The following is a 139,453-nucleotide window of genomic DNA, read 5'->3' as shown; positions in this document are numbered from 1 at the left end:
ACTATTGAAATTTCGAAACACTTATGAAGTAACAAAGCCTCATTTACTGAAATCACGTGACTTGGCGCTCTGAACGACTGATTCGAAACAAAAGCTTCGAAGCAATGTTTTGAAATCGGCCATCACTAGATATTGTTGAACAGTCATTATTTAGTTTTTTTGGCACACAAAAAGTATTCTCGTTGCTTTATAATTTTAAAGTTGAACCACTGTAGTCACATGAACTGTTTTAAATATGTTTTTAGTACCTTTATGGGCATCTGAAAGTGTTAATTAACTTGCTGGAAATGCAGGCCTCACTGAGCCATTGGATTTCATCAAAAATATCTTAATTTGTGTTCCGAAGATGAACGAAGATCACATGAGGGTGAGTACTAAATTACAATTTTAATTTTGGGTGAACCAACCCTTTAATGAAGCAGATGTTAACATTTCAAGTTCAATCTTTTTTTATTAATTTCATGACATACAAATCAGCTCACTGTAAATGCACATTACTGGCCTTGGTTGGAAAATATATATGCTCCCATAAACTAATAGAGGCTCAATTACGCTTACTGATTTGTGAACAAAATACTCTGTAGATACAAAGAAATGCACTAAAAAATGCCTTAATTTAAAATACCTTATTTTCATATCCACACTGTGAGAGTTGTTGACTGGTTAAGCTTCTTACAACACAACACTCTTCTCTTATCTACCATGCAAAATCAAAATGTATTACTTTAAATACTGTATTAAAAAATGTAGCATTTCACAGAAACAGCAATTTTCTGAAATAATACTTCAACATCACATAAAATGAAACTTTTTCACTAATAAGTGAAAATCTAAGAAGTGACAGTGGAATTGAAACAAACCAAAGAGGAATAAACGTTTGTTACAGTGACAACTTAGAGCAATGCTTTTTTATATACAAGTCAGCAGAGTATGTAACTGTGCAAAACTCTTCCCACATGAAGATGAGGAGTATCTCCAGTATGCACTTTCTCATGTTGTTTCAGCTTTCCAGTCTCAGTAAAACCCTATCCACAATGTGAACATGTGTATGGTTTTTCTCCCGTATGGATTCTTTGGTGTATTTTCAAGCTGCCAGCTCTAGTAAAAGCTTTACCGCACAAAGTGCACAAATGAGCTTTCACACCAGTATGAATTTTCTGATGATGTGTAAAATTACTAAGCCATAAAAAAGTCTTGCCACAAAAAGAACACAAGTAGGGCCTCTCGTTTGTATGAATTTTAAGGTGGGTCTTCAATTGTCTTGGCAAAATACATTTTTGGCTGCACTGATCACAGTTAAACGGCCTTTCTCCAGAGTGAGAACGCAGATGATTTTGAAGATATGTTGCCCGGGTAAAACTCTTCCCACACTGATGGCATGTGAAGGGCTTCTCTCCAGTGTGAATCCGTATGTGAGCATTAAGGTGTCCTTTCTGTGTGAAACTCTTTCCACACTGAGAGCATGTGAAAGGGCTCCCTCCAGTGTGAATTCTCATGTGATCTTTAAAGTATCCTTTATGTGCGAAACTCTTTCCACACTGAACACATGCAAAGGGCTTCTTTCCAGAGTTAACTTTCATGTGATCCCTAAAGTATCCTTCATGTGTAAAAGTCTTTCCATCCTTAGGGCAATTGAAAGGCATTCCTCCAGTATGAATTCTTGTGTGATACTTAAGGGTTCCTTTACGTGAGAATCTTTTTCCACACTGAGGGCATGTGTAAGGCTTCTCTCCTGTGTGAATTCTCATGTGGTCTTTTAGATTGTCCTTACACGTGAAACCCTTTCCACAGAGAGGGCATGCAAAACGACTCTCTCCAGTGTGAACTCTCATGTGATCCTTACAGTATCCTTCACGTGTGAAACTCTTTCCACATTGTGGGCATGTGAAAGGCTTCTCTCCAGAGTGAACACGTATGTGATCTTTCAGATTTCCTTTACGTGCGAAACTTTTACCACATTGAGGGCATATGAAAGGTTTCTCTCCAGCATGAATTTTCATGTGATCCTTAAGATTTCCTATACGCGAAAACCTCTTTCCACACTGATGGCACGCATAAGGCTTCTCTCCTGTGTGAATCCGTATGTGGTCTTTAAGATGGTCCTTACATGTGAAACTCTTTCCACACTGGGGGCATGCAAAACGGCTCTCTCCTGTGTGAACTCTCATGTGATCCTTACAGTATCTTTCACGTGTGAAACTCTTTCCACATTGAGGGCATGTGAATGGCTTCTCTCCAGAGTGAACTCGTATGTGATCCTTAAGATTTCCTTTACGCGCGAAACTTTTGCCACACTGAAGGCATGTGAAAGGCTTCTCACCGGTGTGTATTCTTAAATGATTCTCAAGGTTTCCTTTGTTTGTGAACATTCTTCCACACTGATGGCAGGTGAAAGGCTTTGTGGCTCCTATTCTTTTTTGTGAAGAACTGCTGACAAATTCTGAGCAACTAAAATTTTCTCCAGTTATAAAATTATGGGGTTTTTGATACTGATGATTCTCCTCCACTTCATTCTGATCTTGACTTTCCCCTTTCACTCCCATCAAGTCTAAAATGAACATATTAAACTGTCAAAAATTCAGTCAAAAAGGGACAACCGTGAAATAAAGGTGAAACACTTTAATTGCAGAAAGCAACAATGGTCAAGTTTCTAATTTTATGTAATTTTTTTTTTAAGTCAGCCTTCAGAAATCTACTCAAGGTCAGGTGTGTGAGAGCAGGGTAAGAACAAAACTTAAAGGGATAGTTCACCCAAAAATGAAAATTATTCCATGATTTACTCACCCTCAAGCCATCCTAGGTGTATATAACCATCTTCATTCAGACGAACACAATTGGAGTTATATTAAAACACATCCTCTTCCAAGTTTTATAATGGTAGTGAACGGGGTGTGAGATTTTGAAGCCCAAAAAATGCATCCATCCCTCATAAAAGTAATCTATACGGCTCCAGTGGGTTAATAAAGGCCTTATGAAGTGAAGCGATGGGTGTAATTAAAATACATCCATATTTCAAACTTTATTTACTCTATAATAACTAGCTTCGACAGACAGCTCTGACACAATGTAGGAGTAGCATAAGCTTAGATGCCTCCCACTGTTCAAACAAACAGGGCTGGGCAACAAATTCAAGCTCCTCTTCTCTTATATCGAAATCCTCCGACATTTCTCTTTAAAAATTCTCGTTTTAGACTTCTAATTTGTGACTGGGTGTTTTGTTTTGCTCTATCCTTTGTGCTTCTGCGTTCACCAATACATCATGCGTCACTGAAAATCGATGCCATACGGCCGTCTGCCGGAAGCTAGTTAATACAGTTTACAAAAGTTTTAAAAATGGATATTTTTCTCACAAAAACCTTTATTAATCCCCTGGTGCGGTATGGATACACTTTTTTTATTGGGCTTCAAAAGCTCATGCCCCCTTCACTACCATTATAAAGCTGGGAAGAGTGAGAAAATTATTTAATATAACTCAGATTGTGTTAGTCTGAAAGATAGTTATATACACCTAGGATGTCTTGAGGGTGAGTAAATCATAGGAACATTTTTAAGTGAACTATCCCTTCAAATCCTTGGTCCTCCAGAGTTTGGTTAATGTATAATGTATATACCTTTGCATAGATTTTATCATATCAAAGTACATTTTGCGTATGCACAAAAGTTTTCAGATTTGTAAAACCGTAAAATAAAAATACTTGTTTTGCTCATGTTTGAGGCTCCTTTTAGGGGAAGGGCTCTGATAGCGATGCCATGCAAAGTGATAGAACGTAATTAATGAACTATAATCCTCCAAATTGACTGGTGAGTGAAAAAGATAATTTCAAACCCTGCATGCATCACCATCCTGTCTCCTCCCCAACATAACCATATCTGGAGTTTACAACACCTATAGTTTTACTGAGCATAACCTTATCTCTAAATCATTTCTATATGCATATTTTCATCTATGTGATCCTACCTAATGGTACAAGACACTTGGAAAATATGGAATGACTGTATGTTGAGTTATTTTTAGAGGACAGTAAATCTGTACTACTATACAAGCAGCATATTGGCTACTCTAAAGTATATACAATTTTCATTTCTATAGTATTGTCGCTTGAGAAGATATACTAAAATGGTTGCTGAAATGTGAGGGGTGTACTCACTTTTGTGAGATACTGTATATAGTATTTTGAAGGGGAGGACTGAAGAAGATGTGGACTATTCAATTAATGAATTTAATAATAATCATTTTTAATCAATGATTGATAATAAAAGATCTACCATAAGATTGCATAGTGTACAATTAATTTTCATCTCAAAAGATAAAGGACAAACGGATTCTCCATGATATGACAACTTTAAAGTAGAATCAAGAATGGATACCGACCTCTTTGTTTCTCAATAACTTCATATTCCACTCTGGATGGTTCTTGATCACTCGTCTCTCCAATTTCCACTTTAATAAACTCCATGTTTACAACAGCATGTTATGTAGATTCCTATGGTTACATATGAGGTCATTTCTTCTGCACATGCTTTTCACTTGTAGAATGATGGAATATTTCCAAGCCATTATCAGTGAACTGCTGTGAAAAAAAGCAAAATCAATTTATACATTCTTATTTAAACATTGTGCACACTGATAGGGAAAAGGTCTCAAAAATTCCAGTGACCAAATGCATCTTTCAAAGCCCCTTGCATCACAACAGTTATTAAGGTCTGGGTAGATTAGATGATAAAGAAAACAATCAGTTCTCATAATCAGCATGTTGAATTCAAGAGAAATGGGCAGGAATAAAGATCTGAGCAACTAGGACAATAGAGTAGAGTAAATAAGTAGAAAATACTCACATCTTTACTTGATTTCTTGCAATACTCCACATCTTCAGCTATCACAGTGGATCTCATCAATACCATGGTGGAAACTGATGCAAATACACACAAAGATATTTTGTTATACTTATTTGATAAAGTAAGAGAGTAGTATACTCTTTAAACAAAGCAATAGAGTTTGCAACTCTGTATGCAGTGTCCAAAATGCCAAATTCGAGTAGAATTGACTTAGTCGTGGTCAGAATTATTGGCACCCTTGTTAAATATGATCAAAGAAGGCTGTGAAACTAAATCTGCATTGTTTATCCTTTTATATCTTTAATAAAAAATTAAAAAAATTAAATAATAAACTATTGTTACCCCTAGAAACTGTTATGAGTAAAATATCGTCCCCTTCATATTTACATTTTAGCAAACCAGGGTGACTAGGAACATGAAACTATCCAGCCATGACTTCCTGTTTCACAGGAGTATAAATATTAGGAAACACAAAGGCCAAATTCCCTTAATTATCCATCACAATGAGTAAAATCTAAGAATATAGTTCTGATGTGCAGCAAAAGATTGTTGAGCTTCACAAACTAAACTGCTGAAAGAAAATAGCTAAAGGGCAATAATGAAAAAGTTCCAATCAACAAAAGATGTTGCAATTCTGCCTGGACGAAGACGTCTGCCTATATTGTCATAATGCAAGGTAAGGAGAAAAGTGGATGAAGACTCTCCAAGGATCACAGCAGGAGAATTGCAGAAATTAGTTGAGTCTTGGGGTCAGAAAGATATGACAACTGCTTGTATGAAAAGGTTAAACGTGTAAAAGGTCAAGTAACGGCAGAATATTCTGGCCAAATAGACCACAAACTTAAGTTACTTAAGGACTTGCTGACAAGATGCTTAACACTCAGTGATATTACAGAAATCATGTCTTTTCCAATCCAAATATTTTGACGTAATGTGATAACAGATGCACCAATTCATCATATCAACCTTCATGTAAAAAACACAATGCATCAATTTGATAAGCAAAAAAAAAAAAAAATGCTGTATTACATTAAATTATAATGTACATGTCATATTACAACGCTAAATGGTATCAATGATAGTATTAAGTAAGTAGTAATAATGTTGTTGGAGTACATTTATACGACTTCTAACAGGTTATGAATATGAATGCATTATGTTTGTCACATTAAATAAAGAACTTAAATACAAACCTTCTCGCAGCCGATCAGCCGAGGCGCAGCCCTGTGACGTCACGTCACATCATGACCTAACCGTTTAGAGAGGCAAAATAAATGTCCGTGTACTCAACCATATGAATTAACCTCTCAGTGACTCAAGTCAAATATAATCTGTTTCAGCGGAATGCAAAATGATTGTTATCTTAATTTCACCCGTACTCTGTGAAATTTACTAAACAGCGCAATGCAATAATAATGCAATGAGCTCAGAAGGGGGGGAAAAAAAAACATATATTTTTTTTTTCCAATTAATTTTGTATTATCATTTTTATTTTTTTTATTTTTTTTTTGAAGAGGCAAATGTGTACATTTTCATTTAACTGAGTAACTTTTGATTAGCTAGAGACAAAAATGCAAGTAAACAAATGAAAATTAAACATTTTTACAAATTGCAAATAACAATAACAATCCGGTAGTCCTGTCAGATGTGAGTTTTTTTTATTTCACTTTAATTTTGTAAAAATAAATATTTAAAAGAAAAACTTTAGTCAAAACATTCTGAATGTCTGGTGAACATGCAATGATATTCTTATAGTAATGAATGCAACTTTCACGCTCAATTGACAGATGATCTGCACACTCCTATTTCAGTTAAGTTGTGGATACTTTCAGCAAACAGTTTCCTTCATACATTCAGTTTAACAGCTTTAGAGGGCAAATGTTATCATTCAACTGATATGCATTATAAACACATATGTTCTTTGTGCATGAAATAAAAGCACGTCCCTGAATCTGATCAGGTAATGTTAATGGTATGATCCATTTCAGGGGTGGCCAAATAACAATTTAAAATCAGTCAGACCTAGAAATGTATCTTCATATTCATAGGTAAAAGCTTCATATTATGGGTATAGATTACTTTCTTTGACCACCCCTAGCCATCCTTAGAGGGGGTCAAGACTGTAGACAGCACGGCAAGAGTAAGGTGTGAAACAGTACAAACAGGGGTAGACAACATGATGACAGGCACGGAGGATGACCACTGAGACCAGTCCTGGGTCAACGGGCTTGAAGACTGCGGCAGAAGAGGCAGCACCAGACAGGATGATGGTGAGGAAAACCAGGCAGGAACACATAGAGCCAGAGGCTTGATGATCTCTCAGACAGAGAATCAGACAACTACACCAGCCTCAATAAATGACTGGAACTTGCCAAAAAAAAAAAAAAAAAAAAAAACATGCAGGGAACTAGATGAACTAGACACTGGAGAAGAAATAAAATAAGAAGAAAAAAAAAAAATACTGGGATGCTAGTGATGTTACATATGACACTGAATCTTCAAAGATTGTATTGAGTATTCAGTGCAATTTCTCGCGAAGCTCACTGCCTCTGACTCTTTTGGTCTTATTATTATTATTATTACATTGAATTTATTGCCACAATTTAATATGTGAATTATATGATCAGAAAACTAAACACATGTAGCATTAAATACAGGCTTTTATTTATGCTGTGCACTTAGGTTTATGGCTGCTATAAATTTGACCTTCCACAAGATGGCACTGATTTTGACACTTCTGGTGCTTCAAACCTTTTCCAAACCAAATGGAGAAAAACTTCAAAGTTTTAAGAGGCTTCATCTTTCCATCTCTATGGGATGCACAAGAGCAACAACTAACTAGAACAAGACTAGGAAAAAAGCAAATTAGCATGGACACACTAGAATTAGAAACAAGATCAATTCTTGGCACGACTAGAACAAGAGCAATGATTAACTGCAGACACAGGCAAGTGAACAGAAACACAACACAAGGCATACAAAGGACCAGCAAAGGCATGAGGGAAAGGAGCACAATATAAAGGGAGGCAGGATGAGAGCCAATGCAAAGCAAAGACAGAGCCATGTGCTCAAGCACAAGACAAAGAAACATAAAACAGAGAGAAAACAGACAGGACTGCAGGACAGGATCCTGACACTATATGCATGGACAAATCATTCAAAGTAAAATCAATAACATGCAATTAGAAAACAGATAAGGTGGATTTATATTTCATGTCAACTTTAACAGTGCAGTAAGCAATTTCTGAGAAACGCTGTTAAAAGTGGTAGCCAATCGGCAGTGGCATGTCCACTCATGATGGGGGAGGAGAGAGAGTGAGCAAGGCGAAAAAAAAAAAAAGACTGTTGAAAGAGAGATGGTTGAGAGATAATACAAAAGAAAAAAGGTCAGAGGAATTTCACTGGAAAAAAGAAGTGTTGAGACAAGAGCTTTAGGATCTGCATTAATATTAGAAAAGCTAATATCAGTGCTGGAAAGACCTAATCGGGAAGGCCTTAAAACAGATGCCAAGGTTGTGTTGTTTCTGCTCCATACATGAGTGTGATGAGGCTCTGGCGTGGCAGCCATGACATGACAAGGATCTGGAATGGCAGCAATGACTGATAAGGCTAAGGCTTGGCGGCCATGATGTGATGAGGCTTAGGCTTGGCGGCTATTGTTATGGGAGAGATGAAGGAGGGAGGAGCTGAGGGAGTGAGGAATGGTCTCCATGGCTGAAACGAAGCAGCTAGGAACAATATCCAGGGCTGGAACCTCTTGGGTTCAGAGATAGGAAGGTGTCGACATGGGCACACTTGGAAGGCTCTGCTGCTCTCGTACTGGTGGTCATGTTTTCCTCTACCACCTCTCCCACAGTGAGGGAGGAACCAGGTACCCGGTCATTCAAATAAGTCTCAAAAGTGTTCCACATCTGTTATCTGATCAGCCAGCTTTTGCAGTGCTGTGCTTACAGAGGCTTGAGAAGGGACATAAACATTGACCAAAACTAATGAGAGCTTCCAATATAGTATATCTGTACAGAACTGCCACTGCTCTGACTAAAATGTCCAGTAAAATGTCAGAGTTCAAAATTTGGCAAAAGATTGGTGGGTGTGCAATGTCTAATATCTAACAGTTTGTCCCTAGTAAACATTATAGGAAAAAGTGACTAAAGACAGGACAAACAAACAATAAAAACAGTAACACTTACGAGCTCCAAACCAAGGCAGCCATCCACAGTGCCATCTTGAAAAAAGAATGTTATGAAATTAATGGAGCAAAGCAAAGATCTAATTTTCCTAGCCCTTGTGTTCAATCATTTAATTTAGATTTATATATATATATATATATATATAATATATATATTTTATATATATATATATATATATATATATATATATATATATAGATTTAGATATATATATTTTTTAATTTATATATATATATATATATATATATATATATATATATATATATATATATATATATATATATATAATTAAATTTAAAATAAAATTTATTTATTTATTTTCATTTTTTTTAAAAATAGAGTAATAAAGAGAAGTTAATTTCTTCAAGTTAAGAACTGTGACTGCATAACCAGCTTGTGCATCAAACTCTTTTGGGATCTTTAATTATCTGACCTTAAAACAGAGATTACTAAACAACAACTACCACTATTCAAGGGTGAGTATTCTATTTCTCAAGTGCCAAGAAGTGAGACAGTTGACATCATCAATATTGATATTAATGCAAAAGAGAAATGTATAACAGACATTTTTTTGCATATGCAAATGTAAATAATGTGGGGTTTTTTGTGTATTTTTCTTAACTTTGGCTGCATGTGTGTAGTCTTTGTATTCACTGGAGAAAAAACACAGAAGTGTAAAATGAACAAAAGTCTGTCATTAAGAATGACAAGTGCTATTTAAATAATTCATTACCCTTTCAAAAACACATCCACCATACTGTATTCTACTATTACTTTTCTTTGTGCAAACTTCAGAGATAATTCAAAATTTTAACTTATGTGGTCTACCGCAGAGTAGACCACATAATGCTTGCATTTGTCAAGATTACTGGCTGGGTTGGGGAAGGAATCAAAATATTCAGGTAGATGTGCACATCCCCCCCAAAAAAACCCAAATTGGGCTCAGGTGCAGGACAAAGAAATGTGAAGTCTGCACACTGAAAATAACTGCTCCAATAAATAATTTATTAAATAATGCAACGTTTCGACCAACAGGTCTTCATCAGGCACAAACATGCGGCATACACTCAACTCTTTATAGGTTTTGGGGAAGGAACAGACAAAACTCCATTCACTAACCTCATTGGATACCTACAGTATATCTGAATTGCATGTACCATAACAACACCATTTTACCATAATGTCAGGAATTTGGAAAAAAAAAAAGGATAACGATTACAAAAAAGATTGGGAGAGGTATTCATTGAAGTAGGAATGCATTAAACAAGTTCTCAAGGTCCACATTCCTACAGAGTTTAGCTCCAACTTTGATCAAACTAACATGTCTGTAACTTTCTATGGGTGCTTCTCAAATGGAAGGCTGCATCCTAAAGTGACGCTGTATTCTTCTTAGTCCAGTCCTTCGGAGGCTTGTAGGCTAGATTCCTCAGTATTAAAGGGTTAGTTCATCCAAAAATGAAAATAATGTCATTTATTACTCACCCTCATGCCATTCCACATCTGTAAGACAATGGCCGATTTCAAAACACTGCTTCATGAAGCTTCGGAGCATTCGGATCGCGTGTCAAACCGCCAAACTGCTGAAATCACGTGACTTTGGTGCTCCGAACTGCTGATTTGAAATCGGCCATCACTATATAAGTCGGGGTTTTTTTGGCGCAGCAAAAATATTCTCGTCGCTTTATAATATTAATATTGAACCACTGTACTCACATGAACTGATTTAGATATGTTTTAGTACATTAATGGATCTTGAGAGAGGAAATGTCATTGCTGGCTATGCAGGCCACACTGAGCCATCGGATTTCAACAAAAATATCTTAATTTGTGTTCCGAAGATGAACGAAGGTCTTATGGGTGTGAGACAGCATGAGTAATAAATGACATTATTTTCATTTTTGGGTGAACTAACCCTTTAATGCAGAACAATGAATGACAACTGTCTGTGGTCACCCAGTGGCTTACATTATTGGCAGTTTATTAAGTGATTAATTTACATCAAAACAAAAGATAACATGTATGCCTTCATCTCCAAAAACATTATTTTTGAATTTCATAAGGAAGTCAGACAAGCTTAGTGCCGACTTGTTTTAATACCTTGACGCATCCTTCGAAATGAGCTGAACAAATGACAAGAAATTAAGGCTGCCTTCCAAGAATCGCTTGATGATGTGGCACCCGAGATATGCAGCCTTACTAGGATGAAGCCTTCCATTTGAGAAGCACCCTACTAATCCTGAAGGCCTTGTTTAGCTTGTTTATGTGTCTTTGATTAGGGTTGGAGCTAAACTCTGGAGGAAAGTGGACCTTGAGGACCAGAGTTGAGAAACTCTGTCCTACATCTGTTAAAGAAGTGGTTCTCAACATTTTGTGTTTCCATAATCAAACACACTTGATTCAGGTCTACAGAAGATACTCAAAGACCTGAAATGGCTGTGTCAGACAAAGGAGATATTCAAAATGTGCAGTGTTGGTGGTCTCCAGGAACAGGTTTAAGAACCACCGAGTTAAAGGTATTCTGCATGGATGAATGGGCAAGAATTTCTCCTGGTCGAAGGGACTGGGACAATTTTAAGAAAATGCTAATAGAATGTATTTCTACTAGAGATGCACTGACACTAAATTTCCCCGCGGATACTGATTAATTGATATTCAGAATGATATCTGGCGATACCTATACCAATAACGATGCTCTGCACTGCCGCTTGAACTGAGGCACTACAGAGATGTCACGTTAAATTTATGAACGTCAAAATAGTGAAAAAAATAGCATTTCTGTCATGACAACTCTCTGAGTGTTTGCATGGTAATGGATATGACAATGTAGATATATTTGGTCTTGGCGGAATAGATCTGCTACGCTGCTGCTGCTTTATTGCTGCTGCTGCTGCAGAGCAAGTACGGGACTTGCTACTGCCAATACATACACGACACGCTGCTGTGAGCAAGTAAGACATGCTGCTGCTGTACAATATAACGTACATGAATAACCATAGCAGATCTATACAGGTGGAGCTGGGGAAGGTGGAGGGTTTCTGAAGCACGCTGTGCTGCTAAGCAACGCCAACTCATGTATTTAAAGATTAAGCACGCAAGCTCATTGGCTACTAATACAGCAGGAACCAATCATCTGTGACCTATAGATAATGATGCGATAATTAGCAGGTTGTGTTAAAGGACCTATTAGCCTGCCCATTAGAGTTCCATGCCAGAACTTTGTATTTATCTGCCAATACATTTTTGCATCTTTAATTTATTTTTTGATATTTTTTTCATAAAATGGACAGAATTTGAAAGCTGAGATTTTGTCTTATCAGAACTAACAAAGTTCTTTGCGAATATTGCATGGTAGGCACGCTAGTACAAACAATGTTCGGTGTAAAGAAAAACAACGGACCTGGCATCCTTTTGATTAACAGGATATAATTTTATCATTTAAACAGGTACACTGAAACATTAAGTCAGAAAGTCAGAAAAGATGCAAATGTGTTATATACACTATTTCAGTGGTTCTCAAACCTGTCCTGGAGTACCACCACCCCTGCACATTTAGTATGTCTCCCTCATCCATCACATGTGATTCAACTCATGAGCTCATTAGAAGAGACTGCAAGACCTGAAATGGGTGTGTCAGATATTGGGAGGCATACAAAATGTGCAGGGTGGGTCGTGCTTCAGAACAGGTTTGCACTATTTCATTCATGCAGGGACAAACTAAACTATTTTGAGCTGGAACAGAGCTGGGAGTTCTTCCAGTCAAAAATTATTAGAACGTAATGACACATGACTGCAACTAATAGCTTGTTCCATAATTTATGGAGATTCAGACTTCAAAGTCCTTGATTCTGCTTTGTATTTGCCCCATTGAAAGCACTCCATAGTTAAATTTACAATAGCTGTTTATTTGTGAAGAAGGCTTCTGAATCCACATGTAAAACCATGCATGGCTCTTTATTATCAGGATGAATGAAAGATTGTATTTTAGTTTCTAAACATATATAAATACTATAAATATGTCTACCACTTTTACAATATAAACAGAGTAGATCTATAGTGTCTGACTTTCAAAGGGACTTTGTAATAGAATTTTGGGCAGACTTTGGGCGTTTTGCGCATGGGTGTTTAAATAAATCATGCTGCATGGTCAAAACAAGTTTGAACACTATCCAGTGAGTCACCGAAGGGAAAAAAAAGAAAGAAAAAAAAAAAAACCGACCAAAATTGGTCACACAGCCTGGAAAAACACAATCATATATCTGCATTCTGGAGCCCCAATATTTGCTTTTTGCTCACAGTGACAACAGCTTTTGGCAACATTTTTTTCTATGTCTCAGTAAAGTACTTGATGCAGTGAAACTCCTCATACATAAAAGGCATTGGTATGGCTTTTCTCCAGTATGCACTCTCTCATGTCTTTTCAAAGTACTCGAATGAGTGAAACACCTTCCGCAATGAGAACATGTGTAAGGTTTTTCTCCAGTATGGGTTCTTTGGTGCTCTTTCAAGAAAGTGATTGTAGAAAATATATTTCCACACTCAGAACACACATGAGCTTTCACACCAGTATGTATTTTCTCATGCTTTTTCAAATATTCAATCATTGAAAAAGTTTTCCCACAAAAAGAACATGGGTATGACTTCTCATCTGCATGAATTTTCAAATGTCTTTTTAGCTGTAATGCTGAAAGAATTTTTTTTCCACAGTGATCACAGTCAAATGGCCTTTCTTTGGAATGAGAGTGCTGATGAATTCTGAGATATGCTGCTTTTGTGAAACTCTTTCCACAATTAAGGCAGATGAACGGCTTCTCTCCAGAGTGAATTCGCAGGTGATTCTTAAGGATTTCTTTACGTGTGAAACTCTTTCCACACTGAGGGCACATGAATAACCGCTCACCAGTGTGAATTCTTATGTGATCCTTAAGGGTTCCTTTATGTAAAAAACTCTTTCCACACTGTAGGCAAATGAAAGGCCTCTCACCAGAGTGAATTTTCAAGTGGTTCTCAAGCTGCCCTTTTTGTGTGAAACTCCTTTCACACTGATGGCACATGTAAGGCTTCTCTCCTGTGTGAATCCGTATGTGATTCTTAAGTTGCCCTTTTTGGGTAAAACCCTTTCCACACTGATGGCATGTGAAAGGCTTCTCTCCAGTGTGAATTCTCATGTGTTCCTTAAGGTTTGTTTTTTGTGTGAAATCCTTTCCACAGTGATGGCACATGAAAGGCCTAGCTCCAATGTGAATTTGCATGTGATCCTTCAGGTGTGCTTTCTGTGTGAAACTCTTTCTGCAATGAGGGCAGGAGAAAAAAATATTGGTTCTGGTTTTGTTAAGTATTTTTGGTTCCTGGTTTTGATGCATCTCTTCCACTTCAGTCAGTTCTTCACATTCTTCTTTGACTTCCATCAGGTCTGAAATTAAATTAAATTAAAGACCTACGTGAATCGTGTAGATTCGATGAGAATTTTTTTTTTGGGGGGTGGGGGGGGGGGGTATTCATATTCAGTGAACTGCGAACAGGTGCGCCTGTGCCAGAAGGGAGCGCGAGTGCATGGAAATATTAACGCGAAGGGCCTTGCATCACCAGTGCAGACCACCATCAGAAGTTGAAAGCACGCCTGGCCTCCGCGATTTACCTGACTGAATTTGGTGAGTGATGGTTTCAATAATTTTAATATTTTCTGGTATATCTACGTTAAGTTACCCAGGAGCTCTGTTGACATACTTAGCTAACGTTAGCTACAGCTTGATGAATTGAGACATTGAACACAGCAGGAGAGAACGCAACGTTAGCCAGCTAGCTAAAGCTCCGGTGGAAAATTATTAGCTAACGCTACCGTTTTTGAGGAGGTCGATTTTGAGGTGAGGGGACTGACAAGGTAGAAGGTAAAGTGGTCCACCGTTCCATCAATAAGCAGACCTGCCAACCTATACGCATTTTGACTTCAAAGTACGCTGGTACGATTTGTCACTCTAAACTACGCAAAAACCTGGTGACGCCTCTGTGCACGCGCAGTCCTCAAATCAAGCAACAGCAAAAGAAGAAGAGTTCGACCAATCATAGCGTTAGGTTCTTCCCCCAAATAGCAAGTGGGGATGATTGACAGATGCGTAAAGCCTATCATTAAAAAGAGACTGAAAATTGACACCAATAAAGATTCCCACTCGATCCCCCTTCATAATACTTAGTAAGGAGGCCATAATAATTTTTGATTCATGGCTGAAGTTAAGTTTCTCCAGCTCTCCCCAGGTTGGCAAAAAAAGCATCTCAAAATGCATCAGATTGATGCTTTAAAATATGGAATATTTACATTTTTCTTCCAGGGGAGCATGCCACCAGACCCCCCTAGAGGGGTAGTATCCTTCTCACCTTTTTAACCCCTGACCCGTTTTCATGCCTGATATATATATATATATCAAGAAACCTTTAAGAAACACTGTGCAATTATGAAACACTGCAAGTTTAAAAAAAATATATATATATATTACTGATGTACATACATGTACAATGCATGCATAATTATATACAATTACCTAAAACAGTAACAATAATATAATGTAACAGTAATATAAATCATAAAATGAATCAAGATTATATTTTTGCATGCCTAGTTTATTTTATAAAAAGGTTTGGTGAAAAGGGGAAAGAAAACAAGTTTAAAACTGTGAAGATAAATGTTGATGCAAAAATAAATATATGCAAAGAATGTATGTCTAACAAGGCGAAAGTGTGAATGCATGCCGCATATTTTATGCAAACAGCTCGCTAATAACAGGTTTTACACCTGTACGTTCCATAGTAACAACTCTCCATCGGAATCCACTATCCTCGAGCTGAATATTGCGCGTTTAGTGTGAAAGGACCTTATACTTGTAACTTATATGGACCATATATTTTGCCGTCTAAATCAGAGCTCTGGTGGCGCCTAGTTTTGCATGATGATTTGGCACTAAAGTATTTCAAGTGCTCCAGCATACACCGCTAACAACAAATGCATTCTTGCATTTTAAAGTGCTTTTAACGACAGTGTTCAGGTAAATGTATTATTAATAGTTTCATTTAAGTTACTTAAATCAGTTGGATATGAATATCGGATATTTTAAATGATCAGGATAATACTATACTTTCGTTACTCAATTTAAAACGCTATACTGCAACATTTACAGCTGTTACCTATTGGCTTGCTTTCTTCTTCGCTGTCCATGGTTATTATTTAGTGTCATAGAAAGACGACAAAAGACCTCGAGTTACTTGTGTGGAGGATAAGCGCCATAATCACATATCCCCACTAACTGTTGTTTTTACTGTGCAAGCCAAGCCAGCGAACTAATGGATCTTCTTCTAGTATTTTCTGTCAGATTGAACGCCATATAGCGCATTACCGCCATCTAGAGATTTTGACGTCTCAAAAACCTTTATCAAATTTTGACACTAAAGCCAGAGAAAAATACGAATTCGAGGAGAAATCTCGAAATTCCTGCCTATCGAAACTCCGCATGCTGAGGACATCTGCTGGTTAAAGTCGTGTAATTGCAACGAGGACAGAGCAAACCATTTTCAGTGGTAGTAATTCATCCAGAATATAAATAAATAAATAAATAAATAAGTAAGTAAGTTAATTCCTCAAACAAAACTTTATTATTCAATTGTAGATATTAAGTAATTGTATTTGTTTTAAGTGTCATGTTTGGAATTTTTATTCCTTGTTTTTAGAAGACATTCATAAACAGGTCTTGTACTTCATTGTATGTGTTGTATATTTTTCTGTTTTATTAACTTTAAAAAAATATATAAATCGAAATATATTTGAAAGACATCAAATCAATAAACAAGAAAAAATATTTGATAAAATTACAAAAATAAGGATGAATGATGTTTGACAGCTAGGTAACCTCTTACCACAGCATAGCCATCTAGGGTTAGTTCACCCCGAAATTAAAATTCTGTCATTAATTACTCACCCTCATGTCGTCCCAAACCCATAAGACTTTCGTTCACCTTCAGAACAAAAATAAAGATCTTTTTGATGACAGAATGCTTTCAGATTTTCTTCCATAGACTGCCTTTGTAACCACTTTGATGCTTCAAAACTTCATAAAGAGATTAGAAAACTAATCCATATGAATTGAGCGGCTTAGTCCAAATTCTCTGAAGAGAATCGAACATAAGCAGAAGCTCAACCTAACCTGAATAACACACAAGAACAAACCTCTTCCGGAAGCTCAAACATGCTGCGTAACCAATGAGGTTCATTCTCGTGTGTTACACAGCACATTTAGAGCTTCAGTAAAATGCACTGTGTATTCTGAAACTAGAACCAGCCTTAACTTCTTGAGCAATTTGAGCTACAGCAGCTAATCTGTTGGATCGGACCACACAGGCCAGCCTTCGGTACCCATGTGTATCAATGAGCCTTGGCCACCCATGACCCTGTCGCGGGTTCACCACTGTTCCTTCCTTGGACCACTTTCTTGTAGACCTTCCTTGTGGACCACCCCACAAGAGCTGCAGTTTTTCCAGTCACCTATCCATCACAGTTTGGCCCTTGTCAAACTCACTCAAATCCTTATGCTTGCCCATTTTTCCTGCTTCTAACACATGAACTTTGAGGACAAAATGTTCACTTGCTGCCTAATATATCCCACCCACTAACAGGTGACGTGATGAAGAGATAATCAGTGTTATTCACTTTACCTGTCAGTGCTCATAATGTTATGCTTGATTGGTGTATGTTTCATGAGTTTACATGTACATGAAATCAAATATAATCATTTATGCGTATCATGTCTTTAAAGGTGCCATCGAATTGAAAATTGAATTTACCTCAGCATAGTTGAATAACAAGAGTTCAGTACATGGAAATGACATACAGTGAGTCTCAAACTCCATTGTTTCCTCCTCCTTATATAAATCTCATTTGTTTAAAAGACCTCCGAAGAACAGGCGAATCTCAACATAACACCGACTATTACGTAACAGTCGGGATCATTAATATGTCTGCCCCCAATATTTGCATATGCCAGACCATGATCGAGGCATTACACAAGGGCAGCCAGTATTAACATCTGGATGTGCACAGCTGAATCATCAGACTAGGTAAGCAAGCAAGGACAATAGTGAAAAATGGCAGAAAGAGTGATAATAACTGACATGATCCATGATAATATGATATTTTTAGTGATATTTGTAAATTGTCTTTCTAAATGTTTTGTTAGCATGTTGCTAATGTACTGTTAAATGTGGTTAAAATTACCATAATTTCTTACTGTATTCACAGAGACAAGACTGTCGTTATTTTCATTTTTAAACAGTTTGTATAATGCATAAACACAACTTCATTCTTTATAAATCTCTCCAACAGTGTAGCATTAACCGTTAGCCACGGAGCATACTATCAAACTCATTCAGAATCAAATGTAAACATCCAAATAAATACCATACTTACGCAATTAGACATGCTGCATGACGAACACTTTGTAAAGATCCATTTTGAGGGTTATATTAGCTATGTGAACTTTGTTTATGCAGTGATAAAGTCGAGAACTCGGGAGGGGGCGGAGAGCGTGCGATTTAAAGGGGCCGCAGCATGAATCGGCGCATTTCTAATTATGCCTCAAAATAGGCAGTAAAAAATAAAAAATAAAATAAAAAATCAATGGGGTATTTTGAGCTGCAACTTCACAGACACATTCAGGGGATACCATAGACTTATATTACATCTTGTAAAAAAAAAAATGTTTGATGGCACCTTTAAATGAACATGTTCGTTGCACTCATGTCTGTTAAAATTGATTGCTGCAGGATCTCATGCTGTAACACAGGGTTTGTAGTGTAAACAGATCAATGGCACAACACAATTGTTAGATTCAAATGACATTAGGCTTTTTCATTATGATAATCAACAGACCACCATGATTACCTGATGTCATTTTGTTTTAGCTTCCTTTGCTACTGTAAATGTGTTCTACAAACACTTTCACAGCAGCCAAAAAAGACAAACATTTAATAAGAGATAAGAGGCCAACGAATGGAAACACTAATCACCGTTATGGTGAGTTAAAATGAAACATGTTAAACCCCTATTAATTCTCAGAAAGAACTGTAAACGTCAAAAATAAATCAAACTGGTTAGTAATAAGTGAAGCTGGTAATGCTGTTTGTGGAGTTGTTTAATGCTCCTCTACTGAGATCTTGAGAGATTTAATGTCTTCTTTTATCTTCAGTTGATTTCATTTAAGGCTGTGGCTGAAGTCAGTTAGTTCTTGTGTTTCTGCTCATCTCTTTTTCTGTTCTCTTCTTTCCTTTAGTGATTCTGTTTGATAACAGGCTTAATAAGGCTGAGATAACTCTATACTTAATATACACAGATTTTGTGGCTCAGATGAGGTCCAGTTTAGGTTTATTTATTTGTTCTTAGCTGACATGTGGCATTGCTATGGCCTGCTTGTGGCCCAGATCTGGCAAACAGAGGAGGCCCACACAAGGGCCGTCATTAAAGGATTAGTTCACTTTCAAATTAAAATTTCTGGATAATTTACTCACCCCCATGTCATCCAAGATGTTCATGTCTTTCTTTCTTCAGTTGAAAAGAAATTAAAGTTTTTGATGAAAACATTCCAGGATTTTTCTCCATATAGTGGACTTCAATGGAGCCCAAATGGTTGAAGGTCAAAATTACAGTTTACAGTGATCCCAGACAAGAAATAAGAGTCTTATCTAGAGAAACCTTCGCTCATTTTCTAAAAAAAATAATAAAATAAAATGTTTTATAAGTTTTAACCATAAATGCTCATCTTGAACTAGCTCTCTTCTTCTGATCTATTTAAATTCCTGCAGTGTACTGACACTGCTAAGTGTATTACTGCCCTCCACAGGTCAAAGTTTGAACTAAATTGTCATATACAATATGCTAGTGCAAGTATATAACAATTAGTTCAAACGTTAACCTGTGGAGGGCAGTAATACACTTAGCAGTGTCTACACTGCTGGAATTCTAATAGAGAAGAAGAAGAGAGCTAAAAAGTATAAAATTATATAAGTTTTTTTTTATTTTATTTTTTTTTTAGAAAATGAGCACTGGTTTCTCAAGATGAGACCCTTATTCCTTGTCTGGGATCGTGTAGAACGTTTTGAAGCTACAATGAAACTGTCATTTTGACCTTCAACCATTTGGGCTCCATTGAAGTCCACTATATGGAGAAAAATCCTGAAATGTTTTCATCAAAAACCTTAATTTCTTTTTGACCGAAGAAAGAAAGACATGAACATTTTGGATTACATGGGGGTGAGTAAATTATCAGGAAATTTTAATTTGAAAGTGAACTAATCCTTTAAGTAAATTAATTACTTTCTGCATGGTTACATATTAATGACGGACCATTGTTCTAAAGTGTTACCGATCTTCCTACAGAATGTGTAGAGCCTTCCCCACCATTTGTGTATTGCGGTATGGATTGCTTTGGTCCTTTCATGACTAAAGAAGGGAGAAAACAACACAAAAGGTATGGTCTGCTTCTAACTTGTTCAAGAGCCATTCATACAGAAATATTAGAAGATATGTCCACAGATGCATTTATCAACAGTATATGGGGCTTTATTGCAATTAGAGGCACAGTACGGCATATCAGATGTGGCAAAAACCTGATATGACCATCAGAAGGGTGGTAGGTGGAGGTTTGTATTGGCCAAGCAAGCAGCCTATCAATGTGCTTCTTGCAATTGCATGATTCATCAGTGATGGCTAGATAGGATGATAGATTAATACTACCATAACAGAAAATAAAAATGGATATCCGAAAATATATGACAAATTGGTCCCGTAGTTTTCCAAATGCGACCATGCAACAACTGCAACCATCCAACAGCAACTCAGCAGACTTGCCAGGTGCCAACACACTAACACCGACTGATCCTCTGCCCTCGCCCTATGGCTCGAGCACACCTGAACCCCAAAGAATGCCTCTCGACCTTGGTGAGGATAAACCGAATCAGGTTAAGAAGTTTTCCTCTTAACCTTTGCAGCAACCAGCAAGGCTCATTTGTTGTGTCATGGTATAAGTCGTGGGAGTGGTTGGAATACTCAGTGGAAGCAGATTCTGCATTTTGTTTTTTTTTTGCAGAAAATGCTTAATTTCATAATCAGAATTAGCTTTCAATGTGAGGGGCTTCAGTGATTGGAAGCATGCAGTAGAGGCGGGAAAAGGTCTTAACAAACAGGCAGCCTCAAAAGAACATATGACAAATATGGCGCTCTGGAAAGAAAGAGAAAAACAGACTGAAAGTGGACAGGAAATTTCCACTCTGGTTAACAGTAACCAGTTAGCTAGGAATTGCTACTCTATAGGGTAGTGCACTCTATAATCTCTCCTCTATAGTAGACATGGTTGAATTTCTTGTAGTGAATTATTTGCTGCTCAGGGGAAGCCCAGATGCATTTGATAGTCTAACAGAGGATGGGAGTGGACTTTTCCTTTCATTATTTGAATATAGCCTCTGCAAAGACCCAGAGCTTAGGAGTGTTGTATAGACAATGCCAGGCAATGAAACATACACTCCTTACAGCATTCAAAATGATGACAGTCTGTTGACTGAAGAAATTGTTTGAGAAGATGCAGACTCATGGTAGATGGGACACGTGACCCAACCGGAATGAAAAATCATTTGTTTTGTTAAGAACAATTGTCAAGTTACAGAATGACTTCTTTCCATGACAGCAACTGAAAAAGGGGATGCCCAAACCCTGACCAACAAAGTAATTGTGCAGAGCTTGAAAAGACTGGCCTCAGTACTCCTAAAATATTGAGCCAGGTGTATGATGGGGCCTCCCTTATGTCTGGGAAAAACAAAAAATTTTGCAGGACAAATTAGGAAGAGTAGTTCTTTCCGTGATTGAAGAAGTATCAGAGACAAGTGTTGTGAATCTGACTTCTTAGAGCTGTGGAGAAGGCCGGCAACACTGAAATGCCAAGACCTTCCAAGCTAAAACACACCATAAACAAAGACCTACTGGAGGAGAGCATTGGCCAGGCTCAAGGTGATTTGGGAACTGAAGAAGAGCTTTGACGATTGTACTACAGTACTTTGGACGTGGTGCTTGCGGAAATCTCTGAGCGTTTCAGAGAAAGAAACAGCAAGTTAATTGAAGCACTTTCAGCTTTTGATCCATCGAATGACAGCACTTTCTTGGATGTGCAACTCATTCAACACATGCTTAACTTAACTAATTCGAAAGTGGTTCATTCAGAATTTGTTGTAGCCCGACAATTCCTGCTTAAAGAACTGTCTGGATCGGTTTTAAGTGGCGAGAAGTTGGCGACGTAATTAATGACGAAGTAATGATTGGAATTGTTTTGTTGTATAGGCAAAATTTAATGATACCGATGTAATTTCTAAAAGGGCTCCTGAAATTCATGTGCCCCCCCTGTTAAAATGTTCTGGTGCCAGGACTGCCTATTTGTTTGCCTATTACCCCTCTAGTATTTATATCTCAATGATTCTTGTGTTCCTTGTCAAGTCTTGTCCTACACAAATGTACGTTTGGTGCTGCTCATTCTGTTTCCTGGTTCTCTGGTCTCTGTTGTGGTTTTGTTATGTTTATTTGGTTAAACTCTTTGCATTTGGATCCAGCTCTCCCTCGTTTTTGAGTTAACCAAGCGTTCTGAGAACATTTCTTGTTAGGTTGGAAGACAGGCATTACTGTTCACAGAAGCTGAACATGAACTTGTTTTAATGGTTAAAGAGTGCAAGGTAAAATGCAAGTTGCCAAATATTTGGTGGGAAATATTCATTCATTAAAATTTTAAGACAAAAGAAGAAATATTGTTTTAATAATACTTAAGTACACAATTTAATTTTATGAATTTAATTTTATTCACAGCAAAAATGGGTCTCCCCATTGTTCAAGACATGGTAAGAGCCTTACAATGGTATAGTGTTTGCAAACATTTCAATGCCAACCAAGCTGCTGGGATCAGTGTTGAGATGAGTTGCAGCCTCTCAATAACAGAACTAAAGTTTCCAATATTGCAAAATTGTAATTGGATTCTTTTACAATACAATTTTTATATCAATAATGGGACTTATGCAATATGATATGTAATTATGAAAATAAAACATATATCGCAGTAGCCGGTTTGGGTAGCTTGGTTTTGCTGACAAAATAACAGCGTTGATTTTCAAATATCTCCATGTAAAATGTTTCTGTCAGGCGCTCTTCATCTCTGGAAACAAAGGACACAAAACAGAACACTGAGTTTGCTGTCAAAACACAATGTTGTAATGTTGTTTTAATGATGATAAAAATAAACCAACCTACTAAAAGCTACGCTGTGGTTTGGAGTTTCTACATATTTTGTGAGGCACTGCATGTGCTCAACATCACGTCTCCTGTGGAAGAGTAAGTACTCAGGTCCTCTGCTCTATAAAGAGAATCAGGTCTGCAAACACACACACACACAAACTTGTAAGAGCTGACACATAATACATTTTTACTGGTATAAACCCAGAGATAATGTAAATATATTTTATGTGAAAATTCAGGCAAGTGGCAAAACTTTCCAGTGCAGAAATAATAGATTCAATAAATGTTACAAATAGTGACCTCCTGAGATAAAGGTTGGTGATGCAGCCCTCAAAGGTGTCCTTGCCCAGGAGTAAGCTAGAGGAAAATTGTCCAGATGAAGAGTCTCTCTCTCTCTGTCCAACGTCTTCTTCATCAATACGAAGTTCAATGCTGAAAAAGGTAAACATTATAAAAAGAGAAGGCTTATTTACAATTTAAGAGACTTACGTTTACTAGTATTTGCAAGTACACAGGAACCATTCATTTGGATATTGTCACACTTCTCATAGGTAGAGGTGTCAGAAAATAACTTTTAGCAAGTAAACTCTCCCTTAATAGGACAATATTTCAGCGAGTCAAGTTACAATAGCTAGGTTTCCATAAAACATATTTGTATACCGAAAAAAAATTGATAGAATCAAATCAAATGAATCTTACCTTTGACCCTGTCCAACAACAGTGAGATAATGCCATTTACCATCCCGGTACTGTTTAGTAGATTTCCACATGTTGCCTTGGAATTTCAGGACCACATATCCTTTCTCCATGGAAAGTTCAATGTTATTATTCTACCACAGAAAAAAAAAAAAAAATCAGAGTGCCACAATGAAGTTCTGTGTGATATTTTTCTACAATTTGTAAATTACTAATGAAATGCCTAGTAAGAATGTGTGTCACTGAGCATGTGAACTTTGTACAAAAGGTAAGATTTTATTGCTTCCACTGAAGCACAAGACGCTCTTCTGAACTTTCTCAAATAATTCTTAATATCACGATCAGGGCCGGCTGTATAAACTGCCAGGAATAGTCTTACTAGTTAGTCTTTTTTTTTTTTTTTTCTTTGTATGACTGTTCATAACTTTTTATAGTCAGTTACATAATGTAAATTGGTCTAATTTGATAACGAAAAGACTGATTGCCGTTTGGCTAAATGCTAGTTAGTCAGTCTAGTTCTCAAGACACACAATGGCTTATGCAACTGACCAAAGTTTTGTTAATGTTAGCTTTAGTTCTGCAGATTTTGGAGAATAAATCAAATGCTAAGCCATTCTGAAAGCCAAACCCATTAATCAGAACAATGTACACAAATGCTTTTGACCATATAGTGTATGTAATTGTGGAAAGGATGCATACATTTTTGCTGTTCTGCAGCAGGATGCCATCTGATTTTGTACTCCTGAAACCCAGTGAAAGGTTCAGATCATCTAAGCTGAAGTCTTCAAGGAGTTTATCCAATGCACTGCCTTGGTTGAATTCAGCTTTCCTGACCATCTGGAAGAAAAATATGATGGTTAAGATATTATATCATTCTGTGTTTCATTTGTAAATTTGGGTAATGTTGATGAAATCAAGCAAGCATATTTTTATTTGAATGCACAATATAAGGAATAAAAGATTAACTTGATTACCAGTAAGTCACTTGAGCAGCCTCTGCCAATCCCCACTTTCTCTTTAACGTCTGGCGTTATACCACCAGCATTGCCGATTTTCACACACCCTTTCAGAGCAGGGATAGTGATATTGTATCTAGGGTAAAATAATTCTGAATTAGTAAACCATCATATGATTGCTCAGAAAATGTCTAAATCACTTGTGCGTTGAAGACACGGACCTCTCACGCAAAGTGTTGGGTATGCCACCGACGTAGAAGTGATAGAACCTTTGTAGAATGTTGTCTGTCGTTTTGACCTCTGTGTTCCCTACTCTGACCTTAATCTCTTTCCCTACAGTAATGAATAGTTTCACATCTGTTTCCTGGAATACAGAAGAAAAAGTTCATTTTCACTGCCTGACTATGTACAGTAACTTAGAGAAAAAGTTAGCATCATTCTTACCGCAGTTAGGCTTGGTTTATCTACACTTCTGATGGGCTCCAAAATATTATCTTTCCCTTGGCCACGTAGAACAATGTAACCTCTCTCAAGAGAGACACTGTAGTAAAAGTCCTGATAGGATATGAAGAAAAAAAAAAAATTATGAAAGGTCTCAAAACTGTATAAAAGACACAACAGAAAAGGCTTCAATAGGTATGAACAAATTAGTAGACAGTTCTTACATTAGTCTCATCTCCTAAATACAGCAAAAGGGCATCCGTAGCTCGGGTTTCCACTTTCTCCAGGATCGATAGATTGATGGGGAATCTTTCAAGCGCGACTTTGGCATAACCAGTGCCTTCAAAGTAATCTGACTCTGAGATCAGTGAGATTTGTCTGATCAAACAGAAAGAAAGAGAAACAGATTTTTTCCCTTCATTTTTATAAAGTGACAAAAATGATGCTCTGTTTTCACAATGTACAGTCTACAGTATTCATGTTGTACATGCAAATATAGTGATGTGATTAACATGATTGCTGTTATTGTTAACATATCACTACTTATTAGTACATAATCATCACACCATTCACACATTGAGAGCTTACCTCTTGCAAGGGGTTTCCAAGTTAATATTAACTGCATTCTTAAAGTTGTAGAGACTGATATATTTGTCATTGAAGGTGGAAAACTCAATGCAGCCCTTGTATTTGCCATAGTTGAGTGAGGCAGGTGGCTAAAGAAGGCAAAGACAAATGGTCTTAATAAATAAATAAATCCATATTAAAAATTAACCAAGAATTAAAGAGCTCATCACACAAAATTCAGTGACACTAGGAGAAAAAAAGGCATATTTACTGAGAAGTCATCTGGATAACCTCCTACATAGAAGACCACATTATCTGGACTGAGATCCAGCAGGTTGCGTGTCAGCTCTCCCAGGTTTTCTTTTGTCTGCGGAGTTTTTGGATTGATTGACGTGAACTGCTGTGTGTGAATGACTTGAGCATCTTGATAAATTCTAGATGGGTAACAAATAATACATATATTATATATGTGCACATATAGTGGATAAAATAAAAGGGTAAACCTTTACAATAAGGTTCCAACATAAGTCAACTACTTTAGTAGCATGTATTAATCTTATAGTTAATTTTATTTTCAGCATTTACTAATGCATTATTAGAATAAATATAATTTTTTTTCTTTTCATTGTTAGTTAATGTTACTGCATTAACTAATGCTAACTAATGGGACCATGCCAATAAAATGCAAGCAAACCATTTGAGTTGTAATGGTATTTTTAGTAATTAAGTTGTGATTTTATAAACATATGGCTCAAGCAAACAAATGCCCCAAGAAAGTACAAATCAACATACTTCATTCCTTTAAATAGACACAAAACGAGAGCATAATTAATGACAGCTATTTGTGACTCAACGTTTCACACAAACTCAGCTGTTTGCATATAAATGAATGTTTGTTCAAAATTCAGCATAATATGCATTCAACACGTTGCCAAGATTGTACTGGAAATTGTTTGGAGATGCATAAGTAAAACCTTATAGATATACTGTAGGAGATAATAACCGATACGTTTAAGGGGCTTTGGCACCGGGTAGCTATAGGAACTCATTTATAGAAACTGGCCACCAAATAGTTAATTTTCTCCTAGGACCATTTTCCTGTTTGCATTCACAGCACCAGAAGGAAATCTGAAGTGACGTAAGCCGGCCGACAGCAACATCATTTAAGCGTGGCATTCAGCAATGTCAACAACTGGAGGATGGAGGACACCGTGATCGGAACTGTGTTTTTGATGTGTGTTGTGGGTTTCATGATAAACGGGAATGGAATGGAATTGAGAGAGCGAAAAGGAGGGCTAAGAGATGAAATCTCCACAACTTGCAGTGCTACATATCAGAGAAGGCTGAGAAAAGAACATAACGCCGCAGACAAAGGCGACAGTTAAATGCCATTAACATTAGTTTTCCGTATGTTTATGTGCCGTTAACTTTCTTTATGTTAGTTTGTGAAGTGAGTATATGTAAACTGTGTGTTTACACGGCTTTTTAAAAATGGCCTATAACTAAAATCCTTCCCAGTTCCTGCAGTGTGAATACGCCAAAAAGTGGGTACTTCCACCAGGAACTATGAAAATGTTCCTCTGTTGCAAAATCCTCTTTACATTGAGTCACAGTGTTGACTGGATTCAGACCAAAGCACACTAATAATTGTTTCTGCCTAAAAGAAACAAACAGAATATATACCAATAGTTTTTTTTTTAATTGATACTGCATGTTACTATACCTGTAAAGGTCAATTTTGTCAAAGAAAGACAAATCAGATGAGGACTCAGTGATGTTGGTTGTCTTGATTTCATACTCCTTTCCATTGAGCTTATAAATGACATGCAGGATATTATTTCGAAGAGCCATGCCGATGAAGTCTCCAGATGCCTGTGAGAACATTCAGTTAGAGGCTTACAATTAGAAGGCTTAAAATTACCCTACCCGATGTAGCTTGTATCCTCACACAATTGATACCACAATCACACTCACGTCTTTTTTTCCAAGGTATAGCACAAACAGATTGTCTTCGTTGTTCTGAGTCTGACGACGACGTCTAGTGCCATCCCCTCTAATGGGGGGTTTTTCGGGTCTCTGGAGGGACAGAGTGAGAGAGGTGTACGCCCGCAGGTCATCTAAGTCTCGAGGGGGGCGCATCTCAACATATCCTGTACCAGTGAATTTCATAGGCACGACAATCTGCAACAGATTTGAAACATGAAGAGGACCATGAAACATTGTGCAAAAGTTTTCTATTAAAAAAACAAAACAATTTACAACCTTTCGAAGATGTATCCCTCACAGCCTCCTTATCATTTGTGTCAGATTATACATGCAACTACTGTACATGTCAACTAACTCTCATTAGAGTATTAGTAGACTGCTTAATATCTGCCAACACTTTATTTTGATACTCCCCTTCACATTCTAATGACTAAAAATAACTTTGCAACTTATTCCTAATCTAAACACCTAAACCTAAGTCTACTAATACTCTGAGTTAGTTGACATGTAGTTGCAAAGTTACTTATAGTCAGTAGAATGTCTAAAGTGATCATCAAAAATAAAGTGTAACCATCAATTTCATCTTTCAAATTTCTTTGATGAATTAAAATGTGGTTGAATAATGCTGCAGCCTATTTTATGTCGTTAATTATAGCAATTACACTTAATTTCAATGAATGTAGGATATAAAAACAAATAGTCTTACTTTGTTAGCAGCTTCACGTGCTTGCTCAATCAGTTCCTTTATCTTATTAATATTTTCAGACACATTGTTCCCGGAGCCAATCTGAGAATTCAACTCTTCAATTTTATCCAGCAGGGATGGGATGGAGCCGCTCACATTTTTGACTGTCAAATGGAAATTGCAGAGAAAGTGAGATAATAATACAAAAGTGGAAGCTGTTGAAGAAACTGTAAAAACAACATCACATTACAACAGTACAGCCCATTAAAGGTGCAGCACTTACCAGTCATTTCCACATTATTGAGAACATTGTCCATATTTGAAACAGTTGGACTAATAGAGATATTGTTAACTTCTGCTTTGATGTCATTTAGCTGGTCCATTATGTCACTTGTGGTGCGATTGGCTTCTGCTGCCGCTTTCTTAGCCGCATCGATAATATTTCCAATGTCATCTGTGATCAGACAGAATGAAAACATATTTTCAAGCATATTCATATCCCTGTTGAAAAAGTTTAAAATGGTCTAAGTTGACAGCTAAGCTGCGTCCACTGATCAGACTGATCTGGTTTTGGGTACTTCAGTTCCCCCCCCATCCCAGCAAAGTAAACTATATAACATACAATACATGAAAATCAAACATGCCAGCACTTGTCCATTCATAAAGCCTCTGTAAACCAAACTTCTCAATGAACTCAGCTACCAAAAGCATCAGGTTATATGAGACTGTCTTGTGTATGGAATGGGCTTAATTGTTTCAAACAGTTCTCTAAACGGCAATGCTCTTTTCATACCTCTCTGAATTCCTCTCAAACCATCCTTAACAGTGAGCAGCTCCTTTTCTAGTGCTTTCTTTTTCTGCTCAGCAACTTGCAAACGATCCTTCTGATTATTGAGGTCTTTGGTTGCACCTGATAAAGATGTAATAACAAATTTTAAGTAACACAATGTTTGATTTAATAAAAACAAGTTCAATATGTAGATTGATCTTTGTAGAGTTAAGTTTTTATTTTAAACTCACCTTTAAGATCTTTAGCTGCATTTTTGGCATCTTTAAGTAGGTTATTGCCATTGTTTTTCAGATTTGTTGCCCTGTTGATTAAGTCCCCTTCACTGACATCCTGTAAAGAAAAATCAATAAAAGTCACACTTAAAAATGTATGACTGACAAAATATCGATATGAAGTCAGTTCCCCTAAAGTTCCCACAGTAACCACACATGTAATTTAAAAAGTTCAGCTGTCATTTCACAACACTGTAAACCCGAAAATTTGGCTCAAAATTGGACAAACTTAAATTGAACAAATTAGTTCAGTTTGAGTTCACAGCACTGACATATTTCAAGTAAACTGAACTGTTTCATTGTTTTGATTTGTATGAACACATTTCATTTAGACTAACTTAAGTTAAAATGAAACTGGGTTGGGATTTCTATTTCCCAGCATGCTTTGCCCATTGCACTCAAAAGGGAGATTATTCTAAAATTAATATATATATTAATTTATATATATATATATATATATATATATATATCTGTTTTTTTTTTGTGCAAGATTAATGGTAAGGGAGATTTAGTAGTGATTAATGTTTTGTTATGTTAATTTAGAAGAGTTTCTGTTAATGTTGGTTTTTGGAGAGTTACCATCATGGTGACAAGTAGCGCATGCGGCTTGGTTTGAGAGCAGCTAAGTTACATGTTTTAAGTTACTGTACTCATTCAGTAAGTGCTATACCATGCTATTGTTAACATGTTAGAAAATTAGCAAGTTGGTATTTTCTTAGGGTTTACAGTGAAATAAATGACTCATTTGATTTGCAAGAACTCAAAATAAAAAAGTTAATTAACTAAATATTTTATGTTAATTGCTATCAAAATTAGTTTAGAGTTAGTTAACTCAGTACTTCAAGTTCGGAGGAATTAACATGCATGAGTACTACAAACTCAAAACTTGATAGTTCTGCTTACTTAAAATTTAACTGATTACCTCAAATTTTTTGAGTTAGCCCAACTTATTCGGGTTTACAGTGAACACTTTTTCTCATTTTACAACACTATATCTTTTTTTTTTTTTTTAGCATTTTTACATGACGATGTACTAAAAACGGAAATGCATCTGAATCTGATCTAATTGTTATCTAATTCAGTGACATTCAAAAGTGTTCAAGTGTGACATAAGTGTCCAAATACTTTTTGGGGCAATGTTCTGTATGTATCCTAACTTTCACATTTATGCTCATTTGATCAAGTCTCCTACATTAAGTGCTTTGTCTGCCGCCTCTTTGGCCTTCTTAGCAGCCTCCTCTGCAGCATTGACAGCGTCTGTGATGTTTTTGTACGCCTCTATCCCAGAGAGAGCGGTCTGCACACCAGAGCGCCCACTCACATTCTGTACAGCCCTGTCCGAGAGAAAAGATCAATTCTATTCATATCAACATTATCTTCCTTCTGAGGAAAAAAAAAAACGTGGAAGACTATACATGCATGAGGAATACATGGAACTTCCATTAAACCATTTTTTATGAGAAGGTGAGAAGGTGAAAAGGGGCGTGAAAGTTTGGCATGATTTATTTGATTAGAGTTACATGGGAACATTTGTGGTAATATGAGAGCCACTCTGTGATACACATGATCTTACACAGGTGTCAAAAAACTAAAAAAAACTCTTACTCTTGGAGCTCTTTGGCCAGTTTGTACATGCTCTCTGCATGTTCTTCTGCCTGTTTCACAATTTTCTCTTTGGCTGCTGCTTGTGAGATGACTTGGACTTTATCTTTGAGTTCAGTCTTTGCACCGTTAAGTTGCGCTGCAAGCTGTTCATACTCCTGTGGGAACATAAGAGGATTTGTCACCAGTGAAATCATTAAAACTGTAACTGAGATATAACTGATCTGTAACTGGTACTACTCAGTCAGTTAGAAAAGCAAATTAAAGAATAAATTAATTTGACCTTAACCTGGAAATATTTCTGTTTAGGTGTACAAGTGTGAAAGTTTACCTTTTTACTGTCATTGAACATATTCAAGAGGCCCTGAGTGTCTTTCAGCTGGTTCACTGCAAGAGCAATCTGATCCCCAACAAGGTCTCTCTCGCTCTCCAAATCATTCACTCGTTTCTTTAAGAAGAAAAATAAAACTTAATGTACATTCCCTCTTGATAGAACGTGTTTTGAGGATTGTAAAATTCTTGATGCTTACCAGAATGTCTTTAAGGCTTTCAGTATTAATGTCATTTTGATTGTTGGTTTTCTTCACCATATTATCAGCCTGTTTTAGCAAATCCTCCAATTCTTTCAGCTTGGCCTCATAGTTGCTCAGCAGGCTATCAACACGCTTGGATGCCACTTCATTCTCATCGCATTGCTTTATGATGTTTTTAACATGCTCTAAGACTGCAATAAAAACATAAAAGTGACATCACCACACATTAATACAGCAGCTGCCAGTAATTATTACATGTTAGCATAAAAAGCTTAAACATTCACAAGCCAAATCGATATTTTGATCTGAGTATATTTACATTTGTTTGCTTCAGCTTGCTCTTTCTTGGCTGCATCTTTGTGGTTCGTGAAGCTTCGCTTTTCCATATCTTTCACCATGTTCTCGGACTGTTCCAGAAGTTTTGCTAAATCCGCAGAGGGCAGAACTGCTCCACTGCTGTTAGAATCCATGAGCTGTTTCAGGAGCTCTGAAGAACAAATTGTGTATGTATTTCAAATATGTTACATATTTGATTACTTAATAATTATAGAATTATAGAAGAGTTTTTGAATAGATATAAATTCTAAAATCTAAAATTTCTTCAAAAAATCTTACATTTTGAACATAAAAAAGACAACTACACATGTATTGGGTGTATAAAATAAACCATGTCTCTAAGGAGCTGTGGCTGGAAACAACTAGGGTCAGTGTATTATGGTATTGCTTACAGGATCTGTTAGGGCAAGCCTGCTACACAAGAGGCATCACTGATTCAGATTCTTTAACAGCAAAAAAAAAAAAAAAAAAAAAAAGCACACCTGTGGCTACTCAGAACACAAAAGGAGTGCTGCTTACCCAAGTAACTTCATGTAAACTAAGGTTTATTAAATAAACTGCTGTCCTCATTACCACACAAAATTACAGGTTAATTCTTATTAACAAAAACATATTTGTGTTTTTACCTTTTATTTTTGTAAGGAGGTTCTGTGCCTCAGTGTCCAGATCTTTTGCCCTTTGATGGCTGTTTTCAGCATTAGCAAGAGCTTTCTGAGAGTCTTCTGATCGCTTTCTTGCCTGGACAAACAAAAGATTGGTGAAATATTTGATTCCCGCAGCAGGTGCAATGACAATAGACAGATTTAGAAACACTAAAATGTTTGTCAGCCCAATAATTCTAACTTGTTTATAAACAGTATTCTACATGAAATCTGCATCTGTTTTTATATCAGAGAAAAGTCTTCTAGTACCTGTTCTTTTAGATTATCCATATCATCAGCCAGATTGATAACATCTTGTTCCAGTTGGTTAATTTTAGGCATCTGATTGTTGACTGTGAAGCTGAATGTATTCACCAGATTCTGAAAGAAAAGAAAGCATGAATATACAGAGATTAATTACATATCTATTATCCTGTTCATGTTATTATTATTTATTGATGTTCTTTGAAACAATGGGTGTCAGCAGATTTTCATGATCTGCTTGTTTGATTTCAAAATACCCTAAATCAAAACAACCAAAAACTCATAAAATTAGAATTTGCTTTGCTTTTGCCTTAGTGGTTGAAACAAACTTTAAAGTATTGTGACTGTTTTCAGACAGTTATGTCTGGAAATTTAGCTGACTCACCAAATTACCCACAGAATGTTCAGACTACATCTAACCACAGCCGTCAATGCATTTTAATGTAATAGTGCATTATGTTCATTATGATCATTAAGTTGGATGCGGATGTGGATTCTGAGGTAAATGATAATCACTAGGATACTTTGAGCCACCTACTTATTTCGTACAATAGCCTTTCAGAAAAGAACAGCTGTGTGTCTGTGTGTGTGTGTGTGTGTGTGTGTGTGTGTGTGTGTGTGTCTGTGTCTGTGTGTGTGGTCCTGGTAAACCCTACGTTATGGGGACAAAATGTGCTCACAAAGATGGCAATATCCGAAATCCTTGTACTTGTGGGGAAATGTTTTGGTCCCCATGAAGAATGATCACACTTTTTCTATGTGCAATAATAACTTTTGAGTTACTCTTGTATAATTTATATTGTTATATTACAATAATATAATTAATTTGGCTTTACCCCTTTGTTTCATATAGACTCAAAGGACAGAATACTGAGGAATAAAAGAGGAGGAATCAGGAAAACTACAGAAGGAGATGAAGAAATACCGTTGTGGCAGTTATGGCTTCTTCAAGCTTTCTCAGATGTTCTTTTGATGAAGGTCTGAGAGTATCTAAATCCAGCTGATCTTTGATTCTTCTCAGCTCAACATCAAGCTTTTCCAGATCGTTCAGCAATGTCTGTGCGCAGTTATCACACTCTGAAAAATGACATAAAACGTTACAAAATAACATAGGACACAAAAAGAAATATTGAAAATAATGTAACGCTATGATATATGTGATGCCAGTAATATCCTTTACCTTCACACTGTTCTTCTGTGTTTGTGTCTTGGAGCTCAAGAGAATTCCTGCACACTGTTAAAGAACAAGATGTTTTGAATGAAGATATTTACAGAGCTCACAGAACAGATTAATAAATATTAATAAAACAACTATTACATTACTAAATTACAAATCTACTGTAGACAAACTTGGCTCTGCTGGGAGAAAAGCTCTTTGGGTGATTTTCACAGAATCTTTCAAGTAAATGTCTAGGTATTTTACAATTACAACCTATTATTAGGACCTATATTATAATATTCATTAAGAAAATATTAAAAAAATACATTGATAAAAAAAAGTTGTATTTGCTATACTGCCATTAATTTATTCTGGTTTAAATAAATTTAAAATAACTAAAAGATATTAATAATCAAATATAAAGAATCCTTATGCATTTTGATGTTTTGGAAAAAAAAATTGTAGTATGGTAATGAGAAAAGGAGTGTGTTGGAGGGTGGGAGGGGATGATATATTTAAAAAACCTAATGGAGCTATTTTTTTGCTATTATTTTAAGCTTAAATGTCACATTCACCCTTGAAGAGCTAAATACATATAATACAAAAACAAATCCACACCTCCAGTCTTAGAGTCACACAAGTTTCCAGGACAGTTGCACAAACGACAGCGCCCACCAGCGACCAGAGGTTCGCCATAATATCCCGTGGCACATCTGAGGAAACATATTCAGAAAAGCTTGTATTTTCAGCAGTGATGATGTAGAGTCATATATGGCATGAATGGGTTTGAGTTTTTACATAAATACTGCATAAAGTATGTGAAGCACAGAGGGATATTTTATGGAAATTTAAGCATTTCATTTTGCGCCACTTACCGCTCACATCTTTCGCCTGTGTGACCCTCTTTACACAGACACTGGAATCTGCCATTCATTTCAATGCAGCCCACTGCAAAACTGCAGAAAGATATGCCACATCATAAGTTAACATCATAAATGCATTAAACCATTAGTTAAAATTTAGATTAAAAAGGCACAATATTCACTTAACACTGTCAGTAAACCTGAAGAGGCCATATTATGCCGATTACAAGGTCTTGATTTTGTTTTTGGACTCTACTAGAATAGGTTTTCATGCTTGGATATTCAAAAGCACATTAATTTCCTCCATATTTTACATTGTTGCAGCTCCTCTCTTCCCAGTCTGTCAGTAATGCTGTGTGTAGTTACTGTTTCTATGAAGCCCCTCCTTCTGAAAAGCACAATGTGCTCTGATTGGTTGGCTGGACCAGTGTGTTGTGATTGGTCAAGCGCTTCTAGCATGTTTGGGAAATGTCACGCGACTCACGTCCCTTACCATAACCTTACCATTATCATAACACTAGTACTATTAACTAATTCAACCAGGACTTGCCTATTGTGATGGAAGAAAACTCAAAACTACAACTGAAGCATTTCAGGGAGTTCAAGAAACAGTTCTTACTGATATAGAGAATAAATCCCTTTGGAGTGACTGTGTGCTTATTAACTTTGCAGACCCTTTTCATGCTCAACAACAACATTACACACTAAAGAAAGCTGGACGTAAAAAGCATAATAGGCCCTCTTTAATGTACAACAATTTGTTGAACTTCATTCAACATAAATATAATACATGCCTTTGTACATACTGATTTGTATGAGTACCATTTTGTCAAGCAAAAAAAAAAAAAGAGTTTCAATCTCAATAGCTTTTTCAATTATCCACTTCTACAGTTGTCTTTCTCTTCAGCTTCATTCACTGAATTTCCAAAGTCAATTTGAATGTTAAATTGTCAGTACAACTGAAATTTGAGAGTTATTTCCCTAAAATGGTTTTGTTTGAAGTTTGAAGGGGTTCCACCTTGTTACACTTGTGGTGTTACCAAAACATACTTAAAATCTCTAAGATGTACAAAGTGCATATACATATACAAATACAAAGTTGTATTAAGCTTTATCAACTCAAAAATTATGAAATGCTACTTGCAAATTTTAAGGCAGGTTTTCTAAGTAAAGTCAATTTACATTGTACTTTTTCGATTACACATGTGAGACTTACTTGTTGGCTTCATTGCTGAAAGGACATGGGCACACCCTACATTTTCTCTGAGCTGCATTAAAGTAATATCCCTCTCTACAGCGCTCACAGTGCTCACCCACTGTATCATCCTGGCAGTTCTGTTGAACAGAGCATTTGTGTTATACTACAAACAAATAAATAATAAAAATGTAAATGTGCACAGGTAACAAATCAATACAAAAAACAGAGCACATTATTGGAGGTCAGTGTAGCACTTACAAGACATCGGCCGGTGTTCTGCTCACACTCATTTGAGTGGCCGTTGCAGGAGCAGGGAACACAGCGAGCAAACTGACCACTTCTGTCTAGATAGTAACCAGCAGCACATCTCTGATAAGAGAGAAACACACATATTGTATACTGTAGAACAAGGAGTGTTTAAATAAGCAATAAGGTATGTGAGACTGTGCTATATCGTGAATAAATCACGGCTGAAGGGCGTTGTTAGGCACGATGTGAAGCAGAGTGCCTGCAAACCCTTCAGCCATGAATTTATTCAAGATACAGCACTAACCTCGAGTACCTTATTGCTTTTATAAAACGGTTACACACACAATACAAATATGTATCAAAGCAACTTTCAATGAAGTAAAATCACTAAAAGCCTTCCTTCCGCCGCAAAAAATAGTCCCTGACTGTGAACAGCAACAGAAGTTACATTATTAAGCCATTAGAAAATTTGGCAAAGACTGGTTTTATTAGTGTGTCAGTCAGTAGAGAAGACTTTTATATTGAAAAGACTGAATTGCTGTGAACACTGAACAAAACCCAAATGACAAATGCTTTGATTAGCGCTGTTAGCTAATCCCCTTAAAACCCCTTAACTGTTATTGCAGCGGACATTTAAACAGATTTTTTATTATGAACATAGGACTGACCTGAAGGAAAATGATAAATCTGAATGCAGGTAATAAACTCGCTCTTTCTCACAAAACTCTTCTACATAATACAGTAAGCTTTAATGAACAATATAAATTGAGAACAGTTTACGTTGCTAAGAGTGGTTGCTAACGGTGTTGTGTAGTGATACACAAAACAGTACGGTGAAGCGGTCATAGCCATGTTTTATCATGAATACAACACAGCTATTGACCAATCAGAATCAAGGACAGGAACTAACCGTTTTATAAAAAATTATAAAAATTATCCTCTATTAAAACTTTGAATTACAGGTAAAACAATACACAAAAAAGAAAAAGTTAAAATGAAAAACAATGTCTTACATTATATCCAGTGAGATTATATAAAACAATCTGACTCAAAGCAGATGAAAAATTGGTGAAAAATTGAGTAACTGTTTTCTTTAATGAGACGTCGATCTTTTTTCTATAAGTTTTTACTAAATAGATTAAACAAAGCCAAAGCGAAATTCTTTTATGTACCCAAGGCAAACACGAAATCAATTTTCTGGGACCAGTATAGGGGAGACTGAGGATGGCACATAACATGCAGCAAAACTTTTTACTTGTAATTACTTTGCACATTTTATACACTCTTGACTTCAACATTTGTAGCAGACACATGTGATAAAATTATCAAAGTAAAATAAATGAATAATAAACAATAAAGTTTTCTTATAGCCTTTACACCAAATATTAGTCCTGAAACCATTTACCTGAAATTGTAAAGCTTTTAATCTGGCTATAGATGATTTTACTTGGAATATTGAAATATAGTCCTTCGGACTAATCAGCAACTGTAACATTCAGAAATGTCTATAACTACAACCTATTGCTATAGTGACCATTGAAATATCTCTTTTTTTTTTTACCATACTTGTATCCAAATACAATTTATTCTGAAATGAATGTCACCGGCTATAAAAGTTCAGCTAGGAGTATTAAAACTCTTATATCATGACTTTGGTTCTCTGGAATTCTAAATGGAAGACTAACAACTATCTATCATGTAATGTACAAGTTGTTGTTGTAATAAGTACTTCACACCCCTGGATACAGTTAAAAAAAAAAAAAAACTTTTCTGGCAATTATGAAAACTTAAACAAAATTTTGAACAAAAACACTCTTCATCCAAAATCAAATTCAATTACCTGTTTTTGTTCGCACACATACATAAAAAGCAATACTTGTAAACAATAATATTTCTCTTTACCTGTCCATCATCCACTGAAGGAAACTGGACCTGCTGTGTGTCATGGAGGGAAGGGAACTGAACGTGCTGAGCATCATTTAATGCTGGATACTGAACTCTTTGATTCCACTCTGCCTGTTCTCTCCGAGGATGGTCTGGGGTCCTGTGTTCTGGTCGGGGCCCTCCAGAAACCAGCGCTAGCAGGGCCGCATAAAGAATAGCCCTCAATGCTGCACTCCTCCATGCGATTGACTCTGACATTCCTGTCCGTTTGATGCGTGTAAAATAACTCCTATCACGCTCAGGTATGGTCTACTTAAAGAGGGAGAAAAACGCCCCAGACAAATGCTCATACATGAATCAGTCATGGACACGTTACCACAAATGAACCAGGAAATTGTGTCAGACTTAGGTATGCGAGTGAGGATAGATGCGTACTGTACTCAACACCTGGAGAAATAACTGAGTTACACACATTCACTCAAAAGTAAACAAGACATGAACTAAAAAAATGACTCAGTACTTTATCACTACATGGCAGTACATGGTTGTTTTGGCATTCATTTATTATTAATATTTTCTCTCATCTCTCAATAACCTCTTATGTTTGCTATTATGATGTTATTTCACCATTTATTTCATCCATTAGCTGTTTTACCATGTCATTGTTTGTAACTATGACAAACAGTGACTGTTTAAGACACAGCTACACATTTATCAGAATGACTCACAGCAACAGTTTGTTTTGTCAGCTTCCACACCCAGTCTAGAGAAGTCCGCACACGCCCTGTGCGTAAGAAAACATGCCCTCTGGTTACAGACTTCACAGGTCTTCCCTTCCCTTTATAGGCATGTCATGAAAACAAAATATATTTAGGGTGTGGTGGGAAGGATATGGCTACAGAAAAGCTTCTGAAATGCAATAGAAAAGATAATAAATTCTATTAATTCTAAAATATAAGTCAAATTAAAGCATATTGAACTGGAATCGTCACTCATTTTTAATTAAATAGATTTTTTAATGAAATATTTTTGTGAAAATGAAATATATGTGGAATGAAATATATTCTATCTTCAAAATAATATTAATTAAATAAAAATTAATCGATTGATATGTGTTCAACAACTTGTAGGTCTTTCATTTAGTTAAAAAATGGGTACAAATATGATTCATGTGTGCATGCCTGTGTAACAATATGATTCATATAGGTGTCGCATTAAAAAAATGGTCTACAATTCATGAACGTAAATACTTCCTGAAGGCAATATAACAAAGATAAAGTTAAAGTCATCAGTCTCACTTTATGGTTGTATTAAACATGTATTTAAAATAAAGCATTTAGTTGTTCTGAGAAATAAATAAATAAATAAATAAAACAAGCATTTTCTGTTATTGTGATACAGGTGTAGGTTTGGTTTAAGGGGTTGTAATTATTTAGTATATTAAAGGGGACCTATTATGCCCTTTTTTACAAGATGTAATATAAGTCTCAGGTATCCACAGAATGTATCTGTGAAGTTTCAGCTCAAAATACCCCACATACCATTTATTACCATGTTGTAAATACCCATTTTTGAGTGAAAAGAAAAACATGCTACTTTTGTGCATGTATCTTTATAAGCAAACCAGCTGCTGCTCCCCACCACATCTTTATAGCTCTTGCCTCGGAATAATACTCTGCCAAAAACTAAAACATCTGTTTTTTTGATTATTATGAATGATTATCTGGTTTTGATTATCATCTCTATCGCTGTCACCCTCAAGTGACATTGCAGTTTTCATCATCATTATTATCTGCATGCGTTTTAAAGCCAGCACGCTAAACTTCTAATATACGGTTTTCAGAAGCACACACACCCGAAGCACGCCCACACAGAGCTAGATGTCAGATGGCACATCCAGTGAGTATTAAACTAAGTTCTCTTTCATGTGTTATAGAGCTTAAACTGTCAAATGCACACAAAGTTATGTCAAAAACAGACAGTTCATATAAACACATTCAGTTATGTCTGTGGACGTAAACAGCAAGTAAAGAAATCGCATGTGTATATTAGATCTGTGAATTAACGTGAAAGTGTAATAATCAGTACCTACTGCTATATATGTTGTTAATGTGAATCAAACAACAAAAGAAAAACAAAATCACTAGCTACTCTTGTTTGAATTAACTTTAAACTAAGTTTTAATAAGAACACATTTTCACATAGGAATTACATTTTTACATTTTATGGCATATTGTAATGTCCCTGCTATGCTTCACAAAATTATATGAATCTTGAATGTGTCCCTAGGAAAAAGAAAGAAATATTTGCTTGTTTCTCTCTCTCTCTCTCTCTCTCTCTCTCTCTCTCTCTTTTCTCTGTTTTTCTGGGGGTTTTTTTCTTTCGTATCCTTATTCTTCAGAATGTTTGTCTATCTCTTGAAGCATTCTTTCTTAACTGTATTTTGAGATGCGTTATGTTTCATTTGGTTCAATTATAAAAAAAAAAAAAAAAAAAAAAACAAAAAAAAAAAAAAAGACAATGCTTATGATTTATGGGGATTTTAAAAAGTATGGATGGATTTTTACCATTATAGGTGCCAACTGCCAACTCACATTTATGTTCAAACACCATGTAAAAGTGAATTTTGCATAATGGGTCCCCTTTAAAGGAAAGTGCAAATCCATAGGTCCTTTATATCCATAAAATCCATAGGTCCACCTATGTAGTACACAGTCGAAGTACACAGTCAAAGACACTAATACAAGTGGATTCAAGTGGGACAGACTTCACTGTGTATTTTACTGCTTTCTTCTAACTTGACTGTACATCCATTTGTGTGTAATTCAGGTAAAAGTTGTACTCAATATCCAAAAAGGTGATATTGTGTTCTTGGGTGTGATTGGGCATGTCAGTACAGCAGACCATAATTACCAAACCATAACCTGCAATTTCATTTTTAAAAAAAGTTGATCTCTTATCACTCCCTTTACCATTCTCACCTTATACAAAATAAATAAATAAATAAATAAATATTCAGACATTCCTTAGCTTTCAGGTAAATTTAGGTTAGTTCATTTATAGAATATATAATATAAACCAGAGCACCCACAGACCCTTAAAAAGTCTTAAATATGTTCAGCTGCAATAAAAAAAACTATAAATATCAGATGTGGAAGTTTTAAACTTGGGAGAAAGAACGTCGCAAGATGCTTGTAATAAAAATGTTTGAGTATATATATATATATATATATATATATATATATATATATATATATATATATATATATATATATATATATATATATATATCAAGTAAAACTACAGTTACCTTTCAAAAATGTAGTGTGAGTAGAGCAAAGATAGTATTTGTCCAAACTTCTGTAAGAGTGAAAGAGTAGCTTATTGTAAGTAGTAAGTCTACGGATTCTACCACCCTTATAATAAACAATGTACATTGCAATTTAAGAATTAAGAAAACACTGAACATACTGTACTCCTCTGTTCTCTTTTGCTGTTTGTCAGAAAGAATGAAGAATATCTATATCCTCCAACTTTTTAAAATACATCAGTGATAAAATGTATCTACTTCCAAAACAATATATATATATATATATATATATATATATATATATATATATATATATAGATGAAAATATAAAAAACATTATTTTCAGTACACTCTTCACCATTTTAAATCCTATTGCATGAAAAGATTAGATTTAAAATATACTTAGGAATGCTCTCGTGGATGGCATGTTCAGCCAGTTTTAGGTCACAGGATCCTTACACAATGACAAGAGGTTTAAAGGGATAGCAGATGTTTATCTGCGTAGGTGACTTTGTTTCTTCATTAGAACACAAATGATGATTTTTAACTCCAACCATTGCCATCTGTCAGTCTTATAATGCAAGTGAATGGGAACTCTATCAATAAGTTGAAAAAACGTGCACAGACAAATCCAATTTAAACCCTGCGGCTCGTAACGACACATTGATGTCCTTAGACACAAAACGATTGGTTTGTACGAGAAACCGTATTTATATAATTTTTTACCTCTAAAACACCACTATGTCCAACTGCATTCAGCACTCGGTTAATGAGATCTGATTGCGCTCTGATAACGGCAGTAATGTCTCGTGCTTATACTTCAATCAGTGCGAGACATCACTGCCATTGTCAGAGCGCGATCAGACCTCACTAAGTGAATGCTGAATGCAGTTGGACATAGTGGTGTTTTAAAGGTAAAAAATAATATAAATACTGTTCGGTTTCTTGCACAAACCGATCGTTTCGTGTCTTAGGACATCAATGTGTCATCACGAGCCGCAGGGTTTAATTTGAATTTGTCTATGCACGTTTTTTTCAACTCTTATTAATAAAGTTCCCATTCACTCACATTATTTGACTGACAGACGGCAACACTAGAAGTTAAAAATGATCATTTGTGTTCTACTAAAGAAACAAAGTCACCTACATCTTGGATGCACTGGGGGTAAGCAGATAAACATCAAATTTTAATAAGTACACTTATCCTCTGGTCCCTGCTGCATTAGAACAGCTGTGTGGGGCTCACACCTTATTCACATTCACAAGGGAGATGAATGGAAAACTGCCTTCGTGATGCCATCAGGTCACAATGAATACTGAGTTATGCTGTATGGCCTGTCCAATTCACCCTCCGTCTTCCAGGGCTATATGAATGAGGTGTTCCGGGAGTTCCTCCAATGATTTGTCATCATCTATATGGACGATATCCTGATTTACTTCTGGAACCTGGCCGAACATCGCCAACACATAACCCAGGTCCTCAAGAAGCTGAGAGAACACTATCTATACCTCAAGTTGGAGAGGTACGAGTTTCACCCCACCTCCGTTCATTTTCTGGGTTACGTCATTGACCAACGTGGAATCCAGATGAAGGTGGAAACCATCCAGAACTGGCCCCAACCCATCACTGTTCAGGAACTGCAAATTGGCCATTGGCGGTTTGCCAAATTTTATTGGCGCTTCATCCACAACTACTCCTCAGCTCTCCTCTCCCCTTACTCCTCAAGAACTGGCCCACGTCTCTGTCCTGGAACCCACTATCCATGCATTCAAGAACCACAAAGAAGCCTTTCTGTCCACTTCCTTCCTGGTTCATCCCAATCCTGACCTCCCTTTCATCATGGAAGTGGATGCCTCCACCACCAGCATAGGAGCCTTACTGTCACAGCGGCAGGGTGATCCTCCACACCTCCATTCATGTGCCTTCTACTCAAAAAAAGCTGTCCCCAGTGGAACAGAACTACAATATCGGCATTCGAGAGCTCAAGCTTGCCCTTGTGGAGAGCAGACATTGGCTGGAGGGAGCAAACCATAATTTTCAGTCCCATCCAGTGGTCCCTTGTCAATCAAACCCTTTTAGCCACATGCTCTGAACCTGCACCGCTGGGAGGTCCTGAGGGACGGATCCATGTTCCATCCGCTTGCTCCCTGTCCCTCATGGACTCAGCTCACTCCTCTCTGGGCTTTGGACACCCAGGTAGTCAGCGAACCCTCTCGCTCCTCCGTCACCGCTACTGGTGGCCCACGATGACCCAGGATATCTCCCGATACGCCAAGGGATGATCAGTCTGTGCCATCACCAACACTCCATGGAAACTCCCAGAGGGGAAGCTGGTACTGTTACAAATTCCTCAACGTCCCACATGGGTATAGACTTCATTACTGATCTACCTCCCTCTGATTCTCATACCTGTGTGTTCATCATCGTAGACCGCTTCTCCAAAGCACGTAAACTAATCCCCTTGAAGGGCCTACCCACGGCATTTAAAGCTGCAGAAATCCTCTTTCAACATGTGTTTCGACGTATCTGATTGCGGTCCCCAATTCATCTCTAGCCCAGAATTCCCTCCGTCAGACTACCACCGGGCTTACTCCATTCCAGTGTATCCTTGGTTACCAACCTCCTTTGTTCCCCTGGTCCGGCGAGCCATCGGAGGTTCCAACCAAGCGGCAACCTCCCCCAGTCTCTCGTGAAGCCAATACGGAAGTGACTTAAACTGCGATTCATCGACTGGCCGCTAGGGACAGGCTCCAAAAGAGAGCAGAATCTCATTGAGTCCCGTGTTAAATTGGCCAAATTTATAGCAGAAAAAAACATGTTTACAAGTTGGTTCAAATTGTGGTTTTGGTCTATACTGCTAATGTTGCCCTTCATGACAACTCTGAGGGGGGTGAATTTTTTTCTAACTCATTCGTTTAAATTATATTAAGCCTTAAAGTTCTGCATAATTAAGGGCGTGGTCACTTGAGTGACAGGTAGATGCCGCTGCTGTCTGTGAGCCGTCACTTTACCTCAGCTAATTCCAACCGCTGAATTTGGCATCTCAGCCGTATTTGTGCTCGATTATTTTATACAATTATAAAATATGGCTTGCTGCATAATATTCGAGAATGATGTATGTCTGTGTAGATGTGCATGCATGCAGAAGAGAACTCACGTTGTTGGATCGTGGAATTGGCTGAAAGTTTTGGTTGTTAGATTTACTACAATGACAATGGCGGGAGGATATCAAAATCTGACAGCACTGCTTGGATATAACTAAAACTGCTGCACTATTTTGAAAAAATATACTTTGGACACGGGCTCATTTGTTTGTTAGATACGATCGTATACAGTTTTACAACATAAACGCTGCTCAGATTGCATTATTTCTTGAAGAACGATGACAGAGAGCAGATCATTCAGAAGAAATGTGAAATGTTTTTTTGTTTTGCAATGGACACTCATATTTTACCCAAGTGCCACGGATTGGATTCATCTCGCGATCTCTATTTCATTATAAAGGTATGAAGTCCCATTTGATTTTCAATGTTGTTATTTGTACATCTAACACTGGTGTTGGAGCATCTATATCTTAAAAAAAAAAAAAAAAGCACCGTAGATTGACAGTAAACCTTTAGAACTTTCTAATGATAAAACCTATCTTCATTAATATTTTAGATCGTATCTTAGATAGATAGATAGCTCCTTGGCTTTGACTGCTAACATGGTCACGTCGAGCTAGGCGGACGTGGTTTCAGCAACCAGTCGCATCAGCTCAAACCACCTCCCCGCCTCTTTGCCCATTTTCAGTTATCCGGGAGTGACGTGCAGTCACATGCTGCTAAGATGGCCGCGGCCTCATTTTTGCGTCAAAACTGCTGTTCAGAACTCTATGGGTGACGTCACGGACACTACGTCCATATTTTTTTACAGTCTATGGTTCCAACTGTTAACCACTGGTTCAAGCAGAGTGAGAGGATGTGGACTCAGCGCATGTGCATCTCCAAAAGGCAGTGCGAAAGAGCCTGCCTTGCTGTAAGCTGAGTCCCTGCCACATAGGTCCTTTCACTGTGCAGAGGCAGATAAACGAAGTAACATACCAACTCAACCTACCCTCGTACTACAGAATCTCTCCATCATTTCATGTCTCACTCCTCAAACCCCACACTGAACCTTTGTTGTCTCCCCACACAGGATCCATTAAAGTTTTTAATATATTTTTATATTTAAAGTCCCCCTTAGTCAATGATTTTATCCCTTAAAACTCATCTTTGATCACCAAAATGACATATTTAAAAAAAAATTCAAGTGAAAAAAATGTCTTCATGCCTTAAAATAACTTGAATGTAACTCTACAACCTTGCCTCATTTAATATACACGGATTAATGAATATGCAAATTAGCCCCACCTCCACTTGCTCACGCCACCTCGGAGAGTCTAGTGTTGCTTGTGTGACGAGCAATTTGTTGTTTGTGTTGTGGATATTTAAGAAAGAAGCTTGCTTCGCTTCATATATTCAGTTTAATTTCTGATGCTTAAATTGTGTTTTAAATTATGAATTGGTAAAATGCCTTTGCAAAACGGTCTAAATCCACTTGCATTTCTTTGGACTGCTCTCTCACTGAATCACCTGAAGCGATTTCTCAGTAAAACAGACAGTATCAAGAGAACAAGCAGCCGTTTTCATCTGTGAACATGCGCTAAATGGATGTTTGACAATTTCGTTGCTTTTTGGAGTTCATATTTGTTGCGGTGGCCTCTCGCACACCTGGGACAGCATAGCCTGGTAAAGGAATGGTAATCGGAGCCATAGGAGCAGACGGAGCAGGTTTAGCTACAACCTGTCCAACAGACGCATCCCCAGAATTTATATCTTGATAGCGAGGGGGTTTCGGAGCCCAATCCGGTGTGGGGAATAGATCATGGTCACTCGGATCGTAACTGTTAGTTTCACTTTTCACATTAACATTGGAGACCGAGCTCCGTGGCTTAGGGCTGGGAGCAGATTCAATTTCAACACTTTTAATTTCAGTTGCAGTTTCAGTCGGCAATTCAGGATAAAGAGATTTTCCAGGGGCGACGGCGGCCACCTGGAGCCCCCCAGCTGCAGTCACTTCCTGCACAGCTGCCCCTGTCGAAGCTACGTGTTCTTTAAGCATCAAAGCATATTGTTGCCATTGTAAAATGTCCTCAACCGAAGGAACCTTTCCCGCTGGGGTTTTTGGTTCATTCGTGACCGCGGTTAATAAATCCCAAATTTGTTGTGTGGCTTGTTCAGCAGCCTCAGCCAAAATATCAGATCTGACTAGTCTACCACTTCGGTCAACTAACATTCCTCTCGCTTGCAAAACCCACATGCTACACAAGAAACGGGCATATTTTATTTGTTTCTTGCCATCTTTCACTTCATTAAGTACCCATTCACCCTGTTTTCGAGGACTCCAAACGTCTTGAAACCCATCTTTATACATCATTTGTTTTATTTTAACAGCCTCACTTGTCACTACCAGTTCGGCTACTTTCTGGGTGATAGAATGATTGGAGTCCTCAAGTATATTCCTATTTTCCATTTGGTTAGCCATTATGTCAGATGCAGACAACTCCCAAGAAGGAAAGAATCAAATTACTATACTCAGATCGGATTTCAGAAAATTAAAATTTCTTAATTTTTTTCACTTTAGTATTGGCCAATGGATCTTAATATTAAACAATGAAACAAGGCCAGTCTACTGTCACCGAAATTGCAAAGCCCTATTGAGCCCTACTAATTGCAGAGCCCTACTTAAAGCATCCCACCAAGACGCGAGTTGACTAAAAAGAACTTTCAATAAATCTACCCAAAACACAGTCCCACCCGAGGATTAACCTACACGGTGAAACACAGTAGAAAAATTGATGTCAAACGGCAGTCACCCTTGCCACAGAGCGCTCCCTCGTTATACCCTCGCTAGAGATTTACACTGAATACTCAGAATAAAATTGGTAATTCAATATGATACCAGTTATTCAATATCCGACACTCGGCAGAGGTTGGACTCGTGGTTCTCTCTTTGTCTGCAGCCAAATGAAAGTCCACATCCACAGGCGGACAGCTTCCAGGCTCTCAGCAATTCGGACGACAGTAGACCAGAGAAAATAGATGGTTTTACTCACCTATTTTAATCCTTGTTTTGCATCATCGTCCTCCGGACCGAACCAGAACCGGAACCGGGCGGAAACACCAAAAACTGATGCAAATTCTTGAGAAAAGGAAGTCCAGGCTGTGATGACGTTATAGAAAATTATTTATTCATTTCCAATTAAAATTAACCTCACACGCAAGTTCCAATCAATAATGAAAATGTTTAATAAAACCAAAAGGTAAAAATTAAAATCTGAAATCGAACATTCATAATAAGAGCATTCCGAAATCTGAGTATAGTAATTTGCAAGAAAATCATTAGAAATGGCGCCAACGAGACAGCAAGATGCAATCAAGATAGCAGGAAAAAGGGTACCAATTGAGAGGATGAGCCAAGTTTTATACCCCAAAGATTGGAAAATCTTACATCACATTCGGAGGTCTTGTTTTGGATAGATAAGAAAGGTCAAAATAACCTTTCCATGGCTCGGAGTTTTTAAAGAAATTCATGACATTTGATGGTTTCCTGCTATTCTGACAATCATTGGATAGTTTTGTGATCTCGTGACAATTGACATTATCAAACAGAGCATAAACACCCCAAAATAGTATCTAAATGGGTGGGGTAACACCTTCTTCGGAATAATACAATAACAAGTTAACATTTGACAAAAAATTCCCTTTCATTTGAATACAAAGATACAAAATATTATTGCAGAAAAAGTACATCATGTGATCCATTCTAGAACATTTACGCTTTGGTAAAATTTTGGCAGAAACCCAACTCAACCACAAAAATAACAAACCCTCTTTTACCCAGAAACTTAAAGTTCACTTGGAACATCAAAGTCATACAGTTCAACAGGTGAAATAACACAATAGAGATCAAAACAACAAAAGAGCATAATATGGAGTAAATATATGGTTCTTCTTGAATATAAGTGATTATATGTGAGCAACCCGAGTAAGATGATATGAATACTTGAAATCATAAGTAATATTAACCCATTTTAGCCCACCGGCAACTATAGTTGCCGCAGTGTATGGTTGTCATTTTCCTTTTGTAAATTTTTTTCTAGATGTTTTCCATGTTTTATTTCTCAATGACATGCAAGCAAACATCCAAATAAAGGATTTCAAGAACAAAAAAAAGGTATTCACTTCCTTCCTGTGACAAGAGGCTGTCAAATTCCTACCCCTACTTCCAGGAAGCATAGCGAAGGCAAACCCTCCCAAAGAAAAGTAATTTTCATGTTAATATTAGGAATTTTTTGTTGACATATATATATATCTATGTAATCATGAGGGTCTCTAGAATCTTCCAAACAAAACAAATCTTACAATAGATCTATAGTTTTTTGTATACTTATTCAAAAGTCCAAGCGGCAACTATAGTTGCCGGTGGGCAAATGACTTGTAAGTACATATATCATGGGGAAATGGGGTATACTGTGTTTAATGGGTTAATAAATCAAGGTTATTGGTCTTGTTTAGTGCTTTTTGCTTTCATAATATTTTATATTGTTATATATTATATATTGTTATTTGTTAATTAATTTATTTTTTAATTAAATTTATTTATTTTTTTGTTTGTTATATGTGACCCTGGACTACAAAACCAGTCATAAAGGTCAATTTTTTGAAATTAAGATTTATACATCATCTGAAAGCTGAATATATATAAGCTTTCCATTGATGTATGGTTTGTTAGGATAGGACATTTGGCCGAGATACAACTATTTGAAAATCTGTAATCTGAAGGTACAAACAAAATCGAAATATTGAGAAAATTGCCTTAAAGTTGACTAAATGAAGTCCTTAACAATGTATATCCATTCACAAAAAGAATTTTTTATATATTTATGGTAGAAAATTTACAAAATATCTTAACTGAACATGATCTTTACTTAATATCCTAATGATTTTTGGCATTAAAGAAAAAAAATCAATAATTTTGACCCATACAATGTATTGTTGGCTCTAGCTACAAATATACCCGTGCGACTTATGACAGGGTTTGTGGTCCAGGGACACATATAGATGTAATTTTTTCTAATGAACAATGGAATTTAACATTTTAATCCACAATGCTTTGCTGGAGCAACTTAATGGCTGCACTTTGTTCTGCATTATGTTCCACCACTTTAAAACAACTGGATTTGTTGTTTGTTGTGATTTCATATTCAAGAATTTATATGCTAGATGCAACTTTTTTGTGTTCGCATCGAATGTTCTTCAACTTTGATTGATCTGTTGAAAGCAGTTATTTTGAGTTAGATGCATAAATGTTATCCTCCTATACAAATTTTACATTGAAGGAGTGCATACAACATATCTGCCCACCGGCAACTATAGTTGCCGCACATTCAAACACGTTTTTTAAGAAGAAAAAAAACAAAAACCTGGGGAAAATAAATGCAGAACATGTTCACATAGGACACTATTAACAGGACTATATGCATGAAACCATTCAGAAAAATTTGGGCACAAATGGGTTAAAATTCATAACCAATAAATGATGATAAAAAGATTAAAAATGATTAATGATTAAGTGAGTACATAGAATATGAATAAGTGAACATGCATAAATGAATATAAACCATTTCGGATCCATCAATATTTAAAAAAGATTTCAGATGAAATCCTGCAGGTGCCCGTACATGAAATAAATGCACGTCCTTGAATGAGCGCGGATTCCCAGCGTATTTACTTGAACTTATCAGGTAGGCTAATATCTATGGGTTGATCCATTCCAGAGGCAGCCAAAATCAGAATTTATAATGGACTGAATAGCTCTCTCAGAACTTGGCGTGCGATTCCACACTGACTGACATATGCACATGAATCACGGTCACACGCACATGCCCAGAGCAATATTGTTTTAGCTATGTTTTATAGTATTAAAATATTTCGAAAGACAAAAATATGAACTTTATTGGCTTTAATTCAAGTCAGCTGTCACTTTACTTTGGCGCGAGCTGCTATGCGCTCGCACGCTTGACACAGCCCTTGCGACGGTTCTGTCATTAATTAATATGAATTAAAAACAGCTAATATGAATCAAACAGCTAATAATGTGTTGCTAATGTTACACACAGCATTCCTGTTCTTTATCTCAGAGTCAGACAGCTGCCTTCTAACAATCAATATCTTTACAAATGCTTTGAACAACTCAGAACGTCAGTGGAGAAAGGCTTAGTTCATCATAACATCGTAATAGACTCACTATATTGATAAATCTACACAATTTTTCATATCAACAGAAAATTTACCGGGATAACCTGGCTTCTCTCGAGACTTTCCTGCTTCAGAGCAGTCATAATTAATGATATGCTAAAGCCTGCTGGCACGTTGTTGTGATTGGTTACAAGGTAGTCTGTGACGTCACAAGCACAAATGATTTCAAACCGCGGGTTTTAGACTGTCTTTGGTTTACTGCAGTTTAAAACATAAAATACTCAGCAATGGTGCTGACTTATGAATTTGCACATGGTTTGTCTTAAAGCATATTAAGAACACTACATGGACAAATAAACAACATTAAAAACATGATTTTCACCACAGGGGGTCTTTAAATAATTTCACATTTAATCTCCAAATTAATGTATAAACAACATAAAGACAGTATATTTTAAAATATTTGATCTAACACAAAGTATACAGAAATGGAATAAAGTTATCAAACACTTCACAGTCTTCACTGCATAAATTGTAAAATTAAATTTAGATTAATTCTTTTTGTCTTTGATTACCATTAATGAAAGACATCACAGCAGAAGGTTTATTAGGCTGCTGTCACTTTAAGACTAGATGCACATGAGGCGGATCTGACAGACTGACACACATTCAACGTCCTCAGAACTCTTTACAGTCATTTAAGAGTTTATTTAACTAATTTAAGACTGTGCTTATGAGGATACTCAACAAAGTGGGCATTTTGGCATGATTTAGTGTTTCTGTCCATTGAAGAGCAAATGCATGCAGCAGCTTTCTGTGCTTATGAGTCGTGTGTGTCTGTCAACTTTATTTCAGCTATTGTTTTTCTTATGTATTTTTTTTCTTTCTTTCTTTCTTTAAAAAAAAAAAAAAAAATTCTGATTATATTTCTTACCATAAAGCACTTTGGATCAACTATGGTTGTGTAAAATTTGTGCGCTATAAATAAAATTTGACTTGATCATAGGAAGCCTTTCATGAGCTGAAACATATAGTAATATACAGAAGGTGCACACAGTGTCATACACACAAATGCAAAACACCACAATGGTAACACACATGAAACTAAAATAATGCCATCAAGTGTCATGCAGGGAATTGTGGGAATGTCAATTTACTTTTCTTTTTTTTTTCAGTGTACATTATAAGATTATGTCAAAACATCAGTGTAATGAAGCGAGTGCCACTACCCGCTTTGGGGGAGGGGAAAAGTAACGGGAGTCCGTGAAAAAAAAGAAAAATGAAAAAAAAATGATGGCTTACTCGCACAGCACTTCCGTGCGGGGTGTACTTTATTTACAGTGCCAGAAATAAAGTAGTCCACAGTGAAGTATATGTACAGGTGCACACAAAAACCCAAAAGTACCAAAACAATAAAACAAAAAAATAAAGACGAAAACTATATCCACAATATACAATGGTTTTGGGTTTTGCTTGAGGTTCCACAACAACACTCTCGCCGACTTGGTTAACAAGCCCTGAATGTGAGTCTAGCCTCTCTTTTTATATGCCAGACTCCGCCCCTTTTTGGCATAATCCAATAAGAGGTAAGTATTGTACATTTTATAGTTTAAACCCTTCACAACACTCATTGAATCAACTTTAAACAATAATTCTCCCAGGTAATTCAAATATATATCTTCATCATCGTCAATAACACAGAAACACGTAAACTTTCAACACATATTTTACACATAAACTCCCCCACCACACACAAGACAATGGTTTAGCCGGCTTCCGGTTGTGCCGCGCCGGCGCGACCATCCGTTACGTCATAAGCAGGCGCCCTCCGTGCGCTCTGTTTGGCTGACTAAATCCAGACAAACAGACAATCGAACAAAGACGAGACACAAGACACGGACAATGTGTGTGTGTGTAATGATCGGGCATGTAACTGTGCTAAAGGGAAATGTGATGTGGAGGAATGTCCATGAGCCATCGGCCCGGCGTGTGCACCCGCTTTGCCGACGGCAGAAACAGCAGGTAAGGAGCGGGAAATGGAGAGTGAATGGGGTATGTATTTAGGTGTGTAAGTGTGTGTGTGTGTGCGTGCCCAGCAGGAAATATCTACTTTATCACAATCAGTTAACAGTATTGTTGTGTTATTGTTGTGAAAATAAATAATTCGATTACATGGATTTGCATCATTTTGTGTCGAAATATTGAATTTTGGGGTAAAATCGTTTCCTATATATTGTATTGTAATATACACTGTGTTGACTACTCATCAATTAAATATTTACCATCTTATATTCTGCATAATTGGGTTTTTTTTAAGTTTTTAACACTGACAAAAACTACTCAAGTTTTAGGGCTGGACGATATGATGATATATATATATATATATATATATATATATATATATATATATATATATATATATATATATAGCGTTTATATATATATATATATATATATACATATATATATATATATATATATATATATATATATATATATATATAACGCTGATATAAGTGATCACTCCGACTATCTATATTGTAGTTATATGAAGTGTTATATTTGTGCTTTTCTCCTATCTGAAACTTGATACACAATTGTAATCGTTGAAATCAGGCACATAAAAATGTCAGGAAGCATGATTCCCTGTATTGCATACGGATTGCTGTATGTCAATATCCATGGATTAGGTTTCTTTGACTTGTTATAAGGAACACTTTCAAGCCCAACCTTTAGTGTAATTGTTCGTTTTACTCGCGTTTTTGCAGTTTCCCCTATTAAATCCAGTCATGCAGCAGGTTCTTTTGCCACTCAGTCCAGCTGAGGAAGTGTGTTCTGGCAGGAAAGTGACGTCAATTGCATACCCTCTATTAGGCCTTTTCAAAAGCAAACAGCAAAAAAAAGAGTCCAAAAAAAATGTCCAAAATATAAGTAAATATATAATGAAAACGAAATTAAATCAAACAATACATTTAGTAACAGATAAAGAGAATAATGATCATGTTTGTGATGAAGGAGGTCGCTTGATGTTTGCAAAAAAGCTTTAGAGAATGTGTTTAGAGTCAGGAAAATTGGAGAGTGTGGGGAAAGACTAAATTCACCTTTTATATTTTGGTGAACACACGTCGGGGAAAAGCCTCAGAAGGGATTAACAACTAACAGGTTCAAACTTCCAATTCTGCAATTCTGTAGTTTCCCAAACCCTTTAGGTGCTGTGTTTCACAGGCGGTGTCCAGATTTCAGCTCGTTAAGTCACTATTAATCATTCATGCGCGTCCGTGCACTATATTTCCACAACGCAGACATTCAGACTTTATCCACACAAAAATAGTCCAACAGAGCATCTTCATGACATGCTGAAACAATGGCCTTGCTTTCCTTCTGACTTTCCAAACGGCGCTTCAAAATTCCCAACCAGGCTCACATCCACGTCTCTGCTTCCTCTTTTCCTCTTTTCTTTTCCCCCTCAATCAACCATATTGCCGTACTCTTTCAGCAATTGCTATGCTATGCTAATGTTATCAAAGCATTGTTTTACCAATTAGCATTTGTTGAATTAGCTAGTTATAACTAGCTAAATTTTCACTACAAAATATAATTTAAGATGTTGGCGCTGACAGCCTCCTGGGCAGTTAAGTTAACATTACATGATAATTTTAAGTTTAATGTATGAACTAACTTACTCAAAAACTTCTAGTTAAGAGCATTTAAAATGTATGAGTACAAAACTGAAATCTGCCAGTTCTTCTTACTTAAACTTTTAATTTCTTAACTTAAAAAAAAAAAAAAAAAAAAAGTAACCGATTACCTCAATTTTTTTGAGTTTTGCCAACTTATTCAGGTTTACAGTGAATGATAAAACTTGATTTTCACCACAGGGCATCTTTAACTATACTGTAGTTATTTATTTACATCATGTTTATGTTGATTTTATGTATGTTTTGTTTTACAGCCGGTACAAATAAAACCATATTATGCCACCCCCAGTGTTATGTTTAATCCTTTGCCAATGCTTTGATCAGCAGGCCATTCTGGTAGTTTACAAGGAGGCAAGTAACTGTGTATAGTTGGTTGATGCTCCCTGTGCCATCATCTGTTTCCTCTTTGACAGGCAAGAAGATCTGGAGATTTTGCATGGCACACAGTCATCCACAAGAAAACATTTATCAACCAAAATGGCCATGTTAAGATTCAGCAGAGACAAAAATTCTTCAAAAGCTCCTGATAGAGCCTACATATATAGAGATGGCAAAGGTTTAAGGTTTAATAGTAATGGACGTTCACAGGCTTTCGGAATTGACAAATCTGCAGCCAGTCGTCCACATTTGGTGTAAAGTCACAACTTAACATGGTCACCAGTTAAACCATAACACAAGGACTAATGTGGCTCGGGCTCCGGGACAGACCTTTCCACTGGCGGAGGGTCTGTGGTGGGCATGGGCTCTGGTTGGTGGGGCACATGAACCATTCACGTACATCAATGCCCAGATAATGTGCCGCCTTTTCTAAGAATGTCCCCTTAACCTAAATCACTCCTTCAATTCTGAAAATAGGCTAACATACTTTTCATAGTATGTGATACAGCTATGCAACAGAGTAGCATGTACTTTTTAACTGCTGAATAGCTTTGCCCTTAGAAAATGTAGCGTGTATGTAGTGCACATATCAATACTGAAAGAGAAAGACAACATTTGCTGTCCTTTTCCAATTTTAAAAATGAGACTGCTAAACATAACATAAGGGCTAAGCAGTTTCACTAAGACAAATCTTGGGAATGTCCTAAACTAATATTTCGATGAATCAATGAATATGTGAATGTGAATTACATGTAAGTTATGGTCAATTTTGGGTAACACTTTAGAATAACTCACGCTATGAAGCATTAGTTAAGCATTAGTAAATAGTTCATTCATCATTTATAAAACATTAATAGACATTAGTAAGCCATTTATAAATACAGCTATAAATGCTTTGTTCTTGATTTATAAGCATATCTATAATGAGTTTAATAATTGTATTTTCATACTTTATTAATGATCAATTTATCATTTCTAAATTATGTATTACATTATTCACAAACCAGTAATTTAGGAGTTGTCAGTGGTTCATAAGATCATTTAGGAAGTGTAAGTAAATGATTAATAAAATATTTAAATGTACATGTATGCATCTTATTATTTAGACATATAGTATTAGTTACTCAGTGTGTTAATAAATGCTTTATTAACATATTCCTGGTGTCAAAACTACCTCGGTACTAACTTTAAAACATTAGAGAACAGCAGTGCAGAAGATCACTGAACCTTTAAATCTCATTTATAAAAGCTTTACAAAGCATAAATAGTCCTCACTTTAGATGAGCTCACAAAAGTAGTGTTTTATAATCTTTTATAACTACCTGAATTACTCATGAATTGCAGTAGGAATATGTGTTAATAAAACATTTACTAACACACTAAGTAACTATTACTATGTGTCTAAATAATAAGATGTATAAATGAATGTTTAAATAGTTTATTAATCATTTACTTACACTTACTAAATGAACTACTGACAACTCCTAAATAACTGGTTTGTAATGTAATACTTAATTTAGAAATGATAAATTGATTATTAATAAAGTATGAACATACAATTATTAAACACATTATAGATATGCTTATAAATCAAGAATAAAGCAATTATAGCTGTATTTATAAACTACTTACTAATGTCTATTAATGCTTTATAAGTGATGAAATAACTATTAACTAATGCTTAACTAATGCTTCATAGTGTGCAGTTATTATAAAGTGTTACCCAATTTTGTACTACAACTAATACTACAGTTTTAATTTTTGCTTTTACTAGATCCTTTGGAATGAACTGACATGGCAGTGAAAAGGCCAGCTAAGTTGTGAGTTATTCTGAATCCTGATGACACCAGGAATTTAATTCTGCCTGATAAAATTTCAGAGACAAGGAAGCAGCTTATGGCTGTAGTCAGGAAAGTGTGAGGTTTAAATGGAAAATTTAGACTGCAGTACCAAGACAGACTAATAAACACTAGTAAGCTTGATCATGTACTGCAGCCAAGGATTTAAACTCAATGTTTGTAATGATTTTGTGCCTGTTTATTTTACAAATCAGTGCTGAATTTCTGAGAATTATAACCTTAAACCATGATTCCTGTCTTTCTTGGACAGACACCACAGCAAGCTGATCGAGATCATCAGAAACAAGGGAGGAACTGGCAGAGAGGTCTTAATATTAAGTCAAATAGCTCTTTCAGCCTCATCAAAATGCACTTCTGCACTAACATATTACGACAAAGTAAATTGCTGAAAATATCATACTAAAGCATAGGCCAGCCGACATGTTGTTTGCTCATTGTAATAAAACCAAACTGAATTCATGTTAATAATGAGTCTCACAATTTCCCCTGCTGCCAACAGATGTCCTCGTTGCTCTGGTTTATTCAGTTATCGTTTAATAATCAGTTTCCATGGTAAACAATACTGGTCTTAAACTGTACATACTTGGTTGAATCTGTTTGAAAACATGTGCACATTAGAGTGAAAGCATGCACTCTAATGTGCACACACTGTAGTCTAACATAGGCTACATCACACAGTGTAAGCATGGACTCTCTAGACATTTTTTTAATATTTTTTTTGCAAAGTATTATACATTAATAATTTCAGATCGCACATCATTAGATGATATATATCACACACCCCTATAGCACTTGCTGTGACAATGGATTGTGAGACAGACAAGAACAAGAATAAAAAAAAATAAATACACAAAATGAAAAAGGAAGCCACACGATGTATCGTGCATATTAAGACAGTTCATGTTTGACAATTAATGTTGCATCATACAACGAAGAATGCAAGGTCTTTTCCAGAAGATCACCATTCAGTGGTGTTCAGAATTTCTCTGATGCACAACAAAATTCACCTGAAGAAGAAAAAAAAATCATATATAATATATAATATAATATATTGACATCTGTCAGACAAGGACTGGTTGTGCTGCTAAGGTCAGTGCTAAGATTATTAATGAGGAAACTACTTCTGTGAAACTACTTCTGTGTGAAGTCTTCATGTTTTCTTCGTGTTGGTCCGGATTTCCTCAGGGTACTCCAGTTTCCTCCACAATCCAAAGCATACAGCATGGATTGTCTGTAGGTGTGAGTGTAAATGTGTGTGTCTGTGTGTTAGCCCTCATTGACTCATGATACATTTGGGTCCATTTTGACCCTGAAGACATACATAAAAACAAACAAACAAACAAACAAAAAACTGTTTTGGGGAACCAAACTTTGGAAATGTGTCTAAATACAATCAAAATACACATATTGAAAAACAGTTATTCTTTTATGAGATATAACCATTAAAACCAGGTCTTGTCTATCTATAAGGACATCGCTACTAGGACTGTTATCGTTTTTACCCAAGTACTACTTTCCTACGTAGTTCCATATGGAAGGACTTATCCAATAGTGATGGGAAGTCCAGCTCTTTTCAAAGATTCAGCTCTTTTGGCTCGGCGCCCTTAGAAGAGCCAGCTCTTATGGCTCCCAAATGGCTCTTCATTTAGTATCACTCGTAGCCTTCCATTTTAGCCCAATTTAGCAATTGTGAATGGTTTGTGTGTTGGTTTTTTATTTAGCGTTTTCATAAAAGCCTTATTTTTATGCATTTCGTTACAAAAAAATGGCTATATTTGTGTGTATATATATATATATATATATATATATATATATATATATATATATATATATATATATATATATATATATATATATATATATATATATATATATATATGTATATATATATATATGTATATATATGTATAAATATATATACACAGTTACTATTATTTAACATTTTCATAAAACTTTAATTGAACAATTGAACACAGAACCACAGCAAACAAATTAAATAAATAAAGGCATATAAGGCAAATAAATACAGCCAGATGCTGCTGCTTTTTCGGTTTTCACTCATTTCTTCACTTTTTCCCAACATGCTTGCATTTAAATCTGGCTCCCCCATCGAGATGGTCCTCACTGCGGAACATGAGATCTAGAGGCGGGGTTGTTGGATCTAGATCCAACTCCTCCTACTTTACATAATCGCAAAACTTAATTGTTCTAGTAAAACATTAATTTTTAATTGTTTTTCAAAACTATCACTCTCTGGGACTGAATGTGTACTGACGTTATGTTATCATTGCAAACCATATGATATATGAATTAATCAATTTAAAAACATTAAACTGAACATAAAATAAATTAAATTATTTACCTTTTTGCAACTGCAATTCTTTTTCTCGAAAATCGAATGTCGAAAATCGACTGCAGGATTCTCCTCAGGATTTAACCGCCAAAACTCTTTTTCAGGTGGCGGAGCTCCTTTACTTTATTAATTGCGCTTGCACAAATTCATCAAAAAATAATAATAACTTTCAAAATAATTACATACATTAAACCTTCAGTGCAAACTCAGGAGTAGGATGAAGAACAAATTCTTATTTAACCTACCCCAATACCACCCCACCTCCTTAATTCCAGTAGTGGCCCGCCTGTGAAAAAACAAACTCTGGCCGAAAAACAGATACACAGCTCTACACCAAGTGTATGGACCTGCCACGAGTGCTTTCAGTCGAGACTGGCCCCTACAGAAAAATCCATCTGTCAGCCATACAGTCGACTCGGCTCTGGCCCATTATCTTTTCACTGATTCTGACAATGAGTTGATGTTGGTGCATTTCAACTGGAATCAGCCCAAAAGTGCTTGCTATTTGGTGACCCGCCAATGACAAAACGAACTCGGGCCAAAAGATCTATACCCATTATATGGACCTGCTGCGAGTACAACTATTTCAACGGAGACCGGCCCATAAAGAAAACGCCGGCTGTCAGCCAGATGCTTTGTGTACAGTCGGCAGAGTTATGGCCCATTATCTTTTCACCGATGCCGACAGTGAGCTGACATTTCCGTCGGAATCGGCCCAAAAGTGCTTGTTACCCCTGGATCTAAACATACCCATCTCCACCCCCTGGATCTGGGTCCAACTCCTCCCACTTTACATATCCCTTAAGCTACACGTATCCACCCCCTGGATCTCATGTGCTCTGCAGTGAGGGGCTACTGCCCCCACCTCTCTCTGTCACTCTGTGTACCTGGCCTGTACCACTACACTCGCTATATTTGGAGCGTGTGTCCCCTTTCCTTCTTTGACATCCATGATCCTAGTCTGTCCTCCCATGTGATTATGGTGTGTCAACCAAATAAAGTCCCACCCCTGTCTGCGGCTAAAGATTCGGCTCGCCCCAACAGGAGTCGGCTCTTCTCGTTCTCTACAAAGAATCGGCTCTCAGAGCCGGCTTGTTCACGAACAACACATCACTACCTGTTTGCATTGTTACTTCTTTGAAATTCCTGTAAATAAAGTATGTTGTTGATGTTACCTCTGAGTCATGTTATTGTGACACCCATTTTCACACATACGTGTGGGACTGAATTTCATTGATAAACATATGCATACCTATTGTTGAACCATTGCAGCAGGAACAACTGATCACCTTTTTCATCTGAAAGTAAAGGTTTGTGCAAGTAAAATTAATATATTTTTGTTTGAAAACATTCCAAAGTAATAATGATGTGGTTTTTTGATGTGGTGAAGGTGTAGGTGTTGATTGTCTTTACTAGTTTTTGGACCGTCAATGGGAGGGAAGCGTTGTGTCATCAATTATTGAAAACATATTAATATACATTTTGGTACTTGAAGTGTACTTGAAATCTGCTTTGTACCTTCAAATGACAACGATAGATGAAAACCACCATAAATAATACAGGTGGTAAAATAGAAAGCCACATGATGAATAAGATGAATGAACGAACTACACTTCATGTGTAGTTAAAACTGATATTGATAAGCATCTTTGGAGTGGTTCCATTGGATGGAAAAAATATGGCACATTATATTAAATATCAGTATATTGTTTATTAGTTTTAGTATATTAGTTGTTTTATTACATTCCAATAATATGTTACAGCATGCATCATAAAACAGCTCTTTTAAAAGCACGGCACAGTTAAATTAAGCTTTTCATGTGAAACTGGATCAGTGGGTCATCAGTGTATACTGTACCTGACAGTCTCATACAGCAAATCCTCCACAAACTGTATTTAGTAAGGAAAAGTTGGAAACGCTCAACAATGGAACCTTAAACTAAAGCAAGTAGAAGCATTACAAAATGTAAAACTTTTATTTTTGAAAGCTATAGACCACTTTGGAGCAGACGTCACAATTACGTCACTTGCAGCTGCGCGCGCATACTGGTTGCAGAATAATAGTGGTAGCAATTGAAGGAAAATGTGCAAAATCCACAGAAAAAGAGAAAAATGTTTTGTTGTGCCTCTGGATGTTGGAATCGGAATGCAAAAAATATAGTCTTCATTTTTAAAGAAAACCATCGTTAAAAACGTCCTTTGAAGATAAACAGAGACGTTTCACAGACTGGACTGATGACATCTGTAAGGATTAGTCTACTATTAAAGCAGGAATTTGATGTAAACAGTAAGTGTACATAATATTCACATATGCAGTTCAGAGGACATACATACATAGCAGTTACATCATGAAATAATTATAATTAAAATAATTTAAACCTATAGTATTTCACATAGATAACTTTTAAACATAATAATTTTTATTTCACAATTCTGACTTTTTTTTCTTGCATTTGCGTGTTTATTACTCCCAGTTCGGACTTTATAACTCGCAATTGTGAGTTTATTTCACAATTCTGAGGGGGAAAAAGTCAGAATTGCGGGATTTGCAATTGCGGAATTGCAATTCAGAAAAGACAGAATAACGAGTATATCTGACAATTCTGTTTTTCTTTGTAAGAAATGTGAGATGTAAACTCAGATTTGCGAGAAATAAAAGTCCGAATTGTGAGATATAAACTCGAAATTAACTTTTTTTATTCTTTTATTTCGTGGCTTCCATAGACTTCTACTGCTCAACTGTCATTTTCTGCAACCAGCTAGGCTCCGCCCACAAAAAACGTCATCGCTGTTTGCAAACACCAAATTGGTCTATTGAACTATTCAGTAGCCTTCCTACAGCTCAAACAGTATGGTGCTAGCAATAGCAAGATCATGGTTTTGATTCCCATCAGGAAAAGTGAAAACTGCTAAAATGTGTATCTAGAATGCTATTTAAGTCGGTCTTGTATAAAAGCAACTGACAAATGAATAAATGTGTCATGGCCTGGTTCGAAACAAGGTGAGAAAAGGATCTATGGGGCGAGCTGTTTTATTAAAGAAAAAGAAAAAAAACAATCCAAAACACTAAGAATACTCAGAAACATAAAACTAAAAAATATAATGCAGATGAGAACAGACAAACGAGTGAACTAATCTGAGTATTAACACTTAGGACAATTAGGTAGAAAACAACTGGAATTCGCTGAAAAAGAGATCTCTACTCAATACAGCAGGCACTATTTTATCTCCTAAAATAGTAATGAAATTTCTTCTGAGCAGTATATTTCGGCTTTCCATTTCTGAATCGACGGTACCTACAACAATGTCCTCAATGAATAACTTCATTAAAGTGAACAGAATTACAGAATTTTATTCATACAAAAAAACAAAACAACCAAAGTTAAAACTTATTTAATTCAATTGGATGTCAATTTTCCATCCAATTTAATCACATAAATCTAATGTAAAAAAGCTAACTTTTACTTATGCTTCACCTTCATGTTCAGTTGACTTGAATTTAATAGAGATTGTTAATTGATAAGCTGATTTAAGCTTGTGTAATACATAAACCTTACTCTTTTCAAATAACTTATTGTTACTTGCTTTATAAAACTACCTTACATTTCTTTCTTTATATTAAATAAATGGTCAAACAAATGTTACATTTATAAACATTTACACAATTGCTCCAGGAATACATCCAATCTGAATAATAAATAAATAAATGAAAAACAGGATATAATGCAGTATTTCACAAATTAAGGCAACTGTTTACTGCAGTGTTGTGCTTCCTCCCAAACTAACACAATGGTTATGGCTTCTTGTTTGACTTTTTAGTTTTAAGTCTGTGTTCCAACAAGTTCATGGATCAACAAGGAACCAAATTTCAACATCAAACATTATTTTCACATATTCAAGGTAACATTGGGATCTCACTGCATAGTATGGTAATCAATTTGTGCTTTTCTCCTGTCTGAAACCTGATACACAATTGTAAATGGTTACCTTCCTTGTAAACATTTGTTCAAACAAATAAACAATCAGGACACTAGGGAAAAAAGAAAAGCAATCTGAAGGATTATATTTTATTTTACATATAACAGGTTTTCTGTTTCTCCATCACATTTCAGCATTTTGGCATTCAGTAGCCTAAGTGTCCTACTCTCAAGTTGACTTCCTGGACAAGAAATAGCACAAGGGCTATCATCTCTCATGTTAAAAGTATCAGAACTAGAGGAATCCAGAAGGTGCATTAGGTGCAGTCTCTTGATTTCAGTTAGTGTCATCGATTCTGTCTTCAATTTGACGTTACAGAACAAGTTGTAAATTTTTCAATATCCTTCAGTGGCTGGAAACATCTAGGCTCTGGATATTCTAAAGTCCAAATTCACCAGTACCTTCTGGAAGAATTCAAATGTGAATTTGAGACTCTCAGTATAGCTTGTGTAGTACAGTTTTACACCCTCTGTTGCTACTCCAACATCCTGTGGCTCATCCTCAGTGCTTCTTTAAGGGTGTACTCACACTAGGCGCTCTGAACCGTGCCTGAGCGTTTGACAAGTGTGATCGCTCCGTTCTGTGCCCGGGTGCGGTTCGTTTAGCAGGCCCTGGCCCGCTTGGAAGAGGTCGGCCAGAGCGCGATTCGGTTGGGCTCGAGCGCGGTTCGCATGCAGTGTGAGCGCTAACCTTGCCAGAGCACGGAACAGTTACTACTTTTGAGTGCACTATTGTCATCATTATGATGGCAAACATCTTTATTACTACTTTGATAGTACACTACAATTCATGTAATTAATTCAAGTGTATTTGGGTTTATAACGGGTCTAACTATCACCTTATTGATGAACAGGAATTGTAGTTTGCGAGTAAAGCTGCAAATTCCTCCATTAACATCAGCTGCCTTCATAATAATCCTCTGATACGTGCTATTGAAAATCACTGCATGGCATAATCCAGCAGGGGAGTGGGGAGGGGGGGACAATCGCGCTTGGTTCAAGGCAACCGTGCCTAGTGTGAGTACACCCTAAGGGTCACAAAAAGGCCCAGAGTGGTATCAAAAATCCCCACCTCAGATCGTTTAGGATTGCAGTCCCAAGCAAATAAATGAATAAATAACATTGTTCAGTTTCACTGAAATATTGGCACCACATAGCAATATATTGTATGTTTAAGTAATTACAAAAAAAAGTACACTACAAACCTGGAATTATTTGACAAGTGTTGTGATGTTTTCATTGAGGTACACAAACAGACTCTTTATGACACAGTCTCGTTGGATGTGTATGTCTTCACATTGAATAATATCACTCAATATTAAAAATAGTGATTGATTATAGTTCAATCTTTGTAATTAGTTCCCTTTCAAAAGCTACACTTGATTAGTGCTATGGGAATGTCTTTTGGAGTGACCAGCTGTGAATATGTGTGCAACATGTCAACGAAATTGACCTAGAACTTTTAGAGCCTCTGGCAGTGACATCATCAGCATGCGCCGCATCAGACGTTATAATTAGATGTGCCACAGGGGTATCATCAGTTCTTTTGTCTTCAGACCACTCTGTGAAGTGTGTGTGTGTGTGTGTGTGTGTGTGTGTGTGTGTGTGTGTGTGTGTGTGTGTGTGTGTGTGTGTGTGTGTGTGACTCTCAGCTCTGCTCAAGCTCTTTCTCTTTCTGTTAGTATTTGCTAGGCAGTGCACAGAAACTTTTTCTTTCGTACTCTGTCACAAGTAGAAAGACAAAGCAAAAGAAATGAGAGATCAACAAAAACGGTGTGTGCCTCCGTGTTCATGGCTCATGCCTGTATGCCACACATACCAGATTGCTTTGTGTGTTTGGGGGAAGAGCATGCTGCCCTTGTGTTTGAGCATGGTGATTGCTAGCATTATAAATGTTCACAGTTAAAATGATTCGCATTTGTTTTGCTTATTTCAAAGGGGTAGCACCCACAATGTGATTGTGGGGCTCATGTGGCAATCTGGCTGAGGAGCGAGAGATAGGTTTGTCCCCATCGCTCGCTCTCTCTCCAGATCGCAATGTCCTTTTGTCTGGCTACTGAAGCATGCTCCGGTGCTTCTTCGGCTCGGGCGGAGGACACTGAAGTGTTTTTCCGTTGGAATGGAATGTGAGTTTGCCCACCTCTGAGCGTTCCTCAGTGAAAGGGGAACTGGTCTGGGCGGTCAGATTACACTGGTCACAGAAACAAGAGGCCCCCAAAACACTTAAAGTTAGCCTCACAAAAATAAAATAGGACCTCCATAATGTTAACTCGTTCATGGGGAAAACCTTATTCTTCATGTGCCTTTGGTATGGTGGCCCAGTAGTGCACAACACAACGAAATTAAAAAGCAAACATAAGTTCACAACACAACGAAATAAAGCCACAATACAGCAGAAATAAGCCACAACACAACAAAATCGAGCCACAACACAACGGAAATGCTCCCGACCACTAGGGGGCTCTCAGAGCTTGGTAAAGTTAGTTTTCATTGGCACTGTTCTATAAAGTCGACAGTCTTACAAAGATATCAATACCATGATTAATTTTATATATATAAACATTGTCGACATGAAATATTAATTCAAAATCAACTACGTGCTCAATAGCTTCATATTTATACATGTGAATGATTTGACACGCTAGCACAGCGCATGATGAAGGGAACGTCTGCCAATTCCTCCAAGTGGTTAAAATGAATAATTTGTATTCATTACAATTACTTTGTTTAAAATTTAAAAAACAGACATGTTCAAATTCCAAAGCTTGTTACTTCCTGTTGGTAAGACTGACAAGCTTTGGAATTTGAATATGTCTGTTTTTAAATGTTAAAAGTAATTTTTAATTAATACAAATTATACGTTTTAACCACTTGGTGGAATTGGAAGACGTTCCCTTCATCATGTGCCATGGTAGCGCATCAAATCATTCACAGGTATAAATATGAAACTATTGAGCACGTAGTATATTTTGAATAAATATATATTTTATGTCGATATACAGTGGTTACATACTGTTGAAACTAATTGTGGTATTGATATCACTGCCAACTCTATAGAACATTGGCAAGGAAAACTAACTTTACCAAGCTCTGAGAGCCCCCTAGTGGTTGGGAGCATTTCTGTTGTGTTGTGGCTCAATTTCGTTGTGCTGTGACTTCATTTCGTTGTGTTGTGGCTCGATTTCATTGTGTTGTGGCTCAATTTCGTTGTGTTGTGGCTTGTTTCTGTTGTGTTGTGGCTTGTTTCCATTGCGTTGTGAACTTATGTTTGCTTTTTTAATTTTGTTGTGTTGTGCACTACTGAGCCACCGTACTTTGTGCCCTCAATGTCAAATTATTCGACTATTGTGGGTGCAAGGGAGTGCAATTGTACGATGATGCCCCTATTCAAAGAGAAACTCGCAAGCTATCTCTTCTCTGGAGCTCATCATCACTTAACCCTCTGGAGTCTGAGGATTTTTGGGGCCCTCATATGATATGATGTAGTTGTGTTACAATATCACACGAGCAAGAGTGTCATTTTCCCCAAATCAGCACAAATGCAATGTTCATTGAACTTATTGTTAAATGTATAATGTGAGTTACATTTTAGACACATTATTGTTAATATTGTTTGTTTTTTTCTTTATTTCGCCAACGAAAATTTCAGAATTATGAACAGCAGAACAGAGTCCCCGTGCAAAAGACAGAAATGTTTCTATTATACTGACTGAATCTGTGTTTTGATCGAATCAGTTTAATTAATAATTAAATGATTCAATGACGACAGTCACTTGCCTCATTCCTGAATGAATGAGGCATTTGAACAAATTGGTTGAATGAATGACTCACTCACTCATTAAGACAGTGACTTGCTGCCACTTAGTGCCAGTTTAGTTTCATATTTAAAGTACATTTTAATTAAAAAGTTAAAATTAGAAATAATTCAATATTTAAATATTGAATTAAATTTATGTAGACAAATTGTAAATGCTGTGTAAATATGTTAATGCCACTTCTCATTCTGTGTCACCTCTATATTGCAAAGATGGATTTTGTTGATAATGATTTCATTTGATTGGTAACAGCCCTAATGTATAGGCTGCTAGGCTAGTATTAATGTTTATTTCTTATGAACCAAACTATCAAATTGATCAATAAGCTCTTTTCGGTAGTCCAAAGTGATCTGGCTCAAATGCAACTCGTGACCACCCTAATGTCCGATATGCTGTGCGAAATCGGTTCCTCGATCGATAGCCTAGCCATGGGTAGGATCCCACCATAATTAATAACCCTTAGTCTCTAACAAGACATTCTGGCATTTACCACTAGTGGCCAAGTCAGTCCGATCCAGGCCCACCTTGCCTATTCCCTCGTTGGCTCTATCCCATTATACGTAGATCCCGAAATGGGTGATTTGGCTTTCCTAATCAGTCTACCCATCATAGACTCAAATAGCATTTACAGGCTAAAAGACATGGTGAATGTGGGATTTTGCCAGGGGGACATCTATGTCAAAATACACACTTCCGAGATGGTCGCCTACCACGAAAGCAATGAACAGTTGTACCTCGCCCCAAACTTGTGAATGTGCACACTAACAAAAGACATCCACTACCTTTGTCCGAGTAAACCTTTCATTTGTGACAAACACAGAGGGGATCTGTGGCCTGGAGGCCATGTGAGTTGACACTCACTGTCCTGCCCTGATCTCAAATCGAAACAACCCAAGCTGAGATTATTGGGAATAGATGGTTGGTCAATACCACTGCGCGGACAGTCACTCTATCGTACAACCAGCATGACACTGCCATGCATATCACCCTGGTCAAACCATGTGGATCAACATTCCCAAAGGTTCAATCCTCCATATCGATGATTTGGCTTTATACCACCTGTCAAATGACGAATATAAGACAGAACTCGAAATCTAACCATTTTTCAAACAGCACTCCTTCACCTTCGATCCTGAGTTGGAACAAAGGATTAAGGAGGAAGGAACTCAGCTGATTGATTTGACCCCCGTTAACACAGCCTTAGAGGCAATCTAAGAGTCTTCGACCTCCTAGTTCTCCCATAATTCAATTCAATTCAATTCACATTTATTTGTATAGCGCTTTTCATGATACGTATAATTTCAAAACAGCTTTACAGGAAATGCATGTCAACATTACAATTTATTGTAATCTGTTATCTGAGGGGACTGTGTCCAAATTATGTAATTTCACCAAATTAAAATTCACCACCCTGTGCATCTCTACTGTTTTAAGCTACGCTGTAACACTTACCCTGGCCTTCCTCCTCCACAAAAGGGTTAAGGCGATACAAGACTCAATGAGTAAATGCATCAATAACGTCCCACGAATCTTCAGGAGGGGCCGAGAGCAAACTGAACCAGCACCCGAACCAGAGAACTCGGCCAATTTAAGTGAGATTACACCCTTACCCATGCGTCGTACCACCGAAAACGGAGGTAACCAAAAAATAAAACATAAAACCCTGCAATCATCATCATAATTACTAACCAGTCGCAACACAGACGCACAATATCTCTGTCCTAAAATCGAACTCTTGCACCAGGGCTCAGCTAATTATGGATTTGCATGCATGCCTGACTCTCTCTCTCTACCTGTTTCTCCAGCGCTCGCCAATGTCCGCACCTAGAACAACGCCGACTGAAGGGGGGAATATGTAGGATTATCCATGAATTAAGCCCACTAAATGGACAAAACACCACATTCCAAAGATCACAGAGATCCCCCACTGAACCATTAGTGAGTCATAAAATTGAACCAATTGAACCATGGTCCTAAACTGCTGAGGGAGACTGCTGTCCCATGCTTGCATAATCTCAAACCAGGGTTTGTATTAACAGAGCTGATCAATAAAGGAGACCCTCCTTTGTTCCACAAACTTTAAAGGTGCCCTAGAATTAAATATTGAATTTACCTCAGCATAGTTGAATAACAAGAGTTCAGTACATGGAAAAGACATACAATGAGTTTCAATCTCCATTGTTTCCTCCTTCTTATATAAATCTCATTTGTTTAAAAGACCTCCGAAGAACAGGCGAATCTCAACATAACACAGACTGTTACGTAACAGTCAGGGAGTACGCCCCCAATATTTGCATATGCCAGCTCATGTTCAAGCATTAGACAAGGGCAGGACGTCTGGATGTGCACAGCTGAATCATCAGACTAGGTAAGCAAGCAAGAACAATAGCGAAAAATGGCAGATGGAGCGATAATAACTGACATGATCCATGATATCATGATATTTTTAGTGATATTTGTGAATTGTCTTTCTAAATGTTTCATTAGCATGTTGCTAATGTACTGTTAAATGTGGTTAAAGTTACCATTGTTTATTACTGTATTCACGGAGACAAGAGCCATCGCTATTTTCATTTTTAAACACTTGCAGTCTGTATAATTCATAAACACAACTTCATTCTTTATAAATCTCTCCAACAGTGTGTAATGTTAGCTTTAGCCCGTTAGCCACGGAACATAGCCTCAAACTCATTCAGAATCAAATGTAAACATCCAAATAAATACAATACTCACATGATCCGATGTATGCATGCAGCATGCATGACGAACAGCTTGTAAAGATCCATTTCGAGGGTTATATTAGATGTGTGAACTGTGTTTATCCTGTTCAAGGCAAGCGCGAGCTCCGGGGGCGGGGGAGCACGAGAATTAAAGGGGCCGCAACCTATATATCGGTGCATAGTTAATGGTGCCCCAAAATAGGCAGTTAAAAAAATGAATTAAAAAAAAATCTATGGGGTATTTTGAGCTGAAACTTCACAGACACATTCAGGGGACACCTTAGACTTATATTACATCTTTTAAAAAGAAGTTCTAGGGCACCTTTAAGACCAGATGGCTAAGCAACACCTTTTGACAGTAATGTGTAAATCAACAGGCCTATCAGGAAAAAGAGACTAGCAGAGACATCCCAAGGCCCAAATTACCACAAGCCCACACAATGATATTCCCCAAGACACCTCCTCTGCCCAGCTATGCATTTCAAAGACATTCCAGAGTTTCTCTTAAACCAGCAGAAACTTTAATGAATTCACTCTCTTTAACAGAAACAGTCTCAAAATTGAATGAATTAATCACCAGTCACCTACTGGTGATTAATTCATTCAATTTCTTATATTCCTTATATGCAATTCCTTATATATGTCCTATGTATCGTGTATTTTATATAACCTGTGTAGTTCTTTCTATGTTTGAAACATTTATTATAGCTGATTCACATGTTTTCTACTTCCATTAGAAGAATTAATCACCAGAAGTAGCCTTAGACATATTGTATGTATTATGTGTGTTTTATATAACCTATGGAGTTCTTTCTGTGTTTTAAACATTTATTGCAGCTAAATTCTTATGAAAGTCTGTCTCGATTATGGGAAGTATACACTATTTGGTATCTGTGTGCTGGGTGAATTTTTTCCAGTATTTTGATGCAAAGTAGATTTGTGTAAGATTCACCACAATTAAACTATGAAAGTTGATTTCTTAAAGTGCTGACTAAAACTCTTAAAAGTTTAGGAGCACGTGACCCTGTGGACATTATGCTAATTACATGCAAGAACAGGAGAACTGGGTGTAGAATCCGCCCCAAACCATATCTGATTGGTGGAAACACTTGGAAGGATGGGTCAGATGGACATGGTTAAAAACCAATGACAAGCAGTCTGGCTTTGATTTTTGCCTTGGCTTTTGCTTTGATTCGTGCTGACTTCTACCATCATACTGCTTGCATGTGCCTCTTCAAGAGCTCACTCAAAACTCATCAACTCTCTTGTATGAGCCTTTGTTGAACTTTGAGGGTTGAATTGCTAGTATGTTAATTCTCTCAGGTTGTGGTCAAAGAAATAGTGTTTAACGCTAGACATTTGGGACTCCATTCATCCTCCATTAACAATATCACAATTTCCATTTGTGATACTGATTTTTTTATAATCAGTAATCATAACTTTATATTATTACTGTTGGCCACGGGATAAGATTCTGTCCAGAATTGGTAAAATACTCTAATCTCAACTTATCGGTGAACGAATAGTTGATAAAGTGTTAAATATTAATTCTGAATCAATTACATATTAATTCGGTTCTTATTCACTGTAATTCAATCACCTTTGAGTTATATTGATCCAAGTTCCCTTACACTGAGGATGAAGAGACCACAGCAACATCTGGGCCAGATGCGGCAATAAGGGCAAGTGGAGTGATGAAGGGTCTCATCCATGGCACTATACCGTATCCAGGATGCTGCTGTGGGCTCCCCATCCTCAGTGCTCACACCAGTCTGCGGATATTTCAGATCCTACAAAAATGAACAAACAATATACAAAAGCAGTCATTTTAACAGCACAATGTAATTTGATTTCTGTATTAGAAGTACCAGAATGATCTTATTTTATATTTGTGTTTCAGGTTTTCCTTTTTCTTTCCTTTTAAAAAAAAAAAAAAAAAATGCTGCCATCACATTGCCTTGCAGGCCCTGCTCCTCCACAAAAGCTCTGCAGCAAATGCACAGAAATCAAGTATAAGAAAAGTGCTGTAAATTACAAGAATAAAATAAAATAAACTTAAGATTTAAATAGATTTTTTTATTCATTTCTGTAGTATACTCACTCAAAGTCTTTGATGGCTGCATTACTTCATCAGTGTTGAAAATCAAAACATGAAATCAAAACAAAAATCTTTGTTGAAAATCAAAGAAACCTTACAGAGAATGTGAAGATGCCTTGTGAACAGATTAAGCAAATGTATGATCCTGAACTGTGTTTCTATGGCAACAGAATAATTATCAATTAAATTATTGTAAGTTAACCTGAAATTAAATGCAAATCATGAATTTTATTATATGAATTAGTAGGCTTTAAGTCAGTATTTTGACTGCAGTAGTGTTATAACACTTTCTGCATTAAAGTTACTCTGTTTTTCTTGTTTATCACTATTAATCTTAAACATCAATACAATTTTACCACATTTAGTAAACAAGGTCAGTTATTTTATAGAAAACATTTAAAACCAACTAATACCAAAGTGCTGTACCTATGCAAATAATAAGAGAGAGAGAAAAAAGAAAACAACACAAATACAATACACAATATACATTCACACAAAAGCCAAAGAATACAGATATGTCTTCAGGTGTCATTTAAAAAAAAAGGAAGGGAAGGAGCAGACCCAATGTCCAGAGGTATGCTGTTCCATAGTCTAGGGCCGGCTACAGAAAAAGCATGATCCCCCCTTAAACTTTAAGCGAGAATGTGTTATATGCAGAAGAAGTTTATCAGGTGATCAGTGTCATAGAGGATTGTTGGTAGCTCAGAAGTTCAGACAGATAAGATGGGGCTTCATCATTTAAGCCATTAACAAAATCTTAAAATGGATCCTTTAATGAACTGGTAACCAATGAAGAAATGCTATGACCTATTCTAGTACCAGCTTAGCATATTCGTTTTGAACCAACTGCAAGCAATACGGAGATGGATGATTAATACCTATAAAGACCCAAACAATTTTATTTATTTTTTTTAAAAAGAAAGAAATTGTGTGTGTGTGTGTGGTTTTGGTCATAAACCCTATATGCTATAGTACAAAATGGTCCCCTCAAAGATGGCAATATGCAATATCCTTGTCCATGTGGGGACAATTTTTTTGGTATCCATGGAGAAAATAACTTATAAATCATGGTAAATTATGTTTTGTTTTGTTTATATATATATATATATATATATATATATATATATATATCGATAAAAATCATCGTCTATGGAAAGTCCCCATAAAGCATAAAAAACAACATGTGTGTGTGTGTGTGTGTGTGTGTGTGTGTGTAGGTGTGTGTGTGTGAGTGTATGTGCATGATATGCCACTTTCTCAATTGTGTCACAATACACTGTCCCATTTGTGCAATATTTGTAGGTCCAACAGAATAACAAGAGAGCAAGAGAATCTACTGTTTCAGATGATACCAGTTCTGTCATTATAATGCATAAACCTGATCGCAATTAGCCTGTAAATCACTCATAGACATACAACTTGACAAAAGGATAGTACACGTGTTGTGTTCATAAGTGAATTATATTGCAACTTCTATTTTGAAGTGTTGTATTCTGACATAATGTGTGTGAGAATGGAAGTGAAGAGTAAACAAGATGGATGAAGTTTGCTACCATATGTATGACAAGGATTTCCAACTCACCTTATGTTACAAAACTCCCCATAATTTATTAAAAAAATAATTGGATAGCCTACGCGTGACCAGCTTCTAGAAGATATAGTGTGGGAGATAAATGTTCACGGACTCCTTGTCAAAGCAAGGTCAGTCTTTAAAATCTTTTGAAAGTCTTCAGTGATGACTCAGAGGACACTTACAGTTATAAACGATAGGCCCACATGTTGGTTGAGCACACTAAACATCATAGAAGTCAAAATATGAGAAAGAACTCTTTGAAAATATGAGAAACGCCTCCATTGTAGTCTTGAGATTTCTTACAGGAAAAAACACATCAAATTTATTCCTCATTTAATATAATTCTCACCCAAGGCATTCACAAAATAAAGGGACAGGGCCTGGTTGAGTTAGTTAATAGTGTGTTGAAAATCACAGTTTTGGTAAAGGGGTGCGACATTAAACGCTTGACCAATCACAACACACTGGTCCAGACAAACAATCTGAGCACATTGTGCTTTTCAGAAGGAGGGGCTAAATAGAGACAGAAACTAAACAGAGCGTTATCAAAGCCACTTTAAGGCAAGCCTGCAACCTTAGCCGAAAAAACTGTAACACCTGCTAATGCTGCGGTACACATGGAAGAAGAAAAGAGGCCGTTTTTTTTAAAGGATGTCAATGGAGGAGAGGCTTTACTGTGCTGAATAAACCACTTTTGTGAGGAAATAGCTTATCATTTAATGAATCGACAGCCCATCAGCTAATCTTTAACATGTTTGCTATTAAACAAATTTTGGACTGATCTATTATTTTGGTTTACACTGAAATAAATGCTGTTTTATAAGAGACAAATGCGCAACAAGTGTGATTCAGTTTACGGCATTTCTCATTCAACCATGGTTCCCCGTGAAGGGAATGAGACGCTGTGTCAGATGAGGACATTTGACGATGTGTGACGGTGTAACACAGAAGCTTCAAAGGGAGCCAGCAACACAGACTGAAGCAAGCCGCTCCCAGGCATACAGGAAGTATGGTAAAGTGACGCAGCATCTCGTTCCCTTCTCAGGGAACCATGATTGCATGTGTAACCTTAGACATTCCCTTTCGAGGGAACTCACACTGCGTCATATGACGACACTTTGGGGAATGAAATACCTACTTGCCATGCTGACAAATGCCTGCCCTACTGTGAAGCTGCTTAGGCACAATTCAGGACATAAGCACTTGAGACCCCGGTGTCATCGGCAGGTCCAGGCTAGAAAATCTTATAAAAGTGTGTAGGTAGGATCACGCCGCCACATCACATATATTTTGGAGGGATGCCCCCGACAGTAACGCTTTAGAGGATGCCATTCTTCATGTGGAATGTGCTCTGACTTACAGAGGCAAAGGCAAACTGCGCATAAGACATAGAAAATGCTTTCACAATCCACCCACTTATTGTGTGTTTGGTAGCCTGGCAGTCCTTCTCAGGGGGCCCTAAGCATACCAGCAACTGGTTAGTTTTTTTTTTTATTGAGAGGTCTTCTGAATATAAACCTCTCCGGCTCTGAAAGGAAAGAGTAACTGTAGCTTGAAGAGGAGGATGAAAGGCCTGAAGCACTATGGACTCAACTCAACTCAAATCAACTACTCCAACTCGGTGTGCAGTCTCCATTCCCAGGCCTCAGCCCCTGCCTTGAAAGGACATCTGCACTCAAATTCAGGTTACCAGGGATGTAGAGTTTCCCCTGCAACCACAGTAGGATTCAGACCACAAACCGTCTGCATTAAGCCAGACATAAATGGCTGGGGCTGCCCCCTGGCAGCAGCCCCATGGGACTTGTGGTGATGAGTGACGAACCTCTGGAACACTGCAAATTGTTTCTTTGCCTCCTGAAAACTCTCAACCGAGGCAACAGCATTGCCGAAGAGACCAGGAAGTGACATCAGGGCATCAAGAAGGAAGGCTTTGTCTGAGAGGTTCAGGCAAATGTGCCTCTCTATTGCCACCATAGATGCCATTGGCGCAGGCTGTCTCCTTGGTGGCACTGAGAGATAAATCGTGGCCCAACACAGCTCTTTAATGGCATCATCCAAGTCCCTAAGCAGGTCGGCCTGGTACGCTTGCAAGATGGCCGTTGTGTATTAGAAAGCGCCCGCCTGACTTGCCGCTATATATGCCTTGCCCACCAGAGAAGATGTTATACGGCATGGCTTGGTGGACAATGTTGGTGCTTTAAGGGATGACGCAGCATCAGGGGAGAGATAAGCTGCCAAAGTCTCTTCAACCCTGGACATCATCCCATAGCCATTTTCCTTGTGCCCCACAATGGAAGCGTAGTTATGCACCCTGGGGTGACTATGCAATAAAAACAAAATCGACTGGCTCAGATCTCACATTTGCTGAGGCAACGCATAGATAATTAAATAAAGTTCCATAAAGTGTAGTGTGTTGCAAGCTATGAATTTATGATTCTTTTATTGTACATCGAAACTATTCTAATATATTTCAGCCATTCATCCAGACAGTGTTTGTGGCAAGGGGGGCGTGGTTTAGCAGAATCTGCAGCGGGGGAGAGAGAGGGAGGAGACGCGTGGTGTCTTAGTGGATTAGACGCAAATGATAATCACCTGTTTCTTGTTTCAGTAATTGGCGTGGAGAGAGTATTTAACGCCAGGAGAAACAGGAGCCTGCGAGAGAGAGAAGGACTGCTGGCTGTTTCCCTCACTCCCGGATGTCTGTTATTGGAGTGAACTGTGGATTTGCTTTGATTGTTTTTGTGCCTATCTGCGTGCTGTTTTGTTATTATTTGTTTTGTGTAAAATAAACAGCCAGTAGTCACCGCTGACCCTGTCCTCTTCCCTCCTTATTTACGAACTTTGTTACACTGGTGCCGAAACCCGGGAGGGAAGATGGATGCCGCCGCCATGCCAGAGTCCTCCGCTGCGCCATTTGCGGAAATAATTACATCCCTCGCGGTCATACAACATGACCAACACCAGGCCCTGCTGGACTTAAGACAAGAAATAGGTGATTATCATTTGCCTCTAATCCACTCAGACACCGTGCGTCTCCTCCCTCTCTCTCCCGCTGCAGATTCCGCTAAACCACGACCCCCTTGCCACAGTGTTATCTTGTCTGTTTGCTCTGTGGCTGCATTTAATTTTGAGGAATTAAATAATAAATACTTATCTAACTTTGACTAGTTAGATTCATGTATTTGTTCAGCCTTTCATTCAGACCAAATTAACTTGTCTGGTTGATATTTTGCTACATTTAATTTTGAGGAATTAAATGGTATAATATGGTGCTGCACCTGTCCAGCTCCAAGGAGGTGGATTCGCTGAGCATCAAGTTGGGGGAAATTGAAGATTTGCCATCTCAATCCCCTGTGTATATGGAGTTTGTGGAGATTTTTAGCCGTGGCTAAATTAAACATTATATGGCCGGCCGAGAAACAGGGTGCTCGGCCAAAAAGCAAATTAGATGAGCTTTTCCTGTTGTCAAAATTAAAACCTCCATGTCAAGGCCTTCCATTCTTTTCCGATCTCCACCATGAGAATTCGAGATCGCGGATTAAACCATTTTCAGCTCATTTTTTTCAGTTGAAAGAGCATGGCTATGGGGCAATGCCAAGCACAGAAAAGATGCTATCTGTCCTTTGTCACAGAGTCATCCAAGGCTCAGACATAACTCCAGGCTGGTTAAAACAACTTTAGATAAAAAAATAGAGGAATCAGCTGGGTTGTTCCCTGCCAGTTTGCTTCAGGGCACCAAGTTGGCTACTCGAAGAACACCAGAGGCCAGTCTTGAGAGGCTGATTCCCTTATTAGACCTTCTGGCAGCATGAGACTTGTGTGTCACAATGTGTCACAATGGGTCCTGCAGACTGTAGAAAGAGGCTACAAAATCCCATTTGGTGTCATCCGCCTTATTTCAACAGGGTTTTACCACTGTGTGCCCTGAGCAGGCTCTGGTAATGGAACAGGAAGTAAAAACTCTCTTGGGCTAGGAGGCCATATAATGTGTTCCTCCACCCGAGGCAGAGTTGGGTTTCTAACAGCCGGTACTTCATTGCACTTTCACAAAATGCGTGGATGCAGCACTGGCTCCGCTGCAACCCTGTGGCATCCACGTGTTAAACTATGTTGACTATTGGCTATCTTAGCACAGTCTGAACAGATGGTGGTTCAGCATCGAGATGGTGGTTCGTTGTCCTCGCCAGTATGAAAGAGTTGGGGTTATGGCTGAATGCCAAGAAGAGTGCACTTTCTCCAGCACAGAGAACCACTTTTCTAGGCGTGGTGTGGGACTCAACGACGATACAGGCACGTCTGCCTCCTGCTTGTATCGATTTGATTCTCACAGCTGTAAACAGAATAAAGCTAGGCCAGTCACTCACTGTCAAACAGTTTCTGAGATTTTTGGATCTGATGACAGGTGCATCCAACGTGAATCTTTTAGCTTGCTGTACATGAGACCCTTGCAGTGGTGGCTCAAGACCAAGGGGGTTTTCCCGGAGGGGGAACACACTCTGCATGATCAAGGTCTTTGCACCTTGATAATATGGAGGAAGCCTTGGTTCCTGTTCCTGTGGAGGAGTCATCATCTCTCATGGCACATAAATTACCTGGAAATGACGTCTGTCTTCATAGTGTTGAAGCATTTCCTCCAAGACCTGAGAGACCATTATGTGCTTGTTCACACAGACAACATATCTGTGGTCTCTTATATAAAGCATCAGGGGGTCTGTGTCCATGCCCGCTATGCAAACTGGCACACCATACATTCCAGGGTACCAAAATTTGGGAGCAGACATCCTGTCGAGGCAGGGGCTGAGGCCTGGAGAATGGAAAATTCACCCGGAGGTGGTGAAGTGTATATGGGAGGTCTTTAGCCAAGTGGAAGTGGATCTGTCCATGCCTCAGGATATGATGCACTGTCCATTTTGGTACTCCCTCACACACCCAGCTCCCTTGGGGCTGGGCATTATGGTACAGACATGGCTGAGTATATGTCTGGATGCTTTTCCCCTTATTGCTCTGCTCCCAGGGGTTCTGGAGAAGGTCCACTGGAACAGAATGTGTCTACAATCAGTAGTGCAGTACTGGCCGAGCCAACTATGGTTCTCGGACCTGGTGTCGCTCCTTGACGGCTCTCCCTTGGAGATTCCGGTCAGGAGGGTCCTTCTGTCTCAAGTGGGAGCCGTGACCTTTCACCCGCACCCTGCAGAGATATGGAACCTGTGGGTTTGACCTTTGAGGGGGCCCAACTAGATAAGAAATAGATGCATTGTTTGTGATTTAAATATATAGTTCTGAAATGGAAATGTCCTCTGCAGGCTGTCACTAACACAATATAAATATAAATATAAATATAAATATAAATATAAATATAAATATAAATATAAATATAAATGTTGTCAGAATCATCAGTGCTAAAATGGGAGAAAGGCATTATGATAAATTTAAGCTTAGACTTTGAGGGAAGACTGTCAAAGTTTGAATAGCAAACAGTACAATGCAAGACACTGGAAAAGTACAAGCTGTGCAAATGCTAATGTTGCCAAAAGCCTGAAGTTAACCTACATTTTTGTAGCCTGTTCAATCATGTGTTCACTACAAAGTCATTGCCAAGCTACTGTGACACTTACAGCTGTTCAAGGGTAAGATGAGCAAAAATAAATGCACACTTTTCCATATTTATTTAATGTATACTGTGAATCAAGTCAGATATTTATTATGCCTGTGTGAGACCAATATTTACTAGAAGTGTATCCCTTATAAAGGTAATCTACTTCAGAATCGGATAAAATAACAGGCTATTTCTCATTTTATCCATTTAATATTTGATTATTATTTAGTTGTTTTACAGTAATTTCTAGTGCTTGGAAAGTGAATTATTGGGAAAGGTACATTACCACCCATGAACAAAGAGAGATTATTCATTGTTGAGGTTTGCACTAACTCTGTATAGACGCCTTAACTGTGCTACAAATCTGTTTCAGTTCATCATCTGACAAACTAAATGATAAGCCACTCACACAATCACATTAAAAAATGTAAAATACATTTCCATGGTAACCAGTTTTCCTATGTCCTGATTTCCCATAGTGCGTGTATGAGTGTGTGTGTGTGTGTGGGAGGGGGAGCACTGGGGCAGAGAGAGAGAGAGCGAGAGAGCGAGTGAGAAATGGGGGCGGGTGAGTGCGAGAGATGAGGCAATATGTGATGGTAAAAGACCACATTCACTGTTATAGATCACAGTACCAGTGTAACAGGTATTACAAACTGTACTGCATTACACTGTTCATCTGCGCATCAAGTATTTGACTGGCATCGGAGAAAATGGGCTGGGTTTTGCCAGAATTTCATTTAATAGCCTGAGAAGAATCAGTAGGGATTTAAAAGTGTCCTTTTTGGACATTTTAAAAGGATTTCATGATCTTTGACAAGACAGAAATGGCAGTTTTTACAACTGGCCACTAATAAGAAAAGGATACAATGCTTCGAAAAAGACATGCAGCCTTCTGATAAACAGGACTGTATTTTTTAAAACATTTTTTTTTTCCACAAAAAAAGTTCCTTTACGGAGTGCAACAGGCAGAACTGAGAAAACCTCGTGCAATATTCATCAAGCTGATTTGCCATTGGAAGAATGGAGTAAAGCTGGGATCTTCTATGAAAGCTGGGATTGATTATTCCACATCTTGAGATATGGATCAGTCTGAAGACATGCCTAAGGAGATGAGCGCTGAGGCGAAGGCAGAGAGTGAGTCTGCAGGGGAGATAAAACGGGCTCGGACCATGGCTCTGTACAACCCCATCCCAGCCAAACACAACTGTCTCACCGTCAACAGGTCTCTCTTTATCTTCGCTGAGAATAATATCATAAGAAAATATGCAAAGAGGATTATAGAGTGGCCATATCCTTTAATAAGCTTTTCATCTTTTACGAACGATAGAATTACAAATTGCATGTAATTATCACAGATTTGGTTTGATGGTTGTTGTTGTGTGTGTGTTTTTTTTTTTGTTTTTTTTTTAAATACTTATTTAATGTTTTTGATTGCAGTTGGCTGCCCTTTTACTGTCAGGCGTTTGGTGAAACCATTTCAGTCACATTTATAAAGCCAGAAAGAAAAAAAATATATATAATAATCATCTGCTGGCAAAACATCAAGTTCTGTATTAAAAGGCACAATCATTTTTTCTTTTTTTTTTTTGTTTTGCTTTTGTTTTTTTGTAGATTTAGATTATGATCTTTTATTGCATTCAGCATGATGGTTTGCATCTCTACCATTGAGAAAATTAAGACTTAAGTGCTAGACACTCTTCCCTCCTGGGGTGTAACAGTGCAATACAAAACTGTTGCCATAGTTCATAGTCAGAACTGCTTGAGCTTTTTGTATCTAAGTATAGTAGGAAATGTTTTTAAAAAATTGGCACATAATTACTACATTAAAACATTTGGATTTATTTTCTTTCCATTACACAAGATCAAGGTCAATTTAGCCAATATGAGGTTAAAACAATGAGTTTAATAGAAAAGAGGCTTTTAGGTTCTCAAATTTGTCTCGCGTATTTGCCAAGACACCAAAGCCTGCAATCAAAAAGTAGACTAAAAGAATTAAATACAAATGCAAGAATTTCTCATTCTTCTCTCAGACCAAATAAGCCTCTAACTGTAAATGTGGAAAACATTTCTCAAAACATTTACATGGATTAATTCAGCATACAAAGAAATACAGACTGCATATATGTGTAGTTCTTTGTCATGGTTTGGATGAATTCATATTCAATAACAAGACTAGATTATTCAGCAAGACCCAAGGACTAACCAAGACTAGTTAACCAATGACAAAACATACCTGAATACATTTCCATGCTAAAGAACAGAACTTCAAAATAAAGACATGACAAATATTGCAACAAAAAGACAGGAATACAAGAGCATGAAAGCATCAACTAAACATAGCCTCTTTCAGAGGGGCGGATTCCATATGTTCAAAACATTGCATAACATCCTAAGCTTTATACAACTAAATAATGGCAATTCATACTCAATAATGGCTCAATGCTAGTGGATGATAACAGCTATGATCTGGGTTTGTTGCAGCTGGGCACTGGGCTGTGATTGTGATGCTAAAGTGGACCTGATCACAGTTTTCTGACCTTGTGGCTGTGGTGAACCTGGGACTGTGATTGACATGGATTGTGACCTTGTGGTGATGCTGGATAGTGATCCACGCTGGCTGCATGGCCAGGAGAGATACACTTGGGAATAAGGCTTGGTGTGGCTGAAAGAGAAGCAAGGGTGGACATGGTAGGTGCATGAGAATGTGTAGATGTAGCAGGCATTGGAGGCAGGGCTACTCTCACTTCACTTGAGACAAGAGCTGTGACATGGAACCCAGGGACATAACTGGCCTCAGGGAACTCATAAGCATCCTGGAAAACAGATAATTAATTGGATTCTGGACTGGCAGCCATAACATGACTCGGGATATGGGTGGTCTCTGAGAAACGCAAAAACTAAGTGTGAGTTCCTGCTTACGGTTTGTGGAAGATATGAGTAGCTTGGGCACTGGCAGTATACAGGTTTAGTCTTAGATGGACACGACCTCATCTGTAGCAGATATGGATGCTGATTCAGAGTTCATGGTAGGCATGAGTATGGACACGGGATATGAACATGAGGTGAGAAAGCTGGTATACTTGGGCAAAACTAAGGGGGTAAAAGTGATTGCCATCTACCATTTCCATAGTACATGGTGAACCACTCAGCCACAATGCAAAATTAAAAGGGGGGTATAATGCTATTTCATGCATTCTGACTTATTTACACTGTTAAAGAATTGGATTCTCATGCTAAACATGGCCAAAGTTTCAAAACACGAGTTGGACATATGACAGAGTATTTCTGTGCCAAAAATACTCCAAATCGTCACGAACATCTGTTTTTTTTTTTTTTTTTTTTTTTTTTTTCAAATATGGGCCTGTGTAATGTAAACGGAGGTGGAATTCCTTGTACGGGCACTTCTCCCGGAAGGGCGCGCGCGCGCACACACATTGACCAGACAGAGAGCAAGAGCACGCCCATCAATGCACGTTCGGCTTTACGGAAGTCGCCGGCAGCGCTGCAGAGGTCACAGGACTTCACAAAATCAACAGTGTCACCAAAGAAGTGTGTTTTTGGTTGTGAGGGAAAGATAACCTTGTTTCCCAAAGAACCCAGCGTTAAGTGGAGCTGAGAGTTTTATTCTCACGCATTACATTGATGTAGGCTACTCTCGATATTTGTTATTAAAATAACCATAGAAACTGATAGTTGTAATCACTTTTTTATTGGTTAAAATGAATGGAGATTATCTCGTGTTTTACCGTGGCTGCTCGAGCCCTCAGGGTCGGCGCTTATGGTTTCATAAGGCCCAGTTCTACGCTGGATTTACAGATCGTTTGAAACGGAAAGATGGAGTGGTCACAGCAATAATGATCATGATCATGAGTCAGAACCGCAGGTGGTGAGTAAAACTGCATCAAACGTCTGTTTTGTTGGCAACAGGCACATAAGTGCATATAATGTAAACAATACAAACATATACTGAATTTATAAATTCTTTATTCATCATTCACTATACGCTATATTCATTATAGTGATTCAAAAGCTATCCAAGGATAATGCAATGGTGTATTGTGTGTATTTGTTTGTCTCTACACAAAAGCTGCGCGTGCTTGTGACAGCTCGTCACTCTATCTCCGCCCACAACGACACGCCTCCAGGCACTCGGCTGTTTTCGGAAAGACTCGGTACAGAGTATGTATCTTTTATAAATATGATAAAACTAAATACTTTTCGGCGATATGAAGGATGCTATACTACTCTATAGGTACTTAAGATTAACATGAGATTGGCAGAAACTGTGTGTGATAATCCCCCTTTAATATATGCCGGAAGATTCCAAATTACTTTAAATGAGCCGGTCCAATTTCAGACAATGTTTTGAGACAGAAAAATGCAACTTGGTCTCATTGAAAAAATGTGCCCGTGGCGACATTTTTTTGCTAAATTATATTACATTGCTTCTTCAACACTTTCAAATGTAAATGTCCATTGAGTGGCACTAAAAGTTGTATCCAAAACAGATGAATTAATGTTGTTTGTTGTACATACTGTAGTAGTTCAGAAATCAAATGTCCGGTGAGTGGCACTACAATGTTAATGCTCTATCCCTTTTGAAAAGAATGTACCACCAACACTAAACCTAACCAATAGTGTTAACAAAGGAAAACATGACATAAAAATGCATTTGCTGAAGCAACCATGACATTTTACCAGGTGAACTACCAAGGAAGCTTATTATGTCAGAAAAGCCATACTTCTGGAGATGGTTATGCAAACTGTATTAGTTTACAAATCAGGCACTATGGTTATAACATAGTATTATGCAAAATAGTGTTTGCTTGCTGGGTTCATATGTTTGTGTATTCTTTAACTGGGCAGAATTACATAGTGGAATATTGGAAGTTGGAATACATGTACTTAATAATAAGAACCGACAAAACCGTTATCGACATTCATTTTTATAGCTCTACACTCTTACTGTATGGCAATAATTATCTCATTTATCTTTTTTTTTAATTTTTTTTTAGGAATTTTAGAGAAATATCTGAGACAAAGTTGGTATTTAACAAATCTATCAGGTCTTCTAAAAAGAGAATGTTCTGACTGTGAATAAAAACTTTTCTCCAGGCTATAGTCAAAATGTCATAAAGATTGTAACAAAGCCTCTGAGACTGTGTTTGGGAAAATGAACTGCAAATGTCTTTTCCTAGCAATGCAATGGTAGCACAGAACCCAAGACACATAGTATTACACTCAAATCCAAGCCATTCTGTAGAGTTTGTGTATTACTGTTTGTCCAGCATATTATATAGTCTACTTGTATTGGGGTCTTTTTTTATTTTTATTTAGGCTACATTTTAAAAAAAAATAACATTAATTAATTATACGGTTTATTAGACTTGCTGACTACTATTTTTCAAATGCTAAACTTATAGTAGTTGTCACCCTGATTTAGTTTATGTTGCTTGTTCAGGTATAAGCCTATCCTTTCAGTGTACTCTATAGCATGGCTTTCATTACTTGTACTTTTCAACACTTTGTCACCTTGGAATTATAAGGTTCTATCTGCATTCTAAACAGTTTTGAGATATTGCGCTTCAACGTTTTTGCATTCCATATAGCAAAAGACATTAATTGAAGGAATAATTTTCAAGAAAAACAAACAGTTTACTTATATATTTAAAAAAAAAAAAAAAAAATTAGTGTTGTAACAATGTGTTGACATGCATGATAAAGTTAAATTTAAAGCTTTCATTTAATTCATATTTTAGAATTTTTTTTTTTTTTTTTCTTGTTTAAGTTAAGCATAAAAGGCAGTGCTAAATATTTTGTCCAGTGCAAATTTAGGTAGGAATATGGTGGGTAATTTAACACATTATTGCAGGAAACTTTTAAGTTTAAGTTTCCTTAAACGACAGAAAGCAGCTACACTCAAAAAAAAAAAAAAGAAAAAAAAAAAGATTTTTTGATGCTGTTCAGTTTATTTAAACAATTTATTTTGATTCAACACCATTGTATCAGGTTTCTGGTTTAAATGTGATTGATTCATGTTAAATTGACTTGAAACGATTACTCTTTGACTTAACTTGATGTTCTCATATTGAAATAACATGTTTCAATCAAGTAAACCCAACCAGGACTCAATCAAACAGGATTTTCATTTCCCATCATGCTTTGCAAAAGGGCTGAACTAGGAGTGTAAATGTTGAAATAAAGTGTTATTTTAAGCAGTTTTTAGGAAGATGAGAAAATGGAAAGACTTTTTAAGACTTCTGTTCTATTATGTTGGTATTTAAAAGTTTCTGTTAATTAATAGTTTTAGGGTTACCATTGTGGTGAATTGTTGCACTTGTGCTTGGGGTTGAGGACCTGCTAACAAACTTTCAAAATACTTTAATAAGAAAGTAATCACTGTGGTAGTGCTCTGGGTTGCATTTCCCAAAAGCATTGTAAGCCTATGTTGATTGTAAAATCATTGCCACCAATGGACTTATGATCAATTTAGGCTTTACAATGTTTTTGGTTAAGGCAATTTAGGATGAATCCAGTATCACATCTAGATTTCTAACACAGAACATCACAGAAGTTATATAAATCACAAAATTAAACAAGAAGAATTAATTGTAAAAATCAGTGTATATGAAAACAATTTATTGCTTTTTATTTATTTTCCAAAACATTGCAAATTAGTTGGGCTGACACTATTAAATTAAGCTGTGCCCAACCATAGTAAATAAGTTGAATCAACCTTAATAAATTAAGTTGACCCAACGTAAGTACATTATATTGGAATAAAAGAATTGCATAATGCTGAAATAAAGCAACTTAATCATGTGGAAATCCTTTCCATGATTTTTTTATGTTCGTTCAAAGAGTTATTTATTTGAGTGTACTGTAATACATCTGACCAGGACTTTATTCCACAGAAAGTGGGACAGGTAAAATGGCTTTCTCTCTAGACATCAGTATAGCTGAAATATCATGCTAAAGTTTATTGGGTAACACTTTACAATAAGGTTCATTAGTTAACTACATTAGTTAACATGAACTAATAATAAACTGCACTTACACAGCATTTATTAATCTTTGTTAATGTTAATTTCAACATTTACTAATACATTATTAAAATCTTGTCAACATTAGTTAATGCACTGTGAGCTAACATGAACAAACAATGAACAAATGTATTTTCATTAACTAACGTTAACGAAGATTAGTAAATACAATAACAAATGTATTGTTCATGGTTAGTTCATGTTGGTTAATACATTAATGTTTAAGTAATGAACCTTATTGTAAAGTGTTACCGTTTATTGTTGTAATTAAGACCCTATCACTTAAATTGATGACTGTTTGACATTTTAAGACTAAAAAAAAAAAAAAAACTGCAAGAAAACAGACAATGGACACCTTTGTGAAAGGTGTTTCACAAAGTTTAATAAACACTGAAAAATGTTTCACGGACTATATATATTTAAAAATATTTCACATTTAAAATATTTCAATTATTTCAACTATGCGACAACTCAGTTTTTACCAACAATGTAAAAATCAACATTTAATCTCACTTAATGTCATAGTTATACACTTTTTATCCAGTATGCCATATAGAGTTTTATAGCTACATACAGCTCAATACAAGTACACAGGATGGATCAAAGTTAAAACATAACCTCCCTTGTATGACAACGACGTGACTGGAATAAAGGAAATATACTACAAAACCTGAACCTACCCTCTTAATAGCGCTGCTGGCTGGCGTGGTGTCTAACTATGAAAATAACTCCTCAGCAATAGCTAAAGCAAAACATACACACAAAAAAAGACTGAAATGACAAAGAAAGCTGATCCTGATTGGTCCTCATGTGTGCATTAAAAGTGCTGATTGGTTCACATATAGAACAGTATAGAACCAAGTTAGAGTTCAACTTTGAAGGTAGAACCTTTTTGTTTTCTAAAAAATAGAAAAGGTCCCAAACTGTACACAACGTAAAAAAAGAAACATCACATAATGTAAATAGACTGTCACAGAATAAGTTTGACAAAAATAATAGATAGAACCTTATAATTCCACGGTGACAACTTGTTGAACATTTAGCCACTATCTCACACAACAAAATGATATATTTCATGTTTCCTGAAAACTTCCTTTTAAATTTGATTAATGAAATTCACAAGAGTCAGCTACAAATCCAATCAACAGGAACTGATTTCAGGTCACTGCACATGCTTATGAGGATTGCACCTGTTTTCCATACTTGAGCCTGAAAATGCATTACAAGCAGCATTTGAGATAATGTTTGAATGTTTCTCAGGTGAGCAAAACTCAGCCATCCCTCCCTGGAGAAGGTTAAGTGTTGAATGCTGGTTGCCATGGCAACCCTCTTTGCTAGAGAGATGCCAAAAATAAAAAAGCTGAAAATTCTAGGTTACTGCATCCCTGACTGAACTGACATTACTATGCTTATTATTTTATAATGCCTTTTGTGTGTGTGTGTGTGTGTGTGTGTGTGTGTGTGTGTGTGTGTGTGTGTGTGTGTGTGTGTGTGTGTGTGTGTGTGTGTGGCTGCATTATAGCTTCCAAGTATTTTACCTCACTTGCAACCATCTTTTTATCTGACAAAAATGGTGAAAATTGGTGCTCTGGTTGCTCAGAAAGTAATAGCACAGCTTTTTTCTATAAGCTGCATGATTTGAGGTATCATAAGGCAACTTAGTGTAAGTTCTAAATTGTTAAAATCACTAAATATGATCAAAAGGAAAAGTGATGCTTGCCCCAGCATACACAACCAACACCATGCTTTGTTCACTTTTGAAGCTATTTTATTTGGTGATGTCATTGGACACAATGAGAATTGAGGATTACTCTTTGATCACCCCCTCAGACAAGCTTTAGAGAATATGAATGAATATGGATTTCCATGAATTTTGATTTGCAGCGGTAAAAAAAAATCATTGGATATTCTCACGTGAGCTAGTTGGTGATTTTATCGCCATCTGAATATTGTTTTTTTTTTTTTTTTTTTTCTGGCCAACTGAGAAAAAAAAAACATTACAATAAATCGCGCTACCAATGGTGATTGAATCTTACGATCACTTAGCTCATATCACATAAAACCGTGCAAATTATTATTATTAGGGGCCAAGCACCGAAGGTGCTTAGGCACCTATTGTATCTGTTAGATTTCTTTTTATTATTATTCTTCCGCTTCTTCTTCCGCTCTTGAAGTCTATGGCAGCCCATAGAACCGCTTGCGGGAAAGTTGTGAAATTTGGCACACAGTTAGAGGACAGTCTGACCTTTGTCCATAGCAAATTTGGAGTCTCTAACTCAATCCCTCTAGCGCCACCAGCTGTCCAAAATTGCACTTATGCCCGTAAGGGCTAGAAACAAAATTATTTTTTCCTCTGATTCCTTGGGTCAAGCTGATTCGAATGCACCCTATGACGTCATTTTCCGTCATGACAATTTTTCCGCCATTTTGAATTTTCTGAAAAACCTACTTTTTCGAACTCCTCCTAGGCTGTTACTCCGATTTTCATGAAAATTGAACCAGATCATCTTCAGACCATGCCGACCAATAAAAGTTATGGAATTCAAGTCGATTCCTCAAACCGTTTTCGTAAAACACGCAAACGAATTGTACATTGTGCTTGTGAAAATAGACATAAGGCTGTATCTCCGCAACGCTTTATCGAATTCAGACCAAACTTGATACATGTCATCACAAACATGACCTGAGGCATCATGCAGTGTTTCGTCACAGCGCCAACTACTGGTTCTGAAATATGAAAAATGGATATTTTCGCTTATAATTTCTGACAGTTTTGTCCAAAAATCATAAATTTGGTCTCGTTGGATTCAGGGCATCATGCAGAGTCGAATGATATCCAAATTTCCCATATCGGACATTTTGGCTGTCGGCCATTTTGAATTTTGTGCTAAAATGCTGTATTTTACGAACGCATTAGCGTATCTTTACGAAACTTGGCATGGGTCATCAGCACAATGCCCTAAAGGAGTCTGAGAAGTTTCGGACCAGCGCCACCTTGTGGTCAAAAGTTAAAACAAAATTTACAAAAATTGCTAATAACTTTTGACTGTATTAACCGATTGTAATGAAACTGGTCTCTGTAGATTCCTTGGGTCATGCTGAGAACATAGATATCAAATTTGCCATAGTCAGCTGAACTTCCTGTCCGCCATATTGTTTTTCTTTAAAAACCTACTTTTTCGAACTCCTCCTAGACTGTTGCTCCAATTTTCACCAAAATCGAACCGTATCATCTTCAGACCATGCCAACAAAAAGTTATGGATTTCAAGTCGATATGTCAAACCGTTTTCATATACCGGAGCAACGAATTTGAGGCATGATGCAACACCCAGTCTTGAAGTTGTATCTCTGAAATGCTTTGACATATTGACACCAAACTTTGCAAGTGTCATTGTCACCTCACTCTGACCATACCACATTAATTTGGTCACAGCGCCACCTATTGGTCAAAAGTGATGAACCAGTAAATCCTCATTTTTGATCATTTTTCAGCTATTTTGCATAAAATGATCTTAATAGGTCTTTAATTGCTCACTGCTGCTGTTGGTCTGATGCTCCCAGCCATGTTGGCTGGCTTCTTGTGCCGTTTTTGTGCTTGGCCCCGTAATTGCTGCTTGCAGCTATATTTGTTATTGTTGTTCTCAAGTTGTTCATTTTAACAACATCTGCATTAATTGACTACATGTATTTAGTGGGTATTAGCGTTACCTGTAGATTTCAATTTCTGTAGCCACTCCGCAGTCCGAAGACTTTTGCTTTTGACTATGGGTGAATCTCCAGTTGTCACTGATGATTGTCATTTGGACCTTTTGGATTACAATCCACCATCAAAATGATAAGTTTAATTATTCCAGCTGCTGCGAGAGAAGGCCATAAATGATTCGCCACCTGGAGCATCCTCACATGCGATATAGCCTACTAGCTGGGACTCCTTCTTTATGTAAACAGATATGATGTAATAACACAAAGACGAATGGCGGAATGCTCGAATTTCCCGCAGAAACATACCAATACCAGTCTGATTTGAAAACATTATTACAAGCTTATCATTGTGAATCAAGCGAAGAAGAAGAAGTTTTATTTATATAGCGCCTTTCCATAGCTCAAGGTCGCTTTACATTGTATTGTGTATGTGGGTGTGCAATGTATTGTATAGCACAAACACCTAAGGCCACATATAGCCACATTATCCAAAATATTAAATAGTGGGACCGGGCATTAGAGTAGGAGTAGAGTAGATCAGACAGATATGGAAGCAAGACCATTTAATGCCTTAAATGTTGAGCATGGTAAGTAGATAGTTTTGAACACTGGCTGGTTATGCACTTGCTCAAAAAATGATTTTGGATCATTTTTAACCAAAAAAAGTTAAGGACTACAGCATTAAAAACTCAAAATAACAACAATAATCAAATACTCAGGAGTCCCAGAATTCTTAAAATCATGAACAGAACTACCACCATACATAGACGAAATCGGAACAAAGACTAACAGAAAACATACTCAATTTATACCAACAAAAACAAAGGGAGGAAACGAGAAACAGGTGGATCACATTAATCAAACAATGAATAAACATGGAAACAAATGCAAAGGAAGCAAAACAGGAAACAATGAGACAATAAAATACCAACTAAGAGTCCAACTCAAACACAGACAAAATGTGAAATAACATGACATTATCAAAAATGGCTTAAATAGTTAGTGTTTTTCTTACACAACCTTTATAAAAATTCCAGAGCAAATTACCTATTGATTTTTGGCTTACTCAATGTTCCTCTAATCAAATGCTGTCAGAATTCAGTCTGTGATTGCTGATATTGTATTATCAAAATACGTCTCATGTACTTTTGCCTACCTGAGATACTACTTCCAATTTCCAATTTCTAGGCTGCACCTTTCAATATGGATGTATTCGACAAAAAAAAAAAAAAAAAAAAAAAAACATATTTGCTAGGTTTTGCTAGGGAGTTCCTCTTTTATACAGCTTATTCTCATTCTGTTAGTTTGTGTGATCTGCATCACTAATGTGCTTCCAAATTCCTACTATTACTAACACTCCTAACACTAACTAACACTGTGCAATCCTAAAAACCTGCATATTTTACCTATGTCCTCCTATTGGTCTTTTTTGGAATTGCCAATCTGCTGTAAACAAAGCAGATTTCATTACATCTATATCACTACTCATTCAGGTCTCCACTAAGGCTGCACGATTTGGAGAAAAAATCTAATTGCGGTTTTTCTGGTTAAAATTGTGATTTGCGATTTAAAATGCGATTTTATAAAACAAATTAAAAAAATAAATAAATAAACAATACCAGGCTTGTTTTGCTTGTTTGTAGGGCTGCACAATTTGGCCTGAAATTTTAAATCTTAAACCAAATAAGAAATATTACTGTTGTAATAACTTTCATTATTAAAGTATTTAGCATTGTTATTTAATTATAAATATAACTATAATAATTAGAAAGTAATATTTAAACCTTGTATGACAAAACGTGGGGTTACCTGTTTACATGCAAGCAGTATGTCTATAAATCATTAGAAAGGTCTAAGGATTTATATTATATTATTAGGATAAAAATGTATTTAATATGAACTACGTGCCTCTTATGCATCCACTGTGGAAAAACAAAAACCCTGTACACTTATGTACGCTGGAGAAAACATTAATTATGTGTTTCCCTCAAAGTTCTTTAGAGAGAGGAATTATTTTTCCTATTTTTACCCTGAATAGGATTGAGTGAAATTACTTGGCGATAAACATGTCTGTTTCATACTGGACACCGGAGGGCGCCCTTGAGCAGACACTCCAAATAATCCAAATATACAAAACGCTGATCCCCAGTGGGCATCATGCTATCGCTGTGACTGAATAAAAAGAAGGTAGAAATGCTTTGATTGATTAAACATGAATAAAATAAACGGACGACTGCAACAATACATGGTTTATATGTTTTCTTCAAGCCTTCTCAGGTATTTCCGTAATAATAAAGTATATTTATAATCCAATGCTAATAAAAATGCTATTTCAAACACTCAACTGATGTTATGAAGTGAGTTTTGAGTAAAAACACATTAAATGTTGTCTTTTGTTAGAAAAGAAGTTCATAAAGGCTTCTCATGTTTGTATATTTGACGCGTGTTGCTTTTTCTAATGCAGTGCTCTCACAGGGAGCGTCATTTACTACTGATCACAGAGCAGCTCTTCACTAACACGCTGTGTACATATTTATATCATTAAAAATCGCAGCCTTTGCGATGTCATAATCGCACTAAGCCAAATCGCGATTTCGATTCAATTACGATTAATCGTGCAGCCCTAGTCTCCACATAATTTCACTTTTTCCCACACCCCTCACCTGATTGGAAGGGGTGGTGGTACTGTCTGCTTATCTCCAATGAATGCAAATTTAATCCTTTACCATATCTTTGTGGCAATAGCTCATTTCAGTTGCATGCAAATACTTTCACCCACCCCGCTAAAATCTATTTTGTAATTGTTTATCATACCCCAGGTCAGCTAGGTAACTTCTTGGATGAGTTAGATGTGTTCTTCTCAAAAAACACGAATATAGCAGTTGCTGTGGTTGCTTACATTCCTCTGTGGTTAGCTAATCAGCATCACGGTATTGCAATAATGCGGTTATTGCGACAGCCCTACTACCTACCTTAGCTTGTATCACAATAAATGATACAAGAATGGTACAAGAATGGACTATTGTAATGCTACAAGAATGGACTATTGCAATGCTCTCTTGGCAGGCCTTCCAGCATGTATAGTCTGGCCTCTGCAACTGATCTAGAATGCGGCAGCAAGAGTTGTCTTTAACGAGCCAAAGAGATTTCTCTTTATCAGTTTGCACTGGCTGCCAATAGTCACTTGCATCAAGGCTCTGATGTTTGCCTACAAGACAACCACTGGTTCTGCACCACTATACCTAAACGCACTACTTGAGACTTGTGTGACCTCCAGAAGCTTGTGCTCTGCAAGTGAACAGTGCCTTGTGGTGCCATCCCAGAGAGGCTAAATCTGCTATGCCCAGTTAGGGCATTGGATAGCTACGTTCACAGAGCTGGCCTGTAAGACCGAACAGTTGTTTGTTTGCTTTGGGTCACCTAGGAAAGGGGCCCCAGCATTCAAGCAGAGAATGAGCAAGTAGAGTCAAGGCTTGCAACTCTCTTGTATATGAAGTATCCGGACAGCCTTCGCCTATGTCACAGCTCATTTAACTAGGAGTATGGTGGCTTCGAAAGCATTTTTGTCAGCGCTAACCCTATAAGACATGTGTGATGCAACAGGTTCATCCTCTATACACATTTGTGAGTTTCTACAAACTAGACTTGAATCCCCTACCGGGGTTCCAGGTGCTTTTGTCCAAGTTGTGCTTGCATTATTGCATTATCATTGTGGCAACAGCTTTACATGGCCGCTCACTTTAACGCAAACCTAGATAAATGTGCGCTATTATTAGCCACAGATCCAAGTGTTTATGGGGAGTGTGGAAGTATTAGCATGCTTACTGCATGTCAAGGAGGCGCTTGCACGATCACTTGCATTTTTTCCTGATAACAGCAGAAACAACTTAAAATACTCAGTGATTTTTGTTTTTGAGAGTAATACATAATTCAAAACTGTATAGGGTCTATTTTTATTTGTAAAAACTCACATTGACTACAAAATGTTGTGATTTTGTAAAACAAAGAAAACAAACAGGATATGCTTTCTGCTCTGTGAACTGGAGCGTGTCACAAAAATGAACCAAAACTTTGGTTTTTGGAAGTGAAAAATAACAATTTATTGTATAATTTACAGTGAAAAAACGTAAATTGACATTCCCACAATTCCCTGGGTGACACTTCACATTTTATGTATTTTTTTTTTTTTTTTTTTTTTTTTTTAAATAACTATGTTTCTTCTTAGTTTTTCTTAGTTTTTTTTTTCTAATTAGTTATGTACATTAGGGTTTTATGTTACATCTAGGCCCGGTTTCACTGATAGGGCTTAGGCTAAGCCAGGATTAGGCCTTAGTTCAGTTAGGGCATTTAAGTTTTATAAACGTGTCTTACAAAAAAACATCTTGAGACAAAACAATTGCAATGACATTTTAAGATATCTCAGTGCAAGTTTCAGTTGAAACAGTTCAAGCATGCATTTTAGTCTAGGACTAGCTTAAGCCTTGTTTGTGAAACCGGGGGATAATGTTGTTAAACTAATGATTATTGCATTTTTTAAATTTCACGTGTTACCATGATGGTGTTTAGTGTTTGTGTGAATGACACTGTGTGCACCTTCTATATATTAGTATTTACTTTCTCAGCTTGTGGAAAAGCTGCTTGTGATGAGTCTTGATTCATCATGTGACTCTCATCACCACTGAGCTTGGTGGTTGTCAGCATACACATATAATAAACACTAGACGCCCTATTGGCCGCTTTGGACTGTTGCTGCGATACGTCAACGAGTCCGCCATATTGTGCGGGGCAAGACTGCGCTGTTAACAAACACAAGTAAACGGACGAGCTGCGGTTTTTCTGGATAAAAACAAAAATAACGTTTACATTTATCAACCGATTTCAGTGGTTTATAATGTACGTGGTGTACAAAAAGTTCTAGTTACTTAAGATCTCTATAGTTAGACATATAAAATATTTATTTTAATAAGAAATAGTCAAAGCTCAGGCTTGTCATGTATTTGACTGCATTATTCTTGCATAAGAATTGTGAAAACGCCCATACTGAGATATAATTTAATTTTCACATTAAATTAAATAACGTTTTCTTATGGTAAAAAAGGGATTTTCTGTCTTTAACGCAATTTTAGCTTTTCTTGAACTTAGAATTGACCACCATTGATAAAATGAAACCAAAATCATCAAATACAAATCACACAGGCTGCTTTCTGTATTTTTATAGCACTAAAATGATACAGATAGATACTCCAAAAACATACAACAACAAAGATAACTGATGGATCCTTTATGGTAATACATATGATATGGTACATCTACAGTGCAAAGCAAATAAAGAAACTGAGAATAGTAAATAGTTTGTTATACACTATAAGAAATAGTTTATGTAGTATATAATAATATAGTCAATAATAAAGTATACAGTACAGTCCAAAAGTTCGGAACCACTAAGATTTTTAATGTTTTTAAAGAAGTTTTGTCTGCTCACCAAGGCTACATTTATTTAATTAAAAATACAGTAAAAAACAGTAATATTGTGAAATAATATTACAATTTAAAATAACTGTGTACTATTTAAATATATTTGACAAAGTAATTTATTCCTGTGATGCAAAGCTGAATTTTCAGCATCGTTACTCCAGTCTTCAGTGTCACATGATCCTTCAGAAATCATTCTAATATGCTGATTTGCTGCTCAATAAACATTTATGATTATTTTCAATGTTGAAAACAGTTGTGTACTTTTTTTTTCAGGATTCCTTGATGAATAGAAAGTTCAAAAGAACAGCATTTATCTGAAATACAAAGCTTCTGTAGCATTATACACTACCGTTCAAAAGTTTGGGGTCAGTAAGAATTTTTATTTTTATTGTTTTGAAAAGAAATTAAAGAAATGAATACTTTTATTCAGCAAGGATGCATTAAATCAATCAAAAGTGGCAGTAAAGACATTTATAATGTTACAAAAGATTAGATTTCAGATAAACACTGTTCTTTTGAACTTTCTATTCATCAAATAATCCTGAAAAAAAATATTGTACACAAATATTTTGTACAATTGTACACATTAAATGTTTCTTGAGCAGCAAATCAGCATATTAGAATGATTTCTGAAGGATCATGTGACACTGAAGACTGGAGTAATGATGCTGAAAATTCAGCTTTGCATCACAGGAATAAATTACTGTGAAATATATTCAAATAGAAAACAGTTATTTTAAATTGTAATAATATTTCACAATATTACTGTTTTTACTGTATTTTTAATTAAATAAATGTAGCCTTGGTGAGCAGACGAAACTTCTTTTAAAAACATTAAAAATCTTAGTGGTTCCAAACTTTTGGACTGTACTGTATATCATATTGTCAATAAACAAACAGTATACAACAAATAAAATAGTAATGAATAGAACATTTATAAAATAATATAAGTACAATAATATATCATAATAATATATTGATAATAGCATATAGTATAATAATACTATAATAGCAATAGAATATGTAGTATCATTTACATAATGTAGACAATAATATAACATCATAACTATAATAGATTGATAATATTGGTATAATAATAATCGCAAATACAATGCAATATCAATTGCAGAATAATATAGACAATAATAAAAATAGTAAATGAAATAGTGACTAGTACAATAATAACATAGTATTGGTTTAATAATAATAACAACAAAAGGCTATATATTTTCCATCAGTCTCTTGGAAATGGTGAGAACAGTCCACTGACAGGCTCTCCTTAGCTTTTCTTGAGGCTTGTGTAGCCCTGGTTGCAATGGGCTAAAAAAGAAATTAAAATATAAACAAATCACCATTTAATGGCAAACTTTTAAATAATGTAGATGAGTCGGGAAACTTCCCTTCTAGCTACTTACCACTGTCTCCTCAACTCGTTGTCTTTGTGAAATCTTAAATGTGTGAAAAGCTAGCCCACTAACTAACCTTAAAGTAAGGGTTAGATTAACAAAATATCAGTCACCTAGCCGTAACGAGTACTTGTCATAAAAGTCGGTTTTAATAAAATAGAGATGCATATTTAAACTTTAGTTTATAAAATAACATAAGCTAAAACTATATTAGAAATCATGTAAACTCACGTCTCAACTTTCACAGCTAATTAGTGACATCGCTAGCTATTTTAGTCTAACTGACTCCGGTGGCCAACTACTATCAATTATATAATGACCAAATACAACCAGAAACAAATGTTCAGTCTTACCTGTGAAAGGTTATTCCCCGAGACCGGTTTTCAATTGTGCAGCGATTTGTATACAGCCCCAAGTAGCACACGAAGCAGACATTTTTCTCAATTCCAGTTATGAGCGTAATGCGAACGTTGCCCCGCACAACATGGCGGCGCCGTTGACGTACAGTCCAGCAGCCAATGGGGTGTCTAGTGTTTATTATATGTCTATGGTTGTCAGTGTATTACAAAGGTACTAATATCTGTTTTGTACTTCAATAGGTTGGTAAATTAACATTATATCAGTTAATGAAATATGTTTTTTTTTTTTTTTTTTTACCATAAATTTCATGGATTTTTTTTTTTTTTTTTACAGTGTGTAAAATATGAATTATGAACCGTAATTATTTCAATATAAACCTTTAAATTATAAGGTTTTGAACTTTAAAATAGTGCTGTCCCCTAAAACCTAAAATGCTGCTACCATATATTTTTAAAAAAAAAATTTATTTACAGTAAAGTTCTGGCAACCACAGCTGCCGTTTTTTTACTGTAAATTTTATGGGGATTTTTTTTTTTTTTTTACAGTTTAGCTGTATCTGTAAAAATTTTGTATCAGCGTTTCATCCTGACGGATCCAGCATTTTGGGAGCCTGAAACTACTATTTTTTGATACCAGGTCCCAGAGTGGATAAATCTGAAAATGATGCTATTGCGTTATTTTGTGAAACGATGATTTCATCACCCCACGTCTCGACCCTAGTCAGACACCGCTACATCACGTAACAGCAACAACAACAACAACGGCGCATGCTCCAAGTCTTTTTCTCCATTTTTAGTGTATCTCTGTGGAAGAATTACAGCGCTACATACTGGTGTGGCATATACACCGCATTCCAAATTATTATGCAAGTGACATATCAGTAAGATTTCAGTAAATGTTTCTCTTTGTGAGGTTTGGTTAGTGGTGTCTAAAATGCATCTTTACGCACAACTGCCAGCCTGCATGGAGAGCTTCTTGAGACTCCAGAGACACCAGCAGCTTCAAATACCTGTTTGCTGCTCAACACTGGCTTTTTTATAGCTGCCCTTTTAATACAATTAAATTTTTTTGACAGGAACTTTCCTTAATAAGCCTTTATCTGACCAAGTTCTGCTGTGCTCTAATCACTCACAAATCTTATGATAATATGATAATCTCCATTTAGTTTCACACAATATTAGTTGTTTTCATGCCTTTTGCACAACATTGCACCATTTCATGCTTTTCATCTTCAGAAAGATCTTTCTTCCTCCCCATATTGCATGAGAACTGTGACTTGCTTAATAATGTGGAACAACCTCTAAATAGGGTTTCCATAGATCTGGCAAATTATTTTGTCTGAGATTAATACCAGTTATCTAAAAAGACATGGACAAATAAACAAACATACATTTTCTTAGAAAAACTAAAATCTGAATGTTTATTCTACTGAAATCTTACTGATATGTCACTTGCATAATAATTTGGAATGCAGTGTATAACACATCATTTTGAGTCAGTTTCAGTGGTTTCGTGTGTATGCAGATATTTCTTGAGATGACGCAGTGTTTACAGAATTTTTATTTTTTTTTGAATGAGGGGAAAAAAGATCGGATAGGGGAATGCTCTGGCTTCGTGTGGATATGGCCTTAATGTCTCTGTTTTTTGCACTGTGTTGTCAGATTGTTGTTCATTCAGCGTTAGTCCTGGCTTTGATTGAGTCTCTTGTTCCTGTTCTGGATATTCCCAGTCGAGACAGTTTTGGATTACCTGCTGGACTCTTGTCGGAGGACTGGTTTGCCCATTGCTGTCTCTGCGCTACCAAGAAATGCTTGGCCATCTGCACCCACGACGTCTGACCCTTGCTATCTTTCCTGCTGCTATTTTTGGCAAATGCTATTGGGCAATACATTATTAATACATTTTGCATGTATTTATCATATATTACTCTATTCTTATATTTTAAATAATTCATAAGTGTATTTTCTATGTCTGATGAGTATATATAAAAGTGAATGAAAGATGGGTTCAAGTGTACTACAAGTTGTAACTAAATACATTTTATTTTAATACAGAGATAGTATGTTAAAAGCACATTTTAGTTCATATTCATGGTGTCTCAAAATAGCACACTTAGATGTTCTTAAGATTATCTTAAGAAGTACTAAAGAAGAATTTGTAGTATATTATGTACAGTAATATATATATATATATATATATATATATATATATATATATATATATATATATATATATATATATGCCCCCAGTGTTACAGGTAGCTGTGCAGGAACTCACACGAAGAAGAAGAATACTTGAAATAGTCTTTACTAGATAATCCAACAGGGAAATACAGACGAAGGCAGGAACACAACACACTCAATAACATTAAACGAGACCTGACACTGAACTAAGGACAAACAGGAACTTATATACTCTGATGATTAACTCAAATGACAAACAGCTGTGATGATTGGTGCAGTGTCCATGGTGACTGATGGTGGCGGGAAAACAGAACAAAAAAGCACATGTGACAGAATGAAAACCAACATGATGTGACTGTGACACTCAGTATATATTTAAGTAATTAATTTAATATAAATATGTGTTTAGTTGACTAATGGCATAACTGAATGACTAAAAGTCAACTAGTTTGCTTCAGCCAATCAGAAGCTGCCATTGCTTGGTCCAGGATCATTCATAGAGCTTTTGGGCCATGCCATACAATTCTGTCACACCACTGGACTTATTTCACACATGCTTCAAGAAGCAAATCATGCAGAAGCATTCCCATAGCATCACCATCTTCTATGCACTGCCTCGTTCCCTTTGGGTACAGTCCTAACCTGAGATGTTTTCAATGACAATTCAGTTTATACAGCCCATTTTCCTGACTGCAATCCCAAATGTAATGCCTAAAGTAACATTTCCTCATTTCCTTACTTAGCAATACAGCTTTAGATTGGGCAACCAGGGTTTAAGGAGCTGAGAAATAGGTACTAAATTATTATTATTATTATTGTTATTGTTATTATTATTATTATTATTTTAAAAAGGAATGATATCTGCAGCTTAAGTTATAATGAGGAGTTACTTAAGACAGTACTGAAAGGGTTTAAATCTTGCTATCTGTTATTAGAGCTTGCTTGAGAAATGAATTCAAATAGACAAACTTATTAAAATCCAGCACTAGAAAAAGTAATGTAAATATTTTAAGACTTTAGATAATTAAAAAAAAAAAAAAGTTTAAAACATTGTAGATTGTGATTTACTCTTCTAATAAGGAACACATCTTATGTTAATCTGGTCTTCCAGTGGTCATATCAGAATCAACTGAAAGTAGAGATGATTTTTTTTTTTACATTGGCACAGGTCCCCATGGCTTTCTGATGGACAAAGCCAGCAAAGATAAAGAAAGAGATTCTAGACTCTCAGTGTTGCCAGCATATAATGTACCTAGTTGATTGGGAGGTTTACTCACTAACTAACTAGCATTCCTGAGCCATGCACTCTAAAGAAGAAATTCAGGAGATCTATTACCACCACTTAAATACATTCATGGTAGCAAGTTAAAAATTAAGATTTGTTGATTTGATTAACATTTTGATGAATTCTCTTGACATAATGTTGTTCATCTTATAAGAGTAAATGTTGAAATCAAGTGTTTTTACGTGTTTTTAGTAAGAGAAAGACTTGATCTTGTTTAATGCTGTTAGGTTTGGCTTGTAAAAGAGTTTCTGTTGCTGACGTTTTTATGGTTAGTGTGCTGAAGAGTAATGTGGGTGGTTAGGTTGTGGTTGCCTATTTGAAATAACATTGCATTGCCTTAAAACACATACAATTGACAAAGTTAAGTGAAGACGCATGTGTAAGTGACCTCACTTTGGGGCTCGCCGCTGTGTGTGTTGACTGTGTTTGAGTTCGCCTCCGTGTTGCTTCCATGCCACTGACTGGACAGGGCGGAGTCACGTGACTACACATGCGGTAGTATGTTTTTAAGGGGAAAGTATTAACAGGATTAAAAAAAATGAAATAACCGTCATGGGAAAATTACGTCGGTTACAATTTCTGAATTTTGGTTTTGATTACATTTCAATTAATCGTCCAGCCCTAATTAGGGGCTGCATCAACTATCAACTAATAACTTAAGTTCTACCACTTGTAGACATGTTGGGTCAGTGCCGACAAGTTGTGGATTACATGACGTTAGTTGTGCTTGTTGTACTTGAGGACAGCAGGAGGAAAATTCATCCCAACAACCAGGTTTAATTTTGCAAAGTGGAATAACCTGCTTGTTCTCTAAGCATCTGACATAGTCTGAGTTCATTTATAGTGTTCACATGAGCCAAAATTCCTGCAAACCGCTATAAAGCTAATCAAGGCTGACAGGCGCTAAAGCAAAACAATGCAGCCACAGGCGCTAGAGCAAGACAATGCAGCCACTGTGAATCTGTCAATGAAGATATGCACACTTCTCACCTACATCATCCACTCAAACACTCCATTACTATAAGGTCAGCTACATTTCTGGATAACAAGTCAACTAATAAGAATGAGTACAATGATACATAACAATTTGTATGTATACATTATACAGTGTATGTCCCTACTGAAGAGAAAAGGGTATTAATGCAATTATACAAAATTTTTGTTTGTGTTGAGTATGGTGTGTAGGAGTCTGTGAATCTTGAAAAGAAGAGTCTTTATTGATGTCAGCTGGAATGTTGGGTCTGAATTTAATAGTTTTAATTTTGTCATAAATGAAATGTTTGTTTTTTCTTCTGATATAATATTTGCCTTGACCTCTATGCCATTACTCCATTTGAGTATATGATCCTGGCCACCATCATAGCCAACTGTATTGTTTTATCCCTGGAGCAACATCTTCCTGGTGAAGACAAGACACCTATGTCCAAAAGGCTGGTAAGCATTAAAAACATAAATATATCCATATTCGAAACACTTGCTGCTACTTATACTACTTTTTATTTAAATTATTTGATTCCCAGAGTCCAAAATAAACTGCATTCAGTTACTCAGCCAATGGCAACCGACAGCAGTTCCTACTGAACATGGCAACCAACTCAACTATGAAACAATACAAATCTTCAATTTCACAGCACATACACTTGTCTAGTTTTTCAATCTTTACTAACACTAACAAACTTGGATTATTTCCTATGCACAAATTAAGCAAATATCAAACAATGCATCATAACAACTGAACACTGTACTTATCCTACCAGTTTCCCTTGGCTGGGTTAGGAGAGTATGTATCTAAAAAGAATGTTCCCTGAGAAGGGGTTCGAGACACTGCGTCCAAAGACACTATGGAGAATGCCTCCAGCATGATGGTGTCTGAAGCATGTGATTCAAACGCAACAATGTCATTGGCCTGTGACAGCCCATTGCGTGGCTACATGTGTGACTGTGAGTAAAAGAGGTCACCTGTCATACACGTCAACAACTTTTTTGTCTGAAGGAGACGTTACCAGGTATGCTCGAAGCATGGCAGCGAGACGCAGTGTCTTGTTCCTCTTCTCAGGGAACCATACATGCGTAACCAAAGATGTTCCCTTTCGAATGGGAACTCACATGCATCCGAAGACACTATAGGGAATGAGTACCCACTTCGCCATGCTGAGGGAATAACTGCCTAAATGGCTAAGATAAGCAAAAAGAAGGCTCACCACAGGGCTGTCAGTGACTATTCCCTAAGGCCACAACCTAGGCCCATGCCCTATGCAATAAAGAACCCTTACTGGGGCGAGCAAACACTGCCTGCCCCAGGGCAGAGCTCAAGTTCTGGTAATGCCAGTCCCTGACAGAGAGCCGAAACTTGATGTCGCTGACTAGCTAGAGCTCAAGTGAGCGGATTCCTCAGCAGAATGACTCTCTTATAGTGAGGAGGCCAACCAGCTAAACATAAAAACAGTTTATCAAAGCGGCAATACTGAGGGCGAACACCTGGTTTCACTGTCTTACTGGAGCTTAGGTGAGTGGAGGCCCAAGCAGAATGACTCTCTATAATGAGAGGAGACCAACCATGCTCAACTTCAAAGATAGTTTACCAAGGCAGCCATACTGAGGGCCGAACACCCGATGTCACTGTCTAACTGAGGCTCAAGTGAGTGGCGGCCTCAGCAGAAAGACTCCCAAAAAGTAAGAGGAGGCCAACCCTACTCAACCCTAGAGACAGCTCTCCACAGTGGCCCACAGAGGGCTGACACACTTAATGACACTGTCTAGATAGAGAGCAGAGGCCTCAACCGAACAATTCTCAGATTGAGAGGAGGCCAAACTACACTCAAGGCAAAAAGACAGCTCACCACAGCAGCCCACAGAGGGCCGACACATTTGGTTTCACTGTCTAGCTGGAGCTAAGGTGAGTTGAGACCTTACCAGCTTTGTTTTATAGCAAAAGGAGACACAACATACTCAACCTCAGCCACCAAACTGTACTACTCAATTTAAAAGCTCATAACTTCCTACAAAGCTCATAACAATAGCTTCCACAGAATTACATAAATTAAATCAAATAACAGTACCAGAGCTAGCAAAAAATATCCCTGTGCGACTCCTGCCGTGCTCCGCCTACAACCCCCACAATCGATCCGCCTAACCGCATTGGCAGCCACAGGACCCGAGCCGCAGAGAGAGTAAAGCCTGGGTGGAACAAAGCACAGGGACCAATGCAGAGCTTCCCAAACATAGACTTTACCTGGGCGGGCCGCCCAAGTATATTTGGTGACACATTTTTGCTTTTATTGTTTTTATCCTCTTATGCTTTTTTATCCACCCGAGATAATGAAACCATCCGAGTTCGATTTAGAGGCCGTTCACATGTTGCGTCTAAAAAAGTGTGGAAAACGCCAGCCGCACCACTTTCTCCTCTTTTCGAAAACGCTCGTTGCTAAGCAATCATGAGCCGCGTTCTCCATGAAGATGAAGAAGTTTCAGCAAAGGATGAAGGGATTTCTGGACCTTGCATTAGCTCTAATACTAGATTATACTACTACTTATGAAGATGAGAAATGAAAAACCCACCCTGTACAGGTATGATCAGCTGCTCGTCCATCTTGGCAGAGCTTTTGATCTATATTTGAGTGTGTTCATCCCGCGTCTACACTTAAAATAACGACTTGAGCGCGCAAAAGACGCGACATGTGAACCCTAACTATTGGAAAGTCTCCCTACGGTCTACGCGTTTCATACCTGCTCGTTCAGTGTGCGCGAGAACTGTTTACTCCCTCTGACAATTCCACGTGCTGCAAAGACCCTCAAAAACGCGGTGGATATTTCACAGACAAAGACCTGGTACGCACGCTTGTGTGTGTGTGTGTGTGTGTGCGAGCGTGATCATGTTCGTTCCATATTGCATTTATAAGAGCAGTTGGCCACATCCAGAAAAATTAATGGGTCTTCTGCTGGATGTATATGGTAATTACACTAAAAATGTATTTCCTATAGATTTCTCTAACCAGCAAATGACAGAATTTTGCCTCTAAAACCTAGATCAATGTCCAGAAACAACTCTTTAATGTCCAGAAACAACTATTTAATTTTGACCATCATATATTTTTTTTTCATTAAATGTAATATTGCATATGCATATAAATGGTGTAGTTGAGGAATTTTGCGGTTAATGGATAAAAAAGTAGCCTACTTCATATCCCCACAAAACACAGCATAATCTGTATCAAAATGAATTTCAATATATATTATATATATATATATATATATATATATATATATATATATATATATATATATATATATATATATATATATATATATATATATATATTAAGTCACACATTATTTGCTGTTTGTCACATATAGTAGATAATTTATGTGCCATGGGTAATAGGAGGATTTTCCACCCGGCTACCACCGCAAGTATATTTCAAACCTGTGGGAAGCACTGCATCACAAAACACGCAATTGACCCCCTTGGGAGTTAATCATGCTAAATTCAAATGCCAGATTCTGTAACTCTGAAAGAATCATGCGAGAACAGCCATGAATGCATCGCTATGTGTGCCTTCAACTCCGAGAGCCGAATGCATTTGTGTAAACACTAACTACTATCCCTCAGGAGAGAACAGAAAAGACCAAGCTCCTTACCTGTCTCTGTAGGTAGTTATGCGAATGCATCCCATCCAGCACATTCCAGCATATTCAATGAGTCGAAGGCATTCCACCCAAATCGTCCCACATCCATAGTAATAGGGACAACGCAAACAGAGCATTCATTGAGAAATCCTCACAATGTGCACATTCAGCTCCCTCGAGAATTAAACATGCATGCTCCTCACTCATGCACAAAGCAGACACTTCCTGCAAACACTTGGCAGAGTGTTTCTTCACGACAATCATGTTCACACGAATGCAGACAAACGTCTCCTGAAGACAAAATAAATTGTTGACGGGTACTACAGGTGCCCTCTTGTACTCACGGTCGCACATATAGCCATGTCACGGGCTGTCGCTGGCCAATGACATCGTCACATTTGAATCGTGCTTCAGACACTGTCATGCTGGAGGCATTCCCCATAGTGTCTTTAGATGTAGTGCCAGTTCCCATTCGAAAGGGAAACTTTCTTACAGTACTAACTCTGAAAATAATAACTGAGAAAACACTTTGCTGTTTGACATCAATTAGAAAATCAAAACTACAATGGGCATTTCTATATTTATATTCTCTATCATTTGCTTTGTTTAATCATTTTATCTGTTTCTTTATCATTGTGTCCATTAGGAGAAGACAGAGCCTTATTTCATTGGGATCTTCTGTTTTGAGGCTGGTATCAAGCTGGTGGCACTTGGTTTTGTTTTTCATAAGGGTTCCTATCTCAGAAATGGCTGGAATGTAATGGACTTCATTGTTGTGTTAAGTGGGTAAGTGAAATCCTCAATAATTTTCAATACTTTATTGTTATGAATAGTTTGAGATTACAGGTGAGTGCTTTAAAACTAAGTAGTAAAGCAGTAGTAAAATAGTAAAGCATGGCTTTCATTAAACTTCCATCCACATTTTTTGAAAGGACTGTAAAGAGATGGTGTGTATCTGCCATATCATGCAATCATCATCATGCAATATATATATATATATATATATATATATATATATATATATATATATATTCATAATTTGGCAGCAGGTATATTAGGAAGCTGTCACTTTAAGAACTGACACATGGATCCATTATACTGTTACACATGTGTTTTCTTTCTCAGCTGTTTTCGTTCATTTAAAAAATAACTGACTGTGTTTAAGTGAATACTCATCAAGACCAGCATTTTGTAATTATTTTATTATGTGTATCTGGCTGTTTAAGTGAAATAAGGAGCAAAAAAGAACTCAATTTAGTACTGAGAGTTGGCTTTATGAGCGCAAACTTTGTTGTCTGGCTATCACCAGACCAAGCTCAATTTAAAATTTAACATTGGTCTGGGGAGTCTGTATGTATTTTCTACTGCACAAGAGGCATGATCAACGAACATTATTCACGTAATTGGATAGTCCTTCAACCAATCAGATCAACGATCCGGGTGACGTACTTTGCAGAGCGACGCGAAAACTCCAGACAGGTTTGGTTTGTAGCATTGATCAGCGGTTTGCAGAAGCAGCAATGGCATCAAGCGATTTTTGCAGGTTATGCAAAAAAAAAAAAAAAAAACATGAAAGTGAATGGTATTTACACCCACTCAAGCGATTTGTTTGCGAAACTAAAGAAGTCATTCAGCATCGTCGAGAGGTTAAAAGGAATTGGATTTACGGTCGTGCTTGCCGTCGCTTCTTTATCGTCATCGTGTTATCCCCGCCAATAGCGAGCAAGGTGGATAAGCCAGTCTGTGATTGGTTCCCGCAAAAGTGTAACAGAAGCAGTAGAAATGAGTGTACGGGTTTCCAGACTGAGTTGCCGGGCGAAATCAAATCGCCGGCAGATCAGGCTGGGTTTACCCAGACTGGTATGAGCACAAAATCTGTGGAACTGTAAAATTATACGCAATCCCACGCAATCAGATCTTTCAGTATCGATATGTAAAGAACAAAATTTTTTTTTGATACTACATTGCACTTTGATTATGATTTCAGATGGCTTTTTAAAAGACTACAATTCTATATATATGTAAAAATATGTATATATAAAAATAATATATGAACACGGTATATAAGTTGAAGTGGACTTCACTCAAAATAATCGCTCCTTAGGAATGCCCTACAAACATCATCAAAGAAAGTCAGGGGTCGCGCAGATTATGATATAATATAAATAGATATTGCAATTTACTTTACTTTCAAATTTAAAATATATAAAATACATATACAAAACACACATTATGTATGTAATGTAATACAATCAAAACTTATATGTTTATTATGTACTTGTATAACTATTGCAGCTATTAATTGACTATTAACAGATTTGAAGCTGTACTAACTGTCATGCCATATGAAAAATTCTGATTTGGTTAACTATGTGTAAATGTGTTCTTAAACCATGGTCTGTCTCATCTCAGGCGCTTTCTTTGCCCATGCGCAGCCGCCCGAGGTAAATAAAATAAAACAAAAAAATGTCAGCTGCTCAGCTGCTTCTAAACACTTTTACTTTATGCCTATTCATACAATAGAACATGGAAATATAACATTCATCACCATAATCATTCATAAATACATTCGTTTGTATATTAACAAAATTTATGAATACTAAAAATGCATACTTAAGTTCCTCAATTGCAGAGCCATTTAAAAACTCTTTCAGCGGCTCTGCTCCATCATAATTCTGACTGTTGATGTGGTGCACGATGACAGTTGGGTGATTTTTCCTCTCTACTTCCTGTGAAGTGATGTATCGATGTTCCTTATTCCCTATGGCGTTCGCATTGCCCTTCAAACTGAACATGTTTCGCTTCCTTCGGATTGGGATCTCACTTGAGACGGCGAAATACCCTGTGAAGTCCACTTCACAGTCCACTTACGGTCGAATGAAATGCACCTTTTGAGTTGGAGGAGGGAAGGAACACATTCCTAAACTAGAACACAGTCACTACCGGATTATCTGCCCTACAGGCTAAATGCATTTCATGGCTACTGAGTTTATGAGTAGGTTGTGAACAGCAGGCCACCTCCTCAATGAACCTCCACAATGTTTCTGTTCACCTCTGTTCCATCTCACACCTTCCAAGTTCTCGGATGACATACAAAATATGCATTGCATTGCATCCCTAGGACCACTACATTAGAGTACAGTAGGGTTGCAACAACTAATTGATATAATCGATTGTATCGATTAATCGATTGCACTGTACCTGGGAAACCATCAGCCAGTCATGCCGTTTATAGTAGTGAATAACCCGTTTCTATGGATAAAACGCATATGAAAGATAGTGGAGGACACAGAGTGAGCTGCTGCTGCTGCAGGAAAGTTACATGATCCAGTTGTCCAAAATATGAGAATGCTTTATATTAATAAGCGCTTCAAACAAACGCATAAGCGTTTACCGCGTCTTGTCCTCTTTTGGCTTGACAGATTTGTGTGATGTTTAATGCCTTTGACATGTGTTTTCCTCAGCATATAACTTTTATGGTTATATCTTTATCTGTAAATGTCAGAAAGTCCCGCGAGTATTTCCATTTTGTATATTCTGGCAACAAGCGTCTTGTTAAACCAAGGGTGTCCAGTCTCGGTCCTGGAAGGCTGCTGTCCTGCAGAGATTAGCTCCAACCCTAATTAAACACAACTGAACCAGCTAATCAAGGTCTAACTAGGCGTACTAGGAACTTACAGGCAGGTTTTTTTGGAGCTAGTTGGAGCAAAACTCTGCAGGACAGTGGCCCTCCAGGACCAAGTCTGGACACCCCTGTGTTTATATATATTTTTATTTATTTTAAACAATATTGAAGTCTCTGTGGTCACAGCTTTAACATGTCAACTCTTTCATTGTAGTGTAATAGTTAATGTAAATAGTTGTGGGATAAATCTTGCTATTTTTATATGTTTATTAAGGCAGCTACAACTGAGGAAAAAATTAAATTGCTCCACTGTACAACACGTGGTTTAAGTGGAAATAATATTGATTTTGTCAACTCTGTCAGATGTCAACTCCATCAAGTTTTATGGTTTTTTTTTTTTTTTTTTTTTTTTTTTTTGCATATGGGTAATTCTTCTGATGTTGTTTCATGATTCTGTTTACATATACTGTATATTTGGCCCCATCTGGACCTTTGTCAACTCCATCATTATTTAACACCGTCAGGTGAAGGTTTTTGTTAATTTTGAAAGAAATGTCTTATTTTTTTTCAATTTATTGTGTAAAAATTAAAACATCAATGGAAGTACATGATATTAGGTTTCATTTACCTAAGAACATTGGTGATGTATGTTTAATATTAAAAGGAGGGAGGATAATTAAGGAATTTTGGAACTGGATTGTAAAGTGTGGATTGTAATAGTGTGAAAACAGAAAAACAAAACAAAAAAACAATGTATTTTATGACTTAGCTCCTTTATTGAACATAACTGAATAGACTGTTTTTGGATGGATTAAATTATATTAGCATGCTTTTTAATGTGTCTGGCGGAGTTGACACGAATTAAGTTATGAAGTGAATACATATTAATTTTTAGAAAAATATTTTCATAAAAACCTGTTCCCTTACATGGTTCATTATCTGAGACCTTTGTCTACAAAAATACACATTTTTAATAATGTAGTGTTAGTTTTTATTTTTTAAATATCTAAAACATGTTTTGTCCCTTATCTCAAGTGCAAAAAAAAAAAAAAAAAATACACTGACTAAAATACACATTTTGCTAAAATATTTTTGTTAGAAATTAAAATAAATACACTATTATTGTATAGCCCATTATGTTCAGACGAGTGAATGTGTGTTCTTCATACCAAGAACACACAAGTTAACATTTTGTGCTTTTGTTTTTGTTTATCATCATTTACACAAGACATTACATAAGTTAGTAGATGCAAGGAAGCCAAAAGACTCAATAGCTTAGACCAGGGATGTCCATACATGGTCCTGGAGGAGCACTGTCCTGCCTCAACACAACTGCCTGGAAGTTTCTAATATGTTTAGTAAAACCTTGATGCTGGATTAGGTGTGTTTAATTGTGGTTAGCGCTAAACTCTGCAAGACAGTGGAGCTCCAGGAACAGGATTGGACACCTTAGACTGAGGATATGATGAAATCAAACTACTCCGTACATACGTTAAATAATTATGACGGAAACAGATCTTGTGACAGAAGTATACAAAAACTGGACTGTAGAATCCAAACAAACAATAAGTACTAATTATCATCGTGAAGACCAAATTTATATGCAAACAAATATACAAACAGAATCTATCTAATTTGTTTAACAAATGATTATATTGACACCAACACACCAGGAAAAATAAGCAAAATTCACTCATTCAACATAATATGTGCTTGGAGATAACCTGTGTAATTTATGCCAAATTAAAGATACATTGTGTAAGAATCTGCTTTTGTAGTGCATGCAGAGTTTAACAGGTCACACAAACCTTTTAAATACATTTTCCCTCAGGTTAAAGAAAACTGTAGAATGTTTCGGAAGGCTACCTCTCAGTTTAGTACTTTGAACACTAACACATATAAAGGTGAATCCAGTTTTAAGGGAAAGGAATGCTAATGTGCATTCTGAAATTCAAAAATAATTTAAATAATAAGGTATCTAGAATATATAATATGACTCATCCCTTTTCTTAAACAATGGTTAAAAGGGCTGAAATGTGGTGTTTATCATTTTTTAAAACATTGTTGTTTTGAGGAAAATAACATAGACATTGGCATTTTTTCCAAAACTACGTTGCTACCTAAACAACATGTAGCTCTATTCTAGAATTTTCTGAAATAATTTAAACTGTCAATTCTATTTCAATTATTTCTGTATTTATTGAAGAAGAAGAATTTACAAAGAGTATAAATAAGTTGATCTCCCCCTCCTTCTTACAATCTGCTTCATCACATGAGGTCATGATACAGTTTTCACTCAATATGCTTCTCATTAACGGAAACACGTGCGATTTTTGGGGTAGACATTATCAGACGGTTTACATTAAATCTGATTAAACATAATTTTAGATAGAAACACAGCTTTATCTATATCAAATTTTCTGTAATGACATCTATTAAAGTAAGAGTTTCTGATCAGTTTTTGAAGAAGGTGCACTGATAGAGAAGCATGTCCTGCAGTTATTATCACGAAAGTCGACATTTTTACAACTATAGATGTAGAATATCAGCTGCATTTAGTTATTACATTTTTTATTGAACTAACTATTGTTTTGGGGTGGAACTCCCATCGCTTTCATAGGATATTGAGGGAATAAAAGATTTGTGCCTTTTCATTTCCCTAAAAAATCTAACCAGTTTAAACTGCAACACACTATATTTGCATCAAGTCCAAGCAGCAAAGAAAACATGTTTTGAAATAAACAGTCTATTTCATGCTATCAAAAGCCCTCCAAAAAAACAAAAAACAACATCACTTGTGAAACATCCAGTGAAATATAATGAGATGATTGATATTTTGTCAAAATACATGACTACTTTTGAATGGCTGTCAATGGAGAAAGATGCTTTACTGCACACATAATGGTGCAGTTCCAGCCTGTGCTAGCCAGCCAAACCTCGACTCCCTGTTGTCAAGGTAATGTGGGTGTCTACAGCAAGAAATGATTTTTCACCCTACCTTTTATCCATTTAATAGATTAAATTAAGACAAATCATGCCAGTTCTTTTTTTCACATTTTAACAGATGTTAAAAAGTGGGAAACGGTCTGACATTGATTTTAACACGCATCACATCAATGAAAGGTGTAATTTCTGGTTTTATAGACATTTTACAGTGCATCCACTGGGCCTCATTCATAAAACATGAGCAGAACATATTTATGTGTAAAATGTTCATAAATCCAGTCTTTCTAATTATTAAATTAAATGCAAAATGCTTTTACAGAGAAATTTGTTTTGCTTGTGTTTCATGAATGAGGCCCACCATGGTTGTGATATCTGAATGCTCATAGCAGCTGCTCTTAGTTTGGCCCTGAAAGATCCACATAACTGTACACACCCTTTTTAAAATTGTAGAGTTTTCCATCTCATCCTTAAATGCCAGTTTTTCTCCTAACATTCTGATCTTAGAATGGTGGTTTAAATCTGAAATCAAACCAATTATCCCTGCTACATATCTGACACACTTTTAGCTCAAACATACCTGACCTCTTTAAAAACAGCGAAAGTAAGTCAGACTTAAAAGAAAACTACATGTGTCATTTCACTCATCTGGGAACTGAAACAAGGCCAGTAGGCCATTGCTTGTGGCTTTCATTTCATCTGAAATTAATGATTAGCTGCAAGTGAATCTGCTGGGACTGAGCCAATTTGATATTTTTTCCTTCACAGGTCTGCTGGGAACATATGGAGAAACTTTGCATTTGACATGATAAAACAAATATGAGTATCATAATGTTGAACTGACAGCTCCCTGCTGTATGTTTCTATCTCATAACCTTTTTTTTAACCCCTCATTTTTGAGTCTATCAGCATTCTGAACTGCAGGTACAGAGGTGCAGCATGTATTCAGACTTTTTTTCACTCTTTGTTATATTGCAGCCATTTGCTAAAATCATTTAAGTTCATTTTTTTTCCTCATTAATGTACACACAGCACCCCATATTGACAGAAAAACCACAGAATTGTTGACATTTTTGCAGATTTATTAAAAAAGAAAAACTGAAATATCACATGGTCCTAAGTATTCAGACCCTTTGCTCAGTATTTAGTAGAAGCACCCTTTTGATCTAATACAGCCATAAGTCTTTTTGGGAAAGATGCAACAAGTTTTTCACACCTGGATTTGGGGATCCTCTGCCATTCCTCCTTGTGGATCCTCTCCAGTTCTGTCAGGTTGGATGGTAAACGTTGGTGGACAGCCATTTTTAGGTCTCTCCAGAAATGCTAAATTGGGTTTAAGTCAGGGCTCTGGCTGGGCCATTCAAGAACAGTCACGGAGTTGTTGTGAAGCCATTCCTTTGTTATTTTAGCTGTGTGCTTAGGGTCATTGTCTTGTTGGAAGGTAAACCTTCGGCCCAGTCTGAGGTCCTGAGCACTCTGGAGAAGGTTTTCGTCCAGGATATCCCTGTACTTGGCCACATTCATCTTTCCCTCGAGCGCAACCAGTCGTCCTGTCCCTGCAGCTGAAAAACACCCCCACAGCATGATGCTGCCACCACCACCATGCTTCACTGTTGGGACTGTATTGGACATGTGATGATCAGTGCCTGGTTTTCTCCACACATACCGCTTAGAATTAAGGCCAAAAAGTTCTATCTTGGTCTCATCAGACCAGAGAATCTTATTTCTCACCATCTTGGAGTCCTTCAGGTGTTTTTTAGCAAACTCCATGCGGGCTTTCATGTGTCTTGCACCGAGCAGAGGCTTCCGTCGGGCCACTCTGCCATAAAGCCCCGACTGGTGGAGGGCTGCAGTGATGGTTGACTTCCTACAACTTTCTCCCATCTCCCGACTGCATCTCTGGAGCTCAGCCACAGTGATCTTTGGGTTCTTCTTTACCTCTCTCACCAAGGCTCTTCTCCCCCGATTGCTCATTTTGGCCAGACAGCCAGCTTTAGGAAGGGTTCTGGTTATCCCAAACGTCTTCCATTTAAGGATTATGGAGGCCACTGTGCTCTTAGGAACCTTAAGTGCAGCAGAAATTTTTTTTGTAACCTTGGCCAGATCTGTGCCTTGCCACAATTCTGTCTCTGAGCTCTTCAGGCAGTTCCTTTGACCTCATGATTCTCATTTGCTCTGACATGCACTGTGAGCTGTAAGGTCTTATATAGACGTGTGGCTTTCCTAATCAAGTCCAATCAGTATAATCAAACACAGCTGGACTCAAATGAAGGTGTAGAACCATCTCAAGGATGATCAGAAGAAATGGACAGCACCTGAGTTAAATATATGAGTGTCAAAGCAAAGGGTCTGAATACTTAGGACCATGTGATATTTCAGTTTTTCTTTATTAATAAATCTGCAAAAATGTCAACAATTCTGTGTTTTTCTGTCAATATGGGGTGCTGTGTGTACATTAATGAGGGAAAAAATGAACTTAAATGATTTTAGCAAATGGCTGCAATATAACAAAGAGTGAAAAATTTAAGGGGGTCTGAATACTTTCCATACCCACTGTATGTACCGGTATGTATGTATGTATGTATGTATATGTGTGTGTGTGTGTGCGACGGGTCATTTATTTGTCCAAAGGCCTTGATAATAATAAAAAACAAACCTATGACATCCGAAGTATGTAAGGTTGTACAACTAGATCTTTATTGAATCCAAAAGGTTTAAAGGCATTTTTAAAGATTCTAAAGTGTCAAAAGGTCATTCGGTTTAACCGTCCAAAGGCTAATACAGCCATTTCATTTGTGATTAAAATATCTTAAAATGTTATAAATGTATACATTTTTTTTTTATTCTGTCATGATTTTATAACATCATATATCAACAGAGTGCAAATGGTATTAAAATTATGTGTAGAAGTCGTTGCTTTGTTATGAGAAAAAATGTCCGGAAAAATGAATTTTAGGGTGCTTTCACATTAGCACTTTTGGTGCACACCCGGGTTTGATTGACGTCAAGAGTTCAGTACGTTTGGATGATGCGAACACTGTCTTCTGAACTCGAGTGCGCACCCGTGAACCGTACCCGAGTCCGCTTAAAAAGAGTGGTCCGGAGTGCGGTTCAAGTAAACTCCGGTACGGTTCGCTTCTGATATGAATGCAAACGTACCAAATTGCGGAAGTGAACCACTATTAATGCCATATTATTTGATAAAAATGTGTGTGTGTGTTTCACTCACTTTCCCGACGAGCATGACTGACATGCTGCAAGCAGAGAGCTGTAGTGTAGCCTTTCTCATTTCTGCTCGCCTTCAGCGTTATACATTCCCGGCAAAACCCGTTATGAACAAAAGTGCTGTTATGAACAAAACCAACGGTTCAAAAACAAAAATATAAAAGTGAGGAGAGCAACTTTATGCATTTTACTCGTTACTAAGCAACGGAGTAAACAGCTGCTGGTTTGATGACGCAAACGAACCGAGGTTCGGACCCAAATAATATAATGTGAACACAGTCCAGTGGGGGCAGGGGGAGGGTGGATCAAACTCTGGTTCGGTCCAGGCAATCGAACCAAGTGTGAAAGCACCGTCATTCAGAGTGACCAATATAAAGGGACCTGTCAAACGATTAATCACGATTAATCGCATACAAAATAAAAGTTTGAGTTTGCCTAATATATGTGGGTGTACTGTGTGTAATTATTATGTATATATAAATACAAACACATCCATGTATATATTTGAGAAATATTTACAAGTATATGTATTTATTTATATTTTTATATAATTTATATTATATATAAATAAATTTTTTGTACATAAATAACATATTTCTCTTAAATATATACATTAATTAGTGTGTATATATATATATATATATATATATATATATATATATATATATATATATATATATATATATATATATATATATACATATTAATTACACACATTACTCTCACATATATTATACAAACTCAAACTTTTATTTTGTATGCGATTAATCACGATTAATCGTTTGACAGCCCTAATATATATATATATTAATATATATATACGCACGCACGCACGCACACACACACACACACACACACAAACGCAGTTATCGCAGCATCCGTTTTTTCTGTAATAATTTGGCTAGCGTTTCAATTCATGAACATGCTTTTAAACCATTCAAGTGCCACAAGACAAATGAGCTGTCTGTGAATGTCATGTCTGTGTGACACACATTCGACTCGCTTGCACAGAAAGATGCGTGCCTGTATGGAGTTCTCTTTCGCGCTAAAACAAACAATAACACAGAGAATTATGCCAGCTTTGTCGATATCCTCATAAGAGCAGTCTTAAATTAGTTAAAAAAACATCTTAAATGAACTTACCTGCAGCAGGTCTTAAAGGGTTAGTTCACCCCAAAATTTAATTTCTATCATTAATTACTCACCCTCATGTCGTTCCAAACCTTTGTTCATCTTCGGAACACAATGAATGTATTTTTAATCAAATCCGAGTGTTTTTTTTTTTTTTTATTTTTATCTCCTATAGACAGCAACGAAATTACCACATTCAAGGTCCAGAGAAGTAGTAAAGACATCGTTTACGTCAATCTGTAAACACTCATCTGACGTTATGAAGTGAGTTTGGAGTAAAAACATGTTATTAAATGTCTTTTGTTGGACAAGTGGTCCATAAATGCTTCTCATGTTTGGAAAGGTGTTTGATGTGTGTTGCTTTTTCAAATGCATGTTATAAGCGACTTAAACATGAGTGCTTTCAGATGGAGCAACATTTACTACTGATCACAGAGCCGTGCTTTACTGACAAGCTGCGCATAAAATAAATTGCAGCCTTTGCGATTTCATAATTGCGCTGAGCCAAATCTTTTAAGTAGACAATCGGTTGTAGATGGTTGCTACAAAATGGTTACAATAAGTAGTTGTTGTGTAGAATCTGATATAAAACAGATATTGTTTTGGTTTTTCATGTGTCAGCTTGCAATGAGGTGCATTTTTCTGCATTAGTTTGCTATGTTTGGAAAGACTTGAGTGTGTCATCCTCAGTCGCCCAATTTTCTCTGTAACTATTTACAAAGTCTGCAAGTGGATCCCTAGTGTTTTAAAATCTGTTCATATTGTTGAAGTTGTGTAGTGTATTCCAACCTACTCTCAGTGGGTCTTGGAGCAGTATCTGCTCTGATATGAACATGATGATTAATCCGCACAGAAAAGCAGTTCTGAAACACTATTGACTTCAAATAAGTCCTTCACAAGTGTCATGCAGTTTTATGCTTCAACCACAGATGGTGATGAAGAGACCAAAGTTGCCAAGTGCAGCTACTGATTATACATAATTTATATATTATAGATTATGAGTTTAGATTAAAATATTCATATTCAGATTTCCTAATATATTGGATGATGCGTCAAGTCATCTCAAAATATGTTAGTTTTTTAGGAACGTCAGAACGCCGGTTCAGTATTGGCAAATGCTGTCAATGCAATGCTTTCATTATAACTACGCTGTTTGATTGACAGCTCCAACGACTGTAAAGGGAGCGTTTTTTGATTGCTTTCTATATATAATTTAATCACCATTTAAATAACAGATTATTTTCATTCTACTGTGAGAAACAATGTGAGGTTGACCATTTAGTCACTGGTTTGATTTAACGTACTGACACATAGACAAAGAACATCTGACTACATGAATCATTACATATCAGAACAGGCATTAGAATAAACAGTTACTTACATGTTGTTGCATTACTGTTAAGTCCATATCGTAAAAGTCGGTTTTTCAAAATCCAGAATCCAAGTTCATTTTGTGTTTGTTTTGGGAGTTTGAAATGGCTTGCCAAAGCGAACTCTTAGGAAACTTTAGCTCCATCTGCAAGACACCTTTGTACTACCATTTGTCCGTGACAAAAAAGAAATAGTAGGTGTGTGCTTCTTTCACATGGAACTCTTCTGACTCATTTCAAATGTTGAGTTTACCAAGATAAGATCTCCGCGGGTGAAAACATGAACACACTGGATAGCCACTTTATAGTAGAAAATGAAGGTGTGCTTCTGATGAAATGAGGCACTGACACTGTTTTTTATGTTTGATACTGTAAAGCTGCTTGCTTTTAAGTAATCTTTTGAATAAAATGCCATATAAATCAACATGACGTGACTTTACTGGAGTGCTAATTTGCAGAGCTCCTGCTAACACATGTTGTTATGATCAGATGCTTTTCTTATGCTTTCTATAAAAACATGCTTGCCGTTTTCTCATTTTTGTTGTGTTTATTTTATTACTGAGAGGAAAGCGTGCAGCATATTATATTCATCTAAACCAGTGTTTCCCAACCACTGTGCTGAGGCACACTAGTGTGCGTGACAGGATGTCAAGTGTGCTGTGGAAAATTACCAAATGCCAAAAAATAAATAAAATAAAATAAATGCTATATGCCACAGTTATTGTCGCTTTAAGGCAGAAACCTAGGCTGCATCTGAAAATCTTGGCAGACTTGTTGCCTCGCTGCCTTATCAGGAGGCAATAGACCTTTTTCACGTTTCCGGGTTTCTCAGAAGTGGAAGTCGTCATAGTTGGGTAAAATTCTATAGCAGTGAATGAGAGAATACATTAATTTTTTGTGTTTCCATTTGCTCAAATAGCAAAAGAAAAACTCCCCAATAGTGTTTTCACAACTTTCAAAAAGAGGAAAAAAATAGAGAGCGATTGATAATGGCAGTCAGAAGAGAGAAAGATTTCATTTTTACTGTCACTTCCATAGCCGCTGTATTAGAAACACCCTCACAGCAGCGTTAACTAGATTTTTGTAATTTGATGCAAAGGTAATATAACACTGAGTATAGTGTTATAAATGTACCTACGTTTTTTTTTTTTAAAAAGAAAATATAATTTGTTTTGCAGGATTTACGATATTGATGACCGTTAAAACGCGTCATCACAGTCTTTGAAAAGGATCTATGACTTGTAAGGCAACGTTTGTGCACGAAGGCACCTCATGAAACTGATTTCGGACATACTTCTGAGGCAGCATAACAGTTTATATGCGTAAATTTCCTATAAATTTACGCCTATATGCAGATTTTAAAAGAGCTCGTAACTCCATTGGATCCTCAAACTGTCAATCAAACCTCATAACGCCTCGTCTCTATCGTGAATGAACAAACCTCGCAATTGACCCTTCGCCGGGAGTTTGATTGACAAGCGATCTAACCAATCAGAACGCCGAATGTGCCATTTTGTCCGACAAAGCAGTCAGGAGTTAAACTCAAAAAAATGTTGTGTATTAACGTCTTTCCGCGTTTGAAACAACATTCCTTCTCATGTTCATTCATGTTTATTTGATGCTATAAATTAACTAGTAGGAAGAGATGATCGGTTTACGAGCCTCTTGAGCTGAGGCGCTACAGCGATCTATCACGACAAATTAGTCTATAATTTTCAAAAGTTGTAGTGTGTGCATGTTTGAGATTTGTGAAAAAACAGATTTCATAATTGGTTAGGATTTAAAAACTGAGTTTTCACAATCCAAACAACATCCATCCATTTCGGTTGGGCACTTGACAATTCCACTTCGTTTTCCTATAAATAAGTACAAAGGTCTAAAATATTATTATAAAATATTAAATTATTATTATAAAAATCTGTGGTGGTAATTTCTTAATTTTTGTCAAGGAATCTTTTTCATCCACTGAGAGAAAAAAAGTAAAAAAAAAAAATTTAAAAAAAAAAGTGTTATTTTTATATAATCATTTAGTACAGTTAACTGCAGAACAACTTATTATGTCGGTGTGAAATAAACAGTTCTGGAAATGTAGAAATTAAAGTTCAAGTTGTAATTCCCTCCCCCGTACCCCCAAAAAAGGAAAAAAGTCTGATGGTGCCTCATTGACTACTTTGCTAATATAAAATAATAGCATTTATGCCTCATTCTATGATATGAAGCCACATCAGATCACAAAAGGAAGTTATTTCAAACACATTTGAATGACGCTATAAGTGAGTTTGGAGTAAAAACATGTCATTTATTCTGCCCTTATAGCACGTGACTGTGCTCCATTAGACAGATAGTGAACATTTAGAATAAAGTCCCAAGGCGTACTTTTCTTGGTTATTATTCTTTACTGTAAAACTGCAAATACAGAAAATAAAATATGTAAATAAACATTACAGGCAGTTAAATCGCTTGCTACAAACATCTATAACTTGACTAAATTTGTAAATTACTTACAGTCAAATGTTTTCCAAGAATAAACTGTTAAAAGATCGCATATATGAGCTGTGCTGCGTCATCTTTGTCTCTCTCTCGTTTCTGCCCGTTCTAGAACATGCGCACTTCAGCGCTATCAGATCGCGATTTCAAAATAAAAGTCCCGGGGGAAATAATTAACAATATATACAAATAAAATATTAAAATAATACAGGAAAAATACAATTTTGATTTCTAAGAGCAACACACTCCCCCGCATGGTATAATGAAATTATGCCACTATTTACTGACATTTAACTTTGTCTTGCGTTTAACTTTCAGAAAGTCTCTACGATTCCTGAGAAAAGAGAACAACTAGTTCTGAGATTGGTCTCAGAAAGAATTTAGTGGTTCCTTGGTCAACAATTTTCAGTTCTACTTTACGAACCATTTTGTCTGCACTTGGAAAGGTTTTTACAACAAGTCCAACAGGCCAGTTATTCCTTGGTACCTGACTTTCTTTCAAAAGCACGACATCACCAGTTTTTACATTTGGTTTCTCATCAATCCACTTTTTGCGATTCTGCAGTGTTGACAAATAGTCCCTTCGCCACCTTTTCCAAAAGGTATCGGCGAGACATTGCACTTGTTTCCATTGTTTTGTATGGAGATCACTTGTATCAAATTCTCCCTCAGGAGCTAAAACTGCATTTAGTTTCTGTGTCAACAACAATGCTGGAGTGAGTATTTCAGGTGCGTCTGGGTCCGTTGACACTGGTACTAAAGGCCTTGCGTTGATGATTGCCATAACTTCCATCATTAGAGTTGACAAAACCTCATGTGTGAGGCGTGTGGGTTTTTGAATCAGTATACCATTCAGAATTCGTCTAGTAACTCCAATGAGTCTCTCCCAAGATCCCCCCATGTGTGAAGCATGGGGTGGATTGAATATCCATGTGCATCCTGAGTCGCTGAGATAGTTATTTAACTCAGGGTCATTCACATTGATTTTCAACTCTTTGCAGGCACCTATGAAGTTTGTACCTCTATCAGATCGAAGTATTTTTGCTGGGCCACGGATGGAGAAAAATCGCCGCAATGCATTGATGAAACTTGACGTAGACATAGATTCAATCAGCTCGATATGCACTGCTCTGACAGACAGGCACACAAAAATCACTGCCCAGCGCTTTGAATCTGCACTGCCACCTCTTGTACGACGTGTGACTACGCTCCATGGGCCAAACACGTCGATGCCCACGTTAGTAAAAGGTGGTTCAGTAGACAGTCTATCTGCCGGCAAACTTGCCATCTTTTGAGTCTGCAATCTTCCTCTTAACTTGCGGCAGATAACACAGTTGTGAATGATGTTGGAAACGAGACGTTTGCTCCCTATTATCCAAAATCCGGCAGCTCTAATGGCTCCATCAGTAAAATGGCGTCCCTGGTGTGCTACTTGGTTGTGATAGTGTCTTACCAGGAGGGTGGCAATATGATGTTTCTGTGGAATAATGAGAGGATGCTTTTCTCTTTGAGACAGGTCTGATAAAGATATGCGACCTCCAACTCTCAGCAAACCATCATCAATTACTGGATTTAATTTTTGGAGGAGACTTTGCTTTGGAAGGACTACTCTATTTTCAAGGCACTCAAACTCTTCCATAAATGTTTCGCGTTGCACACAGCGTATGATTGTATTCGTGGCTTGTGTCAACTCACTTGGGCTAAAGGGTTTGTTGCAGTAATGCCAACCTTTGCAATGAGCCTCATTTGTTTTTCCACAACAGGATCTTGCAATATGGATTAGTCGAGCTATTGACTTACAGAGAGTCTTCCAGTTAGAGAACCTCTCAAATCTATGAGAGCTTAACTGAGCTGCAGAAATCTTTGTTGCCAGGACTGAAATGTCAGGTCGAATTTCAGCATCAGGTTCCACCAATTCAAAAGTCTCAGCCGATTCTTGGGCATTGCTCTGGAGTAGAAATTGTGGTCCAGAAAACCAACATGTGTACTGCAAACGTTCTGCTGATACAGCTCTGGTGGCAAGGTCTGCTGGGTTGTTGTTGGTATTCACATAACACCACTGTCCAGGATGTGTTGATTTCCTTATCCGAGCTACCCTATTTGCTACATATACATAAAATCTCTTGGTGACATTATAGATATATCCTAAGACTATCCTGCTATCCGTGAAGAACCTGACTGAGTCTATTTCCTCATCAATCTCATCCCTGATAATTTCATACATTTCTACTGCTAGCACAGCCGCACACAATTCCAGGCGAGGCATGGTGTGAGCTGGACGAGGGGCTAACTTTGCTTTCCCTAAGACAAACCCAACTTGACATTGGTTATCAGCGTCAATTACCCTAAGGTAAGCCACTGCTCCTATTGCAACTGTGGAGGCATCCGAAAAGAAGCATAATTCCTTCCTTTGTGTGGCAGACAGTGGAACAGGTACATACGGTCTCTTAATCTGCAAATTTTCCAACGTCTTTAGAGAACATCTCCATTCGTTCCACTCTGCTTGTCTTTCAGTTGAAAGAGGTGCATCCCAGTCACTTTGTTCAGAAGAAAGTTCTCTGAGCAAAGCTTTTCCTTGGACTACAACCGGAGCAAGAAATCCAAGTGGGTCGTATAGACTATTCACTGTGGATAAAACACCCCTTTTCGTAAATGGCTTCTCTTCTTGATTCACTTGGAAGTTAAAGCTATCAGTCTCCAGGTTCCAAGAGAGACCCAGGCTGTGTTGGACAGGCAAATCATCAACTCCTAGGTCTAAGTCCTTCAAGTCTTTGGCATGATCCTCTTTGGGAAATGCTTCCATAACTGTTTTGCTATTAGATGCAATTTTGTGTAATCTAAGATTTGACTCTGCAAGCATTTTTTGTGTGTTTCTAAAGAGATCAATGGCTTCCTCAGGAGTGGAAACTGAAGTCAGTCCATCGTCAACATAAAAATTTCTCACCACAAAGTGCTTTGCATCAGAGCCATGATCGTTTTCTCCTTGCAGAGCAGCACATCGCATGCAGTAAATTGCCACAGCAGGTGAAGGACTGTTTCCAAATACATGGACTTTCATCCTGTACTCAGTTATCCTTTTGTCTAGGTTGTTGTCTTCATACCACAAAAACCGTAAATAATCTCTGTGGTCTTCACTTACAACAAAACAATAAAACATCTGCTGTACATCCGCTGTCACTGCAATGCTCTCTTTGCGGAACCTCATAAGAACCCCAAGGAGTGTGTTGTTTAAATCAGGCCCACTGAGTAATACCTTGTTAAGTGACATGCCTTCAAACTCTGCACTCGAGTCAAACACAACCCTGATTTGATCAGGTTTTTGCGGGTGGTACACACCAAACATAGGAAGGTACCAGCTCTCTTTTTCTTTGTCTATAGAAGGAGCATTCTCTGCGTGGTCATTGTCAAAAAGTTTTTGCATGAACTCAATGAACTGATCTTTCATCTTAGGTTTTTTATCTAGAGTTCTGCGCAGTGATATGAGGCGTTTCATAGCCTGATCTCTGTTATTTGGCAATCGAGACCTTGGAGAGCGAAAAGGTAATGGTGCAACCCAGCTATTTGCAGAATCTTGGAAGACATCACGGCCCATGATTTCTAGAAAAGTTTTGTCTTCCACAGAAAGACCAGGTTTGTCATCGTCTTGCGTTGTTTGGAACACTGCACAGCCTAAGTTATCGGTTGTTTTCCTTAAACTTGATTTCCCATTGTTATCTGGTAACATGTAGTGTTGCTTTGGTGTTCCATCTACACATTCCTTCACCTGAATCTGTTTTGGACAAGGAGTGAGATATGATGTGCGACCGTTACTGAGCACATGTGTTCGATAGACATTCACACTCAAAGGGCGATGCGCTGTTCCCAAGCATACCTCCCCAACTATCACCCATCCGAGATCCAGTCGCTGAGCATATGGAGCATCATTGGGTCCATTTATTTGCTCTCTAACTTTGTGCAGCCTCAGAATGTCTCTTCCTAAAAGTAAGAGAATAGGAGCATCGGGATCAACTGCAGGGATTTGATTTGCAACTGGCCTTAAGTGCAGATAATGCTGAGCAACCTCTGGAGAGGGAATCTCTGTTCTATCATCCGGCAGCATATCACACTCGATTAAGGTTGGCAGTGAGAGTTTTGTTCGTCCGTCTATCGACTCTATCATAAAGTTGATGGCTCTCCGTCCAGAAGTCTGATTTACCCCAGCACAGGTCTTAATAGTGTATGGGGAAAAGCTGGCTTTGATCTCGAAAAGATTAAAAAACTCTGTCTTGGCTAAAGATCTGTTACTTTGTTCATCCAAGACAGCATAAACCCGGACTGCTTTCTCTCTTTTGCCAGCAGGATACACTGTCACCAGACAAATTTTAGAACATGATCTTGCATGACTGGACTCACCACATATCTCTGTGCATTTTGAAGTAACTGAGGTGAGTGAGCTATCAGTCTGCTCCCCGCATTGTTCTTTCTCCTTGACAGGCTTTTCTGAAATCAAGACTGTTGAATCTGGGTGCAAAGCCACAACATGTCGTTCGCTGTTACATTCAGAGCATCTGATTGAAGTTCTGCAATTTTTCGCAATGTGTTTGGTAGAGTCACAGCATCTGAAGCAGATATGATTTTCTTTTAGAAAGGATTTGCGCTCCTCTATTGATTTCTCTCTAAAGGCTCTACACTTTTTGAGAGGGTGAGGTTTGCGGTGAATAGGACATAGTCGATCAGGGCTTTCAATTCGTTTCTGAGGCTGGTTATACTGCTGGTCTAACGTCTGAGATAGCACCTCTGTTCGATGTACAGATATAGCACTCTTTCCGCTGAATTTGTTAGGTTCGGCTCTGCTTGATGCTAATTGATTACTAGAGGTGGAAAATGTGAAACTGGGATCATTCCTTATCTTAGCTTGAGTTCTCACAAATTGTGAGAAAAAGACAAAGGGTGGGAATGCTACTTGATGGTCCTCCTTATATTTGGACCCCTGAACTATCCACTTGTCTTGGAGGCTTGTGGGCAATTTCTCCACTATTGGATTAACCCCACGTGGAGTATCAAGATAGGCAAGACCCGGAAGGTACCCATCAGCCTTTGCACACTCCAGTTCATGAAGAATATCTCCTAACTCTCTCAATTTTTGGTTGTCCTTGTTTGACAATTTCGGTAGATTCTCAATTTTCTTTAGAAGTGCGTTTTCAATCACTTCAGGTGCTCCATAGCACTCCTCTAAGCGCTGCCAAGCCATACTAATTGCTGCTGTTGCATTAAGAACATGCACAGATCTTATTCTTTTTACTTGTTCAGAGGAATCTTTTCCTAGCCACTTCACCATCAAATCCAACTCCTCTCTGGCTGTTAGATTCAGATCATTAGTTGAGTTAACAAAAGAAGCTTTCCATGCCCAATAGTTCTCTGGGCAATCATCAAATTTCAGAAGACCAGAGCTGACCATTTCACGTCTAATCAGATATTTAGTTAGATCTGATGGAACTTGTGTCTCTGGTACATATTGTGAAGAATGATGAAATGATGTTCGTTTCACATCATTCTCATTTTTTGTTTCTTTCTTTACAGCACCATTCTTTTGGCTTAAGAGACGCTGATGATCTATATCTGCACTAGGTGGCGCCAGCAGGGTATAATCAACACCAGCCACAACTGAAGTCAATGGTGGCTTAACTTTGGTTTCTACGGGCTCATCATTGAATGGGTGTTCTGTGAAAGATTCTCTTGAGTGCTGTTGTACATACTCACAGGTCCGCTGAGCAACATTGACTGGCTGCATGTCAGGAACTGATTTTACATGAAGTTTGCCACTTTCAAGCTCTTCCTCTTCTTCCTCATATGCTGCTGCTTCAGCTGAAGCGACTGCTGCTGCACGTTCCACTTGTAAGATGTGTAGACTTGCCTCCAAGTCTGCTTTTTGTTTCAACATACTTGCTTCAAGTTCCGCTTTTTGTTTTATCATATTTGCTTCTTTTTCTGCATAGGCAATTTGAGCGCGTGCTGCAACTGCTTTTGCTCGGGCTCTCATGGCTGCTGAGCTTGTGCTTGATCTTTTTGATGATGACCTGGAAGATCGAGATCGTATTTCAATCTGCTGAAGAGGCTCTGTGAACGTCTTTATATGCTCCCCTTCCTCAGTTGGTTGATAGCTTGCTCCTTGTTGTTGCTCCATTGTGCGTTGCACTTTATCTTCAGGGGGAGGAACTGTCTTAGAAGACCGCAGTATCATGAGCTGTTCATGCAGTGATCTTGTTAAGCTTATTCCGCTGTGATGTTGACTTTTTACTATTCTGCCCTTATAGCACGTGACTGTGCTCCATTAGACAGATAGTGAACATTTAGAATAAAGTCCCAAGGCGTACTTTTCTTGGTTATTATTCTTTACTGTAAAACTGCAAATACAGAAAATAAAATATGTAAATAAACATTACAGGCAGTTAAATCGCTTGCTACAAACATCTATAACTTGACTAAATTTGTAAATTACTTACAGTCAAATGTTTTCCAAGAATAAACTGTTAAAAGATCGCATATATGAGCTGTGCTGCGTCATCTTTGTCTCTCTCTCGTTTCTGCCCGTTCTAGAACATGCGCACTTCAGCGCTATCAGATCGCGATTTCAAAATAAAAGTCCCGGGGGAAATAATTAACAATATATACAAATAAAATATTAAAATAATACAGGAAAAATACAATTTTGATTTCTAAGAGCAACACATCATTAACCCTTTAATGTATGAATTTATTGAATCACAAAGTAATATTTTTTTTAATGTTTGTTTTTACTTTTAAATGTTTATTTTATTTTTTATTTCATAATCGTACTAAGACACATCTTGATTTCAGTTTAATTTCGGATATCGTGCAGTGAAGTCAATGTTTATATGCGAATAAAAGCCTAAATTCAATCTGTTCATCATATAAAGAGATAGTGTCTCTTCAGAAATTTTGACTAAACTGCACAATTCATAAGGATTAGTTTTACGATCTCTTTCTGAACTTATTTTTTTATGATCTCAAACTCATTGACAGTTGCGTGGACTGTCAATGGAGCGACAGTAATCTCAGAATTCATTTAAAATATCTTCATTTGTGTTTCGAAGATGAATAAAAGTCTTTACGGGTTTGGAACGATATGAGGGTGAGTAAATGATGATGATTTTTTTTTTGTTTCATTTTTGGGTGAACTAACCATTTAAGGGTGTCCATCTTTTCCGGTATCTTGAGGATGTGGACAACAAAGTTGCATGAGCATATAGTGCGATCAGATGTTCAGAACAGAGCATAGACTCGGCATGAAGCCTTTTCTTTCATAGTGTGTGAAATATGAAGCATTTGCTGCAGATAAGCTGATGATTCACCACTAAGTGTTGATAATGTTATTCCTCCATCTTCCTCCATCCCCTCCCCCCGTCATTGCCTCTCAGAGCTCAGTTCAGTGCTGTGTGTAGGTGTACATGTGTGGGTGAGCCCATATTCATTTCATGTTTGCATTTCAGCTTTTTCACTGGCAGGTACAAAGAAGCCAAATTGTGAAATAATTAATAGTGTTTGCCCATGTTACACTGATTGATAGAAATGTATGCCACGACACAAAGGTACAAGCATAATTGCTTAAGACATATGCAAAACACATTGTTAAAAAAAGCCTTTGTGCTAAAGACGCTATCATACACTACAGTAAATTTGTTAAATGTTCTCAAACCTTAAGACAGATTATTGTTAAACATACTGTCCTATTTTTTTGATTCCCAATATGCTTTAAACACAGTACATGTAAATTCTCCATTGATTTGATCAGGAAGCATTGCATAAGTTCTATTGAATCACAGATTGAAAGCTCTCGTAAGAAATGGCGTTTATAAAAAAACGGATAATGAAACAGGCTCCTCTCTGTTCCTGTAGCTGATATGAAGGATTTGTTGATGCAAATCATGATGTACAATAGTACAGACGTGCTGCAGCTCTGGAGGCTACAGAAAGATTCACAACCTTGAATTTTCACACCATTTACACCCCCAAGCACTGCTTTCATCCACTCACCCACTCACTCGCTCCATGGCTCGCTCTCTTTCTGACTCTAGCTTTTTCCTTTTTCCTCTTCCATACTGTAATTATTATTCTATTATTCAAATTTATCTTTGAGATCATGACTTTAAATTTCTCCTGAATATTAACAATCGTCTTAGTGCGCAAAGATATTTTTGTCAAATGTATTTATCACTGTGACATTTCTGGGAAGTGCACATACTGCTGAAACAGCTCTCACTAATAATGTTCACACCGCATGCCAAAGTGCCCACTTCCCATTTCTTTTGTGAGGTTGTTCACATGACCTTTTAAATGTGGCACATATCAGGATGAACAGGTGACACTTCTATACTGACCTGTGTGCACGACATCCTACCCTGACATGTTGGCATAGCCTCAACTAATTTAGGAATATAATTTAATCTTAACACTTTCTATTAGAAATTCATTAACATTAATTAATGCACTAGGTATCATACCACTTTTTTTCAGAGCATTTATTAATGTAGTGATAATTCATATTATAATACATCAAGTTTCAAAATGATAAGAAATATGTTAATTATACCTAATGCATTAACCTTGATGAACCTTGTTGTAAAGTGTTATTTATTATATCACATTTTATTTTTTATAAAAGAATATTTAAAAAAATTATATAAAGAAACATTTTTACATTTGAAAATGTCCACTGTCTCTGTGCAGAGCATCACAACATTCGAGGAGTATTAATGTACAACAATGTATACAAGTAAAGATGTTAGATAAAAAACAATTGCATAAATTCTATCATATATTTCTGTGCCACAGGAAATAAGTGGGGAGGGTTAGGCCACATTTAACAGCTGTTTTGATGAAGCCTTGTTTTTCTTTTTCATTTGTGTGTGTATGTTTGTATTTTCCTCAGGATTCTGGCCACTGCTGGTTCTCATATGAATATTCCGGTGGATCTGAGAACCCTGAGGGCTGTGCGTGTGTTAAGACCCCTCAAACTAGTCTCTGGTATCCCCAGTAAGTTACTCATCCTATTTCCATTACATATAATAATCAAAAACAAGGGTGCTCACACTTGGTCCTGGAGGGCCACTGTCCTGCAGAGTTAAGCTCCAACTTGCCTCAATACATAGCCTGTAAATTTCTAACAAAGCCATCTGAAGGCAAGCCTGCAACCTTAGCCAAAAAAAAGCGCAATGCCTGCTAACACTGCGGTATGCAGTTTTTTTAATGGATGTCAATGGAGGAGATGCTTCACTATGCTGAATAAACCACTTTTGTGAGGAAATAGTTTATCATTTAAAGAATCGACAGCCCATCGAATAATCTGTTTGCTGTTAAACATTGGTTTTAGATCTATTTTTAGAGTTTACACCAAGAAAAAAAAAATTGCAAAATTGACACGACAAGTATGATTCAATTTATGGCACTTCTCATTCATTTTTATGGTATCCACAAACATTGATTGACTCGCACAACTCAATGACATCAAGGCTGTAATGTAATTGGTTATCAAGGCATACGTGATCCAAGTTAGTCATTATGCTTTGTCCAATGGTACAGCCACGGACCCTTGTATCTCTCAATAATAAGACAATCTCTGTTTCTAATAGAAAGACCTTGACTAGCTGGTTTAGGTGTGTTTAATTAGGGGTTGGAGCTAAACTCTGCAGGACAGTGGCCCTCCAGGAGCAGGATTGGACACCCCTGAACAAAATCAATGTCATCTTGTCACTGTAGACACATATATAACACGATAGTTGGTATTAAGAGTAAAACCACTTGTTGGAATTAAGTACTTTGTATTAATCCAGATTAATTCCACCAGGTTTACAGATAGTTCTGAAGTCCATTATGAAAGCGATGGTGCCCCTGCTGCAGATTGGTCTTCTGCTGTTCTTTGCCATCCTGATGTTCGCTATCATCGGTCTGGAGTTTTACAGTGGCAAATTACACCACACTTGCCTGCCCTCTCCAGATATACTAGGTATGGAGAAGGTTTTGATCTTTAACTCAAATAAAAAAAACAGGAATGCAGTATATTTGTAATATGGAAAATGCAGTACAGCTGCCATGCAGTATGCAATTTGAAATCTGCCATCTTTGATCTTGGGTACCCAGTTCTGCGGACAGGTTTTTGAATGGTGCGTTCAAGTCCTCCTGGGAAGTTGAGTTGAATATTAGTAATTACAATATCATGTGTTAAAGTCACTTTGGTTGGAGTAAAATGGCCATGTACCTTTTTTACAAAAAAATCAGGAAGATTTTTTTAACTCTACTTCTAAATAATTATGAATAAAGAATGTGCATCAGGTGTGTTTTTGCCTTTTTTCCCCTATGTTTTTACTCAACTTTTGAAGGTGCCATATGATTATATGTACATAGATATGCATATATATCAGACACCCAGCTGGGGGTAATCAGTCCTCAGCTTGTGTCCAAGTAGCGCATTACACCATGGATCACCCCTCTTGATCCACAGCCACATTGAAGCTTTTTCTGCAGCTTCTATGATGTCCTTGGTGTCTCTTTCCAGCAACCCTCTAATACCAAGACGACTGAGAGTCCAATGTAGAGACTGTCCTGCAAAGCCCCTGCAGCCCACCTCAGTGGGCTTGCACTAGGCCCTCCATCCATGCCTCCATACATTCCTCTGCCAGTTCGAGATACTTGGCCCTCTTGTGCTTGGCCTCCTCTATACAGTCTTCCCAGGGGACAGTAATGCTGCGTTCCAGGCAGGTTTTTGAGCCCGTAAGTCACGACTTCAATTCACGACTCACGACTTTGTAGCGTTCCAAGAAAGTCACGCCAAACTGCATAAAAGTGTAAACAAACCAGCATGGCGGACTGTACGGGGCTTATGCTCTTTAACAATTATTTGTATCGCCAAAGGTGCTTACTCCTTGCTTATTTGAGGGAAACAGAGGAGGAAAATGGCGCATAAGGCAAGAGAAGCTGTTATACCTTTTATTTGACGTTATTTTACCGTGCACTTGCATAAACACCGCATCCGTAGGGGCTGCCATTGTTGTTTTGCGGGCTATGTGATGTCAGAACCCGCAACTGGGAGTACATCGATCTAGTACGAGTTCACGGGTGGGAAGTCACGGGTTTGACTGCTTTTCCAGTGCACTTTCACGGGTAGAAGGTTGGAAAAACATGGGTTACGGGTTGCCTGGAACGCGGCATGAGTTCCAACATGACCACTTGCTTGGAACAGTCAAATGTTAAGACCAAATCTGGACTGAGTGCCATCCTTTTAATGTTTTCCGGAAACTTCAGCTGCTTCCTTGGGTCATCCTTCAGCTGCCAATCGCGAGCTGAGGCTAGCAGCCAAGTTGAGGCTCTGGGCTCCGCTTGAGGTTTCTTTCCCACCCTGACAAAAGCCATGTTGAATTTTTACCAATGAATATTGGCCGAGAACTTAGCCCCAAAAAAGATAATTTAAAATCGTTATGGTAAATGAGCATTGGATACTATAGAAATACAAAAATTAGTTTTTTATTATTATTTATTATTGAACATAATCCTATCACTTAGGCTACATGGCCATTTTATATTATTATTGAACATAACCCTGTACCTTAGGCTACAATGGTCATAAGTTAAGAGAAACACAGTTAAACTGACCTCAATTCCTCTTATCAACCAGTTGCTAAGACAAACTAACTTGTTTAATTGCCTGAGTTTAAAGATGCCCTCTTATTTTGGACAATGTTGCCAGCCAGTGAGAAAAGTCTTTTGCATAGTACAGAGGTTGCAGGGGTGACCAGATATTTGCAGGCTAAGGGCTCGTTCACACAGAACACGTTTTTGCTTTGAAAAATGTGAGACGTGGGCAGTGAAATGGGGAAAAATACAAGGTCTCGATGCATTCACACTTACATATAAGTCAGATAAGTAAATGGTATTCGTATATTGCGTGCTGTCCGAGGAGAGGGCTCCAAGCTCGGTACTGGCCCAAACCCAGAGTACTCCCCCCATATTCTAGTTAGGAAGATAACCCAGGCGAGTGTGAGATGGGGTAGTGGAGGGATGCTGTCGAGGAGCATAGGTGAGCCTACTGCTTATTTATGTAGTCCTCCACTCATGCTGATTGGGTAGACATGTTGATTACTGATTGCTGTCTGCTGATTAGAATGACATGATGATTTGTTAGATCATTTGAAAATACTCCTCCCGAACTTTGTTAATAAAACATCATCAAGTTGGACTGATTTTAACTTGAGCGCCGCATTTTTAGAACACCGCGTCATGTGCAAGACATGAGCGCAATGGTCATACATGTCCATCTAGTGTGTGTTTACATAGAAAAACAATGGAAACAATGAGTAGTGCATTGGAATGGAAAAACGCATTCTGTGTGAATGACCCCTTAGGAAGAGAGTTTAACATGGGCCCCTGAATGTTGTTGACCACCACTGTTGAGGACACTTATCCATCTCAATACTGGGCTCAGCTCATTTTCCTCCTGATTCGGTGTCTGAATCCAGCAAGAGTATTATCACAGGGTTGTGAAATACCTGTGCTGGGTCCTGCTTCTTCTAGCATCTTCTCAAGACAGGACAACACCTGTTCCCTCTCTCCTCTTGATAGGCACTACAAGTCCTTAAAAAGTGGGTCAAGAGCTGAAGCCAGTTTCAGCCATTCATGTAAGCTTGCCACTCAGCAAGTTCTTTCTTGAAGGCAGCATTACCTTACCACACACAGTAGGCTGGATCCTCATCAGAGACCTTCATTAAAATGGCAAAATGCAGGCAGCACCACAGAGCAAGAGATATAAACCTCACCCCAAGGAGTTCAGTCAAATTCCTGAAGTGTAAGATAAATAAATATGAACAATAATTGAAATTCAGTATAAAGTTTAGGCAAGACAAATTTATTTATATTAATTTATAAAGGATGATTTAAAATCCTTTACATTTTGTAGAGTTCATTTCATGGAATTTTTAAAGACTTTTTTTATTGCCATGGGCACCTTTGTCTTGCTCAGTAACAGCATGATCTTAGGCATGATTTTCTGTGGAACAAAAGTATATTGTGTGACACAAATACATTTGAATCAACAAACAAACAAATGCAATTAAAAATAATGCAATAATTTGTGGCACTGAGAAAGGTGGGTCTGCAGCTTGTGCAGTTTGTCCCACTCAGCTGCAGTCAGCATGGTCTAACCTGTGTTTCTGTTGGACTAAAGTAGGTTTAACAGCCTCTTGGTTCCTTAAGCCAAATACAGTTTTAGAGTGTTTTGCAAAAATAGATTGTAAAAACCGGATGTAGTTTTACCATAAATTTTCTCACCGTTAAAAAATAGCCACAGAAGCTAGCATGGTGTTAAATAAAAAACAAACAAACAAACTTTGTTCATTAAGAGACAGGTAATCATAGCAAGCGACAAGTTCCACATTGTTGAAACATCTTTTATTAGTTGTTCTCTCTGTCGTCCAAATGCTGCTTGCTGCTGATGTAGTTCCTCTGTATTTGCAGGGCTGTGCTTAAAATGTCCTACAATTTTGTGACACTTTGTCAATGCATCAACAAACCCACTGTCAGAGAGGCAAACAATGCTGGTCCTCTGCCATATGTGTTTGACATTGCATGTGATCATACAGAAGTTTTCTTGCTGCAGCAACCATGTTTTGAGCTCTGTATCTTCCGATGGTGGATGCCCCACTCCTCAGCCTCTGTTTGGCACATGCATCAGAATAGTGCCACGTGACTGTCTTCAGTACTGTTAATGCGAAGGACTGAAGTTTCCAGTCATGATTGATGAAGTGTGTAGTGACACCTAGAGTTGTGATTACTGACCGAAGTCCAATGATCTCCAGTCAGGGCAACATATTTAGCTTGAGCTAATACGTCCTCTTCTATTTTTGGAAGTACTGTATGGTGTTTTGTAGGTTGTATTGTAGGACGTAATTTGAAATGCTTTAATTAACCCCTATTGTCTTCCACAGTATTAACATGTTGCATTTGTTTGTTTTTCCGATGTAGACTTACTACATTTGTACTGCAATTACATTTGTACTGTAATTGTACAATACTATCATATATTTTGCATGATACTTTTTATTGTAAATGAAAAATGGCATCAGTACAGACCCTATATTTATTGCATCTGCCATATTTTCTCACGGTCATGCCCCCAACTCGAAATCTTAGGCTTTAAAGAAAGTTCAGAGTTTCCCACTTGTAATTATGACTTTGTAGTGTGGTTCATTTGTTTAACTTATTAAAATGATCTTTCCGACATGACTTGAACGCACCATAAGCCAGTCACCTAAATCTAACCATGTGACTTGCCAAGTGACTTAACACTTAAAGGGTTAGTTCACCCAAAAATGAATATTCTGTCATTTATTATTTACCCTCATGCCGTTCCACACCCGTAATACCTTTGTTAATCTTCGTAACACAAATTAAGATATTTTTGTTGAAATCCGATGGCTCTGTGAGGCCTGCATAGCCAGCAATGACATTTCCTCTCTCAAGATCCATAAAGGTGCTAATAGGGCTGGGCAATATATCGCATGTGATTGTCACGCGCATTTCGTCAGTAAAGCCGGTTCCCTGATTACCGCTAAATCGCCATCACCTGCTTTCAAATGGAGCGGCATTTAATAGACAGAGCTGTAGTTCACTGACAAAGCCACGCAATATTGCGTTCATTATCGAAGGCGATTCATCTGCGATATGAACGCGATATTGCGTGGCTTGTCAGTGAACTACGGTTCTGTCTATTAAATGTCACTACATTTGAAAGCAGGTGATGGCGATTTAGCGGTAATCAGGGAACTGGCTTTACTGACGAAATGCGCGTGACAATCGCATGCGATATATCGCCCAGCCCTAGGTGCTAAAAACATATCTAAATCAGTTCATGTGAGTATAGTGGTTCAATATTAATATTATAAAACGACGAGAATATTTCAGGAAGCTTCAGAGCATAATGAATCAGTGTGCTGAATCAGCTGTTTGGAGCGCCAAAGTCACGTGATTTCAGCAGTTTGGCGGTTTGACATGCTATCCGAATCATGATTCAATTTTTCATTATGCTCTGAAGCTTCCTGAAGCAGTGTTTTGAAATCAGCCATCACTAAATAAGTCATTATTTTGTTTTTTTGGCGCACCAAAAATATTCTCGTCGCGTTATAATATTAATATTGAACCACTGTACTCACATCAACTGATTTAAATATGTTTTTAGTACATTAATGGATCCTGAGAGAGGAAATGTCATTGCTGGATATGGAGGCCTCACTGAGTCATCGGATTTCAACAAAAATATCTTAATTTGCAGTCTGAAGATTAACGAAGGTCTTACGGGTGTGGAACGGCATGAGGGTGAGTAATAAATGACAGAATTTTACATTTTTGGGTGAACTAACCCTTTAAGGGCCTCTGGAAAATTATATCATGACAGCTGTGATGGCTGAAAGCACCAGCAGAATGCTCACAATCCCAAGCCCTTCATTAGTGTCTATCCTGAGTTGTGACATCAAAGGCAGCAGATAAGGAAATATTTAGATCTATTTCACACTCCAAAAAAAAAAAGAAGAAAAAAAAAAAAAAAAAAAAAGAGAACCAGTATGAGTACAAAATTGTATGTATTAACAATCTTATTTTAATGAAAATACACAGATATTTCTGAATGGCCATCAATGGAGAAAGATGCCAGCAGAGACTAACAAGGCCATGCTAAACAGCTAAATGTTTCACTGTGATTGAGGTGAAATCTAGGGTGTTTCTCAAATGGAAAGCTGTGCCCTAGTAAGGCTGCAAAATTAGGCTTCCACGTCACCAAGCTCCTTCGAAGGCAGTCTCTAGGCATCTTTGGAAGGCAGCCTTTGCTTTGTGCTCTTCATTCAGTGCATGTTAAAAGATGCATCAAGTGTATCCTTCATTTCCTCCAGTCACCCACAATCATCTGAACACATTCCAATCCATGAAAAGGAATTTACAGAAAATGAGTCGGAATTGAGCTCATCACATTTTATTATTACATGCAAGACAACACTATGTTATACACTATGTTTTCTTTTGTTTAACTGTAAATGAATTGCATATGTAAACCACTGGGAGACCAAAGCCTTGTTCACTGTATTGCATTCAGTGCTAGGGAAAGTTACTTTTTACAATATTCTGTCACTCTCTTAAAAAAAGTAACTAATTGCATTACTTAGTTACTTTTTATGGAAAGTAATGTTATGTTAGTTTTGGGGTTATTTTTTCTCACCTGGGCTGGGCTGGCTTGATTGTTTTATTTTTTGCTAATGTAAAGGCCCTTTCACACCAAAAGTGAATGAGCTTCAGGCTGAAAGAAATCCAAATTCACACCTGTACAATAGAGGGCGCAGCTCAATGAGAAAAGAAAAAGAAAGTTAGGACGCAAGAAAAGAAAGTTCAACACTCTTACATCAGTAATAATTAAAAAAAAGAGAAAAAAAATTAAACACAAATGTGATGTTTAACTATATGATTGAATTGGATCATTGGGGGTCAGCAGAAAAGACATTGGTTAATAAAGTGAGATTAAATACATAAAGTATATTTATATTATTTAACTTATTTAATTATTGCAGGTTTGCATAATATTCTGAGTTTGCATTTCACTGTTTTTATTCATTTTGAGGAATATTGAATCTGTTTTTGTGCAAGTGAGATGAGTAAATTCATGGTCATATTTAGTCTAGAACTACAAAAACCATCAAGTTTACACACAGCGCACACACACAGGAGAGCTGTCAGTCTCACTCCACCACTCACCCCTCCCTTTTGAAGCACATAGAATAGCTACGGTGGCCGACACAGGACAAAGATGTTGTCGTCTGAAACTGCAGAGAGTAGCCAATCAAGCAATGCGGTTTCTTCTTACTTCTAACAAAGAACGGTCTTTGCTTCTAATAAAGCAGATGACTACTACTACTATTACTAGCCAAGAAGAACAACAACATAGTGACAAAACGCGCTCATGTTTTTTGTCCGTTTAGGGCTACTGTAGAAATATGCCACTGCAAAATAGAGACTTCCATGTAAGGGGACCCACAGTGTATCTAGATAGATATGGTTCGTTCTAAGGTAATAAAAACATAACGGTTCATTATGGAAGGTCTTTATACACCACTGAAAACATATTATTATGTATATTATATATTGTTTTGTATTGTTAAACATATTATGTATATTGTATTGCATTTCTGTCAATAGATCATCCTAAGTATTTCACATTGGACCTTTAATACAAAGATTTGTAATATAAAGTATTTTTCCCAAATTCATTTTAATTGTATTTTTAACTGTGATCGCAGGGGTGGAAACTTTTTTGTCTTTGCCATGCCATGCCATTAGTCTCATTCTACCATTTAATGCTGAGAACTGTAGTATAGAAGCCTCAGAAGGACTGGTCTATTAAAGGGTTAGTTCACCCAAAAATTAAATTTCTGTCATTAAGTACTCACCCTCATGTTGTCCCAAACCTGTAAGACCTTTGTTCATCTTCAAAACACAAATTAAGATCTTTTTGATGAAATCTGAGGGTTTCTGAACCAGACATAGGCAGCAACATCATTGCACCTTTCAAGGCCCAGAAAGGTACTAAAGACATCGTTAAAATAGTCCATGTGACTACAGCTTGAAGCAACGAGAATACTTTTTGGAAAAAAGACACTGTTGAATAATGTCATTGTTTTTGTTTTGTTTTCTTGACGCTTCATAACATTAAGGTTGAACCACTGTAGTCAAATTGACTATTTTAATGATGTCTTTATTACCTTTCTGGGCCTTGAAAGGTACAATAACGTTGCTCATATGTGTGGTTCAGAAACTTAAAAATATTTTAATTTGTATTCCAAAAATAAATGAAGGTCTTTCATATTTGGAGTGACATGAGGGTGAGTATTAATGACAGAACTTTCATTTTTGGGTGAACTAACCCATTAAAGGGTGCTGCTTCACTAGGATGCAGCATTCCATTTGAGAAACATCACTAAATGTCATAGCAGACACTACCCCTGTCAGTCTAGGAGGATGGAATCCTACACAATTCTAAGGGCCAGATTTACTAACAGCTTGCGCCTGTGCAAACCCTCTTTTGGTGTAAAAAACTACTGTTGGGATTTACTAAAGACATGCAGTGCAAAATTAGCACTGAAAAGGCATGGACTGAGTTGTTTTTGTTGCTGACCTTATTGCATATGCATTTGTAGGAGTTTCCCTTTCAAACACAAAATTTATAGGAGGAGAGTATTTAAATGAATCACGCAACGCGATTTACTAATGTTTGCGCTTGTCAATTCACTGGTATTTGTGCCATTATTTATACCGCTAATATACCGCTTTCACTAATATAAATTGTGTTCAGCTATGTTTGATAAAAAAATATATATAGATAAGATCTGCAATCTTTTGATTCACTATAATTGTGTAGTCATTGAATGCATCATATAATATTCCTGTCACCGTTCTTTCAGATAATGAGACGGTGGACTCTTCTGAGGTTGAGTTTGCTTGTGGAGTGAGGAAGTGCCCTGATAAATACACCTGCACTGGCTCTTGGATTGGGCCCAATGATGGCATCACTCAGTTTGATAACATCTTGTTTGCAGTACTAACAGTTTTTCAGTGTATTACCATGGAGGGATGGACTGCCGTCCTGTACAATGTGAGTTCATACAAATTTATTGTTGACTGATTGGATTTATATTTACATTGATAGAATACCCATCATTTATCTTTATGCATCCTCATTAACCTATGCCAACTTAACAAATGAAGCTGCAGTGCCTGCAGTGATTTGACGGCATCATATATATTCAGTCTCTTTTTACAGACTGACTTATTTATACAGGATTTTGCTCCTTTAAAGGATTAGTTCACCCAAAAATGAAATTTCTGTCATTAATTACTCACCCTCATGTCATTCCAAACCCATAAGACCTTTGCTCATCTTCAGAACACAAATTAAAATATTTTTTGATGAAATCCGAGAGCTTTCTGACCTCCCTATAGACAGCAACGTCATAACCAATTTCAAGGCCCAGAAAGGTAGTAAAGACATCGTTAAATTAGTCCATGTGACTGCAGTGGTTCAACCTTAGTGTTATAATACTTTTTGTGTGCTGAAACAAAACAAAAATAACGACTTCAACAGTTTCTTCTCTTCCCCGTCAGTCTCCTATGCTGTTCACGTTGTAAACACAGTGCGGCGCTTCCTGGTTCTACGCCAGAATGCTGGCTCATTATTGCACACACATGCATTGTGGTGCTCACGTGTACAGCGTCAGCCAATCAGGAAGCTCTCAGATTTCATCAACAATATCTTAATTTGTGTTCCGAAGATGAACAAAGGTCTTATGGGTTTGAAATGACATGAGGGTGAGTAATTAATGACAGAAATTTCATTTTTGGGTGAATTAACGCTTTAAGGAAAAAACAATAAAATTGGAGGTGAAATCATTCTGTAAATGT

The 139,453-nt window shown here is 37.1% G+C and overlaps 5 protein-coding genes across 9 annotated transcripts; 1 reads left to right on the top strand and 4 right to left on the bottom strand.

Moving 5' to 3' along the window:
* Positions 1-611: 611 nt before the first annotated feature.
* Positions 612-6,212, bottom strand: LOC125250162 (gastrula zinc finger protein XlCGF57.1-like). Of its 2 annotated transcripts, none has more exons than XM_048162583.1 (4): positions 6,030-6,212; positions 4,837-4,910; positions 4,373-4,571; positions 612-2,548 (listed from the first exon to the last, which is right to left on the bottom strand). In XM_048162583.1, the coding sequence occupies exons 3-4, from the start codon at positions 4,455-4,457 to the stop codon at positions 1,026-1,028; spliced, it is 1,608 nt and encodes a 535-aa protein (XP_048018540.1). In that variant the 5' UTR covers positions 4,458-4,571; positions 4,837-4,910; positions 6,030-6,212; the 3' UTR covers positions 612-1,025. The 2 variants fall into 2 exon arrangements, with proteins under 2 accessions (XP_048018540.1, XP_048018541.1); XM_048162584.1 differs by having other exon boundaries at positions 4,373-4,568.
* Positions 6,213-12,907: 6,695 nt separating this feature from the next.
* Positions 12,908-16,347, bottom strand: LOC125250164 (gastrula zinc finger protein XlCGF8.2DB-like). 2 transcript variants are annotated; one of them, XM_048162585.1, is made up of 2 exons: positions 16,200-16,347; positions 12,908-14,436 (listed from the first exon to the last, which is right to left on the bottom strand). In XM_048162585.1, the coding sequence occupies exons 1-2, from the start codon at positions 16,228-16,230 to the stop codon at positions 13,316-13,318; spliced, it is 1,152 nt and encodes a 383-aa protein (XP_048018542.1). In that variant the 5' UTR covers positions 16,231-16,347; the 3' UTR covers positions 12,908-13,315. The 2 variants fall into 2 exon arrangements, with proteins under 2 accessions (XP_048018542.1, XP_048018543.1); XM_048162586.1 differs by having other exon boundaries at positions 12,908-14,312.
* Positions 16,348-22,871: 6,524 nt separating this feature from the next.
* si:ch211-241e1.3 (laminin subunit alpha-3) lies at positions 22,872-38,811 on the bottom strand. Of its 2 annotated transcripts, none has more exons than XM_048162578.1 (31): positions 38,466-38,811; positions 36,573-36,683; positions 36,333-36,451; positions 35,129-35,209; positions 34,872-34,966; positions 34,275-34,328; positions 34,020-34,171; positions 33,101-33,211; positions 32,816-32,927; positions 32,173-32,340; positions 31,851-32,044; positions 31,652-31,768; positions 31,324-31,478; positions 30,911-31,052; positions 29,677-29,776; positions 29,450-29,566; positions 28,940-29,110; positions 28,678-28,820; positions 27,960-28,166; positions 27,709-27,857; positions 26,257-26,419; positions 26,007-26,134; positions 25,643-25,796; positions 25,422-25,532; positions 25,199-25,341; positions 24,996-25,113; positions 24,721-24,858; positions 24,025-24,155; positions 23,626-23,757; positions 23,337-23,461; positions 22,872-23,245 (listed from the first exon to the last, which is right to left on the bottom strand). In XM_048162578.1, the coding sequence occupies exons 1-30, from the start codon at positions 38,703-38,705 to the stop codon at positions 23,368-23,370; spliced, it is 4,050 nt and encodes a 1,349-aa protein (XP_048018535.1). In that variant the 5' UTR covers positions 38,706-38,811; the 3' UTR covers positions 22,872-23,245; positions 23,337-23,367. The 2 variants fall into 2 exon arrangements, with proteins under 2 accessions (XP_048018535.1, XP_048018536.1); XM_048162579.1 differs by having other exon boundaries at positions 23,341-23,461.
* Positions 38,812-79,746: 40,935 nt separating this feature from the next.
* LOC125250165 (voltage-dependent R-type calcium channel subunit alpha-1E-like) lies at positions 79,747-138,891 on the top strand. The gene is made up of 6 exons (XM_048162587.1): positions 79,747-80,397; positions 101,893-101,998; positions 105,837-105,976; positions 128,901-129,004; positions 129,816-129,974; positions 138,457-138,891. The coding sequence occupies exons 1-6, from the start codon at positions 80,189-80,191 to the stop codon at positions 138,675-138,677; spliced, it is 939 nt and encodes a 312-aa protein (XP_048018544.1). The 5' UTR covers positions 79,747-80,188; the 3' UTR covers positions 138,678-138,891.
* Positions 119,561-126,672, bottom strand: LOC125250159. Of its 2 annotated transcripts, XR_007180737.1 has the most exons (3): positions 126,454-126,672; positions 119,990-126,354; positions 119,561-119,890 (listed from the first exon to the last, which is right to left on the bottom strand). XR_007180737.1 is itself a non-coding variant. In XM_048162577.1 (2 exons), exon 2 carries the CDS (start codon positions 126,189-126,191, stop codon positions 120,297-120,299), a length of 5,895 nt encoding a protein of 1,964 aa, XP_048018534.1. In that variant the 5' UTR covers positions 126,192-126,354; positions 126,454-126,672; the 3' UTR covers positions 119,561-120,296. The 2 variants fall into 2 exon arrangements, 1 of the variants encoding a protein (XP_048018534.1); XM_048162577.1 differs by having other exon boundaries at positions 119,561-126,354.
* Positions 138,892-139,453: the final 562 nt, after the last annotated feature.

The sequence above is a fragment of the Megalobrama amblycephala genome, linkage group LG17 (assembly GCF_018812025.1).
Source record: "Megalobrama amblycephala isolate DHTTF-2021 linkage group LG17, ASM1881202v1, whole genome shotgun sequence".
Lineage (NCBI taxonomy): Eukaryota > Metazoa > Chordata > Actinopteri > Cypriniformes > Xenocyprididae > Megalobrama > Megalobrama amblycephala.
This window is presented reverse-complemented; position numbering and strand designations above follow the sequence as displayed.

Excerpts from the sequence above, each read along its gene's own strand:
- LOC125250165 (XM_048162587.1), top strand. The coding sequence starts at position 80,189 with ATGGATCAGTCTGAAGACATGCCTAAGGAGATGAGCGCTGAGGCGAAG. Across the intron at positions 80,398-101,892 it reads AAGAGGATTATAGAGTGGCC|TCCATTTGAGTATATGATCC; the intron begins ATATCCTTTAAT and ends CTATGCCATTAC. Across the intron at positions 105,977-128,900 it reads TTCATTGTTGTGTTAAGTGG|GATTCTGGCCACTGCTGGTT; the intron begins GTAAGTGAAATC and ends TATTTTCCTCAG.
- LOC125250162 (XM_048162583.1), bottom strand. The coding sequence starts at position 4,457 with ATGGAGTTTATTAAAGTGGAAATTGGAGAGACGAGTGATCAAGAACCA. Across the intron at positions 2,549-4,372 it reads AGTTATTGAGAAACAAAGAG|ACTTGATGGGAGTGAAAGGG; the intron begins GTCGGTATCCAT and ends TGTTCATTTTAG.
- LOC125250159 (XM_048162577.1), bottom strand. The coding sequence starts at position 126,191 with ATGATACTGCGGTCTTCTAAGACAGTTCCTCCCCCTGAAGATAAAGTG.
- si:ch211-241e1.3 (XM_048162578.1), bottom strand. The coding sequence starts at position 38,705 with ATGTCAGAGTCAATCGCATGGAGGAGTGCAGCATTGAGGGCTATTCTT. Across the intron at positions 35,210-36,332 it reads TTCAGCAATGAAGCCAACAA|TTTTGCAGTGGGCTGCATTG; the intron begins GTAAGTCTCACA and ends ATCTTTCTGCAG. Across the intron at positions 28,821-28,939 it reads CAATAATGTGGAAATGACTG|TCAAAAATGTGAGCGGCTCC; the intron begins GTAAGTGCTGCA and ends TCCATTTGACAG.
- LOC125250164 (XM_048162585.1), bottom strand. The coding sequence starts at position 16,230 with ATGGACAGCGAAGAAGAAAGCAAGCCAATAG. Across the intron at positions 14,437-16,199 it reads AGAAGAAAGCAAGCCAATAG|ACCTGATGGAAGTCAAAGAA; the intron begins GTAACAGCTGTA and ends ATTTAATTTCAG.